This window comes from Mastigoproctus giganteus, chromosome 9 (genome assembly GCF_048544385.1).
Source record: "Mastigoproctus giganteus isolate SK-2022 chromosome 9, ASM4854438v1, whole genome shotgun sequence".
In the NCBI taxonomy this organism is placed as follows: Eukaryota; Metazoa; Arthropoda; class Arachnida; order Uropygi; family Thelyphonidae; genus Mastigoproctus; species Mastigoproctus giganteus.
The window spans coordinates 179469801-179613979 of record NC_143583.1 but is presented as its reverse complement, the minus strand read 5'-3'; the positions used below and the strand labels follow the sequence as shown (position 1 = coordinate 179613979).

At 38.1% G+C, this 144179-nt stretch overlaps 1 protein-coding gene across 2 annotated transcripts; it reads right to left on the bottom strand.

The window, feature by feature from the left end:
* Nucleotides 1-41449: 41449 nt before the first annotated feature.
* On the bottom strand, nucleotides 41450-122182 carry LOC150080916 (programmed cell death protein 6-like). Of its 2 annotated transcripts, XM_090381233.1 has the most exons (7): nucleotides 121987-122182; nucleotides 115020-115081; nucleotides 89449-89493; nucleotides 75516-75674; nucleotides 63463-63572; nucleotides 57141-57194; nucleotides 41814-41833 (listed from the first exon to the last, which is right to left on the bottom strand). In XM_090381233.1, exons 1-6 carry the CDS (start codon nucleotides 122043-122045, stop codon nucleotides 57156-57158), a joined length of 474 nt encoding a protein of 157 aa, XP_090237359.1. In that variant the 5' UTR covers nucleotides 122046-122182; the 3' UTR covers nucleotides 41814-41833; nucleotides 57141-57155. The 2 variants fall into 2 exon arrangements, with proteins under 2 accessions (XP_090237358.1, XP_090237359.1); XM_090381232.1 differs by lacking the exon at nucleotides 57141-57194 and having other exon boundaries at nucleotides 41450-41833.
* Nucleotides 122183-144179: the final 21997 nt, after the last annotated feature.

Below are 144179 nucleotides of genomic sequence, written 5' to 3'. Positions count from 1 at the left end.
TTTATGTGAAAACATCTTTGGCGGCATCTACTAAATTTTTCGGAGTGAAGTAAAACATTGGTAACGAAAATGCGAGACAGAAATGATGTCACTTCCTAAATGATGCTAACTCAGTTACTAACATTGATTTGATAATAATAGCGGGCGTGAACATAAAACGTTACATCGTTCATAACTTCAGTTCTAGCTGTTAGATTTTAAAAATTTAAGCAGTTTTGATTTTTTTTTCGTCTACTATTGAATTGTGAAAAGTGCTGAAAATACAGTCTCAAGTGTACATTTCCTAAAGATGTCTTCACATAAAAGAAAACATCTTTCGTGCGTACAGGTGACACACGCTCTTTTTTTTTTATAAATCAATTGTTACTATTACTATTTGCTAACGCGCCTGAAATGTAACACACTGCATACATTAACTAACTTGTTTAATTTACACACAGGCATATATAACCCTAGGAACGGTCCTGAACACATATGAAGGCTTACGAATATGAAGCCTTACGGCTAAACAGCTTTATTAGCTTGTGAATTAAATTGGTCATGAAGACGTTAGACGCCAACGTCATCATTCTTCTCTTTCTTGGTGATTCCTTTCTACTTCTCTCTCTCTCTCTCTCTCTCAGGGTAATAGGGAATTTTTTTTTTTTTTTTTTGGCGGTTGCAGCATAAGCCTCAGGCTTCCTTGCACCATATGGCTAATAATAATAATAATAATAATAATAATAATTTGCTCCCTAAGGGAAAGAAAAAGTCTACCTATCTGAACTATTTCTATTTTCTATGAGTACAGTAGGTTAATGTGATTTAACAATTCTTGAGGCCCTCTAATTACAAAGCTCTAGACCAGTGGTTCCCCTATCTTTTGTCACACTTTAAGTTAAAAGACGAATATTAACGCCCACCGAAATAGTGATTGCCATCGAACTCAATGGAATTTTTCCGAATCTCGCGGCATACTTGAGAAGGTTCGCGGCACACCGGTTGGGAACCCTGCTCTAGACAAGAAGCTAATAGTTAATACGACTAGTTAAAATTTAAGTTTGCATTAAATGCAAGCCATACACAGAACAGTAATGAAAATTTAGCATGAGATAGGAAACACGTAGAAACAGAAGCAAAGAGATTACTCTTACGAAGTGGAAATAAAATCAAGTAATGCAGCTGTTTAGAGATTTCTGATGTAATATTAAACAAAATGTTTTAACTGTTCAACTTTAACGAAAGCAGTCCGCATAGGTGAAGACACTGCTCGAAAAACCAGAACAAGGTGACAGAGATAAATGAGGCATCGATGCAAAGGCCATCAAGTCTCCGTCGATTGCCACTTTAACGTGTTCTCATTTCCTAGAATGCATCCTGTGGTCGTCCTTAAAGATGGTGATGTAGTTTACGAAAATCCATTTTCTAAATGGTTCCCTGCGGAGATAATTAATTTTGCAGCCACAGTCTCAGAAGAGTTGTTGGCTCCAGCAGGGAGGTGCGCCGTAAACTAATCACATGATCAAAACTTTGCATGCTGCGTGCACTTGAATGTTAAAGTATGGCTACACATCGTGTCAGTAACCCTGGCGTAAAACTGCCTTTGAAGTGGTGAAGCTCACAACTAGGTGGCACCATAATAAAACAACTCACTTTCTCTAGGCAGACGGACATTGTCTGACAAAAAATTAAACAAAAGAGAAGGAAAGTCACTAGTTACTCTTGGTGTCGTATCCCTACCCATTTACAAAACCATTGTTTTTTTTCCATGATATTTTTCTAAAACCGAACGGGCCATCCTTAGGTAATTTTTACATGTCGTCATCGATGGGTTGCGTCCTTCGTAAGGCAGATTATGTTGCCAACTTCCCCTTTGACTAGAGGCAAAGTCAGGCTTACAGATCACGGAAAGAGGCAATTAATCACGAACATGATTTCAGACAACAGACACAAATCTGATTTGGACTGTCTGAGGGAAGGGAGTGTCGCGGGTTCAGAACGTACGGGTTTATTTTTCAGTTGCTGCTAATCTGTCATCTCTGCTGAAACGTTTTATGTTTCGATCATTCGAGAATATGTTCGATTCTTATCTTAATTCCCAACAAGCAGAAGAAAGATGTCGACAATCTCGAACTTCACATGTGGCAATAAATAACACTCAGCTAACTTTGTCTGTTCATTTGGCTACGAGACGCTAGGGTGTCGTGTCTGTAAATTGCGTATGTTCGCCCCTACATTTCTTCCTAAGATAAACTAATCTCCGCTTGAAAAAAAGACCACACTCTTTCCTTATATTATCGATGGGGTTCGAGCCAAACCTTGTCATTAAAATTAGAAATGGTTTGGAAATCGATAACTTCTTTCCGAGTTTCTTCCGTTTAAAAGATCGAAATGAAACTAAATAAAACTGTTGCTTTTATACATATCAGATAACTCAGCCAAATAAGACTACTTCATTCAACTGTAGGTTAATACTTACTTTAGCTGCAAGATGAGGACTCCGCACAAACATTAGCTTGTACAGAGTCCTCACTTGTGGTAAAAATCCGTAAAAAGCTTAAAAAAGTGACCAATCTATCATTTCATTGTTAGTAAAGAATTTTGTTGTGTGAGCGGTGACGCCTCATCTAATTTAGAAATAAATACAGTTTATTTCGTTAGTAGGGATCAAGTACATGAAACTTTGCTGATACATATTTCTCAAGCAAAATAATGTACACCAATGAGCCAAAACATTATGACCACCTACCTAATATGATGATGGTCCTCCACGTGCAACCAAAACAGCTCGTACCCGGCGAGGCATGGACGCTACAAGATTTCTAAATGTGCCTTGTGGTATCTGGTACCAGCACGTAACCAGCAGATCCTTTAACTCCTGTAAGGTCCATGGTTGAAACCCGAAGATCGGAGTTGCTGTTCCAACACAACCACAGATGCTCGCTGGGATTGATGTCTAGGGAATTTGGAGGCCAGGGCAATACCTGGAAGTCTTCCTCGTGTTCCGCTTACTAAGAAAGGCTTCAGTTCTGCAAATTGCAGCGGCTGGAGACTAGACACCTGCCAGGTGATCTGACTGAGGTGTATAAGGCCTTGAATGGGTTGAGCACACTGAATTCTGATGGGATTCTTCTGTTTTCTCAGATTATGAACCTGAGGGGGCATAAATTCAAATTGAGGAAATACAGTTGTAGAATAGATGTGCGGAAATTTGTCTTTAGCCAGCGGGTGGTTAATTGCTGGAACAAACTTCCATCTGTCGTTGTGGAATTTGATGGCTTAAATAGATTCAAGGAGGAACTAGACAAACTTTTAGAGGGAATGGATGTGTGAAATAGGTTTTTTTTTTTTTTTTTTTTTTGGCTGATGCTACATAAGCTTGCTTTCTGCATCACATGCCTCTACTACTGCTGCTACATTCATCGCCGTGCCTCTAAAGTATTAAAATCAACAAATTCCAAATTCGGTTATGTGTACGACTCTTTCCTAACTAAATCACAACGGCGTACAATGACGAGGGGAATTGAGAAAATTTACCAGTTATACTTTGGCTATCCTCTAGGTTTCAGTGCTACACAACCCAACTCTTTTTTTCAGTACGGAATACGTTCATATTTGATGTTGAAACCACGGACTACTTTTACATTTCAGGTACATTCGTAATTACATTACGAACTACAAAAAATATTAAACTGTACATGAAAATATATTAATAACTATTTTTGATATACAATGATATGTAATTATATTACACTGAAAGGATTCATGAGATACCCGGTTCCTGGGCAATGCAACGCTGTCACCCCTCTCGCTAGTAGAGGAACCCACCGCGTGGCAGGTATATAGGTACACTGCATTCACGTTGACGGTAATTCGATGTCAGTATGGATAAATATCGTGAGTTAACAGACTGAAAGCGGAATGATAGTGGGTGCCCGACGCATGGGTCACTCTATCACGGAGATGATAGAGAAATTGAACTATCCCCATTCGACAGTATCAAGAATGTATCGGAAATATGCCATTTCCAGAATAGCATCTCATCATGGACAGCACTGTGGGCGGAGAACGGTGGTGGATGAAAGTGGCCGTCGACGTCTGTCTCGCATTGTTTCAGCCAACCAGAGAGCAACAAAAAAAAAAAAAAAAATGATATTAGAGTCCCCTGTAAATGATTACATCTACCCATATATTCATTTTGTCTGTAAACTGCATGTGTTCTCTAGTCGATTTGCCTGTTTGCTGGACGAAAAAACCCGTTTCTAGGGTGAAAAAACCTTGCTATCTACGCCTGAGACGGACCAGACAGTGACAATAAATTCAAATTATTATATTAGGGCCACCCATAATTTCTTACATATGCCCATATATGTATTATGTCTGTAAATTGCGTGAATTCTCTGGTCGATTTGCGTGTTTTGCTGGACGGAAAAACCGCAATTACTGGAGGAAAAAAACCTTGCTATCTATGCCTGAGACCGACTAACTCAGCCACGGAGTGAAAAAAGCCCATTAAAGTTCCTGGCGTTGTCGACGGGATTCGAACCCGGGCCTTTTCCACCCGGTGTGGGGAGGACGATGACGATACCACTGTGCTACCCACGCAGACTACCGGAGAACGACACTAGTAGTCTGTGTGGGGAACAGTAGTTGGAGTGGACCAACAGGGAAGGCAGTCCACTCTAAGGTAGGGGATGGAGCAGGTGCTCCTGTGTGAGCGCTTTCCTCTCTCGGAATATCCTGCACTCTGCGGAATGCTAGTATGAATCATACCTTTATCAGGTTAGCAGGGCAACTTGCTTTGAAATCCTGCACCCAGGGTGCTTGCATTATCCTACCCCAGTCGGGGATCGCAGGGGTGGAATGTTATTCTGTTTTGCCCTGATTTCCGCAAGTCTTGCTCTTCTAGAATTGAAAACGGGCTGGAAGTAGTGTGTTAAGGCTAGATATGTTGACTCCTGATTGTGGGGGTTTTCTTGAATCTCTGTGAGGAATTGAAGTCTGGCATTCACTTAAGCGAGATAATCGTACATAAGGTGTTCCCAGGAACCACAGTAGCAATATGGGTTATTTTCTATTCCCATGGCTGTCAATTTTTGTTGGAATGGCCCATGACCTGTAAGCAGGAAGGTGACTTGCAATCCAGGCGAGTACCGATTGGTTCATTTGGTTTTTAGGAACATTAGCAACTAAGGCCATATTGCTCCGGCGATATGCGGTAATCATTCACTGACCTTCCCGCATCCTCCGTATTTGGTGGTCACGGACTCGAACCCCGGTCTAACCAAGTAGCGTATGCTACGCACTGCTGCTCCTGCCCACCTGGCTATGGAGGCGCCTCGCGAGTACCGACAGAGTACAGAATATTTTTTGGGTCTAACGGCACCAGGGATTTACCCCATCTCCGCGTATGTTCTTTGTATTTTTTGGGTCTAACGGCACCAGGGATTTACCCCATCTCCGCGTATGTTCTTTGTATCGAGGACAGTACGCTGTCAAGGCCAGAGGTTTAAGAGTGTGTGGATCATGTATTGTGTAATATGTTGTGCCCCTTGTTCCTCTGGCTTGTTAGCCGCCAGGCCTCAGATGGGACCTGTCGTTTACGTACTCCGCCACGTGGAGGCCAGCCAGGTGTTCCCTTAAAGTTTGCTCTGGCAGGTCCTACCACCTATTTTCCTGAGATTTCAGTGGCTAGGACCTTAAAAAAAAAAAATTCTTCTTTTCTTTTGGGCACAGAGGGTACATTACACGCAACTTAGAGGGGCTATAAGGAATAATCGCTGGAGGTAATAATATTTCCTAATGGGTCGGGCATGAATTTTGGCGTTTTAAATTTGGACGTGTGGGGCAGGCGCTGTTGTAAAGAGAAAGAGATGGGAGGGGAGGTGGAAGGCGAAAGATTATCACGAACTTTGAAGGGAAACCTGAGCAATTCTGGGAGGTGGAAGACTGGGGGGTCTATAGGGAAGATGACCCCTGTTGAAATAGTGGGGCATGCCCATGCCCCACCAGAGGAGAAAGAGGGGTGGCAGGAGGGGGGAGGAGACAGCAGGCCGTCCCCTCCCCCCTGCTAGGGAAAGAGGAGTAAAAAGCAGGCTAGACAGAGCCGGGGCGCTATATGGCATCATAAGATGCAATCTTCAAGGTCCGAGTCCAAGTTTCAATCTTCGTCTTTGCATTGATCCAGTGGAGGTCCAAGTCCAGAAGTCAGGTCCAGTTTGTTACGTTCATGTGTTTTATCTGCTTCAGGTGGTCACTATTTCAGAGTTTCGCAGTCATCTCAGGTAGTTACGTCTGTGTTTTCATAGGTTAGTGATGATGTGGCATGGATCTTTGTCTTTCAAAGAGTTTGCGGGCAAAGATGGTGAAAGCCCGGTAATTATCTTCCTCTTGCAATATTATTTCTTCTCGGTTTTTTAGCAAGGAGTTGATGCGTGTATATAGCTGACATCTGAGGTCCTCGTAGTTGTCACAGTTATGGATAAGATGTTCCCATGTTTCCTCCTGACCGCAGTTACAGCTTGGGTTGTCAGAGATTCCCAGCTCATGGAGTTTTCCTCTGAAGGAGCCGTGTCCTGTAAGAAGGAAGGTGGTGTGCAAGCCAGGGGAAAACCAGGACGGGGAAATAGGATATACCCTGCTGACATCGGGTATAAATTTTTTGGTGACTTGACCTTTTGTGGTAAGATTCCATCTATTTTGCCAGATAGATTGCAGGTGTTCCGTTAACCTCTTATTTTCTGAGGATTTGCTTTTCTGTGGATCTGTTGTGTAGCCTAAATAAGTTGTGGTTCTTCCTTTTGAATGTTGGTGTAGCAGCCCACAGCGCACAATCTTCAGGTCTGGGGGAAGGAAGCCTGCCAGGACCTGGAGCGCATGGGTGCTCACCGTGCAGCAGGCTCTAGTTGTTGTCAATAGTATGGATCGGTGGATCGACTCCAGCTTTTTCTTGTTGACTGCTGTGTTTGCTTTCTGATACCAGGCGCCTGCACCATAGGAAAGGATAGGGATGAAGAGAGCTTTGTATAGAAGAGAAAGGGCCCTCTTTTTTAGTCCCCAGTCCCTCCTGGTGATTTTGGTTATCAGGGCCGAGAGCCTTCTTGTTTTCGTTCTGAGATAACAGAGATGAGATGTGAAGTTCAAGTTTCGGTCTAGTGTTATTCCTAAGTATTTTAGTTCCTGTTTGAGTTTGATGGTCGTTCCATTTATTTTGATTAGTGGTCTACCAGGGTCAAGGTGACCCCCTGAGGAGTATTGAGTTTGTTTTTTCGGTTGAGATCGTTAGAAGATTCCTCTTGGCCCAATCCTGTAGCATGTGTGTGGCATGATTGCCTATGGCCTCCAGTTGAGCCCTGCTGTCTGCTTGAAGCATCATAATCAGATCATCAGCGTATGCCTGTGTAATGACATTTGGAACATCCAGGTTTAAAAACTCATCAAGCACCAGGTTCCACAGGAGCGGCCCCAGGACGGATCCCTGGGGGAAGCCCCTGTAAACCAGTCTGGATGCAGAGGTAAAGGGAGTGCTGACAGTGATTCTTTGGTTTTCCAGGTAAGATTTCATGCAGCGAAATAGATTTGATAGGATTTCAGCCCGTCGGAGCCTGGCTAGAACACTGGGCCACCAGAGGGAGTCAAAGGCTCCAGCGAAGTCAATTGAGATGAGGAGGAAATATTTCTTGTTACAGTTTCTGACTGCATCGATGATCCTTTCGAAGGCATCAGTGGTGGAGCATCCCCTCCTGAAACCAAATTGGTTTCTTGACATCAATTGAGCATTCTGGTAACGGTTTTCAATTCTGTGGTAGATGAGTCGCTCAAAGAGCTTGCTCAGCATCGACAGCAGAGCGATAGGCCTGTATGAGCCTGGCATGTCCTGGGGTTTAGTGGGGTTTTTCAGGATAAGTCTGACTCGAGCTGTCTTCCACGAAGTTGGAAAGAAACCCTCTGTGAGGCATTGATTTGCTAGGTTTAATATAGTATCCGGTATAATTTCCACTGCCTTTTTTAGTATTTCCGGCTCTATTTGATCTTCGCCGGGAGTTTTCCTGTTTTGCATTTTGGCTGCAGCTATGTTGAGTTCTGTTATCGTGAAAGGGGGCTCCACTGTCTGGGTGGAGTATTTATCATTCTCCTCGCAGAGAGTTCTCTGTTCATGCGTGTGTGGAATTGTTGAAGGTAGGAGGATATGGTCCAATATATTATTAATGGAGGAGTGCCAGGATCTAGTGTATGTCCCTTGAGGTGTTAAGGTGGCAGCAACGACTTCTCCCCTGGGGAATTTACTTGTGGTGATTTTATATGCCAATCCCCAGGGGTCTGCATTTCCCACTGTGGGTACAAAGTCTTCCCAGGAGTGTCTCTTTCTTGTTTTAATTTGAGCCATATATTGGTTCCTGACCTCCCGGTATTGCTGTCTGAGTATGTCAACCTCTGCTTGGGGCCAAGATCTGCGTGCCCTTTGGAACCTTTTTCGGGCATTATTCACTCGCTGTCTTATTGCCTGGAGTTCTGGTGGACCACTTTGGGAACGGGCTTCTTCTTCCTGATGGCCATGTTTGCTGCTTCAGTTATAATCTGCGTTACTTTTTGTTGGTGTTGGTCTGGATTGAGATATTTTGGGTCGAAATTCCTGGCTTTTTCCATCAATGTTTGTTGGAATAAGTTCCAGTCTGCTTTTGGGATGGCGTATCTTGGCGAGAGGAATCTAGGTGGATACTGTGCTAAGAGGGAGTGGTGGAGGTCAAAGGTTAGGACTCTGTGGTCCGAGGTAGTCCAGTGTTCTTGTACCACCCAGGGGGAGAGATGCCCAACAATCGACCGAGTGGCCAGAGTTACATCTATATTTGCCTCCCATAGTGTGCTGGAGAAAGTTGATGGTTGATTAGGTCTGTTCAGAACTGCTAGATTACTGTTGGAGATGTAATCCTCCAGGCGCTGACCATTTCTGGCACCACCACGGTCTGGTCTTTCACGGTGCCAAGCAGGGGATCTGCAGTTGGCGTCCATTCCTACTATGAGTTTGGCATTCTGCATTTGTAGTTGGATATTTTGCAAATATCTTGTCACGGGCAATATATCTTCTCCCGGACGGGCATATATAGAGGTGACATAAAATTCCCCTAACGGTGAGGCTAATATGGGCACATACGGCCCAGTTTGTACATAGGTCTGAGATCTTGGTTACCGTGAGGTCAGAATTCCGGACAGCGATGGCAGCCCACGGGTTGTCTCCATCAACTTGTACGATCTTGTAATGTAGGGGGTAGCCTTTTACTTCTTTGTTGTAGGTGTAAGGCTCCTGTAGCATTAGTATGTCATAATTTTCTTCCATGGCTTTTTTAGCCATTTGTGCGGCAACAGCCTTAGATCTCTGGGCATTGTGCTGTGCGAATTTAATCTTTGTTTGATTATAGTGATTCCTGTTATTCCCCATAGTCGGTTCTGTTCTGTTGTGCACTCTTAGCCTTTATGTAGATTGGACACTTATTATCGCGTAGTGAGTGATCAAATGGCAGCTTCGTTTCTTTACAATTCACACAGACTGCAGGTTCTGCTTTCCTGGGGCAAAATGCAAATTCATGTCCGATGTCTGCACAATGACCACAGGTAGGCTGTGTTTGCTTACAGGTGTGGGTCGTGTGACCAAAGCGGCAGCACCTGTAGCATTTGGGAACAGCCACATGCTCACGAAAACGATGGCTGCCCCAGTTTATATAGATTCTTGATTGTTGGCTCAAAGATTTCCAGGCCGCTGCTGAGAGCTCTATGATCCAATTTATGGCATTTCGGTTTCTGGATTTAGTTTTATATTTCGGCATAATGTGTTGCTCTGATTCTTCCTCCATGAGTGTCTGCTTCAAGTTTTTGCAGTATATTTCCTCTGTTAATTCTTCTGGTGTTGTCTCTTTGTCTACATCAAATACAATGATGCTTGGCCCTTTCCGTCTAGGAGGCTCTGCTAGAAGTCCCAGCGTTGAAATTTTGGGGTTGCTGATTATACCTTTTATGTCCTCCGCAGTTTCAGTTTCAATTAACACCCCTACGTTTCTTGTTTTCCGAATAGATTTAATCTTAGTATGCTTGAAGTCACCCTTCAGTTTTTCTACTATTGTTTGTTTTACTTCTTCACTGGTCTTGTGTGTTTCTGTAGAGGATGGTTTTAGTACAACTAGGTGCTGTTTTGGTATGAGGGTTTTTCTTTGGGCTGTTGTGGTTCGGTTTGTAATGGTGCTTTCATTTGGCTTGTTTAGGTTGGTCCTCAGCGCTTGGGAGTAGGTAGGGACGCGCTGTAGCATTTCCTTTGCCCTACTGTTTTGATAGACTTGGAACAAATCACGGCAGACTTCAACGAGGGAGGTGCCAGAAACGTCTCCACCAAGACTATCAGGAGATCATTAACGGCAGCCGCAGACCCACCAGAAGCCCATTGCTAACACCACGACACAGGACTATATGCCTCAACTGGGCAAAAGAACAACGGCACTGGACCTTGGATGATTGGCGACGGGTCTCCTGGTCCGACGAGTCCCGTTTCCAGTTATTTCGAGAGGACGGGAGGGTGCATATCTGGCGGAAACCGCACTAAACTATGCACCTGTCAGGATCGCCAAAATGGCCGCCTTCTTACTCACACGTGCTGTTCATCGCTCCGTGAAAATGTGTCTGGATTATGCGTTTTAAGTTTAATATGGTAATTAAATTGTGTACTGAAGGATTTATCTACATCAGTGGATCACAGTGGTGAGATTTGTTTTCAGTTTTATTGGGTGAGATAGTGTATTTCAACTCGTTTTTGATTCAACGCTGGCAACAATGTGTCAGCTCACCATGGCGGCATTGTTCTAGCATTGGAGAGAGTGGCATTCCACTTATTTCCCTGCCACCGCGGTTGAACTGCACTCTTGACTGGGGAGGGTGACCCCCTGTGTTATATATTGAATCACAATTTAACAGAAAGCTTTTGAGAACTAGAACCTGTAGTGTCTGCTAAGGAAAATATGTTTAATCTAAATTTTAAGCATTCGTATATTCCAGTTAATTAACAGTCGAAACCAACAGCAAGCTTAATGTTCATTCAACGCAGCCGAACCCAGTGATATTCTGCTTTAGGCAACACGTCACTTAAGCTCCTGGCAAGGTCAGGTGGCGACAGGGTTAGTGATTGTTTCTCCCCCACTCCCACCCACTGCTGCATACTTTCTCCTGTAGTCATCGAACGGAAGAAGTTCACTACCACTACTGAACAATGATTTCTAAATTTCTAATGTGCTTCCCCCACCACCCACCCCACGTGGAACCTAAAATGTTAAAGACGCGATTGATAACCATGCACCATAGACAGAAATAACACCACCGTTGTACTTGTTGACCCAAAACCTACTAAAGGTAGTCCCAGCTCCCTGGTGTTATCCCCCCCCCCCATCCTCAGTGACCTGCGGGGGTTAGCTGAAACTTTGACACGCCATATCTCGGCTTGGACTTGTGCTACGAACTTGTAGTCAACGCTATTTGCAACCTTGTGAATCACTTTCCACAACGATACGCATTACATTCGTTTATCTGGAATAGCTCGGTAATCCGAAGTTTGGTTCAAGATGCCACAAGAAACTGATAGCAACACCGCCCAAATAAACACTGCTCCGCAGGAAACAGCAGGCAGTACTCTATTGGAAACTGTGCAGCTTGAGTATACAGAGGAAACGAACTCCGCACCCAAGCGGAAAAATAATAAAAAACAGGTCGTCGAACAGAGTGACAGAGAGACAAGAAGCCAGCAAGGAACAAGAGGAAGTCAGAACATCCTCTGCTCTCAAGCAGAAAATACCAACAATGTAAAGGAGGACGAAAATAGCGAGTCACTAGATCCGACTCTCCCAGAGGGGACGGTACTGGAAAAGACCCTCGCCCTCAGAACAACGCTAGAGAACCTTCTGAAAGATACCAGCAACAGAATAACTACTGGACTTCGAGGAAAAATAGTGTCCATCTGGACAAAGCTGGAGACAGTCCTACTACAAACCAACCTAGAGTGCGAAACAGCTAAAGCGAAACTGGAGGCCTTCCAATCCGTGGGAGCAGACCAAATGCCACAGCGCGCTCCCTCGTATGCGCAAGCGCTGAGGACCCGACCGACTGCTGACCCAACTGCAACTGCGACTACAGCGATGAAACGCAGGACCCTCCTGCCAACACCACATTTGGTAATACTGCGCCCGACCTCCACAGACGAAAACAGTAGCAGCGAACAGGTCAAAAATCTAGTGGTCACAAAGTTGGCAGACGACTTCAGAGATACCAAAATAAAATCGGTAAGGAAGACCCGAAACGTAGGGATTATCATCGAGACTCAAACAAAAGAGGACGCAACAAAAATCCTACAAAATGAGAAGATTCAAACACTCGGACTTGAAGCCCTACACCCTAGACGCAAAGGACCTAGCATCAGAATATATAACCTCGACAATGATCTGACACCAACTGCTCTCCAGGAGGAACTGTATTACAGAAACCTCCAGCACGCACATCCGGAAGAAGAACCCGCCAACTTGATTATTCCCAAGTTCAAGACGAAAGCCAGAACAGGAAATGCTTACCACTGGGTCGTCGAGTTGTCACCAGCGGCCTGGGTCACGCTTAGCCAGACCGACAGAGTGTTTATAAACTGGGGCAGTCACCGCTTTAGGGAACACGTTGCTGTCCCTAAGTGTTTCAGATGTTGCCGGTTTGGGCATACCACTCATACCTGTGCCCAAACCCAACCCACTTGTGGCCACTGTGCAGAACGTGGCCACGACTTCAACACGTGTCCGAATAAAGACAAGCCGCCGACCTGTGTAAATTGCAAATTCCATAAACTACCAGCAGAGCACTCAGTTAGGGATAACGAATGTCCAGTGTACTGTAAAGCAAAGAGCACTTTCCAAATGAGACTAGATTATGGCCACACGCCCTAAATCCTATAACATCAACAGGGTTAAATTCATACAACTGAACGCACAACGGTCCAAAATAGTAGCGGCACAGCTCACAAAGAAGGCGAACGAGGCAAATCTCGACATATTCCTCATCCAGGAGCCATATGCATATCGCAAGGAGGTCAGGGGTTACCCCCTGGCCTATAAGATAGTGCAGGATAACAGAGAAACACCCTGGGCCTGCATATTGATTCGGAATCCAAATATAACGGCAACAAAACTAACCAACTACTGCACATCCTGGGCTGCATGTGCCCATATTATCACGCCCCTGGGTGAATTTTATGCGGTATCGCTGTACTGTCACCCAGGTGAAGATATACTACCAGTAACCAGATATCTGAGGAGCCTCCAGACAGACTTCCCAAACAGTAAAATTGTCGTGGGAGCGGATGTGAATTGCAGGTCCCCAGCGTGGTTCAGCGAGACCATGGATAGACGTGGAGTACAGAACGGGCAACAACTTGAAGACTACTTAGCAAATAGTCCGTACACAGTCCTCAACCGGCCAAACAATCTGGCAACGTTCTCTAGTTCGATGGGGGAGGCCACAATCGATGTCTCTCTGGCTACCAGATCCCTCGCTGGCCACCTAACATCGTGGACCGTCCAAGAAAGCTGGACCACGTCGGACCACAGGGCCATCACGTTTGAGCTCCAGCGCTCCCTTAGTCGACACCAAGCAGTGAGGCAGGCACAGCCAAGATATGCCATAGAGAAGGCGGATTGGCCACTCTTCCAAGCCACACTGACCACAGCAGCCCAATCGTTGAACATCATTGGACTCAGCCCGGATCAGCATCAGATGACGGTCGCTGGTCTCATCACTGAAGCTGCCAACACCTCTATCAAAAAGAAAAACCCAACCCCGGGGGCTGTACCCTGGTGGTCTCCAGAGCTACAGAGGCTTAGGCAGGAGGTGCACAGGAGAAGGAAACTCTTCCAGCGGGCAAGGCGCTCCCAGCCGGCAGCGGAAGTGGAGGCACTGAGACAGAACTTCCGAGATGCAAGGAACCTATACACGGCAACCATTCGCCAGCGTAAGATGCGCAGTTGGGAACACCTTGTTTCTACCACTGGGAATGATAACCCCTGGGGTGTGGTATACAGAGTAACCACATACAAACTCCCCAGGGGTGAGACCATACCAGCGACGAGGACACGGCAGGGTACTTATACCCGGACCTGGCAGGAAACAATTATTAACATCATGGATACCATGTTTCAAGACCATCTTGCCCCTTCTACCCCAGAGCAGATAACCCTCTGTGCAGACAATGAAACCTACTACACGACTGCAACAGAAGAACCTTTCACCAAACTTGAACTGGAAACAGCTGCCATGAGGATTAGAAACAAGAAGTCTCCTGGTTCTGATCTTTTGGAGCCAGAGATTGTCAAGAAAGCCGTCGAAACCATTCCAGAGGTGCTTCTTAATCTATACAACCACTGCCTCAAAGAAGGCCTGTTCCCCCAGGCCTGGAAAACTGCAAACTTGTGCCTCATTCCCAAAAGTCCCAACAAACAACTGGACCTTCCGGGGTCATACAGACCCATAGCACTGTTATCAGTCCTGAGCAAGCTCTTTGAGCACTTATTAAGAAACAGAATAGGGATCCACTACACTGCAGCCGGCTTGCAGTCACCCCGACAATATGGATTTAGGAAGGGATGCTCAACCTTGGATGTCCTGGAAAATATTACAAATGCTGCAACTACCTCAGATCAGAAATACTTTCTGGTCATAGCAATAGACTTTGCTGGGGCGTTTGACACTTTATGGTGGCCAAGCGTCCTGGCCCGACTCCGGAAAGCCAACCTACCATCAAATCTGTATCAAGTCATCAAATCCTACCTGTCGAATAGGTTCGTGACAGTCAGAGCACTATATTGTTCAGTAACAAGAGAAGTATTCAGAGGATGCCCACAGGGCTCAATCCTGGGCCCACTCCTATGGAACTTGGTTCTAGATGGCTTTTTGAACCTGGAACTCGGCGACGTCGTTCCCCTAGCCTATGCAGATGATGTGGTTCTGATGCTGCCTGGGGGATCTAGGGCGCAACTGGAGAACACCGCCAACAGAGCAATAGAAACTCTAGAGGACTGGGCTAACAACAATAACTTGAAGATCTCATCCTCGAAGACAAGATCTATATTATTAAAAGGATCCCTAGACACCAGACGACCCCCTCAAATCAAGATACAAGGTAACACAATCAAGCTTACCACCGAATTAAAGCACCTCGGAGTCGTACTAGACAAAAACCTGAGCTTTACACCACATATAGTGCACTTACGGAAGAAAATTAGAGGATACTCCGCACTTTTTGCGCGAATCACACGCAAGGAATGGGGTTTGAGGCGGAAAACCCTCAGCCTCTACTATAAAGCTATTTTCCTGCCAGCGATTACATATGCTTCTGGAATATGGTATCGCAAGGCTACCACTGCAGTGAACCGGAAAAAATTGGAGACTACACAGCGACACATACTCTTAACCATCTCGAGAGCATGTAACACTGTAAGTACCCACGCACTCCAGGCTCTAACGGGATCCCTCCCTCTGGACCTGGAGATTGTTAAGCATGGGCTACTCTATCAACTGACCAAAGGCAGAACGGCAACATGCCTCAACTACACCATAGATCTGTCAAATGATCCCAAATTAGAAAGGAACCGTCTCTCCGCTTACCTCCAACAAACTTGGCAGGCCCGCTGGGAGACCTCCAGCAAAGGTGCAATAACTAGAAAATTTCTACCCAACATACGGCTGGTATACCCGAATTATCCACCGTGGCTCTCACCAGGACTCTACACCACCTACCTGCTGACGGGACACGGGGCCATTAGAGACAAACTACAAGGTTTTGGACTGAGTGATACACCGTTCTGCCTCTGCGGTGAACGTGAAACGTGGGAGCACCTAATGTACAGTTGCCCACTATATGAGGACCTCTATTGTAGGTTCATTACTAGAACACAGCTTAACCTCCGTAATCAAGAAGACCTCGCCGTAACTGAAGCTGACACATACAAGGCATTCGCGCAGCTGGCCCAGGACCTCTTCACAAGGAGAAGGACGCTCACACAGCCTCAACCACTGCAGTAAACAACCATGCCGTGCAGGCCAGCAGAATGTCTACACAACCACGGAAACCTTCCCAGATACTACCATGCAAGGGCTCAGAGAAATGCTTGCAGCACATTGCTGCCACCTAGCCATATGGCGATCTGGGCTGGCAACCTTGACCAGCCTGCTTTCACTCCTATTCCTTGGCAGGGGGGGGGGGGAGATGGCTCGCTGTCTTCTCCTCCTCCTGCCATCCCCCTTTCCCTCTGGTGGGGCATGGGCATGCCCCACTGACTGCAGGGGCCATCTACCCTATCGGCCCCTTACTTCTCTTTCTTCCCCCAGCCTTCAGTCTCCCTACCCTTCTCTTTGACTATTCACCGCGAAAGCCCCACGCATCCAAATTTAAATTAGCACCAAAATTATTGCCCGCCCCATTAGGCCTCTAGAACTTGTCATTTTAGCTTACAATCCCATGGTAATTTCGGGGAACAAACCCCACATACTAACTTAATAGCGATTTTGCAATTATACCACCGCGATTATCTATCCTTTTTTTTTTTTTTTTTTTTTTTTCTATAGGACCCAGCCGCTGAAATCCCAGGAAATTAGGCGGCAGGACCTGCCAGAGTATAATAAATTTCAAGGTACACCTGGCCAGCCTCCTCGTTGGCATAGTACGGACAACGTCGGGTCTCATCAGGGGCTCGACGGCCAATAGAACAATGGGCACAACATACTACACAACACATGATCCACACACTTTTAAATCTCTGGTCTTGACAGAGTACTGTCCCTCGATACAGCGAACACTCGCGGAGATGGGAGAAATTCCTGGTGCCGTTTGACCCTCAACATACTTTGTACTTTGTACTTTGTATGCACCTGTCACAGTCTGCGTGAGTAGCACAGTGGTATCGTCACCGTCCTCCCCACACCGGGTGGAAAAGGACCGGGTTCGAATCCCGTCGATGACGCGAGGAACTTTAGTGGGCTTTTTTCACTCCGTGGCTGAGTTAGTCGGTCTCAGGCGTAGATAGCAAGGTTTTTTTCCCTCAGAAACTGGGGTTTTTTGTCCAGCAAAACAGGCAAATCGACCAGAGAACACACGCAATTTACAGACACGAATACGGGTTAATGTAATCGTTTACGGGTAACCCTAATATAGTAATTTGATATGCACCCGTCACGTCAACAAGGAACTGTTCAGGCAGGTGGACGGTCGGTAATGATCTGGGACGTGTGTTCAACTGGCACATGTTGGAACCTCTGGTACGTCTAGATGCATCTCTGAACGGTCCAGGTTATGTCCTTCCTTTCAGATCATCTGCATTCCTTCATGGTCATCGTGCACCCACAGGGCAATGGACTCTTCCAGCAGGACATTGCGCCTCTCAACAGAGCTGTGGGAACTAGAACATGGTTAGAACAGCATTCGCAGATTTTACCACCGTGGAATGGCCTCCCTGTGGACATGAACCCTGTGGGACATCTTTGGGATGCTGTGCAAAGGTCCGTTCACGCTTTGGATCGTCCACCCAGGGATGTGACGGAATTATGGACAGCGGTGCAATAAACATGGACGGAAATACCTGTGGATTGCTTTCGTGAACTAGTGGACTCAATGCCTTGCGGTGTGACTGCCCTTATCCAGGCGAAAGGTGGGCCTACTCGTTACTAAGCAGTTATCCCATGATTTCTGTCCACTCGGTATATATATCACAAAGAACCCCTTATCGCTGTTTTACTTTGAATTTGGGTAGTTGACCCCAGACGAAGTCACCTAGATTGCGGGTAAGCAACGATAAGATTTATATATTATCCTTTTGTATACTAACCTTTGTACATTATATTATCCTATGCGTTTTCTATAAATCTATCTAGGTATATATTTTCTATAAATTTTAATATGATTATCTTATTATAATCTTCCCCATGTTATAAAAATCCGATATATATATACTGTATATATATATATATATATATATATATATATATATATATATAGCACACTATTCAAATATTATATTAGCTCTTTCTATCTCAAGAAACAAATATTAACTCTAGTTTACATGAACTCACAAGTGATCGCAGGATTTTCTAAAGGGGTAGGGAGGCTAAAGCAGTGTTCTCAAGAAGCATTAAGCTTTAATCATCATGTGGCAGCAAACAAAAAAAAATTACTTTGAACATAAAAGATGAGGCCTACAGCTACTTGAGCCCTTAACAGGAACTGCCCCTATATGTACAACTGGTTTTATTAGGTGAGAGGTTATTTGTGGTAATGGCAGTCTGCTAATCCACTGCTTCTTTATTATAGTACAAGAGGTTATTATTTGAGATTTTCCATGATTTATTAGAACACTGGTATGCAAAACTTAAGGACTTACACCATTGGGATAGCTACCATGTAGGCAGGCAAGGCAATTGCCTCCGGGCCCAGCGTCTTTGGCTGTCTCCTGTTTTTGCAATTTTCATTAATTAAGTTGGGCCCGAACATGTTCTTTGTCTCCGGGCCCGAAAGAGGGTAGCTACGCTAGTGACCAACACCATTTCTAAAGGTTAAAACCACAAAATCTTTACTTAAGGTACTCTTTACTGATGAGAGTAGATTCAGTCTCAGCAGTGATTCTGGACGTCAGCTAATCTGATGAGAGGTTGGCACAAAGTTTCACCCCGCAAACGTCACTGAAAGGGATCGAAATGGCGGTCGAGGTGTTCTCGTCTGGGGAGGCGTTACCTTGGATGGACGTACACAACTCCAGATACTGGAAGGTAGTACTGTAACCAGTGCACACCACTGTACTGAGTTAATCCTTCCCCCATGTGCGTTTGTACCGAGGTGCCATTGACCCCGAATTCGTGTTTATGGATGATAACGTCACACCCAATCGCACTGCAGCTGTTGATATGCTTTTGGAAAGTGAGGACATTGTTCGTATGGGCTGGCCTGCCCGTTCCCGCGATCTAAATCCCATCGAATCCATATGGGACGCTCTAGGAAAAACCTAGCAGCACGTCCACACCCACAAGAAAATGTTCACCAGCTGAAGATGGCGCTGACAGAGGAATGGACGATGTTACCGCAAGAACTTATCAACATCGTTCTGAGTACGGACAGGCCATACAAAGCCTGCATCGACAATAGGGGTGGCCACATCTCCTACTGAGAACCACCGCTTCCCTTTGTTCCATCTTTGGCAGTGATGCATCTGTATCATAGCAGCCAGTGCTATGTTGCCATTTTTGCATAAAGTCCCTCTGTACCGTTTTGTTTCAGTTGTGTCAGTGTTGTTTCCTCCATCATTTCTGTACCTCACGAGGTTCCTTTAGTATGCTTTTCCCATATCCAGGCCACTCCTATGAGAAGCTACAGGTGAAAACCTGACTGGTCCTTAAGTTTGGCACACAAGTATATTATTTTACAGTACCGTTATTGATAACAAGTTTATGCATTGCGAGAATATTTAATATCACGTCGTACGCTTTAGAAAATCAAAAGATATTCCTTTATTTTGGGTATTTTTCGTAATTACCCATCATATTTTGTCAATTAATTAGTTTTATTGTATTTGCCATTCTTAAATTTGTATACAATTTATTAAATACAGTATTTATTTTATATTTGTGTTTAGCGAGTAGCTGAATGAATATTTTACTCAGGAATTAGCTTCAATTTTCCATTCACTATCAACAAACGCTGTAAGATTTTCCTTATATGTGAATTAAATATTAAATACTGTATTAATGAAATAATACAATTCAAGGCCACAACGGTTTGTTAAAGTTTTGTCAAGTGCGTGCTTCAAAAAAATGTCATCAGAGGAATCTGATACGGAACTGTTACATAAAATAGCAATCCTTACATAAATATATATTTTTTTAAAATAATTTTTTTTATTTTAACAAAAAAATTTTCTTAAAACAAAATAAAATTTTTGTTTTAAGAAAAATTAAAATTTAACCAAACTAGTTCAAGATAATGAAGTAAAGGCAAGTAATGTAATGGAGAATAAAGTTAAGTTAAATTGATTTAACAAAACTGAAGCCGACGGGGCTGACCGGATAGATAAAGTGCTTGCCTGGCAACCCAAAGGTCGCGAGTTCGAATCCCGTCTCGGGCTTCGATCAAAGTACTGCAAAATCCTTGGGAGGTGCATTATGGCCACTGAAGCCGATGCGCCAACAACCAACTAAAAAAAAAACAAAAAACCTGATTGATTACGTCGAACCAATTTTTTTTTTTTTTTTTTTTTTGATTTGGTAGTTCTTGGCGCATCGGCTTCTGTGGCCATATTGCACCTCCCAAGGTTTTTGCAGTACTTTGATCCAAGCCCGAGGCGGGAATCGAACCCGCGACCTTTGGGTTGCCGGGCAGGTACTTTACCCACTCGGCTAGCCCGGTCGGCTGTCGAACCAATGATTAAACAATTACATCGGCTGTGCTGTAATACAGAAAAATATGGAGAATCTAATTTGGAATATGTCTAATTCTCCATATTTCTTATATACAGATTCCCTCCTACTTCTCTCTCAGGGTACTCAGATTTTTTTGGCTGGTAGCCTCAAGGCTTCCTTGCACCATATGGCTAATAATAATAATATATAAAAAGTAAGTCTTACCTTGAGATTATCAATACCGGCTATACATTGCTGCTAATAATCCATCGACTACTTCATCAACGAGCATGTGAATTAAACACAAACAATTAATCCGATGGATTTTCTATGTGTTTTCTTTTTAAACGAAACAGTAATGTTCAGATTCAATCGGCAACTTTCCGGACGTAAAAATCACCAAGATTATTCACACAATAATTCGTGATAATTTGGAATATGTAAAGTTCCTTACTACAGAACACGATAGCTGCACGCTTTTACTGAAAGCAGATAAACAAACAGCATGGAAAACTAAAAGACAAAAAAATAATAAAAATAGAAACGTTACAGCCTTTACCTTCTCTAGCAAAGCCACCAATTCACACAGCCAAAGGCAGACGACCAATCCACTATTTGCTTTAAATTCATATAAAACATTCTCAAGAAAATTATAATTTCATAACTTCTATAACAGAAACACTGAAAAACACAGTGCTAACTACTTCTAATTAATAATAGTCACTTTTCCGAGGTTTGTACTTCTTTAAAATTTATAAAATAAATAATAATAAGCTTTACAACGCGTACAATCTGCCATCACTCTCAATCGCTGTTTGCCGTCTGCAGATTATAACCCCAAAAGTGCGCCTAGCAAAAATCTCTCACACACACACAAAAAAAAGGTATTTTGACTAAAATTTATAATTGCTTTTTTATCTATAAAAATGTATTATTAATTTTTACATTAAATAATTATTTTTACCTTGTTTCATTTAAATTAATTAAATTTAATTTAACAGTATAACAATTAAATTATAATTGTTATACTGTTTAAAATTTCAAGAAATAAATATTAGAACAACTTAATTTAAACAGAAAAACCTACATTACAAAGACAAAGAAAATTAAAAGGACTTGGGAAAAAAAAAAACTTGTGAAACTGTTATACCACTCTTTTAAAATAGTGATTTTATTAAATAGTTCTCGGTGTGATCACTGCTTAAATTTAGGTAAAATACGTCCGCTTTCACACATAGTGGCGAAACTACCGTACTACCAGAGGCATCACCTTGAAGGGGAGGAGGAGGGAAAGTTCAGGTGAGTCTCAGTCAGTTCGATTGGCATGGTTATTAAAGATCAATAGGGATGCTCATTCTTGAATCTCTCAGGAGGGATCCAGAATTTTTAATTTTGCTAAATATTTATACTGTCTACACATGGTATTCAATCAGCAGTTTATACTATTATGAGGAAAATAATGACGTTTCCGATGAAATGTAAATACGCTAAAGATCGATATACCAGCTACCCTCATTATTGGCCTGCCAGATGGTTGGTTGGTTTAATAGCTCATTGGAAGCTGAGGCCATAGTGCGTCAAGTCAACCAACGTACCACACGGTCTCCATTAAAATAACAGACACATGAGGCAAGTTGTGCAGGGTAAAATATCGCCAATTGGAAGGACTTATATTACAATACAAAAATACTAATCTAACAAAAAATTACTTAAGTGGAAAATTTCAAATATCCAGTATTTTTTCATTTTGTTTCCCACACAGAAAGCTCAAATACTGGACTAGTACTATGCTGGTCAAAACCAGACACCTGACCACACCATTCACTATAAATAACCCAAAGAAATTCCAGTGCCAACCCATCACACTATCAGAAAGATGACAACAAATAGTAGTCAACCCCTTTGGGGTTGACTTTGGCAGTGTCTACATTGTTTGTAGTGAGATGGTATCCTGTAGTCTGGATAATGCTATAAAGCAGAGGCAACCAGGAAATGGTTAATCATTACCAACTAGTGATTGGCAAAGCTCATTTTAGTTGATTACAGCTCATCACAAAAATAGTCTACATTAAAAAAACACATTCCATAAAGAATTGTCATCGCAATATTTATAGATATTAAACATTTGCCTGAATATTAATATTATATTAAATATTATGCATAATGCTGATGAGTGTATGCTATCATCAACATCAAAGCCTGAGAATTACGCATGGACTGTTGTGACTGACTAGAGTGTCATCTAATATCCTCCCATAATGATTGTTCCTTAGGCAAGCTGCTGTATGGTTTTCTGGCATTTTAATTAATTGCATTGCAATTCTGCATTGTCATTTGCATTCTAAAATCTAAGTAGCATTGTAATAAATCATATCATTAAAGTTATATTAAGTACTTTTCTACTTTTTGCTCAAAAATGATTTACAGACAAATATTCCAATGCTAGAAATCTCATTAGCTACTTGCATGATTTAGTTTATAAGTTTACTTCAAATTTTTATATTATAAAATTAAATACAAACATTTTTATAATAAAAAATTATAATAATTCCACAAGAAGCATTTTATTTAAGATAAAGATATACTTATATAAAAAAAATTGTAATATTTTGATCATGAAACTATGTTTATTTTTAGATTTTAAACATTTATAAGAGCATGTGAAATTTTCTTGTAAATTTTGGTCAGTCGAGTACGTGAGATTTAATATTGCATGGTAGTAGCTTAGTTGGCATGATATATCATCATCTGTCACCCATTTGGAGAAGTCTGGGTTCGCCTCCTGTCAAGCGTGAACTCTAGAAGGAAGATTAAAGGAATTTCTAGTCCTCTTTAAAATGAGACTGCAGTTGGCTAACTTCAGGATCTCTCTCTCTCCTATGAGTTATTCCAGGTTTTTCAGCCTGCACAACAATCACACCAGCCTGTGTACTATCTCTGTATGTACAGGTATAAAATGGAAATTGGGCTCCACAGATAGATACAAATCTACAGACAAAATGCAGTGATACAGATGAGCAACATTAACTTGTCTATAATCCTCCCACAAGTAGTTACGTCACCACTCTAGGGGTGAACTCAAAAAGGAAGGGGATGAATCAGATTGGTCCACTTGATATTGAGGGTTTGATTGTTGATGAGCCTGCTGAGGTAGCTAACAAACTAAATGAATATTTTGCATCTACATTCACACATGAGGAGTTATTAAGGGAGGAGAATGCCAGAGGTTTATCAAACTGTAACAGGGAGCCAAAGGATTTTGTAATAATTGAGAACAAAGTGGAGGAGAAATTGTTGAATTTAAAAATAAGAAAGGCACCCGGAATGGATGGGATCTATCCAGTTATATTAAAGGTAGCAGCAAAGGAAGTAAGCAGGCCCTTAGCCATGATTATGAAGGCATCCTTGGACTCAGGGGTGGTCCCCACAGACTGGAGATGTGCAAATGTATCCCCAATTTGCAAAGGGGGATCGCCAAGTGACACGAGTAATTACAGACCTGTTAGTTTAACTTCTGTTCTGGGGAATATGATGGAGTGACTGGTTAAAGAGTGCTGCAAAATCATCTAGACAAGACTGCAGTTATAGTTCAGACACACCATGGGTTTATTAAGAGGAAGGCTTGTCTGACCAATTTGAATGGATACTATGATGTGATCACAAAGGAATTGGATGCAAAAAAAATTTTGATATCATATACTTCAATTTCGGGAAAGCTTTTGATACTGTTGCACAAGGAAGACTAGTGTACAAGTTGGAGCTGTATGGCATTAAGGGCAAGTTGCTTTTCTATGGATAAAGGGATGGTTGAGTGGGAGAAGACAGAGAGTGATAATCAATGGACACTGCTCTTCATGGATTAATGTTATTAGTGGTGTCTCCCAGGGGTCCATTGCTGTTTTCTGTATTTATCAATGATATTGATGAAGGTACATCAGGCTAAACGTCCAAGTTTGCAGATGATATTGTATGTGATGACGGTACACTACTGCAACAGGATCTGGAAAAGTTGAGCAAATGGGTTGAGAGGTGGCAACTGAAGTTTAATATTGTGCAGTAACTACACTCAAGGTAGTGAAGAATAAAAAATACTTTGGGGTAATTGTGCAGTCAGATATGAATTTTTCTGAGCAGTGCAAGCAGGCTGCAAGAGTAGCTCATGAGGCCTTGTCAATGATATATAGGAATTTTTATAGCAGGGATAAGGAGGTGATTATCCCCTTCTATAAGGCAATGGTCAGGCCACACCTTGAGTACTGCATACAGGTCTGGATACCTAATTTTCAGAAAGATGTAGAGCTTCTAGAATAAGTACAGAGAAAGGCAACAAGATAGTGAATGGAACAAAGGTTGCTACTGCCAAGAAGTTCTGCAAATTGCAAAATCTGGATACTAGGCATCTGTGAGGTGATCTGATTGAGGTGTATAAGCCTTTGAGCAAGCTCAATGCTGATGGGATTCTTCCTCCTGCTCAGATTTTGCACCTGAGGGGGCATAAATTCAAATTGAGGACAGTTGCAGAACAAACGTGTGGAAATTTGCCTTTAGCCAGCAGGTGGTTGAATGCTGGAACTAACTTCCATCTGTTGTGGAAGTTAGCAGCTTAAATAAATTCAAGGCTGAGCTAGACAAACTTTTGGAATGAATGGATGTGTGAAACATGCAGGTTTTTTTTGGCTGATGCTATATAAGCTTGCTTTCTTGCATCATATGCCTCTATTAATGCTAACCTTCATTGCCATTAAACTCAATTATGAACTACAAAAGGTAAACATACATAAATATATATATATATACAGAGTTGTTAAAATTAAAGTATCCCTATGTAGAGTGCTCCAAAGCCCTCTACATAGGGATACTTTGTAGAAGGCTCCAAAGCCCTCTATATAGGGATAAAAAAAAAAAAAGGTAAACTGTAGCCCTTATCAAACTGCAGGATGGAAGCCTCCTCAACAATTCATGCTGAGGGAAATGGACCATAATTTGCCACGCTGGTCCAGTGCGGGTTGGTAGATCGACTGTATTTAGCAGAGGCTTGAACCCCGGTCTACTCAAAGAGTGTGTGCTACTGCACTCCCTCTCCTGACCACTCGGCTACAGAGGCCTTACATAGGGATACTTTAATTTTAACAACCTGTATATATACACTGGTTAGGTTAAGCTTGTAACTTACACTGATGAGAGGATAACAGATAAGCACAATGCTGTCTTTTACCCTAAACAGACAGTAACAGTGAGTAATGTTTGGTTGTTCAGTTTTTTTTTTACTTTGGCTAGAACCTCCCTCCTGTCTATTTAATCTTTCACCTTTCTCCAGGGTTGTAGTTGGTTTTATATGCAGAAGTATTTTGGCAGTGTGTCTTGCTGTGTTTGTTGTTGCTGTCTTCTGCTGCTTGTTCAGATAACAAATTTGTAGTCTGTATATGACCACCTTAAAATCAGTTAGAGGCAAACTGTGCAAGAAAGAAAGCTTATACAGCATAAGCAAACAAAAAAAAAAAAAAAAACCTTCTTATTTCACCTATCCATCTCCTCCAATATTCTGTCTAGTTCTGCTTGTTCATTTCTGCTTATTCCAATGTGTCCTATGACCCAGCAGAATCTAGTGTTTTGATTTCTTCTTGTTAGTATGTTATGAATTTGCTACAGGATTGGCGAGTAATTTATGTTGCTGCTGTTGCAGAACTTGTAGTGTGATGAGATGTGAAGATTATGCGTCCAGTACGGATGTGAGCCATATCTGATCAACAGCTAACAGTATAGCATGAAACTCAGCAGTATACTTATACTGCATTTTGTCAATAATCAAGTGCAGTAAAAATGCTATGACAGGCACTCTGCCATAGTGCCTGCCTTGTCTTCTGTTTTGGTGCTATCCATGTAATCTGGAAATTGGTATGTATAGGCAGAACATAAAATCATTCAAATTTTCAGGGTATACAGCTCTTTTCCCACTCAAGGAGATAAACGTACAGGGGTATACAGCTCTTTCCCCACTCAAGGAGATAAAGGTACAGGTTGGTAGCGCAGGTTAGAGTCAGGGACTTTGGTAGAGTTGCTATTCCATCTAAGCTTATACCACAATGCAGGAGCAACTCTCATAAGCATATGCCTGATGGTCTATTAATGGTTAGGCATGCTGTGTAAGTTTTCCAGACTTGACACAGAGCACTATGGATATAGAAGTGGCAAAGGAAGTAAGCAAACCCTTAGCCATAATTATAAGAGCTTCCTTGGACTCAGGGGAAGTACCCATAGACTGGAGATGTGCAAATGTGACCCCAATTCACAAAGGAGGATCAAAGGCTGACACAAGTAATTATAGATCTGTGAGTTTAACTTCTGTTCCAGGAAAGTTAATGGAGGCACTGGTTAAAGAAGCACTTCAGGATCATCTAGACAAGACTTCAGTTATAGCTTGGACACAGCATGGTTTTGTTAAGGGGAAGTCTTGCCTGACCAATTTGATTGGATACTATGATGCAGTCACAAAAGAGTTGGATGCAGGGAATAACTTTGATATTATATACGTGGATCTTAGAAAGGCTTTTGATACTGTTGGAGCCAAATTGCTGCTATGGATAAAGGGGTGGTTCAGGGGGAAAAGACAGAGAGTGGGAATCAATGGACACTGCTCATCGTGGACTAATGTTATTAGTGGAGTCCCTCAGGGTCCATTATTGTTTTCTGTATTTATAAATAATATTGATGATAGTATATCAAGCTTAATGTCCAAGTTTGCAGACGATACAAAGGTTGGCAGGGTTGTTAAGGACACTACTCATGCTATGCTGCTGCAACAGGATCTGGAAAGGTTGAGCAGATGGGCTGAGAGGTGGCAAATGAAGGCAAATAACATTGACAAATGTAAAGTACTACATATGGGAAACAGCAACCCCAGAGCAATGTATCAACTCTGTGGTACTACACTGACAGTGGTAGAGAATGAATAGGACCTAGGGTAATTGTGCAGGCAGATATGAATTTCTTGGAGCAGTGCAGATGGGCTGCAAGAGTAGCTCATGGTGTCTTGTCAATGATATAGGAATTTTTCTAGCAGGGATAAGGAGGTGATTATTCCCTTGTATAAGGCAATGGTCAGGCCACACCTTGAGTACTGTGTACAGGTCTGGAGGCCTCATTTCAAGAAGGATGTAGAGCTGCTGGAACGAGTACAGAGAAGGGCAACATGTTGTTGTTTTGGTGTTTATTGGCGCATCAACAACGGAGATCATAGTGCGCCAGTTCATTTGTTATACAAGGTTCTCTTTATATAAATCTTGTTCGAATGTACAAGGTTAACTGTTTCTGTGGTATTATACTATTATTTACAGCAGATGGTATATGTTGATTGCTTGTATGAATCTAAAAATATCTAATACGTGTTCTTCGTCACCTATAAGATCTTTAAGGGTGATGTTTTGGTTTCCTTTATATAATGATGAAAAAATTCGGTGTCGATCACTTTCATATGTTGGGCATTCTATAAGTATATGTTTAACTGTTTGGATAGTATTGCATACTTGGCATCTTGGGGTTCTTCTGCACGTAATAGATAACCATTTGTGAAATGTGTATGGCCTATCCGCAATCTGATCAGAACAACTTCTCTCCTTGATGAGAGAGAAGGGCAACAAAATTAGTGAATGGAACAAAGGGTTGCTCTTACAAAGAAAGGCTTAAGTTTTGCAAATTACAGTGTCTGGAGACTAGGCACCGGCGAGGTGATCTGATAGAGGTATAAAGCCTTGAATGTCTGGGTGCGAGGTTCGCCTGTGCAGACATTGCTCCTTAAAGCTCTTCAAACAGAGAAGTTTTTCCTGATTTATTTTCTGCTTTATTAGTTTAAATTGTCATATTAACTTTTTTCTAGAGTAGCTTTATATTCCTAGTTACGATACTTAGTTTAAAGTTTAACTTAGACAGAGATTTCGTAGATATTACTTAGTATCGGTAACGGTATCAAATCCACGTGTCACAAATTGAACGAGAGGTCTTTTAACCAAATTTAGTCGATTTATTAACCAATTGTTATATCAAATTATCTTCTATAAGTAGATTATAGACCTAGGCAGGATCCTTAGTTTAGTCTAAATTGAGATAGCGAGATTTCGAAGCTAATCAATACTTACGAGTCCGTAGAAATACCGTTCGTGAATTCCCGCCATTTTTACACGATAGCATAAGCTTAGTGTAGTATACTGCATAATATAATATTGTCAATTAATCAGTAAATCTATTAATCTTGATAAACTTTTATTGTCAATTAAATTGTATTTTTAACTCTATAAATATATATAACGACTTAATCGTAACAAATAATTAATACATAACTATAGTGGTACACGTGATACGGAAGTTGTATAAAGGGAACACTAGATACCGAAAAAAAAAAAAAATATATATATATATATATATATATATATATATATATAACATAACTGTTTTGGGATATAACTTAAGGATTTAATTTTTGTTTTAAATTTTATTGAATTAAATTGGAATCATGACTCTGACCAGAGCAGCAAAGCAAAAGGCTCAAGCTAATGGGAGTGCTGTGGTTCAGGGGAGAACTGAGGGGGGCAGTTGCCCTCTGAATCACAGTCTATTAAAATGCACTGTTTGCTTGATGTTTGCGGAGCAGTCGGGTACGGGACATGATACTGCCAAGGGGGATGTCTTTGTGTGTGCACGATGTAAGGAGTGCAAGGAAATCAGGCGACAACTCAGCGTTGTTATGGGCCTTTATGAGACCTTGAAGGACAGGGTGGATGCCCTCGAAGGAAATAAATTGAGGGGCCCATCAGGCTCTCAGCTGCCCACATCAACGCCAGAGCTTGCACTTGGTCATCAGGCAACACAGGGGCAGCCCCCTAGGCAGAATGCGCTGGTCCCACAGGAACTAGTAGTTGTTGGTGACTCTATTGTCAGGGAAACGGGGAACATACTTTGTAAAAAGGATAGGTGGAATAGGACCAGGGTATGTCTGCCAGGGGCAAAGGTTGATGACGTTGTAGAGCGGATATCATCTTTTAAGGGCACAAAGGGTGATATAGTTGTACACGTTGGCACTAATGATATTAAGAGTAGGAGACCGGCGGAATTACTTAGCAAGTACAGGTCACTGTTGAAAAAAAGCCGTGAATTAGGGTTGAACTTGAAAGTGTCTGCAATTCTGCCCAGACACGATAGGAGGGAGTATATGATGAGAGCCTTGTCGATCAATTCGGCCCTGGAGGGATTGTGCAGGGCTCAAGGGGTAGAATTTTTTTCAGCCTGGACTGTACTTGTTAACAGGAGAGATTGCTTCTACAGGGATGGGATACACTTAAATAGAAAGGGTGCAAGAATTTTTGCTGATGCTGTCGAGGCAGTGTTAGGTGGGTCGGAAAACTGCTAGTTGGGGGGGATACAAGGACTAATAGATTAACAGTAGCCACTGGCAGAGGTGGAAGTGATTCTTGCACTGCTTCTATTCAAATGAGCAGAAGTCTGAAAAACAAGATGCAGGATATTTCAGACTGCTGGTAGTCATTGCGTTACAAGTAAACACATGGGTTGTGTTAGGGTAGCTAAGAATAGAAACAGGTGCATGTATACCTGCGTGTACACCAATGCTAGGAGTTTGGTAAATAAATTTGATGAATTTGAGGTATTGCTCAAAACATCAAAGGCAGATATTGTTGGGATATCAGAGACGTGGTGTCACACAGATATAAGTAATGCGGAACTGGAATTTGGGGAATACAATGTATATAGAAAGGATAGACAGGACAGGAGGGGAGGAGGGGTTATGCTATTAATTAAGAAACACATAAAGTCAAAGGAAGTGAAGCCAGTTGACATCGATGGACAGGGCAGTGTCGAGTCAGTTTGGTGTGACATAAGCATAGGGAAATCAAAATTGAGAGTAGGAGTGTGCTATAGGCCTAATGACTCTGATGAGTATAATAATATATTGTACAGGGAAATAGAGTGGGCCAGTAAATCAGAGAGTCTTATAATGGGGGATTTTAATTTCCCAGATATTGACTGGAATTTGTGGGTTGGTCACTCGCACACTAGCAAGGCTTTTGTGGATTTATTGGATGATTGTTTTCTACATCAGCATGTTCGTGAGGCAACAAGAGGGAGCAATACTCTTGATCTGATTATCAGTAGTGATTCTTCATGCATTAAGAACCTGCAGATAAATGAACCACTAGGTGGCAGTGATCACAGTGTGTTGAAGTGGGATTTACTCAAGGAGGTAACTACCATCAGAGGTAAAGGGAAGGGTTTTTGTTTTCGTAAAGGCGACTATGATGGTCTGAGACAGTATTTAAATTCTATACAGTGGGACCAACTGATGATGTTACCAACAGCAAACTCAAAATGGGAAGCATTCAAGGAACTAATCTTGGTGGCTACCAGGCTTTACATACCAACTAAGAAATATTGTTCAAGGTTTAGGCCTAAATGGTTGTCAGATGGACTAATGAGACATGTGGCAGAGAAGAAAAATGCATGGGATACATACAAATTAATGGGTGACATGGAAGCCTATGATAGATATAAGTTGGTCTGTAACCAAGTCACAAAGGAGATTAGGCAGGCAAAGGCAGACTACGAAAAATCCTTGGCAAAGGATGCAAAGAAAAACAGAAAGGAGTTCTTTACATACTTGAACTCGAGAAGGAAAGGGATGAATCAGATTGGTCCACTGGATATTGATGGTTCAACAGTTGAGGATCCTGCTCAGGTGGCTAACAATCTAAACGAGTATTTTGCATCTACATTCACGCATGAGGAGTTATTCAGGAAGGAGAATTTATGTAGGTAAAGTAAACATTGGCAGTGAGCTGGATGATTTTGTAATAACTGAGAGGAAAGTGGAGGAGAGATTGTTGAGGATAAACATAAAAAAGGCACCTGGGGTGGATGGGATCTATCCAGTTATATTAAAGGAGGCAGCAAAGGAAGTATGCAAACCCCTAGCCATAATTATGAGAGCTTCTTTGGACTCAGGGGAGGTACCCATAGACTGGAGATGTGCAAATGTAATCCCAATTCACAAAGGAGAATCAAAGGCTGACACAAGTAATTATAGACCTGTTAGTTTAACTTCTGTTCCAGGTAAATTAATGGAGGCACTGGTTAAAGAAGCACTGCAGGATCATCTAGACAAGAATTCAGTTATAGCTCAGACGCAGCATGGTTTTGTTAAGGGCAGGTCTTGCCTGACCAATTTGATTGGATACTATGATGTAGTCACAAAAGAACTGGATGCAGGGAATAACTTTGATATTATATATTTGGATCTTAGAAAGGCTTTTGATACTGTTGCACATGGAAGACTGCTGCACAAATTGGAGCAGTGTGGCATTGGAGGCAAATTGCTGCTATGGATAAGGGGATGGTTGAGTGGCAGAAGACAGAGAGTGGTAATCAATGGACACTGCTCAACGTGGACTAATGTTATTAGTGGAGTTCCTCAAGGTTCAGTGTTGGGTCCATTGTTGTTTTCGGTGTTTATGAATGATATTGATGATGGGATATCAAGTTTAATGTCTAAGTTTGCAGATGATACAAAGGTTGGCAGGGTCGTTAAGGACACTACTGACGCTATGCTGCTGCAACAGGATCTGGAAAGGTTGAACAGATGGGCTGAGAGGTGGCAAATGAAGTTTAACATTGACAAATGTAAAATACTACATATGGGTAACAGTAACCCCAGAGCAATGTATCAACTCTGCGGTACTACACTGACAGTGGTGGAGAATGAAAAGGACCTGGGGGTAATTGTGCAGACAGATATGAAGTTCTCTGAGCAGTGCAGACGAGCTGCAAGAGTAGCTCAATGTGTCTTGTCAATGATATACAGGAATTTTTCTAGCAGGGATAAGGAGGTGATTATTCCCTTGTATAAGGCAATGGTTAGGCCACATCTTGAGTACTGTATACAGGTCTGGAGGCCTCATTTCAAGAAGGATGTAGAGCTGCTGGAACGGGTACAGAGAAGGGCAACAAGATTAGTAAATGGAACAAAGGGTTGCTCTTACGAAGAAAGGCTTAAGTTTTGCAAATTACAGAGTCTGGAGACTAGGCACCGGCGAGGTGATCTGATAGAGGTGTATAAGGCTTTGAATGGTTTGAGCATGCTCAATGCCAATGGGATTCTTCATCTTTCTCAGAATAATCACCTCAGAGGGCATAAATTCAAATTGAGGAAGGACGGATGTCGGATAGATGTGCGGAAATTTGCCTTTGGCCAGCGGGTGGTTGGTTGGTGGAACCGACTTCCATCACTTGTTGTTGAAGTTGATAGCCTAAACAAATTTAAAGCTCAACTGGACAGGTATTTCGAACGAACGGAGGGGTGAAATGGGAGAGGGTTTTTTTTTTTTTTTTTGGCTGATGCTGAATAAGCTTGCTTTCTTGCATCATATGCCTCTACTAATGCTAATGCTAATGGTTTGAGCATGCTCAATGCTGATGGGATTCTTCCTCTTGCTCAGAATAATCACCTGAGAGGGCATAAATTCAAATTGAAGAAAGACAGATGTGCAGAAATTTGCCTTTAGCCAGTGGGTAGTTGGTTGGTGGAACAGACTTCCATCCCTTGTTGTGGAGGTTGATAGCCTAAATAAATTTAAGGCTCAGCTGGACAGGTATTTCGAACAAACGGAGGGGTGAAGTGGAAATTTTTTTTTTTTTTTTTGGCTGATGCTGCATAAGCTTGCTTTCTTGCATCATATGCCTCTAATAATGCTAATGCTAAAAACAAGGCCCGGGCCATTCAAAGGAGCTCCAGCTCAAATATCAACAGAAATTTAACTATCCTCATCCCCTCCCCACAACAGCTGACTATCTTCTGAAACAACTGCTGTCCTCCGATGTCACTTGTTCAAAATCAAAAACCTCAAGTCTCCAGACAAAGGTAACGACACATCCCAAGCTAACGCATTTCATACTGTTACACAGAAAGTTGTAAAATGCAACTATTCTCTCACCTTCCTGACAGGCATCTATGGGTCATGTAGAAATGGGCAACAGTAAACAAGTAACACTCCCTCTATCACAGTCAGCAAGTTACCTCAGCTGATACAGCCTATTAAGAGCAACCTTCTCAGTTTGAAATTATGGCGTTCCCGTAATTTCCACATACCTAGGAAAGGACAATGGCAGACATCAAGAGGATCTAGAACATTTTTACATCAGTTTTCATTTTTCTCTCTAAACCACCAAGGAAGAACTTAACCCTTTCAAAAGCAAGTTTTCCAAATGTGTATGTGCATGCCATCTCCCTTTAGTGAATACTGGGAATATTCACTAAAGGGAGATCGCAAGTTTTATAAAAATTAAAACTTTGTATATAATATATACAAAGTTTTAATTTTTTTATAATAATTTTAATTTTTAATAATAATATTATTAAAAATATGTTATTTAAAAAAATGTAATTTAAAATAAAAAAATAAATTAAATTAATTTGAATTCAAAATTTAAACATTCAAGAAAATTTAAAAATATCACTTATTAATATTTACTTTTCTTTTTGCTTTAAATATTAGTTTCTTCTTATTTTGACTTTATTTTCATCATTAAAGCAACATTGTCAAAAATGAGACTAAATTTTTTTATTTAAAAAAATTAAACAACTTAAAAAAAATTTTTAAAATTAAACAACTGTCACTTATTTTTTTGAAGAAATAATATCCTTGACAGCTATTTATGTATCACTTAATTTGATCTTATCAACTGCTGGATCTGGTTCCGGAAAATTAGCATTAGCAAAGGCACATGATGCAAGAAAGCAAGCTTATATAGAATAAGCCAAAAAAAAAAAAAACCTTATTTCACCCATCCACTTGCTCCAAATGTTTGTCAAGTTCTGCCTTGAATCTATTTAAGCTATCAATTTCTACAACGACAAACTTCCGAACATCTATCCTACAACTGTCTTTCCTAAATTGAATTTATGCCCTCTCAGGTGATTATTCTGAGCGAGAGGCAGAATCCCATCAGCATTGAGCATGCTCAAACCATTCAAAGCTTTATACACCTCAATCAGATCACCTTGCAGGTGCCTAGTCTCAGACACTGTAATTTGCAAAACTTAAGCCTTTCTTCGTAAGAGCAACCCTTTGTTCCATTCACTAATCTCTTTGCCCTTCTTTGTACTCGTTCCAACAGCTCTACATCCTTCTTAAAATGAGGCCTCAAGACCTGTATACAGTACTCAAGGTGTGGCCTGACCATTAACTTATACAAGGGATAATCACCCTCCTTATCCCTGCTAGAAACATTCCTGTACATCATTGACAAGGCACCAAGAGCTACTCTTCCAGACTGTCTGCACTGCTCAGAAAACTTCATATCTGCCTGCACAATTACCCCCAGGTCCTTTTCACTCTACCACTGTCAGTGTAGTACCACAGAGTTGATACGTTACTCTGGGATTACTGCTTCCCATATGTAGTACTTTACATTTGTCAATGTTAAACTTCATTTGCCACCTCTCAGCCCATCTGTTCAACCTTTCCAGATCCTGTTGCAGCAGCGTACCGTCATTAGTGTATTAACAAGCCTGCCAACCTTTGTATCGTCTGCAAACTTGGACATTAAGCCTGATATACCATCATCAATATAATTTATAAATACAGAAAACAACAATGGACCCAACACTGAATCCTGAGGGACTCCACTAATAGCATTAGTCCACGAGAGCAGTGCCCATCAATTACCACTCTGTCTTCTCCCATTCAACCATCCCTTTAATCCATAGCAGCAATTTGCCTCCAATGCCACACTGCTCCAATTTGTGCAGCAGTCTCACCTGTGCAACAGTATCAAAGGCTTTTTAAGATCCAAATATATGATATCAAAGTTATTCTTTGAATCCAGTTCCTTTGTGACTACATCATAGTATCCAATCAAATTAGTCAAACAAGACTTCCCCTTAACAAACCCATGCTGTGCTATAACTGAAGTCTTGTCTAGATGATCCTGCAATGCTTCTTTAACCAGTGCCTCCATTAATTTCCCTGGGACAGAAGTTAAACTAACAGGTCTGTAATTACCTGTGTCTCCTTTTGAGCCTCCTTTTGGATTTGGGTAACATTAGCAGATCTCCAGTCCATGGGTACCTCTCCTGAGTCCAGGGAAGCTCTCATAATTATGGCTAAGGGTTTGCTTACTTCCTTTGCAGCCTCCTTTAATATAACTGAATAGATTCCATCCACCCCAGGTGTCTTTCTTATGTTTATCTTCAACAATTTCTGCTCCACTTTACTTTCAGTTATTACAAGATTATCTAGCTTACTGCCAGAATTGAATACACCTCTGGCATTCCCCTCTCTGAATAACTCCTCATGCGTGAATGTCGATGCAAAATATTCATTTATCTTGTTAGCTACCTGAGCAGAATCATCAACAGTTGAACCATCGATACCAAGTGGACCAATCTGATTCATCCCCTTCCTTCTAGAGTTTACATAAGTAAAGAGCTCTTTGTTGTTTTTCTTTGCATCCTTTGCCAAAGATTTCTCATAATCTGCCTTCGCCTGCCTAACCTCCTTTGTAACTTGGTTACAGACCAGCTTATGTCTATAATAGGCCTGTGTCACATGTTAATTTATATGTATCCTAAGAATTTTCCTTCTCTGTCACATGTCTAATTAGTTCATCTGACATCCATTTAGGCCTAAATCTTGAACAATATTTCTTTGTTGGTATGAAAATCCTAGTAGCTTCTAAGATTAATTCTTTGAATGCTTCCCATTGTTAATTTGCTGTTGGTAATATCATCAGCTGGTTCCACCGTATAGAATTTAAATACTGTCTCAGACCACCGTAGTCACCTTTACGAAAGCAAAAACCCTTCCCTTTACCCTTGATGGTAGTTACCTCTTTGAGTAAATCCCACTTCAGCACACTATGATCACTGCCACCTAGTGGTTCCTTTATCTGCAGATTCTTGATGCATGAAGAATCACTACTGATAATCAGATCAAGAGTATTACTCCCTCTAGTTGCCTCCCGAACATGCTGCTGTAGAAAATAATCATCCAATAAATCCACAAAAGCCTTGCTAGCGTGTGAGTGACCAAACCACAAATTCCAGTCAATATCCAGGAAATTAAAATCCCCCATTATAAGACACTCTAATTTACTGGCCCACTCTATTTCTCTGCACAACCGCTCATTATACTCCTCAGATTCATTACTCCTATATCACACACACCTACTCTCATTTTTCCTTTCCCAGTGCTTATGTCACTCCAAAAAGACTCAACACTGCATTGTCCACCCACATCAACTGGATGCACTTCCTTAGATTTTGTTTCTTAACTAACAGCATAAACCCTCCTCCATTCCTGTCCTGTCTATCCTTTCTGTACACATTGTACTCCCCAAATTCCAGTTCTGCACTGTTTATGTCTGTGTGAAACCATGTCTCTGATATTATTATTATTATTATTAGCCATATGGTACAAGGAAGCCTGAGGCTTATGCTGCACCAGCCAAAAAAAAAAAAAAAAAAAAAAATTCCCGAGTTACCCCCTGAGAAAGAAAGAGGAGAGAGAGAGAAAGGGAGAGAGAAGTACAAAGGAATCACCAAGAAAGAGAAGAATGATGATATCCAGCTCAGGACCCTGGGTTTGCCAAGCCCATACTCACCAGATGTGAGCCCCCGGGGGAAAATCCCAACAATATCTGCCTTTGATGTCTTGACTAGCACTTCAAGCTCGTCGAATTTATTAACTATACTCCTAGCATTAGTGTACATGCAAGTATGCATGCACCTGTTTCTACTCTTAGTTACCCTAACACAGCCCATGTATTTACTTGTTCCACTATGACTTCCAGCAGTCCTGGAAATTCCCATTGCCTTGCTTTCCAGGTTGCTGCTCAATTGCATTTGAATTGAATTTCAGCTTTTGTAAACCAAAATTAGATATCAGAGCTTTTTTTGTGCTACCTTCTATTAATATTATGTCTGCTATTAGCTGGAAACAAAGGATGGCAGCAAGTTCAAGACAATTCACACATAACCTAACCTATCAGTATGTTCAAATCCTGAAAGGGGTACCTGGAAGGTATAGCATTTAATTATATTTAATTATTCAAAATTTTTTATGCCTGCTATGCATATCACAAATTATACAGTTATTTTCCATTAATACTGTTTGTTGTAAATGAATGCAAAGATATATTCAGTAAAAAAGTGATTCTGAGCATTATGCATACTTTATTTACATTCAGCATGTACACAGATTAGATTGCAATTAACTCTGTAGTTGGTTATGAGATAATTTACAGCAATATGTGCATAATATATCTTATATAAAATAATAACCAAGAAGATGGAGTGCCAAAATAACAGAAACCAAAGACATGATTTGTTAACTATTTATACATTTATATTAATAGTTAATATTAATAAAAAAGACCATATACCATTTTATTAACACTTTAATCTCACTATGGCAGTGGCATACTGAGATTATAAATTTATAATCTAAGTTAATATAGCCATATATTTGTTTAATATGGGACTGCTTTTAAGGTAATTTTTTTTAGTAAGTATAAGTTGTATTAGTTTTATTTTGTCCTTTTGCAGAAATGAATAGCCTTACAGAGAACAATTAAACATCAGTATTTATTTATGGAACAGATTGTAGGGGTTTTATTTATAAATGGTCTGCATATTTCTGTCGTTCCACCACAAAAAAGAAAAAAAAAAAAAAAAATCGCAATTACAACTGAAAACTGATTTAGTTATGTTCATATCTGATGAAAACCTCCAAGTTCACAATTTCAGAACAAGCAATTTCATTAAAATTATCAAATAGCTAATGCTGTTTTGACCTTTTGATGGGAAGCAAGGGTAGATACCATGTTTCTCATCATAACCATTTGTTTTTCATTGCATTTTTTACTCTCACACACAAGCTTATAAATGTAAATTTCCAATCTCCAGGGTGTCCGAAAAATAATGGTGGAGTTTTGTACTAATGTTATAAAACACACAGCAAGCACCATGGCTGGAAAGGTGTTCAAATGAAGTCAACAGGGCAACAAGTTTGTGGCTGGTGCTACATTGCACATGCAGACAGTCAGCAGCCATGCACCCTCTATAATAGCTGTTCAGTGGGACAGTCGGCATGCCAGTTAGTCTGGCAATGACTACCGTGCAAGAGAAACCTGGGTGTGTTTTGTGGTTGGTGGAATACCAATCCGTAATTGAGATTCAACGGCATTTCAGACGAGAATATCACAAGGATTCACCACATGAGAACAATATCCATCGATGGTTTAACAGTTTAAGGAGACAGGCAGTGTTGAGAAACGTAAGCGACTAGGAAGATCACGGACATCGGATGATAATGTGGAAGCAATATGGCAGTCCTGCGTTCAAAGTCCGCAGAAGTCCATTTGCCGCCGAAGTCGACAGTTGTGTCTCCCGAAATCGACTGTGCACAACATTGTGCGGAAATGGCTAAAGCTTTTTCCTTACAAAATTCAACTCCTGCATGCAATCCACCCCAATGACAAGCCAAGAAGAGTGGAATTCGCTGTCATCATGCTGCAGAGATGCAACGATGAGCCAAACTTTTTAAATCGCTTTGTATTCTCAGATGAGACTACATTCCATATCAGCGGGTGTGTAAATTGCCACAACTGCCAGATATGGGCAACTGAAAATCCTACCATGATACGTGAGCACATTAGAGAGTCTCTGAAGGTCAACATTTGATACGGTTTAATGCATGATAGGATTTTTGGACCCTTTTTCTTTACAGAATGTACTGTCAACGGCAGCATGTATCTAGACATGCTGGAGCTTTTTTCTTTCCCCAAATCGAGCACATGAATGAATCTGATCTCATCACCTTTCAACAGGATTGAGCACCACCACACTTTTCAACAATTGTGCACAATTTGTTAAATGTTGTTTTTCCAGGATGGTGGATTGGACAAAATGGACCCATTCCTTGGCCCCCACGAAGCCTGAAACTTACCCCATTGGATTTCTTCCTTTGGGGGTCATGTGAAAACACTGGTTTACAGTGAAAATATTCAGAATCTTGTCCATCTGAAGGAAAGAATCACTGCAGCAATTACAAGCATTACTCCAAATGTTCTTGCTTGAGTGTGGACCGAGGGTGATTGTTGTTTAGATGTGTATCGTGCTGTTAATGGCGCACACACAGTAACATTGTAATGATTTTAAGAATCTATGTTATCTATTAACTGTAATAAAAACATTTCACAGCATATTGCGTAAAGTTTATTACCACAAACCAACACCAAAATCCACCATTATTTTTCAGACACCCTGTATAATCGAAAGAATTTATATTTATAATGATTTGTCCTTTAAATGATTGGGCTTAACTTTTTTAACAACAAGAGAAACATGTAACTCTCAAAGTAATATACCCAGCTAGCATAGAATAAAGAATGAAGAAAGGTACTTCTAAACAAAACTACATCTGATCTTTTCCCTTCCCCTAAAAATAAAACCATACAGAACCATAACAAGAACTCATTACAGTATCCCTGTGTAAGTTGCTACCATAAACAATACAATTATACCCTTCACATAAAATTCTGGAAGGGCTCCTTTATATTTTTAGAGGTCTATTTGTTCTTTTCTAAATTATATTGGGAATAATGTTTGGTTCAATTAACAGTGTAATACAATATTTTAATTAATGGTAAAATTAAGTTTTAATGTCAATTAGTCAAAGTATTTTCAAAAATAATATAAATCATTGGCCAGTTTAATGCCCCATTAGACTACTTATAAAAAAAAAAAAATCGCCCACTGCTTGTAAATCATTATTATATATTTCATTAATATGAAATATAATATAATATCCAGTAGTGTAGTTACTAATACAATGCACCCAAGAAAAATAGGGGGGTGGGAAACGAGCTCAAAATCTGAGTTTGACTCAGCAAACAGATCCAAATAAAATATTTGTGTGGGGGGGGTGCCTAAATTTACACCTATGCTGCTGATAATATCACTAAAGTATACTACTGCTTTCTTAAATTTCATGTAATAAAAGTATAACAGTCTAAAATTTTTGAAATCTTATACAGCATCATCCAGCTAGTAATTTAATAAATTATATACATTATGAAATACAATTGGAATGTTCCAAAAACTTTTTTTCCATAATGTTCAAAAATTGTAATTTATTTATAAATTCACTGGTTTGAAAAATAAAAATAAAAAATTTAGCACAATGACAAAAATAAGAGATAAGGTAGATTTAAGATTATCCATGTACAGATTATTCAAAATATGATTCATAACTTGTGATACATTTCCATCTTACATCAGCTGTATATAGTAATATAATCTATATAGCTCAGCAAATTTCAATCACTCGTGTTCATAACAACAGCAAATACCCAATCTTTTCATTAGTTACTTTACCAAATGTGTAAGGGCCAAACATAGTGAGGTTTTCACTACCAGCTCTGTGGAGTGAATTTTTTCATGGAATTTTTAAAAAAAATTGTAAAAATGAAATATTTAGACCAAAATCTTTTAAATATTAATTTGTTCTTTCTCTGATCTGGCTGCCCAACATTAGGATGAAATTACTGCCAAAAAAAAAATAATAATAATAATAATAAAATTAAAAAAATAAATTAAAAAATTGAAAAAATATTGTAAAAATCAAAAAAAAAATAACATGTGGTTATTATTTTTTAATGAAATAATAATATATATCTTTATATATATTTATTTATCATTAATCCAGTTTCATCATTAATTTCTAGATCCAGTATACTTGATTGCACAAACATATAATATTACAAGTCTATAAAATCAGATGTGTGAGTGATAATTTCTGCAGATAAAAAATTAACTGCTAATAATTTGTCACTTAGTTTATATTTTTTAATTGAATAACATGGAGGATAAGATTTGGTTACTTATAAGAACTGCTGTTCTTGAAGATATTAATACTGGTTGTACAGCAGTACAGCAGCAATCTGAAAAATCTCAATCTGCCTTTATAGTTAAATGTGGAAATTTCTTAAGAGCTACAAAATACTGATAATATTTTACCTACCAAAATATTACTTAACCACTAATTATGTCTGAGATAGTGCCAGATGTCTGAATTTTCATTCTACAAGAAGGTTGCAGTTTACTAAAAATTCTAGCATAATATAAGATTTTAAATGGTAAGGAAAATGAAGTTCAGATTTACAACTGTTTCTGAATTCAGCTGCTAGCAAAAATATCATTTACGTCTGAAGGCAACAAGTGAGATGAACAAGTAACGGCCACTGCTCACATCTTTTGGCTAAAAACTAAAATTAGAAAGTCTTCATAGGATATTCGTATCCAGCCTTCTTGGTTAGTATCATGATGCCTGAAAGCTGCTGTCAAAGTCTATTAAAAAATATAAACAATATTAGTTGGAAACTCTAAATACAGAACTAATAGCCAACACTTCTTGTTAAACAAATAAAACTTCCAATCACAAACTAGATAACAAATTGGACTCTAATGCATTAAGGGCTTATGCCTCAAGCTGCAAAAGAGTTAGACTATGTATATTTTAGTGCACTAGTATCATTTATACACAGCCAATTATAGATTAGTAAATTTGCAATAGCAGCATCATTTAAGTTACATCTCATATTGTGAATACCTTCATGACGAGTTGCCATGACATTGCACTACTTCGAATAAGTAACACTTCACCCAAAGGAGAAGACTGTTGTTACTTATTCTCAGTGGATACCACCACCCAGACGGCACCGTTTCAAGGCTATTTGGCCCCTCTTCGGTGGGTGGGTAGGTACCCAAGTGATGTAATGATGACAAAACAATTGTGAAGTATATCTCCACAATATGAGAGATGCTTGATGGTGTATAATATAAGTTAGGACTCTAATGCATTAAGGGCTTATGCCTCAAGCTGCAAAAGAGTTAGACTATGTATATTTTAGTGCACTTTTTTGTCATCATCTGAAATGGTGCCGTCTGGGTGGTAGTATCCACTGAGAATAAGTAACAACAGTCTTCTCCTTCTGGTGAAGCGTTACTTATTTGAAGTAGTGCAATGTCATGGCAACTTGTCGTGAAGGTATTCACAATATGAGATGTAAGTTAAAAGATGCCGCTATTGCAAATTTGCTAATCTATAATTGGCTGTGTATAAATTATGCTAGTGCACTAAAATATACATAGTCTAACTCTTTTGCAACTTGAGGCATAAGCCCTTAATGCATTAGTCCTAACTTATATCATACACCATCAGGCATCTCTCATATTGTGGAGATATACTTCACAACTGTTTTGTCATCATTACATCACTTGGGTACCTACCCACCCACCGAAGAAGGGCCAAATAGCCCTGAAACGGCACCAGGGGGAGCCTGATGATGTCTGGAGTTTCCAAGAATAGGTAACAACAACAGTCTTCCCCACTGGGGAAGTGTTGCCTATTTGAGGAGTTTGAGTTTTTGAGTGGTGTGAGTTGAAGGAGTTACTGTCCTTTTCATTCTTCTACACAGTTTCTTTTCCTCTTCCACTCCTACTATTACTTTCCCCTCTAACTTTTTGCTTTTCTAAGTCTAATACGGACAACTGGATAGTCGAGTTATTATCCAACACAAATACAAAATAGCCCTGAAATGGTGCCGTCTGGGTGGTGGTATCCACTGAGAATAAGTAACAACAGTCTTCTCCTTCGGGTGAAGTGTTACTTATTTGAAGTAATGCAATGTCATATCAACTCGTCATGAAGGTATCGTGAAGGTTTTGTTATCATTACATCACTTGGGTACCTACCCAAAACCGAAGAAGGGCCAAATAGCCCTGAAACAGTGCCGTATGGGTGGTGGTATCCACCGAGAATAAGTAACAACAGTCTTCTCCTTCAGGTGAAGCGTTACTTATTCGAAGTAGTGCAGTGGCAACTCGTCGTGAAGGTATTCACAATATGAGATGTAATTTAAACGATGCCGTTATTGCAAATTTGCTAATCTATAATTGGCTGTGTATAAATGATGCTAGTGCACTAAAATAGATAACATATTTTAGTGATAACAAATTGGTTAATTATTCTAAATTAAATTAAAATATATATCATGCATTAAAAAGTTGACAATTTCAAAACTTTTTCACGTATATTTTTCTGATTTATATAATTATTTTAATAAAATTGTGAGAGAGAGAGAGAGAGAGAGAGAGAGAGAGAGAGAGAGAGAGAGAGAGAGAGAGAGAGAGAGAGAGAGAGAGAGAGAGAAAGGAGGGTTGGGGACGCACAATAACAGATGGCCTACTAGATTACAATAGCTTTCTTCTGCCATAAATTGATTAAAACAGAAAATAAAGCTGACTTTATGTGTAGGGACCTGGATTTTTTCCTATTACCCAACTTTTCAGAACTTAATTTATCTACCAAAATAGTAGACAGGCTTAACTACACAAGTTAACACCTTAACAACCCCAGGGGCTCACATCTGGTGAGTATGGGCTTGGCACACCCAGGGTCCTGAGCTGGATATCATCATTCTTCTCTTTCTTTCTTGGTGATTCCTTTCTGCTTTTCTCTCTCTCTCTCTCTCTCTCTCTCTCTCTCTCTCTCTCTCTCTCTCTCTCTCTCTCTCTCTCTCTCGGGGTAATTCAGAATTTTTTTTTTTGGCTCGTGTAGCATAAGCCTCAGGCTTCCTTGCACCATATAGCTAATAATAATAATAATCAGCAACAACCCTAATACACAATTAATGTTTGCTGTCCTCAAAGTACTTTATACCACAACTTGATGGTCTCTTCTTCATTATTACCTCTGTCATTCTCAGACATTCGCCATCTCACACAGTTTGGTATTACAGCAGTGCCAAATGGGATGATTTGCATGATTTAGAATTCCTCTTTCCTTTGGAATACTTGCTCTGGTGGAGCTGAAGAAATTATTCTTGTTGGGATTTCTATTCCACCGTAAACTCTCATCCCTTATTTTAATTGTGGTTCCCAAAAAATGTGATATTTTGACATGAGCTATATGAAAATGATTTATTCATATGCTTTTCAGAGTAAATCATAAGAATAAATTTTATCCTTTTCAGGATAAGAATAAATATACCATATCTCATACATTTTGTATCAAAATCATTTTTTGCCTAAACTAAAGCTAGCAACAGTTATAAACAAGCTGTTAAAAATCCAAACTTGATTTTGAAAAGAGCAAAAAATCTGACTCTTTTTGAAATGGCAGTCAAGCCTTCTGGTCTTTTATCAAAGCTATTGGCTACAAATTCTCTCTTTATCTGCACTTTCACCTCTATTATGTCACTACAGTTCTATTCCATTTTTATCTAAAGGAAAGCCAGTTGACTTATTAGTAGCTTAATTTTCCTCTAACTCTTGCACTAATGATCTTGGTAAATCTCATCCATTACTTTTCTCACAGAAGGGATTACAAGAATCTTGAATAATCAAGTCTTGATGTAAACAAGTTTTCTTTTGAAATTTTCTTCACTTGTTCTTAAAACCTGTGCCCCAGAATTAACTATTGCTTGTATAGTAGTTAACCACACAAACAGTAGTAGTTCTACACTCTCTTATTTCATAGGGCAGTGGTTTCGCTTTCTTATTTTGCAGGTGCTTTTCCTTCTTAATGGAAATTTACTCATACCCAGCTAATTCGAGGAAAAAAAAAAAAAAAAAAAAAAAATGTAACAAATACTGTATTTGCCAGACAATAAGACACACCCATATTTTAAAACATTTTGATGCATATATTTGAAATACAAATTCACAGGTGAAGGTATCATTTTCTTGGTGAGAAAATGACCAAAATGTCTATTCTTCGGCATCATTTAACATTTTCAATTTAAAGCCAACAACTTAAAAACTATTTGTCCTTTTACCCAATTCATCAAGACGACACATTTATAACAATTAAAGGTACCATACTGCACAAAACACAAACTAAAAAGATGTTTTGCTCTCTCCACTGGTAACTAATCGATTTAAAATAGTGATTACTGATTTTCGAAGGTCATAGTAAGTTCAATCAAATGATTACTAACACCAATAATTCAGACTGATTATGTTGCTTATTGTTGTACATGTGATCTGAATACCTCCCACTACTGATCCATGCCACCAAATGTTTTTTTGCCAGCTAAATATTTTTACATTCTCCTTTTCACACTGGTAGGTGTTATAGCTAAAAATTGCTGCACATGCCACAGGGTTGGCCATCTTTGCAATATACAATCCAATCTTGAAAAAAAAAAAAAAAAAAAAAATCATTGCATGCACTTAGATATATTCAGACCATAATATGCAGAGGAATTTTAAATAACATTTTCCAACAAAAAAAAAAAGTGTATCTCACAGTCCAGCAAATACAGTACCTTCCCATTATCATCCAGTTGTACTTAACTCTTTCCAAAGAACTAGGGAAATCAGTCAACCACCAACTATTAACAGAAAAATATCATTTGCACATAATAATGACCTAATTTTCATATCTCCCATGTAACTCTGTCAGTAACTTACATTCTTATATTAAAAATGGACTGTGAAAATTATAAAAAGAATTGGTTATTTTCCAATGCTTCCTTCAATCCTCACTGACATTTTTATGCACACTTTTTTTTTTTTTTTTTTTTTTTTTTTTATTTCCCTTAAAAGATTGTCCATACTACATTTTTCTAAAATTTTAAAGACCAAATCTATACACATACACAGGTGTTTTTGTTATGTTCCAAATAATAATAATAAAATCAAATAAAATATAACTTTTTGCAGAGTAAATAATTAATTCTGGCATCCCCAATTTGGCCTAAAACTTGGCTATTCCTCCTGAAGATTATAGTATTTATGAGTAGAACCTCATAAATTTTGCATTCAATGACCCAACATTTTTTGAATAAATCATCAGAAGAGGGAAAATAGGCTGTCTGAACTTAAAAAACAATCACTGCAGGTACTGGATTTATATATTATGTTCCATTAATAATTTCCAAACAATTTCTTTCCGTTTTACATATTTCCTAAACTGTACTTCATTGTTACTATGTATTTGTAAATATACATAGATTTAAACTCACATTTTGTAATTCACAAATAATACTAATTCACAGTATAATACTTATTTATTTAGTTCTTAAGGAATTCAATTATTAAAATCATATTGTACCATGTAGCCTTTGTAATAAAATACTGGACAATCGCAACACCCATACCAGCAACAGGATTCAAGCACGCAACCTTTATTTCTTACACAAGCACATTGCCCACTAGCCAATCTGGAAGCACAAGTTCATATTTTGGCCTAGTGCTAGTGGCTATTGCTCTGTGGAGATTACAGGAAACAGAGCTACTGTATTATCTAATAAAAATATTCAGATATGATTTCCAACAATATTTTTAAATTATTTAGTTAGCAAAATACATATTTATTTTGTTGTACAATCAAAAGCTTCCTCCCCTAAAATTCACATTGGTAAAATTAAAATTTTCTCTGATCATGTGACTGCATTAAATTATGTTAACTTGGCAAGCTCAGGTTAAGGTAGTTTGGTTTGGTGTTTAATGGCGCATTGGCAACTGAGGCCATTATGCACTCAGGTTAAGGTAAGCATTCAACAAGCTCAGGCATGCTGAATACCTACAAATATTAATATATTATTAATTATGCATATATAATAATAATAAAAAATATAATATTAATTATTCTGAATACTTAGGCTATGTGCATAATTTTCAAAAATATGGCATGTTTTACATCTCAAGGATGCCAGATTTATGAAACTCTACTCTACTTCTAACCACTCCTCTAAAATACTTGGATAAATAATATCTGGAATGCTAAAGAGAAATGCCTCTGCAATTTCCATATTAAGTTTTATTTCTTCATTTGTAATTCCATCAAAAGGATGTCAGAAAAATTTTGAACAGCCCTGATGCCAAAAATGCACCAGATCTTGATGGTATTGGCATTGGCAAATGATGCAAGAAAGATCAGGCAAAAAAAAAAACACACCTCTCATTTCACTATTCATTCCCTCCAGTAGTCTGACTAGTTCTCCCTTGAATTTGTTTAAGCTATCAACTTCCACAACAACAGATGGAAGTTTGAACCAGCAATCAACCAACCAGCTGACCAAAGGAAACTTCTCCCCATCTATTCTGCAACTGTCCTTCCTCAATTGAAATTTTTGTCCCCTTGTGTGTGGTCTGAGCAAGAGGAAGAATCCCATCAGCATTAGCATTACTGAGGCATACGATGCAAGAAAGCAAGCTTATGCAGCATGAGAAAAAAAAACTCCCATTTCAACCATCCATTTGCTCCAAATGCCTGCCTAGCTTAGCCTTAAATCTATTTAAGCTATCAAATTCTACAACAACAGATGGAAGTCTGTTCCAGCAATCAACTAACTCCTGGCTAACTGCAAATTTCTGCACATCTATTCTACAACTGTCTTTCCTCAATTTGAATCTATGTCCCCCCCCTCAGGTGTATAATCTGAGCAAGAGGAAGAATCCCATCAGCATTGAACTTGCTCAACCCATTCAAGGCATTATACACCTCAATCGGATCACCTCGTAGGTGCCTAGTCTCCAAGCACTGCAATTTGAAAATGATGCAAGAGCACCCCTTTCTTGGTAAGTGCACCCCTTTGTTCCCCTCACCAATCTTGTTGCCCTGCTTTGTACTTGTTCTAGCAACTCTACATCCTTCCGAAAATGAGGCCTCCAGACCTGTACACAGTACTCAAGGTGTGGCCTGACCATTGCCTTGTACAACAGGATAATCGCCTCCTTGTCCCTGCTAGCAAAATTCCATGACGTGCTCTGGCAGTTCGTCTGCACTGAGCAAACTTCATCTGACTGCACAATTACCCCAGGTCTTTTTCATTCTCCACTTCCCTGAGTGTAGTACCACACAGTTGGCATGTTTCTCTTGGGTTACTGCTACCCATATACAGTACTTTGCATTTGTCAATGTTAAACTTCAGTTGTCACTTCTCAGCCCATTTCCCAACTTATCTAGATCCTGTTGTAGTAGTAGTAGTGGCATGTGATGCAAGAAAGCAATTGTATGAGCTTATGCAGCAAGGTTTATTTTTGGCAGGGTTATTTTTGTAAATAACCCTGCCAACCTTTGTATCATCTGTAAACTTGAACATTAAGCCTGATATACCTTCATCAATATCATTGATAAATACGCTAAACAACAATGCGCCCAGCACCTAACTCTGAGGAACTCCACTAATAACGTAAGTCCACGAAGAGCAGTGTCCAGTGATTACCACTCTCTGTTGTCTCCCACTCAACCATCCCTTTATACATTGTAGCAACTTGCCCTTAATACTCCTCCAATTTGTACAGCAATCTTCCATGTGCAACAGTATCAAAAGCTTTCCTGAAATCTAAGTTTGTGATATCAAAATTATTTTTTGCATCCAGTTCCTTTATGACCACATCATAATATCCAATCAGATTGGTCAGACAAGACCTCCCTTTAACAAACCCATGTTGTGTCTTAACTATTACTGCAGTCTTGTCTAGATGATCCTGCAGTGCTTCTTTAACCAGTGACTCCATTATTTTCCCCAGAATGCAAGTTAAACTAACAGGTCTATAGTTACTTGTATCACCCTTTGAATCCCCTTTGTGAATTAGGGATACATTTGCACACTTCCAGTCCATGAGGACCTCCCCTAGAGTCCAAGGAAGCTCTCATAATTATGGCTAAGGGTTTGCTTACTTCCTTTGCTGCCTCCTTTAATATAACTGGATAGATCCCATCCACCCCAGGTGCCTTCCTTATGTTTAACTTCAACAATTTCTCCTCCACTTTGCTCTAAGTTATTACAAAATAACTTAGCTCTCTGTTAGAGTTTGATAAACTTCTGGCATTCCTCTCCTTGAATAACTTCTTATGTGTCAATGTAGATGGAAAATACTCATTCAGTTTATCAGCTACCTGAGCAGGATCATCAATAGTCGAACCATCTATGCTAAGTGGACCAATCTGATTTATCCCTTTCCTTCTAGAGTTTACATAAGTAAAGAACTCTTTGGTGTTTTTCTTTGTATCCTTTGCCAAAGATTTCTCGTAATCTGCCTTCTCCTGCCTAACCTCCTTTGTGACTTGATTACAAACTAGCTTATATCTGCCATAGGCTTCTGTGTTGCCCAATAATTTATATGCATTTTTTTCTCTGTCACAAGCCTCATTAATTCATCTGAAATCCATTTAGGCCTAAACGTTGAACAGTATTTTTTAGTTGGTATGAAAAATCGAGTAGTCACCAAAATGAAGTTCCTGAAAGCTTCCCATTTAGAATTCACCATTCAAAGCCTCAAACACCTCAATCACATGACCTTGCAGGTACCTAGTCTCCAGACCGCAATTTGCAGAACTGAAGCCTTTCTTGGTAACAGTACCCCTTTCTTCCCCTCACCAATCTCATTGCCTTTCTCTACTTGTTCTAGCAGTTCCGTATCTTTCCTAAAATGAGCCCTCCAGACCTGTATGCAGAACTGATGTGCCTGACCATTGCCTTATCCCTGATAGTAAAATTCCAGTATATCATTGACAAAACCTCATAAACTGTCCTGGTAGCCTGTCTGCATTGCTCAGAGAATGTTATATCTGACTGCACAATTACCTCCTGGTCTCTTTCATTTTCCACTCTCCTGAGTGTAATACCAAACAGTCAGTTATGCGGGGATTACTGGTACCCACATGCAGTACTTTGTATTTATTAATGTTAAAACTTCAATTGCCATTTCTCAGCCCATCTGCCTAACTTTTCTAGATCCTGTTGCAGCAGCATATTGTAACCACCCTAGCAACACTTGTAAAATCTGCAAACTTGGACATTAAGATTGCTATGCCTTTATTAATATCATTGATAAACATAGAAAACAACAATGGGTCCAACTCCAAACCTTGGGAGACTCCACTAATAACATTAGTTATACCAAGTTATACTTTATATTAGTACAGCATTAGCTATACAAACAGCAATGTTCACTGATTGCCAGTTTCTGTCTTCTCCCACTCAATCATCCCTCTATCTATAGCAGAAACTTGCCCTTAATGCCAACACTGCTCCAATTTCTACGGCAGTCATTTATGTGCTTTCCTGAAATCCAAGTACATGACAACAAAATTATTTTTTGCATCCAGTTCCTTTGTGACTATATCATAGGATTCAATCAAATTGATCAAACTTGTCTGCAACTGCAGCCTTCTCAATCCTTTTTGGCCATTCATATTGGTCAAACAAGATTTCTGCTTGACAAACCCATGCTGTGTCTGAAGTATAATTGCAGTCTTGTCTAGATGATCCTGCATTACTTCTTTTTCCAGTGACTCCATTATTTTCCCTAGAGCAGAAGTTAAACTAATACAGTAAAATCTCATTAATACCAACTCAGTTTATACAAAGTACAGCCACTTCCCTACTTACGTAAAGGTTACGTTCTGCGGAACTTTACACAAGTCGAATTTTGTGTAAGTCAGAATTTCCCTACATGCTTGTGCAGCACTTGTAACTATGCATGCTGAATTTGATTGAAGCAAAAAGAAATGTTCAACAAACATGTAAATAGAATTATTTATTCAATTTTTTTTATCTCACGCACAGGAAAAATTATTGAAAAATTATTGTTGATCTTAAATGCACTGTTCCTTTAGCATGTTCTCTTATACACACACACAGTTCTTTAAAATAGTATTCACTATTAAAGCAGCAAGACCTAATTCTTCTACAATAGATGACAAACTTTGTCCTCATTCATACTTCTTAATCATTTTCATCTTCATTTCTAAATCAATTTTGTTTTGTTTCCCAGCAATTGCACTGCCACCACTTGCACTTTCCTTTGGCCGCTTTCCTTTCATCATTTTAATAAGTACATGGGAATAAAAAGAACACTGACGATGACTGACACGGGATTAAAAAGAACACTTCCTTTACTACTACAGTAGTAAAGTAAGCATTCATTTGAATAATTTATTATCAGTGCCAACCAAGATGCACCAACTACTGGACAACTGCTGATGGGATGGGAGTGTCGTATGGAGCATATCAAGCTTTTCATTTAAAAGAAACGAATTACAATATAAACACAATGAATGTTGTATGCACATTTTTTAAGGCGCTTCGCTTATTGAGTTATGCTGTCTATGTATTTTTGCCGTCCTAGTCAGGTCCTCCATTTATTTCCTACGGGATACAAAATATGTTTCCATGATTTCTTTAAGTTTGCACCGGCCAGAAAAAATTTATGTAAAGTGAAACTTACATAAGTTGGGGAGTGGCTGTACTCATTTATATGAAGCACATACATTTCCCTGCAAAAGGATAGGCTTTTCTATGTAAATATAATCGTTTATTACAAAATTCGGTTAATATGTATTACAAAGTTGTTTTCACCCTTCGAGAAATAAATATCGTTACTTTATATGTTTAATATAAATCTTGGCACAGTTCTCCAATTATTGCACCTATTATTGCCTCTAGTTGCCTGGTTCCCTGCTTCCTGAAGAATGGCACTGATTTGTTAGAATTTACTTTTGCATAAATAAAACCAGTTTATGGTAGCTACAACATAAAATGCACTCTGAAAAACATCCTTGTGAAGGAGGAGCTGTTAGATTAACAAAAGAATGAAAACAGTTTTTCTAAGTTATTTACATATACTCCCTTGTTCTCCTGCTCTCCATGGTAGTTGCAATTTTTATGCCAGTTCAAAGAGTCTTTTGCTACAGTACAGTATAATCTATTTTTTGTGCCATTTTATCTGAGCTGATGTCTTTTTTGGAACTTGTGTCTTTAAATTAAGTTAAAGTTTGTTTACATTAAATCTCATCTAGCAGGATGGAATTAAGTCTGGAAATTACACAGGAGGCTGATAGGATCTACAATACTGAAAAACTGAAAAAAACTTGAAGTGAGTGACACTGGAGCAGCAATAAAAAAACAGGAAATGAATTTGTGATGCAAAACACAAGGAGCTTGAAACAAAACTTTTTGAGTGGTACCAACAAATACGTGCCTCTAATATGCCAATATCAGGTCCAATTTTGCAAGAAAAGGCAAATTATATAGCTCAGCAACATGGAATTAGTGACTTCAAATGCAGCAGTGGCTAGCTCCAAAGATTTAAAGACAGGAATAACTTGGCAAGTCTGACTAATCCAGACTTGCCGCAAAATGTTTGCGGCAAGTCTGGATTAGTCAACAAAGAAAAGGCTACAGACTGGTTGTGTTCCGTATGGTCCATTCTTAAAAAAAAAATGAGGCAAAGGATATTTTTAATCTTGATAAGGCAGGTTTATTTTATAATTTGCTGCCAACCAAAACATTTGCTGTTAGCATTAGCATTAGCATTAGCATTAGTAGAGGCATTTGATGCAAGAAAGCAAGCTTATGCAGCATCAGCCAAAAAAAAAAAAAAAAAAAAAGTAACATAAATAAATAAAAATAACCACTTCCACTTCACCCCTCTGTTCGTTCGAAATACCTGTCCAGCTGAGCCTTAAACTTATTTAGGCTATCAACTTCCACGACAAGGGATGGAAGTCTGTTCCACCCACCAACCACCCGCTGGCTAAAGGCAAATTTCCGCACATCTATCCTACATCTGTCTTTCCTCAATTTGAATTTATGCCCTCTCAGGTGATTTTTCTGAGCTAGAGGAAGAATCCCATCAGCATTGAGCATGCTCAAACCATTCAAGGCTTTGTACACCTCTATCAGATCACCCCGCTGGTGCCTAGTTTCCAGACACTGTAATTTGCAAAACTTAAGCCTTTCTTCGTAAGAGAACCCCTTTGTCCCATTCACCAATCTAGTTGCCCTTCTCTGTACTCGTTCCAGCAGCTCTACATCCTTCCTGAAATGAGGCCTCCAGGCCTGTATACAGTACTCTAGGTGTGGCCTGACCATTGCCTTATACAAGGGAATAATCACCTCCTTATCCCTGCTAGAAAAATTCCTATATATCATTGACAATACACCATGAGCTACTCTTGCAGCTCGTCTGCACTGCTCAGAGAACTTCATATCTGCCTGCACCACCACCCCCAGGTCCCTTTCATTCTCTACCACTGTCAGTGTAGTACCACAGAGTTGATACGTTGCTCTGGGGTTGCTGTTTCCCATATGTAGTACTTTACATTTGTCAATGTTAAACTTCATTTGCCACCTCGAAGCCCATCTGCTCAACCTTTCCAAATCCTGTTGCAGCAGCATAGTGTCAGTAGTGTCCTTGACAACCCTGCCAACCTTCGTATCGTCTGCAAACTTGGACATTAAGCCTGATATACCATCATCAATATCATTTATAAATACAGAAAACAATAAAGGCCCCAATACTGAACCCTGAGGGACTCCACTAATAACATTAGTCCACGATGAGCAGTTCAAGAAGAGTCTTGTCATAGTGGAAAATTAAGTAAACAAGGACTCACTGTTCTGTTGTGCCGCAATGCAAATGGCAGTACAAAACTATGCCCACTTGTGATTAGTAAGTTTTACAAGCCAAGATGTTTTAAACAAGTTAATCAGCTTCCCTGTGATTATGAAACCAATAGAAGTGCTTGGCTTATGGTCAAAATTTTTCAGCCTTGGTTAACAAAAGTGGACAAAAGAATGGCTTAAGATAAAAGGAACATTTTGATGATTCTAGATCGTTGTACAGCACATTCTTTACGCAACCACTGGATCAAGGCATTATTTATAACCCCAAAAATGCATATGGAGCCCACCTGATAAGGTACTTGATCCACAACATAGAAGAAGGGAACAATTTGCAGCCAAATTGGAATGTCTTGGATGCTATCGTAATCTTGTCACTGCTTGGGACAGTACTGCATCAAGTATAATAATCAACTGCTTCAGAAAGAGTGGCTTTGGAGAGAATTTCATTGTCTAGCAGACAAATGTGATACAACATTGAGGAGTGGGAGAAACATAAAAAGTTAAGTCCTTTAATTTATTCAAAATATTAAAATCTTAAGCTGTATAATTTAATCACGGCTTAAAGCTAGACTGAACAGTTACCTCTTTGATTCTGGAATTCACAATTAGTTATCACTGAAAGAGGACAAATGCAAGATCAAGTATGAAATAGTACCATGCCTACAGTCTGCTTCTTTATAATTTATTCCTGATCTTAGCAAGGACAACTGGGAGTTGTCCTTGCTAAGATTTGCTTCTGAAAGGAGCAATCTCATTTGCTGAAATATTCCCATGTATAAAGTAGGGCACAGTTAAGGATGTGGTAACAACTAATTTTCTCTGCTTAGACAGCTACATGCCCCAACTTGTTTACATTTGGAATAAAATAGACAAGTATAGTTTGTTTCTTTGCATTAAAAAAAAACAGGCTACACATTTCTTTGCATGCAAATTAACAAAAATGTACATGTTGCTCACAATGAATTGTTTTTTTTTTAAAGAAAATAAATATATATTAATTTCTTCAGTATGTATCCACTAACAAATTTTCAAGGAAATTCACCTATTGGCAGCCACATTATAAACTGCAAAAACCAGCACCAAATAGAAAATACCAAACTGGATAAAAAAAGAAGTTTGCATTACTAACACAGAACTGGTTTTTTGAAAATGATATTGCTCCAGCACTTTTCCTGGATGCATACAGTATTTGGCCTCGTAAAAAAATTTCAAGAAAAAATCTCTATTGGTAGTCACATTACATACATCCAAAAATTGGTATCAAACAGATCATTGCATCCATATTACCTTGCATGCAAAAGAAAAGAAGCATGAGCTACTTACTGCAGTGGTTTATGAAATTTGTACTATTACAAAATATTTCTTTGATATACAGGTAATTCTCATATAACACGGTAGTTAGGTTCCTATAAAATCTTGAGGCGTCTCCGTAGCCAGGTGGGCAGGAGCAGCAGTACGTAGCACACGCTTCTTGATTAGATCAGGGTTCGAGCCCATGACCACCGCATATCCCGAAGCAACATGGCCTTAGGTGCTAATGCTCCTAAAAAAAACCAAATAACAAAACAACATATAAAATCTTGTGTAGTACGGGACTAAGAACCAGTACAAAAGAAGGGATTACATTCCAAAAGCTACACCATTTTTTTTTTTATAACTATCAGAAACTTAATTTTTATTAAAAATAGTAATAACTGAACAAACACCTTACAAACTGTGACACATATATGTCAGAAAATGCACATTCATTTAATTTTCTTCCTCTTCATCACTGCTAAGCATAATCAAATGAGAATGTTTTCTCTGTTGCAGAATATCTTCAACTTCTGATCTATCTTCTGAAGCATCTAGATCTCGTATATCTTCTGCTCTCTCTAAAAAATCAGTAATCTGGGTTTGTTTGCTTTTGCTTGATAGATCTTTGTAAATTTCATGGTACGGAGCTAAGCATTTTTGAAGCTCCCTTTTGAACTTTGTGCTCCTTTCATCAGTCGAAGGATCTGCATCCAAAAAATAAGATTCTAACTGCTTGGCTAAGCTTATACCTTCCCATATGCTTTTTAGTGTAAAATTTGGAACTTCAGAATTTTTTCATCTGCGCTATCATCCTCTGAATTGATTTGGTTTACCTCCGATGCCATTTCCACCAAATCCGCTTTGCCAGCTTCTTTTTCTTCCAGTAATTCTCGAATGTCTTCAGTAATCATATCATCAAAACTTTAGCAAGTTGTACTTTCGCATTGATTCCATTTTCTGTCAGTTCGACCATATTTCCTGAATGAACTGACTCTGGCCATACACTTTTCCAACACTCAGTTAATGTTGACAGTTGATTTTATTTTGAGCGATAAAGCTATGATTCCGATACAGTCCACAATTGAAAAATGTTTCCATCACTTCTATAGATTTGGAATCAATTTTTCCAAAATCCATTGTAACAATTTTCTGATGTAATGAGTTTTAAAGGTAAATTAAAGAAGTTGTATTAGGTGGTAGGAATATTACTTCAATGTTTGGATTACTTAAATCTTTTGGATATTCTGGCACGTTATCCAATAGAAATAAAACTTAATCTAGATTTTTTTCCACAGGTTCAACCAGCACAAGTTTAATAGCACAGAACCAAACACGGGGCTTTCCCAATTTTTTTTTTTTTTTTTTGCATAACAAATAGCAAGCCAAAAGCAGGGATTCGCAAAAAAGAATGAATGTTTAAAAATTACATCCAACATAATAGCAGGGTTTTCCCCGCACCAAAGTTCAAAAATACTGTGTTATGCGAGGTTTGTCTCAATTCTCTAACTGTGTTAGAGCAAAACCTTGTTATATAAGTAACATGTTATGCGAGGATTGGCCCAATTTATCAATCATGTTAGAGCAAAACCATGTTGTAAAAGTACCGTGTTATATGGGGGTTGCCTGTATATTAGACTTAGTAACAAAACTTCAAAGAAAATTTCCCATTTCATATTATAAATTTACAAACACTGAAGTCAACTGAAAATAACTGAAATTAATGTAAAAATATTAATTTTAATATTTTTAAAAGAAATTAATTTAAAAAAATATAATAACTGTGATTATTGATAAATTATCTTAGTTTCGCAAACTATAAATACCAGCACACTACTGGGATTTTTAAAATTGGGATCTCTTACACCCTATGTACACCTGAGAATTAATATTCATGGCAAAGTGCCTTTGTTTTCCAAGAGTCAATAGCTACTCACAAAAGATGTCTTCAATTAACCCAGTGGTAGTGTTGGACAACCTGATAGGTGACCCTTGAAAATAGCATTCCCATATTAACCATTAATCAATGAATTTTTCTATCTTCCTAAATACAATCAAACTTTTCCTGCAATAGTTTCTGGAGTATCAAATGATGCAAGAAAGCAACCGTATATATAGTATCAGCATGCACATTTGCGCACGCACGCACACGCGCACACACACACACACCACCTACCCTCCCAGAATTTGTCTAGGTCTTCCTTGGAATTTATTTACCCATCCACTTCCACAGCAATAGATGGAAATCTATTCCAACAATCATCCAGTTGCTCACTGAATGCAAACTTCCACACATCTATCCTGCAACCATCCATCCTCAACTTAAATTTTTATCCCCTCATGCATGTAGTCTCAGCAAGAGGAAGAATGCCATTCACATTCAATTTATTCAATCCATTCAAGGCCACAAACACCTCAATCAGATCACCCCAACAGGTGCCTAGTCTCCAGATGCTGCAATATGCAGTTATTTGGTTTGGTTTTTTTTTTAGGAGCATTAGCAACTAAGGCCATATTGCTCCGGGATATACGGTGGTCATTCCATGACCTTTCCGCATTCTCCATATTTGGTGGTGACGGGCTCGAACCCCGGTCTAATCAAGAAGCGTGTGCTACGCACTGCTGCTCCTTCCCACCTGGCTACGGAGGCGCCACTGCAATATGCAGAACTGGAGGCTTTCTATGTAAGAGCACGCTTGTTCTCTTCACCAATCTGGTTGCCCTTCTCTGAACCCTTTCCAGCAGATCTACATCCTTCCAAAAGTGTGGCCTCCAGACCTCTAGATGCAGCCTAACTCACCTTGTATGTTTGTTTGTTATTTGGTTTTTAGGTGCATTAGCAACTAAGGCCATATTGCTCTGGGATATGCGGTGGTCATTCCCTGACCTTTCCGCATCCTCCGTATTTGGTGGTGACGGGCTCAAACCCCAGTCTAATCAAGAAGCGTGTGCTACGCACTGCTGCTCCTTCCCAATTGGCTACGGAGGCGCCTAACTGACCTTGTACACAAAGGGATAATCACCTCTTCATCCCTTCTAGCAGAGTTTCTATATATCACTGACAAAACCCCATGAGCTGTCCTCACAGCATGTCTGCACCGCTCAGAGAAGTTCATATCTAACTGCACAATTAGGTATATTAGCCTGATATACCTTCGTCAGTATCATTAATAAATATTGAAAAACAATGGGTCCTGCACTGAACCCTGGGGAACTCCACTATAACATTAGTCCACAAAGAGTGGTGCCCATTGATAACCACTGTCTTCTTCCACTTAACCATCCATTTATCGATAGCAGTAACTTGCCCTTAATGCCACATTGCTCCAGTTTATACGGCAGTCCTTTATGTGCAACAGAATCAAAAGCCTTCCTGAATTCAAAGTATATGGTGTCAAAATTATTTTTTGTATCCAAGTTCCTTGGTCACTGCATCAGAGTAACTTATCAGATTAATTAAACAAGATGCCCCACTTAACAAATCCATGCTGTGACTGCAGTATAATTTCATTCCAGTTCAGATGGTCCTACATTACTTCTTTAACAAGCGACTCCATTATTCTTCCTGGAACAGATGTTAAGCCGACAGATCTGTAATTATTCATGTCACCTTTTGATCTTCCTTTATGAATTGGAGATACACTCCAGTCCATGGGGACCTCCCCTGAATCCAAGGATGCTCTCATAATTATGGCTAATGATTTGCTCACCTCCAGTGCTGTCTCCCTTAATATGATTGGATAGATCACATCCACCCCAAGTGCCATTTTTATGTTCAGTTTCAACAATTTCTCTTCCATTTTCCTTTCAGTTATCACAAAGTCATAAGTGATTTTTTTATGGTTTTTGTAAAGAAACTGCATGCGAGGATCTGTCAGATTACCTGCCATAGTCTTTGCAACCATTTGGCATTTTGCTTGAAGAGTAGGTGATACCAGACAAGCACCAAAGCTCTGTTTGTTTCAAGTTTCTGCCTACTTGTTTCGTTTCTCCCACTGATTCAATAAACATCTACATTCTTATCCTAGTTGTTTTTGTAAGATTTATTGTTTTCACAGAGTAAATATAATTATATGAAAGTCAATACACTCTCCAGGTGGCCACTACACTGTGCAAAGCAAGAGACATAGTTTTAAATTTTGCACACTGTGAAGCATGCTACATTTGAAATAATTTTTGAAATAAACGTCAGACACAGAAAAAACTAATAGTATCTAAATATATATATATATTTAAAAAAAATTTTTAATAATATTTATATACATAATAAGCAGAAATATATTCAGATGTGCATACTTAAAATTTTGCCCACTTAAGTCTTATAAACTGGAAAATGGAAGAGAACAATAACCTTTTTTTGAAAGTAAAATGTATAAAAACACAGTATATTTTAAAAATTTTAATTAATTATTGGATGATTGTTTTCTACAGCAGCATGTTCGGGAGGCAACTACAGGGAGTAATACTCTTGATCTAATTATCAGTAGTGATTCTTCATGCGTCAAGAATCTGCAAATAAAGGAACCACTAGGTGGTAGTGATCACAGTGTGCTGAAGTGGGATTTACTCAAAGAGGTAACTACCATCAAGGGTACAGGGAAGGGTTTTTGCTTTTGTAAAGGTGACTACGGTGGTCTGAGACAGTATTTAAATTCTATAAGGTGGGACCAACTGATGATGTTACCAACAGCAAATTAAAAATGGGAAGCATTCAAAGAATTAATCTTGGAAGCTACTAGGCTTTTCATACAACAAAGAAATATTGTTCAAGATTTAGGCCTAAATGGATGTCAGATGAACTAATTATACATGTGACAGAGAAGAAAAATGCATGGGATACATTTAAATTAACATGTAACACAGAAGCCTATGATAGACATAAGCTGGTCTGTAACCAAGTTACAAAGGAGGTTAGGCAGGCGAAGGCAGATTATGAGAAATCTTTGGCAAAGGATGCAAAGAAAAACAGCAAAGTGCTCTTTACTTATACAAACTCTAGAAGAAAGGGGATGAATCAGATTGGTCCACTTGATATCGATGGTTCAACTGTTGATGATCCTGCTCAGGTAGCTAACAAACTAAATGAATATTTTGCATCTACATTCACGCATGAGGAGTTATTCAGGGAGGGGAATGCCAAAGGTGTATTCAACTCTGACAGTAAACTGAAAAAGAAATTGTTGAAGATAAACATAAGAAAGGCACCTGGGGCGGATGGAATCTATCCAGTTATATTAAAGGAGGTGGGGCAAAGGAAGTAAGCAAACCCTTAGCCATAATTATGAGAGCTTCCCTGTACTTCGGGGAGGTACCCATGGACTGGAGATGTGCAAATGTGACCCCAAACCACAAAGGAGGATCAAAAGTAGACACAGGTAATTAAAGAACCTGTTAGTTTAACTTCTGTTCCAGGGAAATTAATGGAGTCACTGATTAAAGAAGCATTGCAGGATCATCTAGACAAGACTTCAGTTATAGCGCGGACACAGCATGGGTTTGTTAAGGGGAAGTCTTGTCTGACAAATTTGATTGGATACTATGATGTAGTCACAAAGGAACTGGATGCAAAGAATAACTTTGATATCATATATTTGGATCTTAGAAAGGCTTTTGATCCTGTTGCACCTGGAAGACTGCTGCACAAATTGGAGCAGTGTGGCACTGGAGGCAAACTGCTGCTATGGATAAAAGGATGGTTGAGTGGAAGAAGACAGAGAGTGGTAATCAATGGACGTTGCTCTTTGTGGACTAATGTTATTAGTAGAGTCCCTCAGGGTTCAGTGTTCGGTCCATTGTTGTTTTCTGTATTTATAAATGATACTGATGATGGTATATCAGGCTTAATGTTCAAGTTTGCAGACAATACGAAGGTTGGCAGGGTTGTTAATGACAGTACACTGCTGCAACAGGATCCAGAAAAGTTGAGCAGATGGGCTGAGAGGTGGCAAACGAAGTTTAACGTTGACAAATGTAAAGTACTACATATGGGAAGCAGTAATCCCAGAGTAACGTATCAACTCTGTGGTACCACGCTGACAGTGGTAGAGAATGAAAAGGACCTGGGGGTAATTGTGCAGGCAGATATGAAGTTTTCTGAGCAGTGCAGATGGTCTGCAAGAGTAGCTCATGGTGTCTTGTCAATGATATACAGGAATTTTTCTAGCAGGGATAAGGAGGCGATTATCCTCTTGTATAAGGCAATGGTCAGTTCACACCTTAAGTACTGTATACAGGTCTGGAGGCCTCATTTTAAGAAGAATTTAGGGCTGTTGGAACGAGTACAGAGAAGGGCAACAAGATTAGTGAACAGAACAAAGGGTTCCTCTTACGAAGAAAGGCTTAAGTTTTGCAAATTACAGTGTCTGGAGACTAGGCACCGGCGAGGTGATCTGATAGAGGTATAAAGCCTTGAATGGTTTGAGCATGCTCAATGCTGATGGGATTATTCCTCTTGCTCACAATAATCGCCTGAGGGGCATAAATTCAAATTGAGGAAAGACAATTGTAGGATAGATGTGCAGAAGTTTGCCTTTAGCCAGTGGGTGGTTGATTGCTGGAACAAACTTCCATCTGTCGTTGTAGAAGTTGATAGCTTAAATAGATTCAAGGCAGAACTTGACAAACATTTGCAGCGAGGGGATGGGTGAAATAAGGGTGTGTGTTTTTTTTGTTTTTTTTGGCTGATGCTATATAAGTTTGCTTTCTTGCATCATGTGCCTTTGCTAATGCTAAAAACAAAGTACATAAATAAGTACTACAATCTATTAAGAAAAGATGAAATATTGGCACTGTTTAAAGAGAACTCAAAAAATCCAAAAAATTTTTCAAAAAATTAGAGAAAGTTTTGGCACCCATCAGATGACATTCCTTTTTCTACATTTTGGGTGCCACTACTGCAAAGTTAAGCAGATTAGTGTGGCATATGGGGTTTTTCAAAAAAAAAAAAAAAAAAAAAAGAAGAAGAATAAGCTGATTGGTGTAAAATAAATACTGAAAAAGAAAGGTAGGGAACAAAGAAAAAAGAGAAATAAGGAGCTACATTCAGTAATTATTATTGAACAGTCAGTGCTTTTGCACCATGTTTTGCTTGTAGTGAACTGGTCAAGTTGATAATTCACATCGTTTTAATTGTATCTCATATTGTGAATTAACCTTCAACAGCGAGTTGCCGAGGTATTGCACTGCTTTGAATAATTAATGCTTCACAGTGGAGAAGACTAATATTACTTATTCTTGGCAGATACCACCACCCAGACGGCACCATTTCGAAGCTTGTTGGCATACTCATCAGTGGGTGGACAGGTACCCTGTTGTTGCAGCAGTGACAACCCAATGTTGAAGTATAAGTCCACAATATGAGAAATGCCTGATGGTGTGTAATAAATAGTATAAACTAAGGCAATTATTTGGCATGAAGCAATGGGACTAAGCTTAAGATTCACAATTGAACAGTCAGTGCTTTTGCATCATGTTTTGCTCGTAGTGAACTGTTCAAGTTGATAGTTGGCATCATTTTAATTGTATCTCATGTTGTGAATCAACCTTAAAACATGGTGCAAAAGTGAGTTGCTGAGGTACTGCACTGCTTTGAATAAGTAACGCTCCACCAGTGGAAAAGAGTCTTATTAGTCTTCTCCACCAGTGAAGCGTTACTTATTCAAAGCAGTGCAATACCCCAGCAGCTCGCCGTGAAGATTGATTCACAATATGAGATACAATTAAAACGATGCCAATTATCGACTTGAATAGTTCACTATGAGCAAAACATGATGCAAAAGCACTGACCGTTCAATAGGGAATCTTAAGTGTAGTCCATTACTTCATGCAAAATAATTGCCTTAGTTTATACTATTACATACCATCATACATCTCTTATATTGTGGACTTTTACTTCATAACTGGGTTGTCACAATTGCAACAACAGGGTACCTGCCCACCCACCAATGAGTAAGCCAACAAGCTTAGAAATGGTGGTCTGGGTGGTGGTGGTGGTATCCGCCAAGAATAAGTAACATTAGTCTTCTCCACTGGTGAAGCATTAATTATTCAAAGCAGTGCAATACCTCGGAAACTCGCTGTGAAGGTTGATTCACAATATGAGATACAATTAAAATTATGCAAATTATCAACTTTAACAGTTCACTATGAGCAAAACATGGTGCAAAAGCACTGACCGTTCAATAGTGAATCTTAAGTGTAGTCCCATTGCTTCATGTAAAATAATTTCCTTAATTCAGTAATTATATATAAAAAACTTACCTGTAGGCTAACACAAGACTGGATATAATCATCAAAGTTGATGGACCCCTTTTCATCCCTATCAAATTTTTTGATAATGGTGTCATAAAATCTGTCAGACAACCGATAACCTAAAATGTTAAAACAATATATGATGATTTTGCATATTAAAGAAAATAACTGTTCACAACCTAAAGCATTCATTCACAAATTTTGTGATTTCATTATTATTTCTGTTATTATTATTATTAATAATAACAGAAGTTATTCCATCAGTCATCACCTTGAAATATTGACTGTGTTCTATGCAAGCAGGAACGTGTCTAATCCATATTATTATTATTAAATCCATTTATTTATTCATTCCAAAGAATAAGAAAATAAAATAAATCTGGAATAAATTTATTTCACATAAATAATTCCTCTTATAATACAGGAGTTCTCAAATATTTTTGCTAGCATAACAAAATTTAATTTCAATGTACCATTTTATATATATATATATATTTAAATAAAAAGCAGCTTAAATTCTCTGGGTAACTGCTCACTTTAGTTTGCGATGGAAAACATACATAACCTTTTAAACCTGAGAGCTAGGTACAATTAAAATGAGACAAACTAGTATATGCAAAATATTAAACAAGAAAATAATTATGATTGAAAAAATACACTAACTTAGAAACATTTGACAGCTACAATAAAACCTAAACTAGCTTTTAAAAAATATTAATCAAGCAAGTAATTATTTAAGGAAAAACCAAAACTGATAATTTTATACAATTGAGAGGTATAATTAAAACAAAGCCTAAAACTAGCTCGTGCAAAATATTAATAAAGCAGATAATTATTGAAAAACAAATACAAAAACTGATAAATTGATGATGTGACAGCTATAACTAAAATAAAGCCTAAACTAGCTTGAGTAGAATATTAATCAAAGAAATAATTACTGAAAAAAATATAAAAACTGATAAACTGATATATTTAACAGCTAATAATTAAAATAAAGCCTAAAATATCTTGTACAAAATATTAATCAAGCAGATAATTATTGAAATAATACACAAACTGATTAAATGATAAATTTGACAGCTAGAATTAAAATAAAGCTTAAACTAGCATGTGCAAAAGTTTCACCAAGCAAATAATCATTGAAAAAAAAAAAAAGTGGTATATAGATAAATTTGATGTGCTGTAATTAAAATAAGCTTAAATAGCTTGTGCAAAACATCAATCCAGTAAATACAAACCGATTGATTGAAACAAAATTAATAACTGATAAATTAATAACTTTATAGCTAAAATTCAATTAAATTCAGTTAAAATTAAGCATAAACTAACACATACAAAAATTAATCAAATTAGGTAATTATTAAAAAAATAAACAAACCGATAAATTGTGGTTAACAATAGAAAGTAAAATATGAGCAGTATAAGGTTGCATATTAATACACATTAAAAACTATCTGAATCTTCAGTGCAAAGGGTGTACCGTTTAGCCCCCATAGTTCTATATGTCTGGTTAAATCTTTGTTAATTTCAGTCTTAAATCAGGCTCAATGTTCAATCCATTCCTGTATTTATTCTTTATGTAAATCACTGAAAAAAATCCACATTCTGTTAGTATTAAATGAATCCATATTCATTAAACACTAACAGAAATTTCACAGCTTTATTGGAAAAATGGGGATATTCATTTCATCTTGCCAACCAAAACTCTGTTAAGTCCATCCTCTTGAACATTTGTTGAAGAACTCTATAACAGGCAAGTTCTATAAGGTCATCTTTCTCATATGTTGTTGTTAATGATTCTGGTAAGATGTCTTCAATAGAAAAGGGATCCCTGATCCTCATGGAAGATTTGCTAGAATGCACTCCTTGAAGTCTTCAGTATTAAGTTCTAACAATGTTTCTTTATATTGGCTGCAGTTCAGGATTCAGTTTAATTTCACTTTCATTGATGAAATTATACAAAATGGAAGAGAAGACACTTGTTCATTTTCTACTTCTTTGATAATGAAGACAACTTTTTTTTTTTCTTTTTTTTTTCCTGAAAGCGCTTTTTTGTCATGGACAGAATGGTTTAGTACAGAAACATCATTCTCAGTTCACGAGAATGATGTAGCACAGAAACCCTGTAGGCTCATTCAGATGTCAAAATATATCTGCCAGGTACACCACAGAAAAACACATTTTATCAAAATGAAGCAATTGCTTAAATATGAAGTTGTATTGGAGAGCAAAATTTGCACTTCTGAACAAAGTTCAAATAGGCAGTTTAACACATTTCTCCATGACAACCACCTAACTTTGGTATGAATAAGAATTTTATCATGCTTACTGCCCGTTTCATTAAATAAAATTGAAAATAATCTTAAATTTGTTTGCTCTTGATTTAATGAAATTTAACTTTACAGCTTTAATCAGAAATGTCTCTAAAGCAGCTAGAATTTTTATAGTGGCTACAGCCTCTCAATGGATGCTACAGTGAAAAAATTTTGCATCAAGAACAACTTTAATTTGGGCAACAACTCCACTGTTTTTCTGTCAATGCATGTGCTCCATTGGAACAAACTCCAACACTTTTTTTTTTTTTTTTTTTTTTATTCATTCTATGCCAAGAACCCTCAACAAACTGGTCTAATTTTTAAAGAATATCATTTCAAGTAGTACAGTCAAGCAATGGTTTGCAAAACAATAACTCTTCTTTGACTCTTCATCTTCAAATCTTATAAATTTAAGATGAGCTATGTTGCTAACATCGGCACTTTCGTCCAATTGAATAGAATAATACAGGCACTCCCCAACTTACATAAATTAGCCTTTACATAAGTTTTTGCTGGCCAGTGCAAACTGAAAAAAATATGGAAACGTATTTTGCATCCGATAAGAATAAATGGAGGTATTGTGAAAATATCACAATGTGAACCCAATAACACATTGTTTTATTTTATTTTTTTTTGGTAATTCTTTCCAAGAAGTTGAAATTTTCGCTATATAACTAAGCTATTTATCTCTCTAAAAGATCATTTTTATAATGAAAATTGCACAACAAATAAGCACAACACAAAAAACTTTTAAACTAAAGGATGCAAAAACAAAACATGTGGCCAACACATTTACAAATGCTGCTATTGAGGAAGGGCTACACAATCCGGCCAGAGAATGCACTGCACTTTCATTGTTATCATATGTTCCATTATAAGAATCAATTTTGAACACTTCTGTGATATTTTTCTGCAGCACATTTCTGGAGGTCATGACCGTAAAACAATTTGCACTTTCCAGTTTATTGGGCTTTTCTGTTAGTGCAATCTATTATAAATGGGTAGTACATTTTTACTGCATTTGAGATAATTATTTTATCTCAAATGCAGTATTATTTTATCTGAAATCTTCAATCATAAAAAAGCATAAATAAATTTTCAGAATCTTCTCTTCATTCCTATTTACTTATTACAATGATTATTATTATTAATAGTCATATGGTGCAAGGAAGCCTGAGGCTTATGCTGCACCAGGAAAAAAAAAAGTTCCCGAATTACCCTGAGAGAGAGAGAGAGAGAGAGAGAGAGAGAGAGAGTCAAAAGTAGAAGGGAATCACCAAGAAGGAGAAGAATGATGATATCCAGCTCAGGACCCTGGGTGTGCCAAGCCCATACTCACCAGATGTGAGCTCCCAAGGGAAAGCGACCAATGGAAAGTACAAGTAAACAAAACAAAATTGATTTAGAAATTAAGATGAAAATGATTAAGTATGAAGCAGGACAAAGTTTGTCATCTATTGCATGGGAATTAGGTCTCGCTGTTTCAACAGTGAATACTATTTTAAAGGGCAACACATGTATAAAAGAACATATTAAAGGATTAATGCATTTAAGATCAATAGTGATCACAAAACAGTGTTCAGGTGCTATATTGAAGATGGAAAAGTTATTAATAATATAGATGGAAAATCAGATTCAGAAGCAAGTGCCCCTAAGTCTAATGGTTATTCAAGCAAAAGCAAAAAGTATTTACAAAGATATTAAGAATAAGTATGGTGAACCCCAAGCCAAGTTCGTGGTAAGCAACTGGTGGTTTAATAGGTTCAAGCATCGCGCTGGTAATGTTACAGTAAAATTTTTTTTAATTGCACACTTTTGTAATTTTTCCTGCGCACGAGGTCGAAAAATTGAATAAATAATTCTATTTACATGTTCGCCAAACATTTCTTTTTTACTTCAATCAAATTCAGCATGCATAATTGTGAGTGCTGCATAAATTAAGGGAAATTCCGACATGTAAAATTCGACTTATGTAGAGTTCCACGGACTGCAACCCTTACGCAAGTCGGGAAGTGGCTGTATTTACTAACCCCTTATCTTTTTTCACTTAACTATTCCTAATATTTGAAGCCGTGCTTTAAAATAATATTGCCAGTTCAGTTCTCCAAAAACTAAACTGGCCACATCTTTAGCTGCTGGTAGCAGTAAAGAGTCTCCAAATGTATGAGGTTTTTCATGCTTTAGCTATTCTTAAACTAACTTTGTAAGATGCCTCTACAGCCTTCATATTAACTCCTGAGGAGGACATTATTTGGCCTTTACTTTCTGACAATCAGGCAATCTTCTTTGGAAATATTCCAAAGGCTTGTGTTTTAAGTTCACATGCCTGGTTTCAAAATGGCATATAAGAAGGGAAAGTTTCATTGAATTTGATGTTTTGTAACAAATCACACACTGGGGATCAGGCACACTTTCTTCTCCAGTGCATGTAAAATAGCTAGGATTATACTTCCTTATATATGTAGACAAAGCTGAAGCAGTTTCCTTGACTGACCTGCAAGTCGAAGTGCTGGCTTCTGGCAGCAAACAGTCAGCACTTTTCAAACTAACAGTCATGTTGCTTTCATGAGGTCTTTTTTAAAGACCCAGTGTTTAACCAGTCATCCACATTACGATGCAAGATAAATCAAACTGTTTAAAAATACCAAACATGCATACACATGCCTGTCTGTATTGTAACTGTGATGTTAGGGTTGACAATACTGACATTAAAGATATTATGAATTTTAAAATACTAAAATGGTTTGAATTGAATTTTATTGGCGCATTAGCAACTAAGGCTATAAATACTAAAATGGAAAACACTAAATGAGATAAGAATTAGAAAACTTAATAAAAATAATAATATTAAAAATGTGCTAGATAGTTATTACTAAAACCAAAGGCACCTCCGTAGCCAGGTGGGCAGGAGCAGCAGTGTGTAGCACACACTTCTTGATTAGACCGGGGTTCGAGCCTGTGACCACCAAATACAGAGGATGCAGAAAGGTCAGGGAATAACCACCACATATCCCTGAAGCAATATGGCCTTAGTTGCTAATGCTCCTAAAAACCAAATAAAAACTGTGCCTATATTTGAGTTGGGAGCTAAAATAACTTATATAACTAATATTAATTATTAATATTTGCACATATAATATACTAGTGTGATTAAATTACAAACAAAATAATTATTTTTGTTTGAAAGAAGTAAATTTTGGATAACAAAAAGATGGATCTTATTACAGAAAAAAAAACAAAAAAAAAAAAAAGTTTTCTGTTGTCCTGCTAAATGCTATAGTATTTACAGTGGTAAATGATGCAAGAAAGCAAGTTTATACAGCAAAAAAAAAAAAAAAATCCAACACTTCCCATATCACCTGTCCATCCTTTCTAATATTATGTCTAGGTCTTCCTTCAATTTATTCAAGCTTTTCACCTCTACAGCACCAACCAGATGAGCATTTGTTCCAATAATCAATCACCCACAGGCCAAAGACAAATTTCTGCACATCTTCCCTGCCTCAGTTTGAATTCATGCCCCCCCCTTCATGTCTCCTCTGACAAGAGGAAAGATTCCATCAGTACTGAGCTTACTCACTCCATTCAATGCTTTAAACACTTAAGTCAGATCTCCTTATAGGTGCTCTGTCTCTAGGTGGCACAGCAGTTTGCAGAACTGAATCCTTTCCTAGTGAGAAAGGCTCCTTTCTTTCTGCTCCTTTCACTAATCTTGTTGCCCTTCTCTGCAACCATTCCTACTTATCCATGCCATTCCTCAAAGGAGGCCTCCAGACCTGTATTTAGTATTCAAGATGTGGCCTGAATATTGCTTTAAACAATTGGATAATCACCTCCTTATCCTTGCTGGCAAAATTCCTGTATATCATTGACAGATACCCATAAGCTGTCTTGGCAGGCCTGTGGACACTGCCCACAGAACTTCATTCCACAATTATCCCAACATCTTTTTCATTTTACACTTTCCTGAGTATGGTACTACACATTAATCTGGATTACTGCTTCCCATATGAGGTGTCTTGCATATGTCGATATTAATCTTCGATTGCTATTTCTCAACACATCTACCTAATTTGCTTAAATCTTGTTTCTACAGCATACCCTGGTTATGTTATTGTGATTAACTGCCCTGCTAACCTTCGTATCATCTGCAAACATGTCTCATCAGTTCATCTTTAGCCTTGAACAGTATCTCATGGTCAGTATAAAAGTCTAGTAGCGTGTACAATTGCATCTCTGAATGATTCCCACTTAAAATTTTCTGTTTGTAACTTCATTAGTTAGTCCCACTATATAGAATCTGAAAACTGTCTGAGACCATTATAGACACCTTTATGAAAGTAAAAGTCCTTCCCTTTGGCTTTGATAGTAGTCAAGTCTTTAAGTAAATCCCATAACCATAAATGTGATCATTGTCTCCTAGTGGGTTTTCATCTGCAAATCATAATGCAGGAAGGGTTGCTGCTAATAATCAGAAAAAGAGTATTGTGTTTTCTTGTTGCCTCTCTAACATGCTGGTGTAAAAAAAATTCATACAATATATCCATATAAGTCTTGCTACCATGTGAGTGACCAATCAACAGGATCCAGTCAATATCTGTAAAGTAAAAATTCCCCACTATAAGATATTCTTATTTACTAGCCCACTCTAGTTCAAAACAAAGCCAAATTGAGGTTTTAAAAAGATTAACTTAGAAAGACTGGCTGACCACAGGCACGGATGAGTTATATAATGCTGCCCATAACACCACATATTAGTAAATATATATATATATATATATATATATAGCTTATGTTCTATTTGTTTTTTAAAATTTTTATCCTTTTTTTATTACAGTTGCATTCCAGTAAATAGTGATTGGTGTACCACAGTGGGCTACATACCACAATTTGAGAAACCACGCTCTAATACATAAGTATAATAAACAACTTCCAGGCGCTTCCATAGCTAGGTGGGAAGGAGCAGCAGTGCGTAGCACACGCTTCTTGATTAGACCGGGGTTCGAGCCCATCACCACCAAATAGGGAGAATGCAGAAAGGTCAGGGAATGACCATCGCATATCCCGGAGCAATATGGCCTTAGTTGCTAATGCTGCTAAAAACCAACAAACAACAACAACTTTCATTACCTTGTTTAAAGAGCAATATCTTACACTTGACACTAACTTGACATGTAAAAATTATTTAGCTTCACATGTAAAATGTATTTAGCTGTAATTTCTTATACATTCTTCCACTATAAATATTCCAATTTTAAAGGTAAAGTGTTATCACCCCACTATAGTGCTCAGAAATATGGTAACTCTTTATATTACCATATTTTTATCGTGCCAATACACAATAAATATAAATTATCACATAAAGGTTTAGATTTCAACGCCAGTAAATGCATGATTCTGCCTCTGACACAGTAATTGCAAGTTAAATTATCAACTATAGCAGTGTTCCGCAACCTTTTTCTCTTCACGGCACCATGTTAAGTTATCCATGACATAACACAGCATATCAAAATCAAAATGTTAGTCCCCAAAAAGTATAGTTTACGGTAATATTAATATAAATATGCTATAAGTCATCTTGGAAGCTACTAGGCTTTACGTACCAACTAAGAAATATTGTTCAAGGTTTAGGCCTAAATGGATGTCAGATGAACTAATGAGACATATGGCAGAGAAGAAAAATGCTTGGGATACATATAAATTAACACATGACACAGAAGCCTACGACAGATATAAGATGATCTGTAACCAAGTTACAAAGGAAGTTAGGCAGGCGAAGGCAGATTACGAGAAATCTTTGGCAAGGGATGCAAAGAAAAACAGCAAAGAGTTCTTTACTTATGTAAACTCTAGAAGGAAGGGGGTAAATCAGATTGGTCCACTTGATATCGATGGTTCAACTGTTGATGATCCTGCTCAGGTAGCTAACAAACTAAATGAATATTTTGCATCGACATTCACACATGAGGAGTTATTCAGCGAGGACAATGCCAGTGTATTTAACTCTGGAAGTAAGCTAGATAATCTTGTAATAACTGAGAGCAAAGTGGAGAAGAAATTGTTGAAGATAAACACAAGAAAGGCACCTGGGGTGGATGGGATCTAACCAGTTATATTAAAGGAGACAGCAAAGGAAATAAGCAAACCCTTAGCCATAATTATGAGAGCTTCCTTGGACTCAGGGGAGGTACCCATAGACTGGAGATGTGCAAATGTCACCCCCATTCACAAAGGAGGATCAAAGGCTAACACAAGTAATTATAGACCTATGAGTTTAACTTCTGTTCCAGGAAAATTAATGGAGGCACTGGTTAAAGAAGCACTGCAGGATCATCTAGACAAGACTTCAGTTATGGCTCACACACAGCATGGTTTTGTTAAGGGGAAGTCTTGCCTGACCAATTTGATTGGATACTATGATTCAGTCACAAAAGAACTGGATGCAGGGAATAACTCTGATATTATAAACTTGGATCTTAGAAAGGCTTTTGATACTGTTGCACATGTAAGACTGCTGCACAAATTGGAGCAGTGTGGCATTGGAGGAAATTTGCTGCTATGGATAAAGGGGTGGTTGAGGGGGAGAAGACAGAGAGTGGTAATCAATGAACACTGCTCGTCATGGACTAATGTTCTCAATGGAGTCCCTCAGGGTTCAGTGTTGGGTCCATTATTGTTTTCTGTATTTATAAATAATATTGATGATGGTATATCAAGCTTAATGTCCAAGTTTGCAGACGATACAAAAGTTGGCAGGGTTGTTAAGGACACTACTGACGGTATGCTGCTGCAACAGGATCTGGAAAGGTTGAGCAGATGGGCTGAGAGGTGGCAAATGAAGTTTAACACTGACAAATGTAAAGTACTACATATGGGAAACAGCAACCCCAGAGCAACATATCAACTCTGTGGGTACTACACTGACAGTGGTAGAGAATGAAAAGGACCTGGGGGTAATTGTGCAGGCAGATATGAAGTTCACTGAGCAGTGCAGACGGACTGCAAGAGTAGCTCATGGTGTCTTATCAATGATATACAGGAATTTTTCTAGCAGGAATAAGGAGGTGATTATTCCCTTGTATAAGGCCACACCTTGAGTACTGTATACAGGTCTGGAGGCCTCATTTCAAGAAAGATATAGAGCTGCTGGAACGAGTACAGAGAAGGGCAACAAGGTTAGTGAATGGTACAAAGGGTTGCTCTTATGAAGAAAGGCTTAAGTTTTGCAAATTGCAGTGTCTGGAGACTAGGCACTGGCGAGGTGATCTGATAGAGGTGTATAAAGCCTTGAATGGTTTGAGCATGCTCAATGCTGATGGGATTCTGCCTCTTGCTTAGAATAATCACCTGAGAGGGCATAAATTCAATTCAAATTGAGGAAAGAAAGATGTAGGTTAGATGTCCGGAAATTTGCCTTTAGCCAGTGGGTAGTTGGTTGGTGGAACAGACTTCCATCCCTTGTTGTGTAAGTTGATAGCCTAAATAAATTTAAGGCTCAGCTGGACATGTATTTCGCACAAACGGAGGGGTGAAGTGGAAGTTTTTTTTTTTTTTTTTTTGCTGATGTTGCATAAGCTTGCTTTCTTGCATCATATGCCTCTACTAATGCTAATAAAGTGCTAATAAATTAGCACTTTATTAAACTAATGCTAATGCTAATAGAACCAATTATTATTGTTCCAACAATCCAACAGAAATTGGCTCATGCATATATAATCATTGTATGAACCCTAAATCATTGTAAAAAAGCAAAGCAAACCCAAAAAAAAAAAAATTATATTAGTATTAAACCAAATAACTACACTAACTTCAATGTGATACTTGTGCCTGCCTGTCTGAACACAGACGGCTGATGCGTGGCGGAATCGTTGGCAATGCAAGCCTCATTTCTTCGTCAGTGGATCTGAGTCTCTCCCTCTTTGATGTTTTAATTTCAGTCAAGGTCAAAAAGCCCAGTTCACACAAATATGTAGTCGATAATGGTAATAACACATTAACTGCCATCTCAGAGCTACTTTCCTTATTGACAACCAAATGTGTCCAACTGCACTTCACAATGTTTTAATCGCAATGTTCTGTCCATCTTCAAATCTGTTAGCTTCTCTTGTACATTCATTGGAAGAGATTTTGTATCCGCAACAAATGGGTCACGAACCCAATTTAAATCTTCAACGCTCTCTCCAAAATAATCCTTGAACTTCTGCTCAAGTTATCTAAATGTTCTTTAATGAAGTCCATCACCACTTTATTACCAGCAGCAAGTGGCCATACAGTTGAGAATATCTCAAACAACCATTTGCAATGCGTTGTATCCACAAATCCAGCTTATACCGAAAGCCTTAATCTTATCGATACTCAACAAAACGAGAAATATCAGAAGTGAAAACATACAAATAACTTTAAAAAGCAAGTGTTGGATACTTACTCGCGAAAAATAACTTTAAAAAGCAAGTGTTGGATGCTTACTCGTGAAAAATAATTTACTGCCGCAGATGTAGAGCATTGTGTTTTAGTAAAAATGGCATATTGTGAAATAGTAGCATTATAAACATATATAAAAACTATAATTGGGAGTAAATAATGTACAGTTAATTTCTTACAATAGGTTCTCAGTTGTAAATTTCTAATCATAATACTTATAGTATTATTTTTAGGTATACAGCTCCAGCAAAGTTCGTGGCACACCTGTCATCTTGTGGTGGCACACCGGTTGCAGAATGCTGAACTATAGGGTAACTCATCCAACAATGTTGAAGATGAAAATGACTTAGGGGATATAATACAGTCTAACATTAAGTTCTCTCAACAGTGTAGTAAGGCTACTAGGACACAGCATAGGGTTCAGTCAGTGTTATAGATGAATTTTTCCATGAGAAATAAAAATCCCACTTTATAATCAATAAAGACTACATTTTGAATACTGCATGCAGGTCTGGAAGCCTCCTTTCAGAAAATGATACCATTAACTGTTAACAATCTACTGTTAACTCCCCACACGCTTCCTGCAACAATTCATAAAACTGCATTCTGAAGTAGTAATATGATCTGAAGCAACATCACCATTCAATTTTAAAGGCCTCTACACAAACAATCAATGAAGTAATTTTGTTTCAAGCACACTAACATTGAGGTTAAGGTTCAAATTATTATCCTGATAAATGTATGTAGGCATACAGAGTGAGTAGCACATGTAAGGTGTGCATTACTTTTCAGATATCCCTTGTATAAGCTTAATGAATGAGGAATATCCTTCATCCTAATAATTTTTTTGCCCTCCTATCCCAAAATCTTCCAACTCCAGCAAGTTGGTATACAGTATTATTACTGTTCATTAAAATACACTGTTTTTTCGGTATTATTTCTGTTACTAAGTTTAATTTAAATCATTTATTAGTGCCATAATATCAATTTTATATTTCCAGTCTGGTCTACAGTTATGCATCTCCAGTCAAAAAAAAATCCACTAATAGTCACATTTTCATGGAAGAAATTAAAAATAGTTAATTAGGGATGTTCAAATTTCATAAAATAATTATGGCTAAAAAACAGCAGCATCTGTCAATGAATACATTCTCATTCACAAACAAAAGTGATATTATCCAAAAAATATATGAATAAGCTATTCTACATACTCGAACAGAAAGAATTCTATTCTGAGCAGAATTCTCAGAAAATGAAGAATAGATTTATTTACTAAAAATGTAAATAAATTTTTAGAACACTTTTAAACTACAAACATGTACTTACCAAAACTTGTGATGGCAGTTTTTAATTCATTACGGTCAATACTTCCTGAGTTATCTATATCAAAGCGACGGAAACAGTTTACCCAATCAGTGATATATTTCCACAGTGAAACAAACTCTTCAAAACTGACGGTACCACTGTTATCTCGATCAAACATTCCTAGTGAAAGATATTTAAACTACCAAATTATTTTAGGATAAATACAAATAGTTTAATCATAGCTTTGAAATTACTGTTAGCAAGGAGTTTTAATATTAAGTTACAAAAATTGTCTTTTGTAACTTGATATTAAAACAAGAAAGAACAATTTGAACAGGCAAATCTAGAATGTTGCAGATATATAGGTTCATATCCAGTATATTATAAGCAATATATATTGTTCATATAAAGTGTATTGTATACTTGTACAGTATACTATACAGGGTGTTTCAGTTAAACGTTTCAGAACTTCTAAGAGGGGTAGGGTACATCCTGACAACTCGAAATCATATAGCAATGTGGGGTCGGAAATGCTTTCCTGAAGCGGTGTTGTACACAGAAGCACCATAAAGAAAACAGACCGTAAGTAAGAAATCGTTTTAATAATACATGAAAAGAAGCAAAAGGTACATGGATTAAAGTAAGTGTTTGAAGTTTCTTCCAACGGCTACAATGCACGCCTCACATCTCCGACGAATGGACATCCAAACATTCTGGAATACTCCAGGCGAATTTCGAATTTCTTCGGCAGCTACTGCGATTCTTGCAACCAGCTCCTCAGCATTGTCAACAGGGGTGTCATAAACTAGCGATTTCATATGACCCCAGAAATAAAAATCAAGACATGATAGGTCGGGTGACCGAGCAAGCCAACGCACGGGACCACCACGTCCGATCCACTGTTGACCAAATGTGACATCCAGGTAGTTACGAACATCTCCGCTATAATGGGCATGGGCTCCATCGTGTTGGAACCACATTGTCTGTTGCGTCGATGCAGAAATCTGTTCATCTCTCAAAAGTTGTGGCAATACTTGCTGCAGAAAGATCAAGTAGATAGGTCCGGTTAGACCTATCTACTTGATAATCCATGTACCTTTTGCTTCTTTTCATGTATTATTAAAACGATTTCTCACTTACGGTCTCTTTTCTTTATGGTGCTTCTGTGTACAACACCGCTTCAGGAAAGCAATTCCGACCCCACATTGCTATATGATTTCGAGTTGTCAGGATGTACCCTACCCCTCTTAGAAGTTCTGAAACGTTTAACTGAAACACCCTGTATAGTGTAATGCCTCCATAGCCAAATGGTCAGGAACAGGAGTGCAATAGCACATGCTCTTTGAGTATACAGGAGTTCAAGACCCTGACTACTAAATACAGTCGATTTACCAACCCTTGCTGAACCAGCATGGTAGATTATGGTCCATTTCATTCAATATGACTTGTTGAGGAGGCCCCCATTTATTTATTATATAGTACGCTGGTTTTTTTGGTTTTTTTTATAAGATGGTACTCCAACTGCTAATTACACCATAAATTTTTGTGGTGGGGGATGCTTTTTGTTCCCCCACCACCCCACTGTTCCCCCACCACAATGGGCATGCCACACTATCTGCAGGGGCCATCTTCCCTGCCGATCCCTTCCTTCTGTTTCCTACCCTCCAGTCTTCTGCCCCCCCCTACTTTTCTCTTACAGAATGTTTTTTTTTTCCCCTCATACCCCACAGGTCTAAATCTAAATACATTAAAATTATTGCCCAACCTATTAGGCCCTAGAACAAGTTATCAGCGAACAACCCTACACTCTGTTAAAATTACAACCGTTGCTCAACAAACAGCGATCATCTCATTCCCAAATCTGTTCCTAGCCACTGAAATCTCAGGAAAGTAGGTGGCAGAACCCACCAGAGTACTCTAGCATCAGTGGTACACCCGGTCAGCATCCCCGTGGCACGATGTGGTAACGTCAGGTCCCACTAGGGGCTTGGTAGCTAATAGACTGGAAGAACAAAGAGCACAACACAATATATTGCACATGACCGCACACACACCTTCAAATCTCTGGCCTGGGAGAAATCCCAGGAGCCTTTAGACACCAACATACCTTACACAATAAACTTGAACAAACTTGGGTTCATTTCTCCACAGACACGGAAGCAAAAAGAAGTGAGAAGCATAAATTCATTTCTTAAATGCAAAAAGGACATGCCTATCTGAAATTATTCAAGTTTATGCCCAGTTAAAACTTTGTCTAACATACGTTTGTGGTTTTAAGGAGTTCATGAAAGTGAAGCAAAGTCCAGGTGCTCAGGAGGAAAGACATAAGTGGTTACTCCACAAGTGAAAGACAAAATCCTTCCAACAGTCTGTCTAGTTCTTCATGAATTTATGCCCCTCATGTGTATAGTCTGAGCAAGAGGAAGAATGCCAACAGCAGTGAGCTTGCTCAATCCATTCAAAGACTTAAACACATCAATCATATCACCTCCAGACGCTGCAATTTGCAGAACTGAAGTCTTTCTTGGTAAGAGCACCATTGCATTTCCCTCAACTAATCTTTTTGCCCTTCTCTGCACCTGTTCCAGTAGTTCTACATATTTCCTAAAATGAGGCCTTCAGACTTGTATGAACTACTCAAGATGCAGCCTAATCATTGCACTCAGATTAAGAAATATTTCAGTCATTTGGGACCCAGTCTGTATACATCATTATCATTAGCCATTTTCAATCCACTGCAGGATGAAGGCTTCTCCAGCAACTTTCCAGTTCCTTCTGTTTTGTGAAATGGCCATCCATTTACTACTAACTCTTAAATTTCATCTGTCCATCTTCCAGATTTTCTTTTGGCTCCTCTTGGGTACCATTCTGTTATTTTCTTAGTCCATCTGTCATCATGGGTATGTTTCTTGCCAAAGTCCATTTCAGTTCTTTGGTTTTGAATAAGAATGTCCTTTACTTGTCTTTACTGCCTAATCCATTTTTCTCTTCTTATCCAACAGTCTGATTCTTAATATAATTCATTCCATTCTTCACTGTGTAGTTTCAGCTTCTCTCCCATTCTTTTGGTGAGTGCCCAATTTCACTTCCGTAAGTGATGGTGGGGAGTATACATTGGTTCATTATTTTACATTTAAGACAAATTGGGATATTGCTCCTCAGTATGTGACTATATTTCTTGAATGCTATCCATCCGAAATTTATTCTTCTCTTGACTTCCAGCCATTTATCATTATTACAGCTAATAACTTGTCCCAGATAAGTATATGACTCCACCTTTTCAATTACTGCTCCTTCAATCATTATTTCCCTTTCTGTGGCATACTTGTTCATCATTACTTTTGTTTTAGCAAAGTATATATATATATATATATATATATACATACATATATACATATATATATATATACATATACACACATATATATATATACATATACACACATATATATATACATATACACATATATATACATACATATACACACATATATATATACATATACACATATATATACATACATATATACATATATATATATATACATATACATATATATATATATATATATATATATAGAGAGAGAGAGAGAGAAGTAGAAGGAACTCACCAAGGAAGAGAAGAATGATGATATCCAGCTCAGGACCCAGACCCTGGGTGTGCCAAGCCCATACTCACCAGATGTGAGCCCCTGGGGTTGAAGAGTGTGCAACCAGGTTATGCTAGTGCACTGCCATTGCAATGTTGAATCAGTTTGATGTGACATATGCACTGGGAAAGCAAAAATGAAAGGAGTGTGTGATAGGTCAAATGGCTGTGAAGAGTGTGATAAACAACTGAACAATAATATATTGAGTGGGCCAGTAAATTAGAACATCTTATAACAGGGAATTTCAACTTTCCAGATGTTGACTGGAACCTGTGACTTGGTCACTCACACAGTAGCTGAAATTTTGAGTATTTATCAGATAACTGCTTTCAACAACATATTAGAGAGGCAACATGAGAAAGCAATAATACTCTTAATCTGATTATCAGCAGCAACACTTCATACATCTCCATATAAGAGAATCCCAAGACAGCATTGATCATAATATACTGATGTGGGATCTATTTCAAGATATAACTACAGTTAAGGGCATAAAGGAAAGGGATTTTGCTTTCATAAAGCAAACTACAATAGTCTTAGACTGTTTTTAAATTCCTTTCAATGGGACCAACTGGGGATGTCTACATTCATGAATGAGGAATTCTGTAGGGAAGTGGAGGCCAGAAGCTTATCAAACTATAACAGGGAGCTAAATGGTTTTGTAATAACTGAAAGCAAGGTGAAGGAGAAATTATTGAAGTTGAACATAAGAAAGGCACTTGGGGTGGATGGGATCTTTCCAGTTATATTAAAGGAGTCAGCAAAGAAAGTAAGAAAACTCTTGACCATGATTATAAGGGCATCCTTGGACGTGTGGAGGGTCCCTCAAGGACTGGAGATGTACAAATGTATCCCCAATTCACAAAGGGGGGGGGTCAAAATGTGACATGGGTAATTACAGACCTGTTAGTTTAACTCCTGTTTCAGGGAAAATAATGCCACCACTGGATAAAGAAGCACTGCAGGATCATCTAGACAAGACTGCAGTTATAGTTCAGACATATCATGGATTTGTTAAGGGGAAGTCTTGTCTGACCAATTTTATTGGATACTATGATGTTGTAACAAAGGAACTGGATGCAAAAAATATATTTTTGATATCATATACTTGGATTTTAGGAAAGCTTTTGATACTGTTGCACATGGAAGGCTACTGCACAAATTGGAGCAGTATGGCATTAAGGGCAAGTTGCTGCTATGGATAAAGGGATGGTTGAATGGGAGAAGACAGAGTGGTAATCAATGAACACTGCTCATTGTGGACTAATGTTATTAGTGGAGTTCCCCGGGGTTCCGTGTTGGGCTCATTGTTGATTTCTGCATTTATCAATGATACTAAAAAATGAATGAAGCTATATCTGGCTTAACATCCAAGTTTGCAGATGATATGAAGGTTGGTAGGGTTGTTAATGACAGTACGCTACTGCACCAGGATCTAGAAAAGTTGAGCAGATGGGCTGAGTGGTGGCAACTGAAGTTAACATTGACAAATGCAAAGTACTGCATATGGGTAGCAGTAATTCCAGGGTGCTGGAGGGAACTGGAAAGTTGCTGGTGGGGCCTTCATCCTGCAGCGGATTGAAAATTGCTAATGATGAACCCCAGAGTAATGTACCAACTGTGCGATACTACACAAAGGGTAGTAGATAATGAAAAAGACCTGGGGGTAATTGTGCAATCAGATATGAAGTTTTCTGAGCTTTCCATGAAAATTATGCAATCAGATATGAAGTTTTCTGAGCTTTCCATGAAATTTTCAATCATATAAAAAACATAAATAAATTTTCTGTATCTTCTCTTCATTCCTATCTTTTCAGTTTCATAAACTTGTTACTCTGTATCTCACTTGAGCATATCGTGTTAGTTGCAATTTGTGCATGCCATGTTCTTTGTTATTGATTGCTTATCTTTTTTACTGGTTTAAATTTTACAAACCAAAAAAAATAAAAAATGCCAGTGAACAGAAATATCAATAATTATGTACATATTGCAGCATTAATTAAGCTATCTACATAAGTGTAAGTTTATTTTTATTTTGCCAACCTGTGGAAAATATTCTTCCGATTTTCACATATAATTTAATTTTGTTAATTGATAAGGAGATAAAGTGTAAATTTGTGATATATATTTTTGCTTTTATAGTAATGGATAACATTCCTCCTATTTTCACTTATTAGAATCACCATTTAATAAATTAAAATTCAATTTGAAAACGTGATCACAATTGCCACCCCTTACTACATATCGTATATAGTGAATGGTATTTTATTATGGAGAGTTCATCACAAAGTGATTTGATAATATAGTGAACCAATCGTAACGCAGGGGTCCACTGTATTTCTGGCATCCCCTTGCCTAAATAAATTCCTCATGTGATGCAAAATATCTATTCAGTTTCTCAGCAACCTATTTTACAGAAAAAATGAAGATCATGTAAGGGAGTTTCACCATCCAAACGGTAATTATTTTTCAACCGGACCTCTTGTACTTTTTTTTTTTTTTTTTTTGGGTTCTTTCATGAACAGAACAGGATAGCACAGATTTCAGCAGGCTAAGGATTATCTTGTCCTGCTAAATATTTGTCAATCAGAAGTCTTAACCACTATAATTCAGTCTGTTCTTAGTAATAAAAATAAAAAAAATAAAAAAAATTGTATATCCACAAGTCACTCTGAAACATATTACAATGACAGCTTTTTTTGAGACTGACTGGCCTCTTATAAGTTGGTTTCAGTTAGCACATCTCTGATAACTTGGGAATAATGAAACAGTGTTGTGTGAATTACTGTGCAGTATAAAGAAGTTAAAACTTCAAGTATTTAATATAGCAGAAGCTGTAAAGTGTAGAAGTTACTTAGGACAAGATAGACATTGGTTTACTGAAACCTTTTGAACTTTCTGATTTGCATTGCTGGCCACTGAAAATATAGAACTCCAAGAATTAAGCAGTTTAACCAGTGATTGGTTTTTTATTATAATAACATAATTAGTAAGATAAAATAATTTCAAGTGAAGAGATTATTACAGAGTACAGTTAGAGAATAACAAGCTCTTGGAAATGAATAAGTTTTTTTTGAAAAATTATGCTGTGTTTTCACTTAATTAACGTATTCAATTGTGCTCAATAAATAGTTTTGATAGTCCTAGTCACATTCGTTAGCTTATTTTTAAATTTAGATTTTATAAGTTACAACTTAATATTCTTAGAGACTTTTTATCAATAATTTGGCATGAATATCATATCTTGTAACCAGTAACTCGTAGTGTAGTGCATAGTAGTTGAATTTTAGTGTTTTAATTGTGGTAAATAAGTAGCTCAAAGGTTCTAATCAAATAGGTTTGCATATATTTTTTGTTTTTAGCTAGGAAATTTTATTATCTAATAAGGCTATCACTAATTTATCACATTACAAACATAATGTAAATACAAATTACACCACTACAGTATAGCACAAGCAGATAATGTAAACTTGATAGTTTAATATATTTAAATATATAATTATGTATCACTGCTGCATAACCTGCAAATAGAATACTGTTATTACTGCGTTTAGGTTTAGTGTAGTATTTTAAAATTAAATTGAATTTAAATGGAAATCATGCTTCAGGCTAGAACAGCAAAGCAAACACCTCAACAAAGCAGTGATTGCTGTGGCTTGGGGGAGAACTGAAGGAGGGAAGTTCTCCGAAGAATAATGGTCTTACAAAATGTGCTACTAGTTTAATTTTTACAGATCGATCTAGAACAGGGCATGATAGGGTCAAGGGATGGTCAGGGCATGATAGGGTCGCATTAATTTTCTAACTCTTTGCACCAAACACACTGTGTGTGTGTTTGGTGCAAAGAGTGAGAAAATTAATGCGAACTTGGCATTCTGAAGTTCTAATCTCATTTAATGAGAGCTTGAAAACTGATCATTCACACAGGCCCTTGAAGAAATTAAAATGGAGTGCTCATCAAGCTCTCAGCTGCTCATGTCAACACCAGAGCTTACACTTGTGCAAAAAGCAACAATCTCCGAGGCAGAATGTGCTGATCCCACAGGAGGTCGTTATTGTCAGAAAAATGGGAAATATATTGTACCAGAATTATACATGGATTAAGACAGGCTTTTGTTTTGGTAAAGGTGACTACATCTCAGATAGTTTTTAAATTCTATACAGGGGAACCAAGTGATGATATTAGCAACAGCAAGTTCTAAATAGGAAGCATTCAGGAAAGTAATAGCAGAACCTACTAGGATTTACATACCAAATAAGAAATACTGTTTTTTGTTTGTTATTTGGTTTTTAGGAGCATTAGCAACTAAGGCCATATTGCTCCAGGGATATGCGGTGGACATTCTCTAACCTTTCCGCATCCTCCGTATTTGGTGGGCACGGGCTCGAACCCCGGTCTAATCAAGAAGTGTGTGCTACACACTGCTGCTCCTGCCCACCTGGCTACGGAGGCGCCATAAGAAATACTATTTGAGATTTACACCCAAACGGACATCAGATGAATTAATGAGACTCATAGCAGAGAAGAAATATGGATGAGGTGCATTAGCATTAGCAGAGGCATATGATGCAAGAAAGCAAGCTTATGCAGCATCAGCCAAAAAAAAAAAAAAAAAAACCTTCCACTTCACCCCTCCGTTCGTTCGAGATACCTGTCCAGCTGAGCCTTAAATTTATTTAGGCTATCAACTTCCACAACAAGGGATGGAAGTCTGTTCCACCAACCAACTATCCGCTGGCTAAAGGCAAATTTCCGCACATCTATCCTACATCTGTCTTTCCTCATTTTGAATTTATGCCCTCTCAGGTGATTATTCTGAGCACGAGGCAGTATTCCATCAGCATTGAGCATACTCTAGCCATTCAAGGCTTTGTACACCTCTATCAGATCACCTCGCCAGTGCCCAGTCTCCAGACACTGTAATTTGCAAAACTTAAGCCTTTCTTCGTAAGAGCAACCCTTCGTTCCGTTCACTAACCTTGTTGCCCTTCTCTGTACTCGTTCCAGTAGCTCTACATCCTTCTTGAAATGAGGCCTCCAGACCTGTATACAGTACTCAAGGTGCGACCTGACCATTGCCTTATACAAGGCAATAATCACCTCCTTATCCCTGCTAGAAAAATTCCTGTATATCATTGATAAGACACCATGAGCTACTCTTGCAGCCCGTCTGCACTGCTCAACATATCCGCCTGCACAATTACCCCCAGGACCTTTTCATTCTCTACCACTGTCAGTGTAGTACCACAGAGTTGATACGTTGCTTTGGGATTGCTGTTTCCCATATGTAGTACTATACATTTGTCAATGTTAAACTTCATTTGCCACCTCTCAGCTCATCTGCTCAACCTTTTCAGATCCTGTAGCAGCATATGTCAATCAGTAGTGTTCTTAACAATCCTGCCAACCTTTGTATCATCTGCAAACTTAAACATTAAGCTTGATATACCATCATCAATATTATTTATAAATACAGAAAACAAAAATGGACCCAACACTGAACCCTGAAGGACTCCACTAATAACATTATTCCACGATGAGCAGTGTCCATTGATTACCACCCTCTGTCTTCTGCCACTCAACCATCCCTTTATCCAAAGCAACAATTTGCCACCAATGCCACACTGCTCCAATTTGTGCAGCAGTCTTCCATGTGCAACAGTATCAAAAGCCTTTCTAAGATCCAAATATATAATATCAAAGTTATTCCCTGCATCTAATTCTTTTGTGACTACATCATAGTATCCAATCAAATTGGTCAGGCAAGACCTTCCTTTAACAAAACCATGCTGTGTCTGAGCTATAAATGAATTCTTGTCAAGATGATCCTGCAGTACTTCTTTAACCAGTGCCTCCATTAATTTTCCTGGAACAGAAGTTAAACTCACAGGTCTATAATTATTTGTGTCAGCCTTTGATCCTCCTTTGTGAATTGGGGTTACATTTGCCCATCTCCAGTCTGTGGGTACCTCCCCTGAGTCCAAGGAAGCTCTCATAATTATGGCTAACGGATTGCTTACTTCCTTTGCCACCTCCTTTAATACAACTGGATAGATCCCATCCACCCCGGGTGCCTTTCTTGTATTTATCTTCAACAATTTCTCCTCCACTCTACTCTCAATTATTAGAAGATCATCTAGCTCACTGCCAGTGTTTACTTCATCTATGGCATTCCCCTTCCTGAATAACTCCTCATGTGTGAATGTAGATGCAAAATACTGATTTAGTTTGTTAGCTACCTGAGCAGGATCATGAACAGTTGAACCATCGATATCAAGTGGACCAATCTGATTCATCCCCTTTCTTCTAGAGTTTACATAAGTAAAGAACTCCTTGCTGTTTTTCTTTGCATCCCTTGCCAAAGATTTCTCATAATCTGCCTTCGCCTGCCTAATCTCATTTGTAACTTGGTTACAGATCAACTTATAGACTTCTGTGTCATGTGTTAATTTGTATGTATCCCATGCATTTTTCTTCTCTACCATATGTCTCATTAGTTCATCTGACATCCATTTAGGCCTGAACCATGAACAATATTTCTTAGTTCGTATGTAAAGCCTAGTAGCTTCCAAGATAAGTTCTTTGAATGCTTCCCATTTTGAGTTTGCTGTTGGTAACATCATCAATTGGTCCCACTGTATAGAATTTAAATACTGTCTCTGACCATCGTAGTCGCCTTTACGAAAGCAATTACCCTTCCCTTTACCCCTGATGGTAGTTACCTCCTTGAGTAAATCCCACTTCAGCACACTGTGATCACTGCCATCTAGTGGGTACTGTATCTGCAGATTCTTAATGCATGAAGAATCACTACTGATAATCAAATCAAGAGTATTGCTCCCTCTAGTTGCCTCCCGAACATGCTGATTTAGAAAACAATCATCCAATAAATCCACAAAAGCCTTGCTAGTGTGTGAGTGACCAACCCAGAAATTCCAGTCAATATCTGAGAAATTAAAATCCCCCATTATAAGACACTCTGATTTACTGGCACACTATTTCCCTGTACAGTTTCTTATTATACTCATCAGAGTCATTAGGCCTATAGCACACTCCTACTCTCAATTTTGATCTCCCAATGCTTATGTCACACCATACTGACTCGACACTGCACTGTCCAGCGATGTCGACTGGCTTCACTTCCTTGGATTTTATGTGTTTCTTAACTAATAGCATAACCCCTCCTCCCTTCCTATCCTTTCTGTAGACGTTGTACTCCCCAAATTCCAGTTCTGCATTACTTATATCTGTGTGATACCACGTCTCTGATATCCCAATTATATCCCCCTGTGATGCTTTGAGCAATACCTCAAATTCATCAAATTTATTTACCAAACTCCTAGCATTGGTGTACACGCAAGTATACATGCACCTGTTCTTTTTCTTAGCTACCCTAACACAACCCATGTGTTTACTTGTACTCCAATGATTCCCAGCAGTCTCTGAAATATCCTGCATCTTATTTTCCAGGCTGCTGCTCATTCCAATAGAAGCAGTGCAAGAATCACTTTCACCTCTGCCAGTGGCTACTGTTAATCTATTAGTCCTTGTATCCCCCCAATCTAGCAGTTTTCCAACCCACCTAACACTGCCTCGATAGCATCTGCAAGAATGTTTGCTGATGCTATCGAGGCATCCGAATGTTTGCTGATGCCTCGATAGCATCAGCAAACATTCTTGCACCCTTTCTATTTAAGTGTATCCCATTCCTGTAGAAGCAGTCTCACCTGTTAACAAGTACAGACCAGGCTGAAAAAAATTCTACCCCTTGAGCCTTGCACAATCTTTCTAGGGCCGAATTGATCAACAGGGCTCTCATCATATACTCCCTCCTATTGTGTCTGGGCAGAATTGCAGACACTTTCAAATTCAACCCTAATTCACGGCTTTTTTTCAACAGTGACCTGTACTTGTTAAGTAATTCCGCTGGTCTCCTACTCTTAATATCATCAGTGCCAACTGTACAACTATATCACCTTTTGTGCCCTTAAAAGATGATATCTGCTCTACAACGTCATCAACCTTTGCCTCTGGCAGACATACCCTGGTCCTGTTCCACCTATCCTTTTTACAAAGCATGTTTCCCGTTTTTCTGACAATAGAGTCACCAACAACTACTAGTTCCTTTGGGACCAGCGCATTCTGCCTTGGGGTTTGCCTTTGTGTTGCGTGATGACCGAGTGCAAGCTCTGGCGTTAGTGTGGGCAGCTGAGAGCTTGATGGGCCCTCACTTTTAATCCTTCGAGGGCATCCACCCTGTCCTTCAAGCTCTCATATAGGCCCATAACAACGCTGAGTTGTCGCCTGATTTCCTTACACTCCTTGCATCGCGCGCACACACAAAGACATCCCTCATGGCAGTATCATGTCCCGTACCCGACTGCTCCACAAACATCAAGCAAGTAGTGCATTTTAAAAGGCTGTGATTCAGAGGGCAACTACCCCCCTCAGTTCTCCCCTGAGCCACAGCACTCCCATTAGCTTGAGCCTTTTGCTTTGCTGCTCTGGTCTGAGTCATGATTTCGATTTAATTTCAATAAAAGTTCAATAAAATTTCAATTTCAGTACAAAATTAAAACCCTAAACTTGTATCCCAACACAGTTATAACGCTATATTTATGTTTCAGTATCGAGTGTTATCTACGAAATTCCTTTATATAACTTCCGTATCAAGTTAAGTATTAATTATTTATTTTAGGAGCATTAGCAACTAAGGCCATATTGCTCCGGGGATATGCGGTGGTCATTCTCTAACCTTTTCGCATCCTCCGTATTTGGTATTTGCATATAAATTATCAGGTGATACAGAAGCCTATGGTAGACAGAAACTAGTCCCAGCATCATTATCATATCTTTTCACGGTTCTGAGAATTCTTGCAATGTTGCCAGTATCAGTGGCCATTACAGAATGAAGTTAATCATAACTTATCTCCATTGATGACACAAGATCAGTTGGATGGATTGTTAACCTTATCAACTAAAACATGTCACTGCCAAGGATTTATACTTGCAGGAGAAAATTTAATGAGTATTTAATAATTAATACTACTTGTTTAAGATTTTAATAAAATGAACCGAATGAAATAAATAATAAAATTATATTGGAAAATTTATATTTTATCTTTGACCTGCACTCCACCAAACTACACTCTACCTAGACAACAGATTGAAAAGGATTATTGCTCGAAACCACCTTAATCCTCAGCTGTGTATCCTGGCTTCCTTCTCCATCCCCTGAGGTGTTCTTGTATATGTGATATTAGCTTAACAGTTGACCTCCTACCTATTGCATTAGGTCACTTACATTGGACAATAGATATTGTGCATTACCTATTACCATCACTCCACATTCAAAAGCAAAATCAGAATGGATTCTGTATACAGTGAAAGAAGTAGTTGGAAGCTATTGAAGACAGAACTTGATTTTCGCAGACAAAAGCCCACTTTAACTGTAATAAATCAGCTGCAATCAAGTAACCCTTTAATCATTAAATATGAATTATGAAATACCACTCTGGGTGAAGTTAGTTATATTTCAGTACCAGTTTCCATTCCTGGAATATTATAAAATACAGCCAGAGGACTACACAGAACAATACAATGTGAAGTAAATAATTTCATCAATGCATGTAGGCAAGTAAAATGCAAAAAAATAAAATTAATAAAATTTATTTAAAAAGTGTGTGTGTGTGTGTGTGTGTGTGTGTGTGTGTGTGTGTGTGTGTGTGTGTGTGTGTGTGTGTGTGTTATGGAGGTTTAATGGTGCATAAGCTACTGAGCTATAGTGTGCCTAATTTAAAAAGTAAACAAAGTATAGTAGTTAATTTATTACAGAAAAATTATGGAAAGCAGGAAGGGAGAAAGGGGGAGAGTGAGAGATTCACATCTTTCTAGAAAACCTGAACTACACACACACACACACACACACACACACACACACAGTTCAAATCCTCCACCTGATTATTTTTTAAAATATAAAAAAAGCACATTACATACATATTAATATTTTTTAATTTTCCTTTTTCTTCACACTTAATGAATTGTTTCAGTATTAAGTATAAACAGTATTATTTCTTAAGGTATGTTGTAATCAGATTTCATTATGTATGATTCAGTGTCTATATGATGCCCCTAAACAAACCCCATTAAAGCCTTGATGTCTGATCTTTGCTTTCAAAACATCTGATATTACCTTTGGTTAAAAACAGTCTTTGTGCTGATTACTGAATATTACAGTAACTCCTTGCATGAGGTTCTAATAAGTCATAATCATTAACAAACATTCATTATTACACTAACATACCAATCATCATCCGTATAGTTTCGACATTAAACGGCTTCCATGTTCCTAGAGAAAGAGAGATGGGGAGGGGGAGAAAGAAAGAAATATTATTTTATTATTAGCAAGAATTACTTATTTAAAAACATTATTTTTAATTAAAAAGAGAGAAATTGGTAAAATTTTATACATCTCAACAATATCACCAATTATTTTGAAACACTTTTTTTGAGAAATTCTTACGCTGGCTTGTTTGGAAAAAAACATGAAAGCATTTTTCAATAATTTTTCAATCGATCATTACACAAAAAATTTGTGCTGATGCAAATGGACAGTTATTCTCACATGAAGAAGTTTTAAGCTTTGGACATGATGTGAAGGATATCACATGCCAATAACAAAATATTGTTAAGTGTGTCCTTGATTTCAAGAATAATATTACAGTTGCTAGTCTAATACTAACTAGTACCACTACTAATATTAGTATAATATAACACTAATAACATAATACTATAATATAATAATAATACTTAATAGTACTAATACTAACACTAGATGGCAGATAACTCTCATCAACCAGTGCAATACCACCACTTTGCTTAATGAAGGCTTGAAGTGGTGAAACCAATGTTTAGTTTCTAGAGTAAAGTTTCAGGCATCCTTCCCCATCTCCTTCAAAACATTAGTATTATTACTAACTAGTACCACTACTAACACTAATATAATATAACACTAATAACACAATAATATAATATAATACTAATAATACAATAATATAGTATAATATAATACTAATACACAGTGCTGTAGTCATAAAATTAGCAGAAGGTATACCTATGAATTTTATTAATGAATGTTGTAAAAAATCCAGAGGGTATACGATGTATACCCTCCACTATAGCCCTGCTAATACGTACTAATACTAACACTAGGTGGTAGATGACTCTCATGAACCAGTGCAATACCATCACTTTGTTATTGAAGGATTGAAGTGGTGAAATCCATGCTTAGTCACCAGAGCAAAGTTTCTGGCATCCCCCCCATCTCCTTCAAACCCATGCACCATACTAAGTATGATAGGTTTTGATTCCTTTTGTAAAAAAAAAACCAAATACACGAGTTATTAGCACTTTATAAAACTTCTTTATGAAAAAGAATAAGGTTAGACTATTGAGGATTCATTATAAAATAAATAATATATGATCAAATATATTAAAAAAAAAAAAAAAAATGTGAAAACTGCACTTGATTTATCAAGTAGATACAGTGGATTCCGGTTATTTGGGCCACCAGTTAATCAGGGCAACCATTTATTTGGGGCAAATCTTAAAAAACAGAACCCTATCGAGAAAATAGCCAGGGTTTACTTCGCTTAACTGGGACAACATGCCATTTAATCAGGGCAGGAGACCACAGCACTGGAGATTACCCTACAATTGTCTCCAACCATACCACATGGTTCAGTAGTATTTCTGGTGGTCACAACCATAAAACAATAAAAACAATTAGCAATCACCTATTTATTGGGCTTTTCTGTTAGTGCAATCTATCATAAACAGATAGTAAACTCGATCTTATTGAATTTGCGATAATACAACAGCTGGAATTCTGTGGGTTATTATGGTGAAATGTGTTTTATACTTCCATGAAATCTCCAATCATATAAAAAAATTAATTTTCATAAACTTCTCTTCATTCCTATTTTTAAAGCTTCGCAACTTGTTACTACATTCTCACTTGCGCATATCGTGTTACTTGCAATATGTGTGTGCTGTGTTCTTCGTTATTGATTGCTTATCTTTTTACTGTTTTAAATTTTAACCCCCACCCACAAATGTCAGTGAACAGAAATGTCAACTAGTTAATAGGTACATATTACTGTATGTATTAATCATTCCGATTATCACGTATAGTTTATTTTTTTAATTGATAAGGTAATAAAGGGTAAATTTGTGCTTAATATATCTTTACTTTTATAGCCTGTGGATAATATTCATCCTATTTTTGCTAATTAGAATCCCTGTTTAATAGAATTAAAATTCAATTCACAAACGTGATCACAATCACCGGCGCTTACTGCACATTGTATAGTGAACGGTACTTTACTATGATGAGTCCATCGTAACACGATTTGATTGTACAGTAAAATTATTGTAAAGTGGAGGTCCATTGTATTTTTAACTATTTACATCACCCAGTGACACTTCGGATAATTGGGGCAGCCGCTTAATCGAGCCAAAATGCACTAGTCCCGATGTGTCCCAAATAACTTTAATTGACTGTATTCATAAATGTCTTTGACCTTATGAATAAAAAAGCAATGTGCGTTTGTTATAATACATTGATAGTCCTGTAAAAATATACTGGGCGAGTGATAAGTCTGGTATAAAACTGTCGAGTAATAAGACTGGTATAAAACTGTCAGGTCTAATGTAGAATTGTTAGCAATATGCATATATTTTACAAAGTAGACACTATATGATCAATAATTGCTATGAATTAAATGTTTATTCACAAAATCTTAATCTAGCGATGGAAAACCAGTAACATGCACAGGAAATATATTGGCATATTTAGCCACCCACAAATAGTCCATGCTATAAAATTTTTTTTGAAGAAGGAAATTTTTTTCCTATGACATGGGAAAATTGTTGTGTTGTTATTATAGCTTATTTATGTCACACAGACCAGAAAACATTTGCCATCACTGTCACCATTTTTTTTTTTATATCAATTTATTATTATTTTTTCTGGTGAGCTTAGATTCGGAATCATTTCCAGATGCATACAAACTGATATACATTACCCCATGATCTATAAATACAAAAAACCCATATAAGAAATTATTTCTTGATTCACAGGAAGAAAAATTGATCTCAACATGAAAACTGTTAAACCATTTTCATATTGAGATCAATTTTTCACAATTTCATAAAACTTATTTAGAACACAGTTATATATTATTTTACTTGAAGCTACAACAATTTTAAAATTCTCTAAAGTAGCAATTACTAACCTCCAAAAATCACATATGTAAAAAGGACCACCATTTGAAAATGTAACACGATTATACATAGTTATCGACCTAATGCTAATTTAAAAAAAAAAAAAAAAATTGATTGGACTTATTATTATTATTAGCCATATGGTGCAAGGAAGCCTGAGGCTTATGCTGCACCAGCTAAAAAAATTTTCCAAGTTACCTGAGAGAGAGAGAGAGTTAAAGGTAGAAAGGAATCACCAAGAAAGAGAAGAATGATGATATCCAGCTCAGGACCCTGGGTTTGCCAAGCCCATACTCACCAGATGTGAGCCCCTGGACTTGGGCACTTAAGTTAGCTTTCTATTTTGACAACAAAGAATAAAACCACAACAAGCAAACAATTAAATTCTGTGATCCCAAAGTTATTTCTCTTGATAATGAATGCAAAAGCTAATTTGTTTATGGAGTGAATAAACCACTTAGTCCACTGGTGGTCAAATTTCAAACTAATTTTTTATTAAAAAGGTTTCTACTACCCAGGTAGTATGCATGCATCGTTTAATTATGAGATATAATTAAATGATGCATACTACCTGGGTAGTAGAAATGATGGAAGTGCATTACCCATGCATAAACAGCCTTTTTCGTGCTCAGACATTTAGTCAAGAAATATTTTTAGATTAAACCACCCACATATGTAATCATCACACATCAAGCAGCTCTCATATTGTGGAATTATACTTCATAACTGGATTGTCACTATTGCAACATTTACCCACCAATGAGTAAGCCAATAAGCTTCAAAACAGTGCTATGTGTGGTGGTATCTGCCGAGAATAAGTTTTGTTATTTGTTATTTGGTTTTTAGGAGCATTAGCAACTAAGGCCATATTGCTCCGGGGATATGCAGTGGTCATTCCCTGACCTTTCCACATCCTCCGTATTTGGTGGTCACGGGCTTGAACCCCGGTCTAATCAAGAAGCGTGTGCTATGCACTGCTGATCCTGCCCACCTGGCTATGGAGACGCCCCCGCTGAGAATAAGTAACATTAGTCTTCTCCACTGGTGAAGTGTTACTTATTCAAAGCAGTGCAATACCTCGGCAACTCATTGTGAAGGTATTCACAATAAGAGATATAATTAAATGATGCATGCATACTACCTGGGTAGTAGAAATGATGGAAGTGCATTACCCGTGCATAAATAACCTTTTTCGTACTCAGACATCTAGTCAAGAAATATTTTTAGATAATTTTTTATTGTTTAAAAAAAAATTCCACATATTCATTTACAAAGCAAAATTCTGTTTTTTTTTAATATGACCTATAATTTTAAAGTTATTAATTTTTAAAAGTAAGAGAGGGCTTTATAGCCATTCTATAAGAAGACTAATGTCCTAATAAAAGCAATAAGTGTCATCTGTTTCATAGTATGCTTCAACAGAGAGAACTTTATCAGCTATGGTGAAAAAAAATGCCCCTACTCAAAAGACTGTTGTTTGATCTCATGTTTGTGGCTTAGCAACATGTTACATCACTAGTCACAATTATTTTCACAAACTGCTCAACATTTTGTTCAAAATGCCCAGCATATCTTCACACACTAACTCTTTTGTTCAGGCATCACTTAATGAGGGACACATCAAGCACAGATCTTTAATTTCAAGTGATCTGTTGGGCACTACCAAGAGGTGGGCAATAGAGATTCATTGAGTCATTATTTCTTCTACACAATCTTCTGAATTGGGGTAGCTGACATAGCTGGCTTGCTGACTAGCGTGCCTGTGGAATAGCTTTCACAGATTGTCATCTCCCCTTGAATCACTTAGCATTAGAAGAGGCATATGAAGAGGCATCAGCCAAGAAAAAAAAAAAATCTTCCCATTTCACCCAAAGAAGAAGAATCCCATCAGCATTTAGCTTGATCAAACCATTCAAGGTCTTATACAAGGCCTTATACACCTCAATCAGATCACCTCGCATGTGGCTAATTTCCAGATGCTGCAATTTGCAAAACTTAAGCCTCTCTTGGTAAGAGCATCCCTTTGTTCCTCTCACCAATCTTGTTGCCATCCTCTGTACTCATTCCAGCAGCTCTATATCCTAAAAAAATGACACCTCCATACCTGTATGCAGTACTCAAGGTATGGATTGACCATCACCTTATACAAAGGGATAATCACCTCCTGATCCTTGCTAGTAAAATTCCTGTATATCATTGACAAGATCCCGTGGGCTGTTATGGCAGCCTGCCTACACTGCTCAGAAAATTTCATATCTGGCTACACAATAACCCCCAGGTCTTTTTCATTCTCTGCTACCCTGAGTGTAGTAACCCATAGTTCGTATGTTACTCTGGGGTTACTGCTACCCATATGCAGTACTTTGCATTTGTCAATATTAAACTTCAGTTGTCACCTCTCAGCCCATCTGCCTAACTTTTCTAGATCCTGTTGCAGTAGCATACTGTCATTAACAAACCTGACAATTTTCATATTGTCTGCACACTTGGACATTAAGCCTGATATACCTTCATCAGTATCATTGATAAATACAGAAAACAACAATGAGCCCAACACAGAACCCCGAGGGACTCCGGACTCCACTAATAACATTTGTCCACAAAGAGCAGTGTCCATTGATTACCACTTTCTATCTTCTCCCACTCATCCATCCCTTTATCCACAGCAGTAACTTGCCCTTAATGCCATATTGCTCCAGTTTATACAGCAGTCTTTTATGTGCAACATTATCAAAAGCTTTCCTAAAATCCAAGTATATGATATCAAAATTATTTTTTTGGATCCAGTTCCTTTGTGACCACATCGTAGTATCCAATCAAACTGGTCAAAAAAGACTTTCCCTTAACAAACCCATGTGGTGCCTGAACTATAACCAGATGATCTTGCAATGTTTCTCCATTATTTTCCCCAGAACAGAAGTTAAAGTAACAGGTCTGTAATTACTTGTGTGGTCCTCTGATTGTCCTTTGTGAATTAGGGATACATCTGCAGTCCATGGGGGCCTCCCCTGAATCCAGTGATGCTCTCATAATAATGGCTAAGGGTTTGCTTGCTTCTGGATAGATTCCATCCATTCCAGGTGCCTTTCTTATTTTTAAATTCAATAATTTCTCCTCCATTTTGCTCTCAGTTATTACAAAATCCTTATCTCTCAGAGCTTGATAAACTTCCGGCATTCCCATCCCTAAATAATTCCTCATGTGTAATGTAGATGCAAAATATTCATTTTGTCAGCTACCTGAGCAGGCTTATACTGCTTATAGCATTTAAAAATTGCTTTGCTTATTCAAATCTCTTCTTAAAAGGATTCATTCATTTCATTGAAAACAGAAGCAACATAGTAATAAATAGCATAATGTTGCAGTGAGAAATGGAGGTCCTGTTTGATTTGCAAGTTTTCCATTTCTATAATTAAAGAATGCTGTTCACAACACAAAGGCAAGCAAGTCAGTCATAATGAATGAATTGTAATACCTGGGTTTTTTTTTTTCCTATGCCTTCTTATGTGTTGGTGGCTTGCCCCCTACTGAAGCTTAAAACATATTTCAAATCTACAATCCAACTGTTGCTCAAGTGTCAGAGATTTCAGATTCTAAGGTGAATAACAGTAAGCAGATCACTGATTCAACCAACTTTACTATTCAAGTTAACAAAAAAATTTTAATTAAATAAATTGATAGGGTGATAACACATCAAAAATTAACAATAATAACAATAATTAAATGCAAAACAATTAACATACACTCAAAATATAGGTTATTTCCTAAATACTTTAGTTGCAATTCAAATTTCCACTTAGCACCTGTTATCTTATAACATCAATTCTACATATACATACATAATTATTTAGCATTGTCTTTTTACACTCATTCCCATCTCTCTTCCTACTTCTTTGCCAACTTGTCTATGTTTTTACTTTTGTTTATTCTACTTTAACTATTAATCACATGATTTTATCTAAATATTCATACATATTTTCAACTTTCTACCATCTATAATAATTCATAATAATTTGTAACACTGTTCTACTGCAAGTAACCCTTTTTTTTTTTTAAATTTCTCTCAGCTGCAAATTAATACCTTACACTGAAAGGACAGACTTCATGGGATATCTGGTTCCTGTGCAAAGCGATACTGCCACCCCTCTCACTAGTGGACAAACCCACTGCTTGGCAGTTATATAGGTACACTGCATTCACGTAGATGCTAATTCGATGCCAGTATGGATAAATGTCATGAGTTAACCGACTTTGAAAGAGGGATGATTGTGGGTGACCAACGTATAGGTCACTCTATTGCGGAGGTGGTACAGAAATTCCACTATCCCCATTCAACAGTATCAAGAGTGTATTGGGAATACACCATTTCTGGAATAACATCTCATCATGGACAGCACTGTGGGTGAAGAAAGGTGGTGGATGAACATGGCCACTGACGTCTCTCTTGCATTGTTTCAGCCAACCAGAGAGCATCAGTGGCACAAATCACCACCAACTTCAACAAGGGAGGTGCCAGAAATATCTCCACCAAGACCACCAGGTGATCATTAGCCGCAATAGGTTATGGAAGCTGCCGACCCACCAGTCTCATTGTTAACACCATGATACAGGACTCTAAGCCTCAACTGGGTGAAAGAACATCAGCACTGGACCTTGGACGATTGGAGACAGGTTGCTTGGTCCAATGACTCCTGTTTCCAGTTATTTTGAGTGGACAGGAGGGTGCGCATCTGGTGGAAACACCATGAAGCTATGCACCCGTCATGTCAACAAGGAACTGTTCAGGCAGGCGGAAGCTGGTAATGGTCTGGGACATGTTCAACTGGCAAACACTGGGACCTCTGGTACATCTAGCCACATCTCTAAATGGTCCAGGTTACATGTCCATCCTTGCAGACTATCTGCATCTCTTTGTGACTAGAACATGGTTCTTTGAGTTACTGTGGAAAGGTCCATTTGAGCTTTGGATTCTCCACCCAGAAATGCAATGGAATTATGGACAGTGTGCAGCAAGCATGGATGGAAATACCTGTGGTATACTTTCGTGAAGTAATGGACTCGATGCCTCACTGTGTGACTGCTCTTATCCGGACGAAAAGTGGGCCTACCCATTAGTAGGCAGGTATCCCATGATTTCTGTTTACTCAGTGTATACTAATTATACTGAACATATAAGTATTCTGTTATCTGTATTTTCGGTTCCTTCATCAACTAACTATAAAGCGTCCTTTTCTTTCTCACAACTAATCTATAATGTATAACCTGATCTCACCGAAGAATTCAAGTACTGATATACATATTATTTATAGTATTAATTTTAAATCTGTCCATCTAGTTTGATGTACAATATTTTCTTTGATATTCTGCAAATTGAAAGGATAAAATGTGTAGAGGTAAAATCCATGCATTTGTTTTGGTATTGTAAAAAACTGAAAAGGATTTCTTTTTCTTCCTTTTCTCCACCTGTCTCTTTGCTACTTCCTCTTGCTCTTTCTGTCCCTCACAGAGGGCTTCACACAGGGTTCTGAGGGCTGTTTCTCCCTCACTGCTTTCAAGGTAGTGATTTTTTAGTTTCCTGAATGGTTATTGCTCTGAGATGGCCAAGATTTCCATGTTTACAGAGAATATCTGAGTTATTTTACTATTAGTTAAAACTTTCCTTCCCAGAGCTGTGGAGTATTTGCATTAGGGAGTTTGCCTAACAGCTTGGATCAGCTGTTAGGCCACCAGCATAGCCATCTTACTTTCAGAATTACAATGTATGTTTACTCAGAACACCTGACCAAAAGTTTCACCAATGCCCAGCACTCTTTCCCTTCTGATCTCATGAACAGCTCACTGCCTTTTCTTCTTCACAAAACTACTCTCTCTCTCTTTCCCCCCCCCCTCTCTCTCTCTCTTCTCCTACCTAAAATTGAATGTATATACCCTAAAACTTTTCTCCATCTAATCACTCACCATGTGACTGCAGCCTTCCCAGAAATAATGTGGGGTTAGCATACCTTCGGCATTTTTATTTTCATGTTAGCATAAGCATGATATTTATGTTTCCACTTTCCCTTAAATTTTAAGACATTACCTTAAACTCTGTTGAAAGGAAGGAAATATGATCCCCTATACATGTTTCTCAGATTATATCACATTCAACAGTCTCTCTCTCTCTCTCTCTCTGATTATCCACAGCTGCATAAACAAAAGTTTCTAGGTTATCACAATCACTCCTGATTTTTTATAATTAATATTTGAAATTATATAACTGGTCCAATTTTACTCATTACAATTTAAAAAAAACACATTTTAAAATATTATTATTGCAAGATTATGTCTTATAAAACAGAGCAGTAGTAGTGGCAAATGATGCAAGAAAGCACACTTATATAGCATCAGCCAAAAAAAACACACACACTTTGCCCATCCTTACCCTCCAAGAATGTCTAGTTCTTCTTTGAATTTATCCAAACCATCCACTTCAACAACAACAGATGGAAGTCTATTCCAACAATCAACCACTCACTAGCTGAAGACAAAATTCCACACCTCTATTCTGCAACCATCCTTCCTCAACTTAAATTTCTGCCCTCTCATGTGTAGTCTCAGCAAAAGGAAGAATGCCATTCACATTCAGCTTACTCAATCCACTGAAGGCCTTAAACACCTCAATTAGATCACCCCCACAGGTGCCTAATCTCCAGATGCTACAATTTGTAGAAGTGAAACTTTTTTGGGTAAGTACACCCTTTTGTTCCCTTTACCAATTTGGTTGCTCTTCTCTGCATCCTTTCCAGCAGATCTATATCCTTCCTAAAGTGAACCCTCCAGACCTATACACAATACTCCAGATGTGGCCTAACCATAGCCTTGTACAAAAAGATAATCGTCTCCTCATCTCTACTAGCAAAGTTTCTGTATATCATTGACAAAACCCCATGAGCTGTCCTGGCAGCACATCTGCACTGCTCAGAGAAATTCATATCTGACTGCACAATTACCCCCAGGTCTTTTTCATTTTCTACTGCCCTGCTTGTAGCTCCACACAGTAGATAAGTTACTCTGAGATTATTGCTACCCATATGCAGTACCTTGCATTTGTAAATGTTAAACTTCGATTGCCATTTCTCAGCCCATCGACATAATTTTTCTAAATCTTGTTGCAGTAGCATACCATCATTTCTGTTGTTAACGACCCTGTCAACCTTTGTATCATCTGCAAACTTTGATTAAGCCTAACATACCTTCATCAATATCATTAATAAATATTGAAAAGAACAATGGACCAGCACTGAACCATGGGGAACACCACTGATAACATTAGGCCACAAAGAGCAGTGCTCATTGATAACCACTCTCTGTCTTCTTCCACTTCACCATCCCTTTATCCATAGCAGTAACTTTCCCTTAATGCCACACTGCTCTAGTTTATACAGCAGTCTTTTATGTGCAACAGTATCAAAAGCCTTCCTGAAATCGAAGTATATGATATCAAAATTATTTTTTGTATCCAGTTCCTTGGGTCACTGCATTATAGTAACTTATCAGATTGGTGAGACAAGATTGCCCCCTCAAAAAATCCATGCTGTGACTAGTATAATTGCTTTCCTGTCCAGATGGTCCTACATCACTTAACCCAGTGGTTTTCAACCGGGGTGCCACAACAACATTCCAGGGGTGCCACGTAATTTGGGTTTAAGTTACTTGAACTTATTATTTTTTTAAATTTATATAAATGGATATTTATTGAATTATAATTTTTGAATACCCATTTATATATAAATGGGTATTCAAAATTAAAAAATTGAAAATTAAAAATCTTACCTTTATAGGGTTACATTGAATACCCATTTATATATAAATGGGTATTCAATGTAACCCTATAAAGGTAAGATTTTTAATTTTCTGTTGTCTATTTCTAATGTTCTTTCCGTTCGTTAAACTATTAGCGTAATACGAGGGTGAAACGAACGTTCCTACATTTATCGCTATTTTTCGTCTTTACTTATTTAAAATACTCCTTTTTCCATTCCCCTGCCTCAATTTAATACCTCAACCTTATACCATTTGCTTGTTCTAAATTGATTTCCTATCTGTATAAAATTAAATCTTACAATAAATTATACATATTCATTTTAAACATTTTTCTATTCTAATACAATACTTACTTTGAACTAAATTATTTATACCTCAATAAGTTACACTGCATTGGGACTACCTTGTCCATACTGTAATAGGAAGTACTAATTTCATTTTCATTACTTGTTTTGGCCTTTCACTTTCCTTCTACTACTATGGATAAGTATAGAAATGCAGTTCCTGATACATGGTCAGGTGTAGTCCCCTGATGAAATACCTGATCATGTATCAATAATTATTTCTGCTGACATCAGATCATGCATATTTGCATTACCTATATTCGACCATTTTCTAAATACGTTTCCCCCCACATCTGATGACAGTTATAACATTTTCATTTTACTGTTATTTTGATGTACTAATTTTCCTTTACAGTTCCCCTACTTTATATCGGCTTGGTAATTCAGCCCATAATTTTCTTTATCGTAACCTCCACGGTTCCTTCTAAGCTGCACACGTGCGTGGCCGCACACTGATTTCTATGAAGTTGCACAGGTGCTTTTACTTCCTGCACACACACACACACACAGCTGACATACTAGATGGCGACAGGATTATTAGTGGAAGAATGGATATAGGAAGGGGGGATAGCTCATGCCATACGATTTGCTATTGAATGACATGTTCCCACATCTTTTACAAATACATAGTGCAAAGTTACATGTGTTGATTTTTATTTATATGAAAAAAATTATTACATTACGAATATATAAAGGACTGTAGCGGTTGTAGTTGATATTGTATGTTTTTAACGTGAGTTTATTGTTATAAATACCATATAATAGGAAGTAAGCATTTTTACATTCCGTCCACTCAACCACACATACACAGTACATGTGGGGGTAGCGTGTATAAGGAATGTATTGTAATAGTGAAAATTTTTAAAAGTCAAGATTTTTACATATTAATTTTTAATAATTAATACGTAAAAATATGTGGGCAGAATGTCAGTGGATCTATTGATCCAGATGTTTTTTTTGTGTATAACCAAAAACATTTAGTATTAGTATTTTAATTAAAGAAGATAAAATATGAAAAATTAAACTTTGTTTTAAAATTTTATAAACTATTTTAATAATGCGTTAAAAATTTGTGATTTTTCCTAATATTTTATGATTTGGCGCATTATGGCCATAGCTGCCAATGCGCCATTAAAAACCAAACCAAATCCTAATATTTTATAACAACTTCATTTACAAAATACAGAGAATTAATAAAATTCTCTAATTTTAAACTTTTTCAGATAAAAAAAAATGTTCAAAAGAAAAACTGAAGACGTAAATACTATAAATAAAAAAACATGCAAAACATTTAAAAAGGATTGGCTTTTAAAACAAACTGATGCTGAAATTCCATCATCAAACAAAAAGAAAAGCCTAAAACTAGGAGATATTTTTCAATACAATGAAGAAAATGGTGTCGTCATGTATACTTTTTGTGCAGAAACAAAAGTTGCAGGAGAATTTAGTACAAGAAGAAAATGGGAAGAATGGAAACTAGATTATTTAAAACGGCATCTAAGTCAGAAGTTATATATAGACACAATTACCAAGTTATGTACCTGAAAAAAGATGGAATTTTAAGTATTTTGATGGAAACTGTAGAAGTATGTAACATAAAAAAGGAAAGAAGTGAATGATTGAAATCAAATTTTGATACAGTTGAGGTTTTAATTAATGATGTGGTATTAGCCATAAAAATTAATGCATCAATGAACTCTGTACAAGACATTCATGAACACAAACTTTATAGATATACCTAAAAATTGGAGAAGCAAAAATGATTCATTTGAATTTGTTGAATGTATAAATTCTGTTCTCATAAAAAATATCCTGAATGAAATAAAAGAATCTACTTTCCACACGTTAATTGCAGATGAAAGTAGTGATATTTCAGTACAAAAAGTATTAATTTTGTATTTTAAATTTCAAGTGAAAAATGAAACATATTACAAAACAGTATTTGGAGGTATTTTGAAGCTTACAAACTGTGACAGTATGTCCATTTTAGAAAAAAAAAAATTTTTTTTTTTACAACGAATATAATCTTGATATTCAAAAGATGGTAATGTTCATGTCAGTTGAAGCAAATGTTATGCTTAGAAGGGAAAATGGAGTAGCAGCAATTCTCAAAAAGGAAATATTACAACTATCTGAAAAAAAAAATACTGTTGATACTGTTGCACATGGAAGACTGCTACACAAATTGAAGAGGTATGGCATTAAGGGTAAGTTGCTACAATGGATAAAGGGATGGTTGTGAGAGATGACAGAGAGTGGTAATTAATGGACACTGCTCTTCGTGGACAAATGTTATTAGTGGAGTTCCCCAGGGTTCAGTGTTGGACCCATTGTTATTTTGTATATTTATCAATGATATTCATGAAGGTATATAAGGTTTAACATCCAAATTTGCAGATGATACAAAGGTTGGCAGGGTTGTTAACGACAGTAAGCTACTCCAACTGGATATAGATAAGTTGGGCAAATGGGCTAAAAAGTGGCAACTGAAGTTTAACATTTGACAACTGCAAAGTACTGCATATGGGTAGCATTAACCCCAGGGGCTCACATCTAGTGAATATGGGCTTGGCACACCCAGGGTCCTGAGCTGGATATCATCATTCTTCTCTTTCTTGGTGATTCCCTTCTACTTCTTTTTCTCTCTCTTTCTTTCTTTCTCTCTCTCTCTCTCTCTCTCTCTCTCTCTCTCTCTCTCAGGGTAATTCGGGAATTTTTTTTCTTGGCTGGTGCAGCATAAGCCTCAGGCTTCCTTGCACCATTTAGCTAATAATAACTGAAGAGTAACCTACCAACTGTGTGATACTGCACTCAGGGAAGTGGAAAGTGAAAAAGACCTGGGGGTAATTGTGCAGTCAAATATGAAGTTCGTTGAGCAGCGCAGATGGGCTTGGCTGCCAAGACAGGTCATGAAGTCTTGTCAATGATATATAGAAATTTTGCTATCAGGGACAGGGAGGTGATTATCCCGTTATACAAAGCAATGGTCAGACCACACCTAGAGTACTGTGTACAGGTCTGGAGGCCTCATTTTAGGAAGGATGTAGTTTTGCTAGAACGAGTACAAAGAAGGGCAACAAGATTGGCGAGGGGAACAAAGGGGTGCTCTTACCAAGAAAGGCTTAGTTCTACAAATTGCAGTGCCTGGAGAGTAGGCACCTGCGAGGTGATCTGATTGAGGTGTATAAGGCCTTGAATAGGTTAAGCAAGCTGAATGCTGATGGGATTCTTCGTATTGCTCAGATTAAGAACCTGAGGGGGCACAGATTCAAATTGAGGAAAGACAGTTGCAGAACAGATGTGCAGAAATTTGCCTTTAGCTAGCGGATAGTTGATTGATGGAACAGACTTCCATCTTTTGTTGTGGAAGTTGATAGCCTAAATAAATTTAAGGCTGAGCTGGACAGGCATTTGGAACGAATGGAGGAGTGAAATGGGAGGGTTTTTTTTTTTTTTTTGGCTGATGCTGCATAAGCTTGCTTTTTTGCATCATATGCCTCTACTGATGCTAATGCTAACATTGTGTTGCACACCGATAAGATTTAGGACTGGATGATGCATGGAAAAATGTATCTATTATGCAAGATATAGAGACGTTGCTTAGAACTGTATACACAATGTTTAGCAGGTCTAGCATAAAAAAGGAAAATTAAAAGAACTAGCCCAGGTTACAGAACACGATGTTGTATCTTTTAGACCATTAAATGAAGTCAGATGATTATTCAGACATTTTGTAGTTGATGCTTTAGTAAAAAATTATGAAATATTAATCGAATATTGCAATGAGCAGGTTAACGAATGTAATGATCCTATTAGTAAATACTGTTTACAAATTCTGACAAATTCACAATATCATGCGGAATTAATTGCGCTCAATGATGTATTAAGAGAGGTGGCATTGCTTTGCAAATATCTACAAAAAAGTTGTTTAAACATTATTGATGCACATCAATATGTTAAAACTAAAATAAACAAATTAAGAAGCCAATATCTTGGAAAAAATATTTTCTGGAGTGAAAATGTGAAAATAGTATTATCCAAAATTCAAAGTAATGTTGACACTGCAGCTATAATTTGCTTTATCAAATGCGTATGTGATCACTTAGATAACAGATTTCCTGATGAATTAAATGATTAGAAAATATTTGATAATGCTATCACAAATGAAAGCAATAATTTTGACTTTGGGAAACTTAATGTGATAACGCCTTATAAAAAAATATTCACAATTTATTACAAATAACAAAGGGATGTTATCTCTAAAATATCAGAAGAATATTCAGAATTAAAATTTATAATTGCCGAAAAAACTAAAACTGGAACATTTAAAACTTTCAGTGACACTTTAAATTTCATACTTACAAATTTAGAGTTTTCTAACATATCTATTCTCTACGATATTATGGGAACATTTCAAGCATCATGTGCAGACTGCAAGCAAGGATTTAGCACTATGAATTCAATTAAAACAAAAAATCAAAATAGAATACATGAAGATGATTTAAGTGACCCTATGAGAATCAAATTGCACATAGCTAATGGTGCAACAATAAATGTAGATGCTGTCTAAAAAGTATGGATTTATACAAAGAACAAACGAGAAAAATTCCAAGAAAAACAAATAACTAACTGTAAAGTGTAAATTTATGGTTAACCTTTTTTTTATTATTATGTATGTCCCTTCTTATAATTAAAACAATTTGTAAAAATATTGCCCATATTTAATCTTGTCTGAAATTTTTTTACACAGGTGCATTTCTGCACCATGCAGCTGTAAGAAAAATTAGAGGGAATGTTGGCAACCTCTATGATTTTAACATTCTTTCCCCTTTCACAAATCTACTACACTTCTTCTTCTACTTTCCTTACCCTGCTAATTGCTGGTACTTTGTATAACTTTCACATCCATTTATGCATATTTAATTCAATACGGTAATACAACTTATATATATATATATTTGAATAATGGCTTTAAAAGTTAGAATGAAATTAAAAAAAAAAATTTTTTTTTTCATTCTAATTTTTCTTTATTTTATTTTATTATTTTTTTTTAATTTCATTCTAACTTTTAAAGCCATTATTCAAATATAAATCCAGTGGTAGTAGTGGGTTTGACGTGCTAAAGCTGCGCCTATACTGCCATCTATATTTTATTTTATTTTCCTGTCTATATAAGCTGGTTAAGCTTACATTTGTCGGTAGTGTGGCTCTGCTCTGGAGTGCTGGTCTGTTCTATAGTTTATTTCTCACTGCATAAGGACCACCGTTATGCAAATCCTCTGCATTTGTGGATCGATTGAAGGATGAAGGGGTGGTTTGGTTCACCTTTGCGACGATTTGTCTAATGATTGAAATGCAGCAATTCCATGACCATTATTGGTCTCGTGGTCCTCCATCGATATGGGGCATAATGGTCAATCTATTATTTTGTTACTTTGTTTTATATTAGTAGTTCGTTTTAGTCCCATTTTGGTGATATTTCAGGTCTCTCAGAATTGATACCTTACAAGGGGGGTGCCGCTAAATTATTATATAATTGGATTTAACTGAACTTCTAAATTATTTGGAGACTTTCGGCTACAGTTTCAGTCTTGTTACCTTTACTTTTCCCCTCCCTGTTGATTTAATTTTTATGTTAATTTTTCGCTCTACGGTTTTGCCATGCTACTGGCATATGTATTAATTTGATTTTTATATTAATTATCTGTTTACACACAGAGAGAGAGAGAGAGAGAAAATCGGATCTAACATGCAGAAATTTGAATAGGGATGCCAGAAAATAAAATAAATTATTTAACAGTGCTGTTATTAAAAAAAGTTGAAAACCACTGACTCCATTATTTTCCTGGAACAGATGTAAAGCTGACAGGTCTGTAATTATTCGTGTCACCTTCTGATCCCCCTTTATGAATTGGAGATACATTCACACATCTTCAGTCCATAGGGACCTCCCCTGGGCATAGTGACCTTGAACTTGTTTAACGATTATATGTTACAGTGGCAAACAAAATAATGGAAACTCTTGCTGAGTTAAATGAAATGAATGGGCCCTAACAAAATGTATTCTGAGCAAGAGGAATTACACATGTGACAAGTTAGTGACATACGTACATTGTTTCTAAGCAGTCCTGTAGTCATGGCTATAAAATGCAGCTTCACATCAGGTCTGGTATTACGAGCAAGCATCACTGCATGAGCACACCTCAGTGAGCTTCAAAAGGAGTATAATCATTGGAGTTTGACTGAAGGGAGCATCTGGGATGAAAACAGCAGACTTCCCTCATGACACTAACAAGTCAAGAGGAAGTCCAAAAGGAAATGACAGCATGAGAAGATTAGAAAACATCACAAAATGTAAAAGTGGCCCACAGTATAGAGTGAGGAAACATGGTTGTCCAATCATTAGTCCAGATTTCAAAGCACAGTTGGACATGCAACTGCAGGCAAAGTATAAACTAAATTCAGTGTGGGTTGTAGACAATCTGTTTCCATGAAAATGGTCTGACAATAGCTACACCAAACTGTATACTACTGCTGTACACAAATTACTCATAATATCTGCCAATGTCCACTATCCTGCTGGGAACATAGGCCATGGACCACTGAGCAGTGGCAGATTGTTACGTAGTCTGACAAGTCATCTTTCATCACTTTCACAATGAATGGATGTATTACATGGTCACAAATGAATGGGTTGAGCACGCTGAATTCTGATGGGATCCTTCCACTTGTTCAGATTACAAACCTAAGGGGGCATAAATTCAAATTAAGAAAAGACAGATGTAGAACAGATGTGTGGAAATTTGCCTTTAGCCAGCGGGTGGTTAATTGCTGGAACAAACTTCCATCTGTCGTTGTGGAAGTTGATAGGTTGAATAAATTTAAGGAGGAACTGGACAGGCATTTGAAGGGAATGGTGTGGGTTTTTTTTTTGGCTGATGCTGCATAAGCTCATATACATGCTTTCTTGCATCACATACTACTACAACTACTACTACTTCTACTACAACTGAAGGGACTGTATCTTTTAGAATATCTGCATACAACAGCTAGAGTTCCAATGGTTTCATGATGGTGTTAGTGACACACATAACTCTACCAGTATGAGGGCACAAGGCAACTACGTATATGTTATAGCATAAGGCGGTTTGAAAATCACCAAGAGTTCTCCCAATTTTTGGAAGTTTCTGGATTGGTATTTGTGAAAAAGGTTTCAACCACCACCCATGAATTGCCTTCTCTCCATGTGGACAAATAGTATCAGATATCTGTAGGGCACTTAAAGTCTTGCAAAAAAAAAGCCATGCCACACTGTAATCTTTATTCTAAGGATCAAGGTCAGGTCTCATTGCCTGCCTTGGTGATATAAATGGAGTGGTCTTGGCTGAGCATCAAAGAATGTTGTTCTTCTAAAGAAAATTTTAATCTCTGCCCAGGGGTTCACATATCTGGTGAGTATGGGCTTGGCACAGCCAGGGTCCTAAGCTGGATATCATCGTTCTTCTCTTCCTTGGTGATTCCCTTCTACTTCTGACTGACTGACTGACACTCTCTCTCTCTCTCTCTCTCTCTCTCTCTCTCTCTCTCTCTCTCTCTCTCTCTCTCTCTCTCTGTGTCAGGCTAACTCAGAAAATTTTTTTGGTTGGTGTAGCATAAGCCTCAGGCTTCCTTGCATCATATGGCTAATAATAATAATGTATGAAATTCTAAACAATATCAATTTCTTCGACAGTGAATGATCCATTATAGAAATAGTAGTACTTTATTGCTGTTAACAAATAAATGGATACATAATTCTGAAATACCGTCCTTCATGGCTACAAGGCAAAGATTAACAGTACAAGTTGAAGGAACTATAAAAACAAAATATACAAAAATAAATGTATATTTATGAATATTTTATTTTTACAATTACTGTTATAACAACAGCTTCTAGTTATGTAAATTTTTAATAACAATTATGTAATTCAACAAAACTCTTTTATATGCAAATGAAAACTATAATATATGCTGAGTTAAATGAAATGCATGAGTAGGAAATAAAATAAAGAATAATTAAGATAAGATATCATCTATTAAAGAAGGCTACCTCTTACAAGGGTTGACCTAAAAACAAAAAGAAATAGTTGAGGAGAGACAAGATAAATAAGTTTAAATATGGAAGAAAACACTAAGATAGTATCAATAATCTAACAATGCTTTCCAGTATTACACTGTTTGTATGGACACAAGAAAAGGCTGTGGATAAATATTGGAAATGAACAAATGTAATGAGAAGAGTGAAATGTGTTAGGCCAATAAAAAAACGCACATTCGTTAGGTTCACCGAGTTGCAAATATCGATGGGTAACCATGGATTCAGAAGATTTGGAGGTTACCGGATTTAAATTTCTTAATAGCCAATGCCTCCATTATACATAGTTTATAATCATTTGGAAGTTTGATTGAAATAATAGCATTATCTAAGTCCATCTATAATGAATTCAATCTACATATAGTATAAATATAAATTCCATTTTAGTAAGCTGTTTTAGTAAGAAAGCTGTAATCATGGAAATAAGCCCACATTTCATGTATAGGCAGGTAAGACCCATTTTACGGCATTGTTAGGTTCCAGCAAAACAAGGTCGTAAAATGAAAAGTTGTAAAACAAGACCAAATTATAATATAACTGAATAAAACAGGTTCCAAAATTCCCAAAATTTTCCCCAAGTATGTAATTTATATATAATTTATATATTATATTATATATATTAATGCACATGTTTTATTTATACTTATGCATAAAACAATTAATAAAATAAAATTATAACTTACTTTGGTCCTGTGGAGTCATCATTTCAATATGTATTTACTTCACATATATATTATGTTGTTATGTTGTTGTTATTTGGTTTTTAGGAGCATTAGCAACTAAGGCCATATTGTTCCGGGAATATGCGGTGGTCTTTCCCTGACCTTTCCGCATCCTCCGTATTTGGTGGTGACGGGCTCAAACCCTGGTCTAATCAAAAAGCGTGTGCTATGCACTGCTTCTCCTTCCCATCTGGCTACGGAGGCGCCGATATTTTATGTGACAATGGCGTAATGGGGTGACATTAATGAGAGGTTCCTGGTTGAGGGTCATTGGGTTCTGAGGGTTCCTTTCCCTTCTTTGTCAAGAACTGTAGTATTGACATCTGGCATGACTTCCTACTTCTTTCTTCCAAGATGTTATAGTAGGGCTTCAACTTCATGTTGACACCTCTTTGGATGCCATGGCTACGTTCCCAATCAGGATCATTATCACAAAGTTCATCAAATGCACTATGAATTTTGGCAAGAGCACTCTGATTATGTTTTGTTTTTAATGTTCTGATTGGCTCCAACTCTTCCACTCCATCTGATGTGTCAGCCTCATGTTGTTGAAGTCGCACAGTCAGTTCCTTCAATTCCTCCCTTGAAAGTGGCTCACCATGACTCTCCAGCAACTGGTCAACATCATCTGGATTAACGTTGTCAATGCCAACTTCCTTAGCCATGCAAGAAACATCTTTAGCCACTTCCAAAACTGGCTCAATCCTTACAAAATCAATCACTGCTTCGGGCCACAATTTACACCCAGACACCATTCATGCAGGACTGTGACACTTCCTCCCAGGAAGAATCAATTTGTGATGGCATTCAGGATGTTATATGACTTCCAGTAGTCCCTCACAGTTATATCAGACTGCACAGCCTCAACAAACCCTTTGAAAGTAATATGCAAATAATATGCCTTAAAGGTCACAATTACACCTTGGTCCACCGGTTGCAAAAGTGAAGTTGTGTTGGGGGGTACATCCATAACCTCAACTTCCAAATGGTCATTGTGGATTCCGTGGAGGTTGGCTGGGTGTCCTGGAGCATTGTCCAGCCCCAGCATGACTTTGGGAATCAAGCCATTTGCTGCACAAAACTGAGCAAACTCTGGACAAAAGTACGAGGTGTACCATTCGCTAAAAATTGTCTGAGTCACCCACACCTTTTTGTTAGAGTGCAAAAACACAGGAAGTAGTGATTTCACTATGCCCTTCATTACACGAGGCATCTCTGAATGGTACATGAACATCGGTTTGAGTTTAAATGTTCCCGATGAATTGCCATCCAGCAGCAATGTCAACCGATCTTTTGCAACCTTGAAACCAGGGGAAGACCTCTCCTCACAGGCGATGTACATCCTACTTGGCAATTTTTTCCAATAAAGCTCCATTTCATCCACATTAAAAACTAAATCGGGATTATAGTTGTCTTCGTCTGTTAAACGTTTAAATTCGGAAAGATACTCTTCCGCCACTGTAACGTCAGCACTAGCAGCCTCACCAGACACTTTCACATTGTGAATTTTAGAATGGTTTTTAAACCGATGAAACCACCCTTTGCTGGACATAAATGTTTCAGTGCTACCAGACTCCTCACATATTTCATCAAATAACGACTTCGCTTTGTCCAGAATTACCACCTGTGTAACAGGAACGTTATTCTGGTTCATATCATCAACCCACAACACTAACAATTTCTCCATTTTTTTTCAAATTGTCTCACTGCGTGAATAAGTTGTTCTGGAAGATGACACACTTGTTATCCCTGTGTGGGTGTGCACTTTATTTTATCAACATTGTTCATCATCGTTGATACAGTAGAAGGCGCTAAACTTAACACCTTACACACATCCGACCGACACTCACCAGACTCCATACGACGAATCACATCCATTTTCTCCTTAATTTTAGTGTTTTATGCTCTTTTTGCCCCCCCCCCAGGGCACAGACACTGCCCTATGCTTAGAGCTCATGGTTACACAAAAATTATTATTATTATTATTATTAATGAAAAATAGCACTATAATAACACTGTGTAACCCATTAACAATTGAGGGAAAATTCACAACAAAACCAACATGGTGACTGAACACAAACAACTCTAGGCGTCGCTATCATTCCATCTACAATGCACCACGAAAAACAAAAGAAACGCCTAGTGCGTGTTTGGACTCAAGTGTTGCTGCGACGTGTTAACTGAATTGTGATTTTCAATTTTTTCAAATAATATTTTGAAACAGTCATTAATGTGAAACGTCGTAAAATGGACCATCACAAAACCGGACCTATCTGTATTGGAATGACCAAATCTAACACAGATGGAACAATGTATCTAGCGGCAATTTAGCATTACTAGAGGCGTATGATGCAAGAAAGCAAGCTTATACAGCATCAGCATAAAAAAAAAAAAAAAAAAAACCTTCCCATTTTTTCACCCATTCATTAACTCCAAAAGCCTGTCTAGTTAAGCCTTGAATTTATTTAAGCTGTCAACTTCCACAACGACAGATGGAAGCTTGTTCCAGCAATCAACAACCAGCTGGCTAAAGGCAAATTTCCACACATATATTCAACAACTGTATTTCCTCAATTTGAATTTAAGCCCCCTCACGTGCGGAATCTGAGCAAGAGGACACAAAAGCGTTGAGCCTGCTCAAACCATTCAAGGCCTTATACATGTCAATCAGATCACAGGTGCCTTGCCTCCAGACTGAAATTTGCAGAAAGCCTTTCTTGATAACAGCAATCCTTTGTTCCACTCATTAATCTCATTGCCCTTCTCTGTACTCATTCCAGCAGCTCCACATCTTTCCTAAAATGAGGCCTCCAGACATGTATGCAGTACTCAAGGTGTAGCCTGACCACTGGCTTATACAAAGGGGTAATCACCTCCTTATCCCTGCTAGCAAAATTCCTATATATCATTGACAAGACCCCATGAGCCAATCTTGCAGCATTTTGCACTGTTTATAAAACTTCATATCTGACTTCACAATTACCCCCAAGTTAGTCTTTTTCATTTTCCACTACCCTGAGTGTAGTACCACACAGTTGGTATGTTACTCTGGGGTTACTGCTACCCATACGCAGCACTTTGCATTTGTCAATTTTAATCTTCAGTTGCCACCTCTCAGCTCATCTGCTCAACTTTTCCAGATCCTGTTGAAGTAGCATACTGACCTTGCTGTGATTAACAGCCCTACCAACCTTCGAATTGTCTGCAAACTTGGACATTAAGCGTGATATATACCTTCATCAATATCACTGATAAGTAGAGAAAATAGCAATGGGCCCAACACGGACCTCTGAGGGACACGAAGAGTAGTATCCATTGATTACCTCTCTCTCTCTCTCTCTCTCTCTCTCTCTCTCTCTCTCTCTCTCTCTCTCTGTCACTCAATCTATAGCAGTAACTTCCCCTTTATCTATAGGAGTACCTTGACCTTATTGCCATACTGCTCCAACTTGTACAGTAGTCTTCCATGTGCAACAGTATCAAGAGCATTCCTAAAATCCAAGTACAGGTAACCCTCAATTTACGTTGGGGTTAGGTTCCTGGGGGGGGGGGGGACAGGTGCAAATGGAACCCTTTATATAATGGAGTCAACCAGAAATTACAGGGTTAGGTTCCGGGCAGTAAAAATTTTACTTACAACTTTGCATTGGTTGTTTTATTTTATTAGCATTCTTCATAGTTGTAGTAATAGTTGATGGAGCATATTCATAGCCTACACACATTAGGGTGGCTTTCGCCATATTCCATCCTCCAATGCACTAGCATCAATGAACTTCTTTTACCAGACATGGCATCTCTTTATTCTATTAAATTAAAAACTTTGTAACACGATTGGCAAAAACTGCACACGGATATCACTATTATTATTATTTAATTTATTAATAACACAATTAATAAAAAATGTTAGCGTAATAAATTTCCAACACATGTAAATAGCGTAAACAACAACCAACTGAATGCTTCACCACATGGACCTTTACTACCTGCATCTAAGAGTGGTTACATTGAGGATGGGAATACTTCTCGTCTCTGATACAGATGCGCTCATTGCTGATTGGTTCCGATTGTCCTAATTCACATGAACAATACATGATACATAGCACAGTATGATGCTGATAAATTTTGTTTGATGATTTTAAACTATGTGTTTTTTTTTGGGTGCAGAATCTGTGCAAAAAAAGCATATACACATGATAACAACAGAATACACACTACTCATAACACCAAACACTAACTTTTTTAGGCTTGCTATACAGAATTTCTGTTAACACAGAGGACAAAGGTGGATATGGGCATTTGGACACACACACACACACACACACACATTTGAGAATGCATATAAATCTTACATATATAAAGTGATTGTATATAAATCATATATAAATTAATTGTACATTTATCTTGGAATTGTACATAAATTTTGTGTGAATGTAAATAAATGAAAAAAAAATGAAATGACGATTTTAAACTTTCAATTTATAAAAAGTTTGCAAAAAAAAAAAAAAAAAAAAAAAAAAAAAATGCGAAAATAAATAAATAAAAATGCCGTTGAAGTTAGTGATCAGCACCATTGTGAATCAGCGCAAATTGAACCAGTGCAAAATGAGGGCTACCTGTATATGATATCAAAATTATATTTTTGGATCCCATTCCTCTGTGACCATATTGTAGTATCCAATCAAATTGATCAGTCAAGACTTCCCCTTAACAAACCCATGCTATGTCTGATAATTACTCATGTCTCATTTTGATCTCCCTTTGTGAATTGGGGATACATTTGCACATCTCCAGTCCGTGGGACCTCCCCTGAGTCCAAGGATGCCCTCATATCATGTATAAGGGCTTGCTTACTTCCTTTGCTGCCTCCTTTAATATAACTGGATAGATCCCATCCACCCCCAGGTGCCTTGCTTATGTTTAATTTCAACAATTTCTCCTCCACTTTGCTCTCAGTTATTAAAAAATCCTTCAGCTCCCTGTTACAGTTCGATCAACTTCTGGCATTCTCCTCCCTTAATAACTCCTCACGTGTGAGGAGTTATTAAGGGAGGAGAATGCCAGACTACACTCATCTACACTCACGAGTGAGTGTAGATGAGTGTAGTCTTTTGCAGCTACACTCACGTGTGAGTGTAGATGCAAAATACTCATTCAGTTTGTCAGCTACCTCAGACTGCTCATCAACAATTGAAATCAAGTGAACCAAGAATCAAGTTTATTCTGAAATATTTTTAATAAACTTATATAATCAATAACAAATAGTAATAGTGCATATTTGTTTGCATTTTTTATGTTACACACATATTTCATAATAAATGGTAGCATGGAACAATTATTTATTTTTGATATTGTATTGTTTTCATAAAATAAATGGATCAGTTTAATAATCTATTTATTAATTATTTATTATTTTGTTTAACAATTACCATATAGCAGTGTACAACAACTAGTAATAAGATTGTTACTAGTTGTTTATGTATATGATATTTCATCCATAAAAATACTAAAAGGTTATTTATGTTAAAGAATTTAATCAGAAATTTCTAATTTGTTATATAAACAAATAACATTTGTTGCTTATGCTTACCATTAGAAAGTGCTACCTGTAGTTCTTTAGCTGTTATTGCTCCACTTTTATCTGAATCAACTCTGGAAAAAGTCATTAATTAAAATCACAAAGACATTGCAATAAATAAGATAATACAATAGAATCTTAATTATACAAGGTGAACAGGCTGACTATCTTGGAAAAAGGAAACTTCAGATAAGAGAAACCCATCTTTTTTTATAGGGGCTTGAGAGTCATTTAATACTAATATAGTATTTATTAATAATAAACCACAACAAAAAAATACATATGTAAATAATTTTAAAAATCTTAATTAAACAAAATGATAGCATAAATACAGCTGTATGCATAAAATGATGTACGGTACATAGTAGGTAGAAGTTACTAAATTAATGAAGTTATGATTTTACTCTTTCTTTTGGCATTTAATAAAGCAATTTAAGATAGCTAAATTTATGAAGCCATTTAAGATATGTAAATTTATCAACCAGTAAACATATTCGTTGATAATTTTACTTTTTTAAAGCTAAGCGTATAGCACTCTGGTTGTCACTCCCCCTCCCAAAAAAAAACGTTTGTAGAAGTCTAAAGCTGGTCATTCCACATTACAAGTTTGAGCATATTTGATTAATTCCAGCATTCAAATGTCAGAACTAGTAATAACTGGTATATGTTTTGAATATAATGGATCAACTTTTAAAATAAAAAATATTAAGTTTGCTTTGTTGCAAAAAAACTAGCATTCTAGTAATATTTAAGACACCAGCAGTACTAATTGATGCAAAATCTTTAATTTCCAGATTAGTCATATGCTTTGTTAATTTCAATTTTTTTTATTATTATTATTTGAATTTTGGTAATCAGCTCAGTTAATGGAAATTTTTTTAATAGATGCTCAGATAATTGAGGTCCAACTGTATTATAATTCAGATGATTACATACCAAGCCCAATGAATCCAGGTGCCAGGTCATCAACATAGAAATCCACGGTAATGATGATGACCTGGAATCCAGAAATCTATCTTGGTGATGGATATTTTTCAGGTAATTTTAGCAGTTATGAGAATGAATGTCTTATGAACTCACTCTGCCTTATGATCACTGTGGTTTGTATCTCATCAAGGATTGGCTGTTGTTGGAGAGTTCTGAGTGCATCAGCAACTTAGGAAATATTGCCCCATATATAACGTGTCTATAAATTGCATGTATTCTATAATTGATTTGGCATTTTGCTGGAAGAAAAACCAGAGTTAGCATTATCAGAGGCATATGATGCAAGAAAGCAAGCTTATATGGCATCAGCCAAAAAAAAAAAAAAAAAAACTTCCCATTTCACCCATCTGAACTGGACAAATTTTTATTTGTCCAGTTCAGATGGGTGAAATGGGAAGTTTTTTTTCCTTGAATTTATTTAACCTATCAACTTCCACGACAAATGGTAGTTTTTTCCAGCAATCACCCACCTGCTGGCTAAAGGCAAATTTCTGCACATCTGTTCTATAACTGTCTTTCCTCAATTTGAATTAATGCCCCCTCAGGTGCATATTTAACCCCGGGGACTCACATCTGGTGAGTATGGGCTTGGCACTCCTAGGGTCCTGAGCTAGATATCATCATTCTTCTCTTTCTTGGTGAATCCCTTCTACTTTTGTCTCTCTCTCTCTCTCTCTCTCTCTCTCTCTCTCTCTCTCTCTCTCTCTCTCTCTCTCTCTCTCTCTCTCTCTCAGGGTAACTCGGAATTTTTTTCCCCCCTGGTGCAGCATAAGCCTCAGGCTTCCTTGAACCATATGGCTATTACTACTACTAATAATAATAATCTGAACAAGAGGAAAACTGATAACAAGCATACAATCATCAAAAGAAAGTTTCAAGCTGATTAAATGAATTTACAGAGAAAGCACTGTTAAAACCAATTTTCCAAAAAACAACCACTTTTGTATATGCAGTGTGTAAACCAAAATTTTTTTTTTCTATCTTCGCCATACTACTCATTCATTCCTCCAATTTGTGCACTGCCTACAATGTGCAGTACTTTAGCTACAATATATGGATAACCTATGATGTGTATGAAAAAACAATAATAATAATTTCTGAATTTCTATTTATCCAATTTTAATCAAATTTGTGATGGCTCAACAAATCAGAAGAGGCAAATATAAAATTTCCTATATAATATCGGTGTGTAGATACACCATAGACAACTCTTAAGAAACTACAAAGTAGTTGTTGTAGGCATCATTTGCTCTTTCTCATATTGTGCTCTGCCTTCACGACGAGTTGCCATGATATTGCACTACCTCGAATAAGTAATGCTTCACTAATAGAGAAGACTATTGTTACTTATTCTCAGTGAGTACCACCACCCAGACATGTTTCAAGGCTATTGGCCTATCATCAGTGGGTGGGCAGTATTTTAAATATTGTCATATACACCTTTTGGCATCTCTCATATTGTGTGATTATTTTCACAAGTGGGTCGTCATGTCTGTAATACCAGGGTACCTACCAACCCACTGATGATAGGCCAATAGCCTTGAAACATGTCTGGGTGGTGGTACTCACTGAGAATAAGTAACAATAGTCTTCTCTATTAGTGAAGTGTTACTTATTCGAGGTAGTGCAATATCATGGCAACTCGTCGTGAAGGCAGAGCACAATATGAGAAAGAGCAAATGATGCCTACAACAACTACTTTGAAGTTTCTTAAGAGTTGTCTATGGTGTATCTACACACCGATATTATATAGATATTAAACTCTTAATGTATTATGCCTTGTGCATTTAGTTATTTTAAATAAAATTTCCTGAAAACCCACCCACTAGAAGTAGAGTTTTTTTTCATACAGGCAAACAAAAATGGATAAGTGCTTTACATATTTGCATACATTAATACACTGCAAAAGATCATTAAGTGGTATTTTAGACAATAAAACTAATTTACGCTTCCTATGCACATTCAATCAAACTGGAGATACGTTCACAATTAAATTTTCTAAATTTGTAATGCTATTTTTCTCTACCTGGCAACACACTTAAATTCATGTTTAAGCTATTATTATTTATACAGGGTATTACAAAAATAATGGTCAATAATTTAAAGGTGAAAAGTACAAACTAAAATAAGCAAAAAAGTCCCAGCAAACATCAGGCCACAAATGAACTGTTTTAGAAATAATGCACGTTTTCTATTAAGATCTGCCACTGACCATGGTAGCACTAGTTTAGCAAAAAGCAGTGAATCCTTCTTCTAAGGGTGGTTTTATTAAACATAACATAATATATTTTTAATTTTTGGTTTCAACACCATAGGATTATACAGATGTTACAGGATGTTACAAAAGGCATTCAAAATGCTGTCCTTGCATCTGTATGCAGCTTTGTAGTCTTCTCTGCATTGAGTTGCGAATCCTCTCAGGCATTCCTGGATCATTTCTGATTTGCTGAAAGGCTCCTTCAACCCAACGCTGCAATTATGTGTTAATGTCAGAAGTGTATACCAAGCTTTTTACACGATCCCAGATACAAAAATCCACAGAATTTAAACCTGGTGTTCTGGGAGGCCATATTACAGGCCCACCACTGCCTATCCGCCTATCCACCATAGACCATACCTTCTAGTTAGATACAGAGCTGACTCGAGCAAAATGTGCCAGTGCACCATCACGCATAAACATGTTCTGGCATTGCTGAAGTGCAACATTATCATCATCAAGGAGGTCTGGAAGAACATTCTGCAGGAACTGAAGGTGTGGTTCAATTAGACTGTCTCCTGGTAGTCCTACCCAGACATTCAACAAGAAATGTTGCTGATGTTGTGACTCGTGAATTGCATTAGGATTTTCGTCGGACCAAACGTGACAGTTATGAAAATTAAAAATACCATCACGAGTAAACCCAGCTTCATCGGTGAAAAAAAAATGTTGTTTAAAAATTGGAGGTTCAGAACAGTTGTTGCATCTACTGGCAGAAGTTCACTCTGGGAGGGTAGTCTGTATTGCTGAGATCTTGTACACACTGGATATGGTAGGGGTACAGTAATTGGCGATGTAAACTTCACCACACACTGGCGAAATTCGCCACACACTATGACTCAGTACACACTCTTGAAGAGCAACCCTCTTTGTCAAAATTCCTGGATTTTGTTCTGTTCTTTCTAACACCCTTTCCTCAACATTAGGTGTTATGTTTATGGGCCTACCTGCTCGTACTCCATGTGCAAAGCACCCATGTTCTCTAAGGCGTTGATGTGCCCTGATGAATGTGTGCCTGTTGGGCTGCTTTCGGCGGGGAAATGCTTCTTGGTACAAATGTGCAGCCTCGAGTGCACTGCCGTTGGCTTTACCATACATGAAATGCATATTCGCATGCTCTTCATTGCTGTAACCTCTTTCCATGTTGACTATCCTTTGATAAGTACTAGTATGCCTGCTATGTCTCATAGCATTGAGGGTGGGGAAAGGGAGAGAATAAAACTTAACCTAAACAAGTCAGTAGTAGATCCCAACTCTGTACAGTTCACCTTGTCAGTGGTGGATCCCAACTAGAAATGTGCAATATCTCGAAAACGATTCACTTAAGGGACCATGTTTACTAGGCTTTTTTTGCATATTGTAGTCTGTACAGTTCACCTTTAAATTATTGACCATCACATTTGAAACACCCTGTATAGTGCATCAACCTAAGGCTACATGGTGCTGTACATATTATATTTCTGTACAAGTGCATGTATGCATTCATGTGCCGATTTGCATATTGTGAAGAGTGAAAAACCAGAATAACTCATGGGGGGAACCATACTCCCTACGCCAAAGACTGGCTAATCTTATCAATAACCCACTATAACATAAGAGAGGACCATATTCGTAACACAAGGTAACATGAGCTAAGACAGTATTATTAATTGGCTAATGGTATGTGGTGGATTAGACTACAGACAGAATGAGAAAATTAATTGCCCATTATACCAATGAAGGCCACAACAGATTTTTTTATAGCCATATAACTGTTATAACTGTTAAGTTAATATGACACTCATTTGTGTTGTTTGTGCTAGCTCACAAACAACACAAATGAGTGTCATATTAACTTAATTACAATAAAAGCTCTATATTATACATTTTTAATTAAGGTGGACAGGACTTGTGGGGGATTCCAACTGTATTAGCAGAGTTTTTCCTGTATTTAATCCCTTTATATACAGGGCTTTTATTGTATTTCAAAGTTGAAAACAGAGACAATTAAATACAGCAAATAAGTTGAAACATTCAGCTAAAGTCACATTGCAATGTAAGAATAGTGTGATGTTCCATCTAACACATAAGAAAAACAGCCTGGAAAAAAAGGGGGGGTTTCAGCCGCATTCAGGACACTTACTGATTTAATAGATTACTGTACCTTTAAAACACAATACTGTGCTGAAAGAAGGGACAGAGTGGAAGTTTTCTTTTGCGGTTCTTCACACATCAGCTAACATCAAAAGGAATTGTGAATGAATGAACCGGTTTCTTCTATATTACAGGTTGGCTAGATGGCATTAACAGAATCAAATTGCACTATTCATGATATGACGTGCATATCACAAATGTGCATGTCATATTTCAATTCTATCACCGCCCCTCCATATTTTATATAAGATGTCACTATTTATTTTTGATAAATAATATATAAAATCAACCCAAACTATTTTGCCCAAGCAGAAGCATATGGAATTATGGATTCCACATTCTCTGAACATTCAAGCTCACTCAAGGAGAATTTCATCTAAGCTTATCCCCTGTTAATCGTTCGAGTCCGTGACCACCAAATACGGAGGATGCGGAAAGGTCAGGAAAGGATCACCGCATATCCCCGGAGCAATATGGCCTTAGTTGCTGATGCTCCTAAAAACCAAATAACAACAACCCTGTTAATCATAATCTGTTACATTTTATTGATTTTTTTTTTTCACACCTCTGCCTGTCTTCGCCAATAAAAAGTATATACTTTATACATACATGTAGTCACAGAGTATCTTACTACTCTGTGGGTACAGTGACTATATTTTTAACAAGAAAAAAAGGTCAAGATTCAGTAGCGGGTACAGCCAATGAGAATGAAGTGAATGAAGGCAGCCGGCTCCACCCAGTGGGCGGAGTCAATTACGTCCTCACGATCACAACTGACAACTGTGCCACGAAGTGCGTGTCACACGTGTCGCAGTGCGTGTCACCCGATAATGACTGGAGCCTCCACATTGACGGGGGTCTGGGGGCAAAGCCCCCCAAAAAAAAAAATTAAATTAATTTCGGCCATTGATTAAATTACTTTTTTTATTTTCTTAGTTCAACCCCACGGAAAATGTCAGTGCGGGAATGTTAAAAATTAAATTAATGAAAGATGGAAGTGCTGTTACCCGTACCTGTTATTTGTGTTTTGATATCACGTGGTTGCGGTTTAATCATCTGTTTTAATTACCATCGTAATTTAAAAGAAATAATATTTAATCGGCTGAATAATTCCGGGGGTGTGGAGGCTGGAGCCCCCACATTGACGGGGGTCTGGGGGCAGAGCCCCCAGAAAAAAAAAATTAAAAGTTATTTCTTTTTCTGAAAAATAAAGTGAAAGTTAAAGTGACGTGGCCACTTTCCTCCTCTTCTGAGCCTTCTCATTGGCTGATTAGTAATTCCTAATTACATTCTTAATTACCTTAATTACTCCTCGCCTCCGCCGGGCGAGGAGAGGAAGGGGAACGCAGTGAGTGGGTGGAGTCAAAACCCGTCAATCACTGCTTTTCCCCTTCATCTCCTCGCCGCCATTTTTGTTAGCCGTACCCGATATTGAATCTTTACCGAAAAAAAATAATAATAATAAAAGTAAATAACGGAAATGGGGATATAATTCGTCGTTTCGTTAAAATCAACCACAAGAAAATCCACGCCACTATTCACTGGGTGACTAAGTTTCTAACAAATTAAAGCAATCATGAACAGAATTAAGGTTAGGCACACCTTTGAAAAGAATTCCACAAAAACTGTCTGTCAGGCATGTTAACTTGTTCAGCAGCCATATTAATTAAAGGGATGTTTTTAAACTGCACGACCCTTCGCACCAATTAACTACTAACGCGAAATTTAAGTCATTTCAAACGTCACAACGCATCTCCGCTAAATCAACTGAAATCGACTAGGCATTGAATGTTTGGTGGTGGTGGTGGTGGTGGTGCCATCTATCCACAACAAGCAGAATGGCATTATTAGTATCATTAATGGCAAACGATTAAAGAAAGCCACGGATAAATACAGATAGCCAACTTCCACAAAGTGTCTGCAGCGCCTCGCTTGACAACTTGACGAAATGCTCATTTTTATTTTGTTGTTGTAGTAGGATTTTAGAAGCATCAGCGACTAAGGCCATATTGTTCCGTGTATACTGTCCGTAAATTCAGGGCCGGCTTAGGCCGATTGTACCCTCGCTTGGCATAAAATTAAACGAAAAAAGAATAGATGAAAAATAAAAAGAAAAAAGAGAAGGAAAAGGTTTTTTTTTTTTAAGTTAAAGGGCTCCTGTGAAACCCGAAACAATGACTTTTTTTTACATATGTTTAGAAAATATGATTAGCATTTTATTAATGAGTACAAAGGACGCAGACAAAAATAATGTTTTTATTATTATTTTTTTTTAATTCATAATATTCAAGAAAATTGCGATATTCAAATATTATATATTGAATATTATTAAATTCGTAATATTCAAGAAAATTGCGATACAGAAGGTACAAAGGCAGAAAGCAGCATAGCATTTTTCATAGCTGTGCATTGGGTAATTGATCATAGTTGATCATTGGGTAGTTGATCACCACGGTGCATTGAGTAGTTGATCATTTGAGTGACATTTGTGAATTTCGTTTTTCAGACAGTAGGGTAAGTAAGGATTTCAAACTAGGAAGAACAAAATGTACTTCAATAATATGCAATGCTATAACACCACATTTCGTGAATAATTTAAAACTTGATTTAGGAAATAGAAACCTCAGTTTAATTATCTATGAAAGTAATGACATTAACGTTATAAAAATGTTGGGAATAGTAATACGGTACTATTCGAATTTCAAGAATCGATTTATGGTAACTTTTCTTGACATAATCGAACTCATTGAATGCATTTCAGAAGAAATATATGAATCTTTGAAATTATCGCTAAGAAATAATGGATTAAAGTTGCACCAACTTATTGCATTTGTACTGACAATGCATTCATAATGGTTTAAATTAACAATGACGTATAAGAAATTAAAGGCTGAGAGTCCCTGTCTGCTTCTTATCAAGCGTGTAAAACATTCACTCCGATTAGCGGTGTCGATGAGAGTCTACCATGAAACAGATTTTCTTATTGTTCTCACACCCACCTGTTAAACAGGCTAAATACAGTATAAGAAGCTTTATAGTTTAATGAATGATGGAGTTCCACATTTGATCGCTGATAAAGCACAAAGTGCAGTTTTTTAATGAAAATTTCATTATTCTACAACAAGTAAGTTGAAACAAAAACATGCAAGAATTTTTTTTCTAATCGTCTGTTGCCTTATAATTCCTTTTTAGAATATAAAAAAAGAATAAAAACACACAAAGCGACCACACTAAAAGGAAGAGGAAAAGAGAAACCACAGAAAAACTATTTTTCTAGTGCAATAAAATCCGCCGAGTATTTTGCTGTTATTCTTGATTGTACATCCAATATCGGCCATCAGGAACAAGGCCAGACAGGGCCGGATTTCAATTTAGGCACTGTAGGCACAGTGCCTAGGGCCTACGAAGGAAGGGAAAAATTAAGAACAACAGTTCACTCTTTTCACTGTGACTAACGAAAAATGAGCTGAGAAAACGTGCGCAATCGACTCTAGGAGCTTCAATTCAACACGCAGTCTCAACGACTGTTCTCAAAACTAGAAGAATTGAAGTGCTGGTCACTTCGTCAATTGAGGTGGTTTATCATCTTTATAGTTGAAAAGGGAATAAAAACATTTTATCCCCTTTTTAAGCATATTTCGGAATAAAAGTGCCTAGGGCCTATGAACACCAAAATTCAGGCCAGATTAAGGTATTCCTGTGCCCCGAGCAGAAAGATTATTTTGGCGCCCTTTGCATATCCTAGAAATCTGGGTAAAGGCGCTGACTCCGAGCTATAATCAGCTTCTGGAGCCCCTGTATCTGCGCAGGTAGCACAGTGGTATCATCTGTCCTTCCCACACCGGGTGAAAAAGGCCCAGGTTCGAATCTCGTCGATGATGCATGGAACGTTAATGGGGTTTTTCACTCCGAGACTGAGTTAGTCGGTCTCAGGCATAGACTGCAAGGTACTTTCCCCAGAAACTGGGGTTATTCGTCCAGCAACAACAGGCAAATCGACCAGAGAACACACGCAATTTACAGACACAAAAACACATGGGGTAGATGTAATCAATGACGGGAGACCTTAATAAAAAAAAAAAAATTTCTGAAACCCCTGTAAGAATGACCCCCCCCCGGGCGACTTCCCTGTTAGCTTGTGCCTTAATCCGGCACTTATCAAGAACAAACGTCTCGAACAATTAGATACGTCTCCAATGGAACGTTCCCCAGTGCGCCAGTCAGTGTGTATGAACAGTTCATAAAATTTATCAATGTAAAGAGCAGTACAAGAGAAAAAAATGTACAATGTGCTGAAAGAGGAATTCGAAATATTAGGATTAGACATAACTAATATCCGAGGGCAAGATTATGACACTGGAGCTAATACAAAGTATGAAAGGAAAAGTTTCAGATGTTAAGGCAGGACTTTTACAGGAAAATTCAAGGACATTTTTTACACCGTCTACTTGTCGCAGTTACAATCTAGTTCTAGGGGATATGGACAAAATCTGTCCTGATGCAATAACCTTTTTTGGGATACTTCAACGTCTGTACGTGCTCTTTTTAGCTTCAATAAAGAAATTGTCATTTTCCAAAAATGTGGTCTTTCTGTAAAGCTTCTCTGTGAAACAAGTTGGGAGTGTCCAATGCAGTGTAAAGTATCAAGTTGGTGATTTCGATGATGCGCTTTTGGCAATAGCATTATAAGATGCCCAAGCAAGAAGTGAAGCTGAATCACTGGCAACCAGATCAAGGAATACAAGTTTCTTGTTTCTTTAGTATCTTGGCATGATTTTTTTGTTTCACATAAGTAAAGAACTGCAAAGTGATTCTACAGATCTTGCTCTTTCTTCTTCTTTCTTTCTTTCATTTAAAAAGCTCTTTCTTTTTCTTCATTTAAAAACCTTCTGCACTGGATGTCAAAGTATAGAGAGACTGGCTTTAAACAAATCTTAGTCGGTGCCACAAAAAAATTATTATTATCCGAAATTGATTACATAAACCCATATTTATGTTTGTAAATTGTGTGTTCTCTGGTTGATTCCCGTTTTGCTGGACGGAAAAAACGCAGTTACTGGGGAAAAAACCTTGTTATCTACGCCTGAGACCGACTAACACAGGCACGAAGTGAAAAAAAAAAAAAAAATCCCATTAAAGTTCCTCGCATCGTCGGTGGGATTCGAACGCGGCCTTTTCCACCCGATGGGGGGAGAACGGTGACGATACCACTGTGTTATCCACGCAGACTAGTTGGTGCCACAGAACTTGAGACAGAATTGGAAGTATCTCAAGATTTTCTCACAAGAAGATTACAAAAAAGAAAGAGGCACTTCAATTACCAGCCTGCTGATGAACCTATAACAAATCCTAAGGAAGCTTACAAGATAAACTGAATTATTAAAATCGTAGACAATCTCTAGAGTCATATTTCTAGTAGTTAATAAAACATAATAATCTTTTTGGTTTCTTGGGTAAATTTCTAAGAATTCCAAAGGATGAGTTAAGAAAACATGCTGCAGATTTAGAAATCGCCCTTTCAGATGCTAAAATCATTGAGGGCAACGAATTGGTCAAGTCTGTGAAGGTGGCAGATATTCTTCCAGAATCGTGCTTCGAAAATCCTTTAAATATTTTATAATTTCTCGCAACTAATGAAAGAGCCACTGGATTTTCGAATTTTCTGATATCACTAAGAATATTTTGTGACTGTAGCATCTGGGAAAAGAAGCTTTTCCCGATTAAAGTTTACTAAAACATAATTAATTAAATAATAAATATTTGAAATTATAAATTATACAAATCATTTAATTAAAACATATATAATGTCGACAACGCTTCAACAGAGACTCACCAGCCCATAAGGAGAAGAAGCAAAGAATTTAAATTTTGAGAAAGTCTTCAAAGATTTTGCCGATAAATGGGCAAGAAAAAAAATATCCTTCTGATTAGTTTTGCTTATATTATCAACATTTCTGGTCAATTGTTAACAAATTGTAATAATATAAAATACTAAATAATTATTAATAGTTTTAGTTTTTCATTATTTCAAAATATTGAAGGATTAATATTGAATTTTTCAAGGGGCCCTGCCCGCATGCTCCAATGGAACTCCGCATTTGCTAAGGCCGGCACTGTTTGTAAATGTAAGTTTTACTTCCATACCCTGCTGACTGTTCACTTAGAGTAAAAAATATATTATTCACAGTTTGGCATACATTTGTTAATAGAGACCACTCATCAGCTGATGGAGAAATCCGTAAACTTCGAAACAGTGGCGTACCAATTTTTAAATGTATAGGAGCTTCGTTAACAACTGTCCAGCTAATACTATACAATTTAAAAAGATATTAGCTACTTACGCAACGTTGTCGTAGGGATTTAGTCGCTTCGGCGACGTAGACCACACTGTGCAGTTCTGTATTATGTCTGTAGCAGTGGGTGTTCACAGGTTGATTGACATATTATGCAGACTGAAAAATGTGGAATAACTCATCGCGAAGAACCCTACATCCTCTCGTGAGATCGGATAATTACAACCTCAATTGAGGACTTCGGATATTTCTCCAGCCATAAAACGGGAATCGAAACCAAACGCTCCACACAAGTAACAAGTAGAACCACTATACTATTGCGGAGGACAGCGAACTTAGGCAGAACCGTCGATAGCGGTATTTGTATGGTTCCAGGCAACCTACTTTGAAAAACCCGACAAATATCGTTTCACATAGTATAGTGTGTGTTCGTGTCTAACGGCACCAGGGGTTTCCCCCATCTCCGCGTTGCTTTCATTGTGGGTGTAACAGTTCACTGTAAAGGCCAGAGATTTAAAAGTGTATGGATATTGTATGAGTGTAGTGTTGTGTATCGTTGTTCCTCTGGCCATTTAGCCGCTAGACCCCTGCTGGGGCCCAACGTTGTCCACACTATGCCTCGTGGAGGCAGGTACACTAGTATTGAAATATTTACTCTGGCAGGTCCTGCCACCTAATTTCCTGAGATTTCAGTGGCTAGGACCTTAAAAAAAAAAAAAAAAAAAAAAAATATATATATATATATATATATAATAAAATGAAATTTTCGCTCAGTGGGGGTTAAGAAAATTGTGTAGAAAGGCCAAATGAGTTCAGTGTGAACGCAATTAAATTTAGTCATTATTAAATTTTAAGTTATGTGGGGTGTACACTTGCGTATTAGGTAGAGGTGGGGGGAGACAGAAGGCTGGGGGGAAAAGACAGAAATATAGGGACGATAGAGAAGGCGACCTCAGATAATCGGCGAGGCAGGCCCATGCCCCACCAGGCGAAGAGGGGAGTGGCAAGGAGGTGAGGGGACGGAAGATACCGTCCCCTCCCCCTGCCGGGGGAGAGAGGAAAAGATAGGACCATGCAAGGGAGCATGGTTTGAGAGCCAAGATGGCGAGCAGCAAGCTGCAGTTGGTCTTCAGTGGCATTGGTGTTCCCATTTGGGATATCACTCATGGGACAAGGTCCCGTCCAGTTTAGTCAAGTCAGTTCTTGTCCTTTATTAAGTAGGTTCAGTTGTTATTCCTGGTTGTCATGTATAGGGTTCAGTTCTGCTCCATTGCAGCGAGCACTCGTCTTCTTGCGAAGAGCTCTTGGGCGTAGCAGGAGAAAGCCAAGTACTCTTGTTTTGTTTCCAGTATGTTGTGTTCCCGTCCTCTAGGACAATATAGGATCTTTGTTATTAAGATGTTGCGGAGGTCATCATAAAGCTGGCAATCATACATTAGATGTTGCCAGCTCTCTAGACCACCACAAACACAGGTAGGGTCCTCTTCAATTCCCAAAAGGCAAAGTTTGGCATTGATGGCGCCATGTCCGGTGAGAAGGTATGCTGCATGGAGTCCAGGTGAGAACCGCGTTGGGAACTTAGGGTAGACCCTGCCGACGTCAGGTCGGCAGGGTCTACCCTAAGTTCCCAACATTTCACATATCCAGAACTTTTCGTTTATCTGCAGCTGAGGTTTCGTTTTCATCTGCCATGCATATTATGTCCAAAAATTGTCTCCGATGGATTCGCCTGGTTTGCTAGGCGAAAATATCGAGCATCAGTGGGAGAAACGTTGCCATCCACAGCTGAGACCGAGTAACAAATCATTGACGGGATTCGCCCCGAGAACTTTCCACCCGGTGTGGGAAAGACGGTGGTTATAGCCACTGTGCTACTTGCGCGGAGTGCACAAAACAAAGAGATGAGTTGTTTTCTGGTAGCCCTAATATGAGTTTTTTTAAAGAAAGGGCAGGTGGAGGGGATTTATATGCTTAGTTAAAAAGCACATAAAATCTAAGCCAGTGAATCCATTTGACATGAGTGAACGGTGCAATGTTAGTGAGACATAAACACTGGGAAACCAAAATGAATGTAGGTGTGTCCTAGGAGTCTAATATGATGGATATAGCAACTATAGAGACATATAGTGGGCCAGTAAACCCAGGGACTCACATCTGGTAAGTATAGGCTTGGCACACCCAGGGCCTTGAGCTGGATATCATCATTCTTCTCTTTCTTGGTGATTCCCTTCTACTTCTGACTCTTGTTTTCTCTCTCTGTTTCTCAGGGTAACTCAGAAATTTTTTTGGCTGGTGCAGCATAAGCCTCAGGCTTCCTGCACCATAGGGCTAATAATAATAATAAAGTGAGATTTTTAACTTTAGGGATATTGCAACTTGTGCTTTAGTCACTCACACAGTAGGAAGAATTTTGTGGATTTATTGGATGACTATTTTGTACACCAATATGTTACAGAGGCAACGAGAGGAAGCAACGTTCTCCATATGATTATCGGTAGTCTCTCCTTGCATTAAGAATCACTACCCTCGTGAGTAGCACAGTTGTTAGAATCACCGGCCTCCACACATCAGATGGAAAAGACCTGAGTTTGAGTACCATCGATGACATGAGGAATTTTTACTGGCTGTTTTCACAACACAGCTGAGTCGGTCTCATGCGAGGGTAGCATAGTCTCGTCCAGCGAACAGAAAATCGACCACAGAACACATGCAATTTACAGACATTAATAGACGGGGCAATGTGGTCTTAGTCACTGATGCTCCCTTTCTGTGGGTCATAATTCTATCAATGACTAGCTCAACAGGAGTCCACAAAGGTCAAAGTTGGGACCGCCACGTGTGGTTGACGCCCATGGTGAGCATCATGTTTTTCGCCTCGTAACACAGCAACAATGCACAATGCAGCAAAACTTTTTTTTGATGAAAAACAAATCCTGGGTTTCAGGGAGAAAAACCTTGCTGCCCACGACTGGAACTGACTACTCAGCCATTGAGTAAAAAAAGTTAATCAAACGTCCTCGTTTGAAAGGATTCAAGCCTAGGCCTTTTCCATCCTATGTAGGGAGGATGATGGTTATAACCTGCGGTACCCACGGAGACACCCAACACCGTTAAATGCTCGCGTTCTGTGTGATCATGAGTCTACTGTGACTAGCTCAATAGGGGTAGAACAAAGGTCATAGTTGGGAGAGCCATGGGTAGTTGATGCCAGTGGTGTCTCATCTTGTAACACAGCAGCGATGCAGCAAAATGATCTAGCTAACCATCTAGTACAACTTAAGAATAGCAAGATTAACAGTAGCCGTGGGCAGAGGTGAAGGTGATTCTTGCACAACTTCTATTAGAATAAGTAGCGACCTGGAACGTGGGGTGTTGGGGGTTTCAGGGACGGGTGGCGGTCATCGTGGAACGGGTGGGTATATGGAATGTGTTAGGGTAACAAAGAATAGGAGTAGGAGCATGTATGCTTGCATGTATACCAATGCTAGAAGTATAGTAAATTAATTTGATGAATTTGAAGTGTTGGTCAAGACATCAAAGGCGGATATTGTTGGGATATCAGAGACATGGTGTCACACTGATATAAGGAATACCGAACTGGAACTTGGGGAGTACAATGTGCACAGAAAGGATAGACAGGATAGGAAGGGAGGACGTGTTATGCTGTTAATTAAGAAAAACATAAAATCAAAAGAAGTACATCCAGTTGATATAGATGAACAGTGCACTGTTGAGTCAGTTTAGTGTGACACAAGCACTGCGAAAGCAAAAATAAGAGTAGGAGTGTGTTATAGGCGTAATGACTCGAATGAGTACAATGAACAATTGTACAGAGAAATAGAGTGGGCTAGTAAATCGGAATGTCTTATAATGGGGCATTCCAACTTCCCAGATATTGACTGGAACTTGTGGATTGGGCACTCACACACTAGTCAGACATTTGTGGATTTATTAGATGATTGTTTTCTGCAGCAGCATGTTCGAGAGGCAACCAGAGAAAGTAATACTCTTGATCTGGTTATCAGCAGTGATCATTCATGTATTAGGAATTTGCAGATAAAAGAACCACTAGGTGGCAGTGATCACAATGTACTGATGTGGGATTTACTTAAAGATTTAATTACCATCAGGGGTAAAGGAAAGGGTTTTTGCTTCCGTAAAGGCGAGTACAGTGGTCTCCGACAGTTTTTAAATTATGTACAGTGGAATCAACTGATGATGTTACCAACAGTAAATTCTAAGTAGAAAGCATTCAAGGAATTAATCGTGTATGCTACTAAAAGTTTCATACCTATTAAGAAATATTGTTCAAGGTTTAGGCCTAAATGGTTGTCAAACGAACTAATGAGACTCGTAACAGAGAAGAAAAATGCATGGGATGCATACAAATTAACACGTGACACAGAAGCCTATGATAGCTACAAGTTGATCTGTAACCAAGTTACAAAGGAGGTTAGGCAGGCGAAGGCTGATTACGAGAAATCCTTGGCAAAAGATGCTAAGAAAAACAGCAAGGATTTCTTTACTTATATAAACTCTAAAAGGAAGGGGATGAATCTGATTGGTCCACTTAACATCGATGGTTCGACTGTTGATGATCCTGCCCAGATAGCAAACAAACTGAATGAGTATTTCGAATCTACATTCACACGTGAGGAATTATTAAGGTTTGAAAATGGCAGAAGGTTATCAAATTGTAGCAGGATACTTAATGATTTTGTAATAACTGAGAGCAAAGTGGAAGAGAAACTGTTGAAGTTAAACGTAAGAAAAGCACCTGGGGTGGATGGGATCTATCCAGTTATATTAAAGGAGGCGGCAAAGCAACTAAGCAAACCCTTAGCCATAATTATGAGAGCATCCTTGGACTGAGGGGAGGTTCCCACGGACTGGAGATGTGCAAATGTATCCCCAATTCACAAAGGGGGATAGAAGGGTGACAGGAGTAATTACAGATGTTAGTTTAACTTCTGTTCCGGGTAAAATAATGGAGTCGCTGGTTAAAGATGCATTGCAGAATCATCTAGACAAGACTGCAGCAATAATTCAGACAAAGCATGGGTTTGTTAAGGGAAAGTCTTGTCTGACAAATTTGATAGGATATTGTGATGTGGTTTCAAAGGAACTGGATACAAAAAATAATTTTGATATCATATATTTGGATTTCAGGAAAGCTTTTGACACTGTTGCGCATGGAAGACTATTGTACAAATTGGAGCAGAATGGAATTAAGGGTAAGTTGCTACAATGGATAAAAGGATGGTTAAGTGGGAGAAGACAGAGGGTGGTAATCAATGGGTGCTGCTCTTCTTGGACTAATGTTATTAGTGGAGTCCCACAGGGTTCGGTGTTGGGTCCACTGTTGTTTTGTATATTTATCAATGATATTGATGAAGGTATATCAGGCTTAGTGTCGAAGTTTGCAGATGATACAAAGGTTCGCAGGGTTGTTAATGACAGTAATGGCAGTGTGCTACTGCAACAGGATCTAGATAATTTGGGCAGATGGACTAAGAAGTGGCAACTGAAGTTAACCTTGACAAATGCAAAGTACTGCATATGGGTAGAAGTAACCCCAGAGAAACGTACCAACTGCGTGGTACTACACTTAAGGTGGTAGAAAATGAAAAAGACCTGGGAGTAATTGTGCAGGCAGATATGAAGTTTTCTGAGCAACGCAGACAGGCTGCCAGGGCAGGTCATGGGGGTTTTGTCAATGATATATAGGAATTTTGCTGGCAGGGAAAAGGAGGTGATTATCCCCCTGTATAAGGCAATGGTCAGGTCAGGCCACGCCTTGAGTACTGCGTACAGGTCTGGAGGCCTCATTTTAGGAAGGATGTAGATTTACTTGAGCGTGTATAGAGAAGAGCAACAAGATTGGTGAGGGGAATGAAGGGATGCTCTTATCAAGAGAGGCTTAAGTTCTGCAAATTGCAGTGGCTGGAGACTAGGCACCTGCGCGGTGATCTGATTGAGGTGTATAAGGCCTTGAATGGGTTCAGCACGCTGAATTCTGATGGGATCCTTCCACTCGTTCAGATTACGAACGTAAGGTGGCATAAATTCAAATTAAGAAAAGACAGATGTAGATTAGATGTGCGGAAATTTGCCTTTAGCCAGCGGGTGGTTAATTGCTGGAACATACTTCCATCTGTCGTTGTGGAAGTTGATAGGTTGAATAAATTTAAGGAGGAACTGGACAGGCATTTGGAGGGAATGGTGTGATTTTTTTTTTGGCTGATGCTGCATAAGCTGCATAAGCTCATACATTTGCTTTCTTGCATCACATGCCACTACTACTACTACTAATATCCATAGCCTATTCTATGAACTTTAGCTCACATAGGCTAAGCCATTAGATTGTTGTTTATTTGGTTTTTAGGAGCATTAGCAACTAAGGCCATATTGCTCCGGAATATGCGGTGGTCATTCCCTGGCCTTTCCGCATCCTCCGTATTTGGTGGTGATGGGCTCGAACCCCGGTCTAATCAAGAAGCGTGTGCTATGCACTGCTGCTCCTTCCTACCTTGCTACGGAGGCGCCAAGCCATTTGATTACCATCACAGGTACCCATGTTCAATGTGCGACACAGGAAAGTTCCCCTTGAATCAGAACTAACACTGGACTACCGACATGTAGACTGTTTTCATGGCATGCCCTAGATTCTTTGATAACCATTAAACAACGGCTTAATGAGAATGCCTATCTTCCCCTTCGTGATAATTGTATCCAAGCAACTCTGGCATCTATTAACAAGATGTGGTGTGCCAAAAGGCCTGAAGAGTTGCTAACGAGTTTCAGGGAACATGTCGATGAATTCTTACCTCCTGCTATGGCCACCCAACTCAGTTGATCTAAAACCACTTAATCATTTTTGGAACCCTGTCCACATTGTGGAGTCCATGTGTCAAGGTGTGTACAGGTTGTATTAAAGGCAAAAGGTGGCCCCACAAGATATTAGGTAGGGCAGAGCCAGCTCAGTGTAAACTAGTCAATCAAAAATAATCATTGTTTTGTTATATAGATTGTTGTCATGTAGGCTCGGTCAGATCCAGAATTTTTATAGATGGAAAATATAACAATCATAACACATGTGGCTGATAGTAATTGAATTAATATCATAAATATCAAAAAAGCAAAATATCAAAAAAAAAAAAAAAATACACAAGTATTTCTTCCAATTTACTCAGGTTCTAGGTCGATCTGAATCAATTCTGCTGCACTGGGACAAGTCTCAGTCCCAGACTGAGACTGAGACTTGTCCCAATAAAGACTCTCCCTTGGTATGTCCAAACTGCAGGTTACGAAAAAAGAAAGCTAATCATTCCTTCCGTGATACAAAATGTCCCGAGTACATACGTGCTCAGGAACTGAATAAATCAAGAACCAACTTAAATTATCCATCCAATATGGATAATTTAAGTTCGGTATTCAAAGTTGTGCAATTAAATTGTCAACGATCAGCTTCGGTAATGAGTGATGTATCTAAATTGATTGTTGAACAATAAAAATCTCTGTCCTAGGATTACAGGAATTATATTCCTACAAGGGAACGGTTAAGGGACTCCCTTTCCAATGCAAAATTGTGCAGTCCAACACTCAAATTTCTGGTGAGGGTGGAAATGCAGTGGCAAGGGGTTGGGCGGCCTTGGTTGTTACAGATCCACAAATTACCGTTACAAGGATAAACGGACTTTGCTGTGATCACGCAGCATGTGCCTGTCTGGAGGGTTTCTTTGGACAGTTGTATTTCATCTCACTCTATATGCAGTGTTCTCAGGCTAACCAACAGATCGAACCTTTCTTGATTACCTTGAAGATGCTTTAATGAAACTTTCTGGCATGAAAATTATCATTTTAACCGATGCAAATGCATCTTCTACCATGTGGGGTAGTCCCTCAACTGATCTCCAGGCAGTGCCATTGGAGGAATTTCTCTTGTCAAAGGGCAGTCTCTCTGGAACACTCCAGGCCAAATTGCAACATTCGTTTCTGCCTCCGGGCAATCTTTTGACATTACTTTATCAAATAGAGCGTTTGGTCGTTGCCTGGCGGATTGGAAAGTCCATTCTTCTTGTTCTTGCAGCGATCACAATGTTTATCTCATTTAATATTGTATCTTCTTTATCTCTTGACAGTCATAGATTTAATCGTGATTTTTCAAGACAAAACTGCTCAAGCTGACTGGAATCTCTTTGATCAGAACATCAAAGAAGCGTTTTGCTTGGAAAACATCCATCGTACCGGTTGTTTGGTTTTTAGCCACAACTTGATGAAATAATGCATACTATTGCGGTTATTTGTGATAATTCTCTAGGAAGGAAAAAGATGATGCATAACTCAGTCCCTTGGTGGTCACAATCTCTAACTGATCTTCGTAAAAACCTAAAAAACTCTAGGAAGGAGTTACGAGATAGAAGAAACTATAGACCTTTGGAAGAATTGCTAGGCTAAATGAATTATACAGGGATGCCCAAAAAAGATACTTCAACTCCATTTACAGAGAGAAATGTTCTGCGTGGGAAAGCTTTGTCCAGTCCATTTTGGATAAGGATCCTTGGGGTTTGCCGTATAAACTCGTAGTTGACAAATTACACCCAGGAGAGATTTTTTTTTTTTTTTTTTTGGTAGTTGTTGGCACATCGGCTTCTGTGGCCATAATGCATCTCCCAAGGTTTTTGCAGTACTTTGATCCAAGCCTGAGGCGGGATTCGAACCCGCGACCTTTGGGTTGCCAGGCAGGCACTTTACCCACCCATCTAGCTTTTCTCCTGTTTTGAGAGAAAATAATACCAAATCACTTACATGGGAAGAATCCATGAGTTCCATCTTGGATGAGTTGATCAAGCAAGATTATACTGTACCGGAGCATTCTGAACAAACAAGGCTCAGAATGGAACACTTAACTTATGAGGGCCCTGCCGAGGAGCAGGAATTTACGCAGGATGAAATTGGTTATGCTGTCTCCTCCATGAAAGATGGAAAGTGTCCAGGATTGCACTTTATCGAAGTTACTGTAATGAAGAGAATCTGGACTTGTTTTCCACTGTTACTTATAAACCTCTTTAATACTTGTTTAAATGAAGGGTGTTTCCCGGTTCTCTGGAAGCATGCCAACCTTAAAATTCTCAAAAATCCTGCAAATTTAACTTCATCTTATCGTCCCATTGCACTGCTTCCAGTTTTCAGAAAGGTTCTAGAAAGCTTATGAGATTCTTGAAAAATTATCATAGTAAAAACTTGCATATCAATTTCAGTTTGACTTTGTGAAAGGCAAGTCAACTGTGGATGCTATTAGATTGGTTTTGGACTCGGTTTCTTCTTCTGAGAGTAAATATGTCCTCAGTCTCCTTGTGGACTTCAAAGGGGCCTTTGACACCGTTTGGTGCCAGTGTGCTAGTGAGGTTCCGGGAGGCTGAGGTTTCAATTCCCATTTACCGTTTGATCTCTATTTTCAGGACTGGTGTCTTGTTGTCTCCTCTGGATACAGTTCTGTGGCAAGACCAGTCACTCGTGGCTGTCCTCAGGGATCCGTTCTTAGACCTGTATGTTGAAACGTTTTCCTTGATGGGTGGCTTAATATCAACCAGGAAAACATCCTGAAATTTGCATATGCTGACAACTTGGTCGTCATTGTTTATGGAACTTCAAGGTTTCAGATTGAAACTAGGGCAAATGAAGTGCTTGCTTATTTGAACAACTGGTGTCAAGTGCACAAATTAGAAATTTCCACTGCTAAAACAAAGCAAATTCTCTTTAAAGGACGATTAGATCAAAACAGGTCTCCCACTATCAGCCCAACCTATTAAATTAGTAAGTGTTTATAAATATCTTGGAGTAATGTTGGATTCCAGATTAAATTTCATCTCCCATGCAAAATATCTCTTGCAGAAAATAAAAGTGCAAACAGGAAAACTAATGAAAGTAACAAAATGCTCTTGGGGTATTAAACCCTCCACTTTGCACAGTATTATAAATGTATTTTTATACCTGTGGTTTTTGGTAATCCCAGTAAGTGTCTCTGGTTAAAAGTGGACCCTGGCATGCCTCCTCGTGGCCAAGGTTGGGAGTCAGGGGGCAGTGAACATGGTGCCCCTTCCCCCTGGCTGCAAAGTTGTCAGGTGCCGGCACTCAACACAACACACTTGCCGGCCTTGGCCTTTTGCCATTTCAGAAGCTATAGCGGTATATAGGGGGAACCCTGGAGACCACAATTAAACAAATATGCCTTGAACTTGTATTCCAGATTCTCCCCCGGACTTGGAGCTCATTCACCATGGACTCTTGTAGACTGCACAAAAGAACACCCACTAATATTCTAAATATAACTATAAATACAGCTAACATCAAGCAGGAAATATCACTAACCACCCTCAACGTATCTGGCATACTAGATGGAAAAATACCACCAAAGGTGCAACCACCAAAAGATTTCTTCCCCAGATTAGCATAACCAACCTGAAGCCTCCTCCCTGGTTCATGCCAGGGAGGAGGCTTCACATCACATTTATGTTGATAGGACATGGTTCCCTCAACTTCAGACCCACTCAACCGGGTATTAAAGACTATCTGTGCTCTCCTGTGGTGGACTGAAAGATTGGGAGCACATTCTGTACTCCTGCCCCCACTATTAGGACCTCTGAACCAATGTCATCACAATGGTACAATAACTGCATGTTTGGCACAGAACATATGTTCATACTTGAGCAGCACTACAACACCCTCTCCTACTTTGTGCCCAAAGTGCTTTCCTCCTTCAAAGGACACTACTGAGAAATATCAGTACTAAGAATGCAAATACAGATGCCAGTATATAATCCCTTCTAAATGTGGACCCTGCCTGGAACTGATTACAAGTTTCACCATATGATTAGGTGCTCTACTAACAGACTGACTCTTGGAAATGACAAACGTCACTCTGTGATGTGAAAGGTGTATATTATGCACTTTTGCAGACATCATGGGATTGCTAGTGCTCACCCAGCACAGGATGCCATCTGGCTACCTCGTAGAACACTCTCTTTGCCCATGACTTTCTGCTTTGGGTACTCCCTCCTCCTACTCTTTTTCCTATTTCATCTGATCTCTGTTCATTTATTTTGGGAAGCTGCCTTCACTAAGGTCATCCTTTTCTCCCCATCTCCCTGCACACTTATCCAACATTTTTTTTTTTTTTTGGCCTGATGTAGAAAGCTCAGGTGATCCTGTCAGGTCCAGCCAGTCTTAAGCCCTTTACTACCTTACCTACCTCCCTGAGGTAATTATGGGCAAAGTGGGGTCCTGCCAGGGGGGGCCCATGGCTAAATGGCCAGGACAACACAACTGCACAAACCTAATCAATATAATTAATATCATAAAACACAAGTATTTGTGCTAATTTGCTCATGTTCTAGGTCAATATGGATCAATCCTGCTGTATTCCAGACTCTATACATGACAGGGCTACTATGTGGAGTTGGAGGGGGACCCCTGGAGCCGCTTGACAATTAAAACTATGTTACTATGTATTTCATTTCTATCAAACTGTCACAACATAGGACAGATATTGTTCAAAATATTATTATGGAACACAGTATTCACGATTTCATGCAGTGCAGTTAGTGGTCCTTGTTTATAGTATGAGAAACACTCAAGACTAAGACACGTCTTCGACCCAACTTCAGTTGGCATAGCAGTCAGGTAGTAAGCATTCTCCAGCCATTTTCCATATCTAAACATATCCCTCAGACTAAAAAATTGTGTAATGTGACCCATTGCTCCACAGTACCAATTTCCGTTGTTCGGCTATAGAGATTTGGTGTGCCCTGAACTAATGCCAATTGAAGGAATGTATTTGTTTTTATTTAAAAAAACAAAAATTTGTTAGCTGCAGAGAGCCATAAGGATGGGGAAAGTGGGATGTTGCCCCAAGTTTGCCAAAAATGTAGGATTTAAAGGTAATACAATTTATCTTGTTACTTCAGAAGTTCAAGTCTAATGTCAACAAATATCTTCTCTCGTCTTAACCTCCAATCCAAGCACAGTACTAAAGGTTCTAATACCTCTTGTGTTTGGGGTTTTCATAAAAAAAAACTATTTTAACTTTGAAATACAACAAAATGAGCATTTTGCTGTATTTATTTATTCATTGTTAATTTATAACTATTTTTAGTGTTGATGCCCACAAAAAAGAAAAATTTCTGAGTACAGGAATATCGAGTTAGGCTGCAGCTCTTATACATATCATGGAAACAGGCACAGGGTTACCTATGGCTGCTTGCAGTTCTGCACAGGTTCTATAGCAGAAGTATAAATTTTGCACCCCCCCCTTGCTGCCTTTGCTGGATTTCCAAAGACCCAAAGTGATCTTTAATAATCATAACAAACCAGGCATTGGGTTCCCTTAAGTCTCCTTCCCCAGTGTTGGACCAGGTGGTGGTAGTTTCACCATTGTTCTCTATAGTCTGGCAGTGAGTTCAGATAACCAGCTGCCTCAAGGCATAATGGCACTGTCAGTTAGGGCCATTATGCCTTGAGGTTTGGAATCACCTCTGTACTTATACTTCTTCAGCACTTTGCCAATTTTCAACTTGAGATTAATTCCTGAGCAATAACACACTTTTTTCCCACATAACATCCAACTATCATTCCCCTCTGTGTAATCTCTCTCCATGTGTTTATTGTTTGGTGTATATGTGCAAAATGAATTCTGGGCTAACTGCTAATCACATTTTCAGGCCAAAATATTTGAGTATTTCACAGTCACAATTTCCTGAAATTGCATGTCCTATGGTCTTGGTAGGCCAGTATCAGTCATCTTTTTAATTGAATTTTTGGTAAATGTTATCTAATTCTATGAGAAATAACTGCGAGTATTTAGACCTTTCATTAAACGATTTAATTAACTTAGACAATTTTTAATAGTTGTAATGCATATTAATATATAAATAAAATATCCTTTAATAAAACTTCAGAAATCAGAATACTGAGAGAAAGAGACCTTAAAAAATATAATCTTATTTCCTTCATAACATGTATAACTCAAATGCTTGAAGTTGAAATGTAATCCCTCTTGTGCATGCAATTTTCAAGTACAATGGTCATTCGAATTCAGGAAAGGAATTTGAATGACCTTTGTAATTTAGAAAAGGTTCAGTTTGGCAAGTTTTTCTAAATGTTTATACTTTAGAGGAATGTGATTTTGATAGATCACCCCCCCCACTGCCCCACATTCAACTAAAACCATTGAAATTTATAGTTGGTAAGCCCCTAGCTCTTTGTTCCCACCTGCACTGATGTACATTATATCATTTTTTGCCACTGGCATTTGAGGAGAGAGTGAAAAAACATTAATCCAATGAATCCTAGTTCTAGGGTCATGCTCAGAGCAGACCAGGATATAGCCACTTTAGCAGGAGTCAGTATGCCACATGGCAACACTGCAGTCTAGTGATGGAAATATGTGGGAAGTGTTTCTGTGACAAATTAGATCCTCTGGTACTAGTAGACCAGGTGCATCATATCATGCTCACAGCTTATCCGTCTGGTCATGGTTCCAGCAGGAAAATGTGTGTAAAGTATGGTAGAGTATAATAACTTTACCATACTGCATTGATTAACTCCTTTACTGAATCCGAACTTCAGTAAGCATCTGTGGGACGAAGTGGGCGAGCTGTTCCCAGTAAGGATCCAGTACCACCATCCAGTGTGGGGCAATTGTGAAATGCAATCAAGTCAGAATGAGTCAGACATAGATCTAGTGAATGCTTCTGGTACCTTGAGGAATTCATACACTGATGACCTGAGGCTGTTTTGGGGAGCTAAATAAGGTAGTGTTTACTATATTAAACTAGTGTACCTAATAAATTGGCTATCATATATACAAAGATCATTCAAATGAAAAATGCAAAAGTTAAAAGTTGCTTAAAACAACAAGGAAACTGGACGTCAGTTTTCAATGTTTTCCCCATTTGATACACTTCCAACTAATGCCGAAATTCCTTGAGAGAAGCTTTGTGAAAGGTGTTGAAGCCATTTGTGCACTGCCATTTTGACCTCTTCATCTGAATGAATATGGAAGACAGAATAATACTTTAAATTTCTTCTCTTATATCTGATTAACTGTAGAATGGATGATGTGAGGATGGGCATTATGCTGCATATACACCTGACAGCAAACCACAACATTTCTTTCAAATTGCCGGATCTAGATGGTTAAGAAGCACATCACAGTTGTCACCAGTCACTATTTCTTTCTCCAGGTAATATTCCAGAATCACATCTCTATTATTCCCCAATACAGTGAGTGACACTTTCCAAATTGATGCTTGGATTCTGACCTTCAGTTGAGGAAAAAAAGTCTGGGGGCAGTGAGAACTGTGTTTGTTTTCTGGTGTGTAATAGTGCAGCCAGATCATCTGCCACCATATGTTTTGAGAGTGGCGTTAAAAGCTGAGGATCTAACAAGCACACACTTTTTTGAAAGTGCAACACCTCGATAGCAATGATATGTTCAAAATCAACACATCTTGCATGTCCTGGCAATTACTTCAATAGTAATGTGATGGTTTCCTTGTATGAATTCTTTAACTGCCACTGTCTTCTAATTTCATGGAATGATGTGACAGCAAAAGACACAGAAGCAGTGGAATATCATCGCTTCAATACTGTTCTTAAGCTCATTTGCCGACTTGTAGAATTACCACTTGGGGGAAAAATGCGAACGCCATGCTGACATTGCATGATAAATTTCAGCACTTTTTATTCTTTTAGTATTCAAAAAATAGATTACAATCGCATCTCTACTTTCAACTTTCTCAATTTTCAAGATGTTGGCACCATTGCATGACTACAAGGGTGCCAACATCTTCAACACATTCAATTTTCAACATAGTGAAAACTGAATGTGTTGAAAAACTGCCAGCAGATGGTGTACTGTGTGCATGCTCAGTATTTCCAACAGGCTTCATCCATAATCTGACAAGATTATCATCGGTTTTTTTTTTTTTTTTTATGTAATATGATTTTTTTTTTCCCCCATTTGAATTTGTAAATTCCCCCTCTCAAGCTTTCCGGAAGAAGAGTTTTGTCTTCCTGCAAACTGATAAGTTTCTTCATTAAAAAAAAAATTTCCTGTCATTAAACAGCTGTTGTTGTTGTTGTTATTTGGTTTTTAGGAGCATTAGCAACTAAGGCCATATTGCTCCGGGAATATGCGGTGGTCATTCTCTGACCTTTCCACATCCTCCGTATTTGGTGGTCACGGACTCGAACCCCGGTCTAATCAAGAAGCGTGTGCTACTGCTGCTCCTGCCCACCTGGCTACGGAGGCGCCTCATTAAACAGCAAAAGTGTGATCCTCATTACAGTAAACTGACTTCATTTCTAAATTAATACAGGGGAACATATTAGTATGTATATCCTTACATTCTTGAAAATAATGCATCTTGCTTTTATCAATCAACATTGCTTGTATTTGAAGTAAGTAACGCAATAATACCTGTAACTTTGCTATTATAGCATATTATGGTTCACAAAACATGAAAAGCCTGGCTACCTGACAACAGCTTTCAAGCTCAATATACTACTGGGGTTATTAAATGGGTATGTGAATGACAGAATGAATGATGTACTATAATCCTATCAGAATGAAAGATGAGAAAACAGCACAACAAAATATGGAATGAATTAATTTTTTGAGCTGAGGTGTCTGTACTTCAAACTAAAATTATTTTAAACTAACTTGGCATTGTGCAGAGATATCCAACTATGCTCACACATATAAACACACATGTGCACACACGCATACATAAAAAATCTCAAGTAGGTTACATTTTGTCCATGGGTCACACACTGGATGCCCCTAACAGTCTATCCATACACATTTTGAAACCCAAAATTACAATAATATATCGATCACAACTTAAACATTCAGTAGGGCTGCTTGTATATGAAAAACACATCATAAATTAGGCTAAAATCTTGGGAAAAAAAGAAAAAAGTAATCTTTTTGTAAAACCTTTAATAAAAATAAACTGTAAAAACTGACATATATCATGAAAAACTTCTTTGTAAGGTACAAGATGCACATAAGGAAAGACAATGTAATATGTAATTTCCAGAACATGTTTCTTTAGTCCCTGAGAAGCTTTTAAATTAATTGTGATTCCACAGGTCTCTCTCCTATCACAAAGTGTCCATAAAGTTGCTCTGAGGTTTTTGACAGATGCGTAAATAAAAAATTATGTATAGTTTGATGTAATTTGTAGGTAAATCTCACAAAGTTTTGTTGCCAACCTTGGTACACCTTCATGTGGGTACCTAGGTGATATGGAGCACATCCAGTCAGTAATTGATTTTTTGCAATGTTCACTGCAGCATTGTTGTTGTTGGTTTCATAGAGCATCAGCATCTTAGGTCAAATTTCTAAAGTCTATTATGGCTATAGAAGTGAATATATATTCACTGGATGATTGCATGTTGTAAGGACTAAAAAACAGAATAACTCAGAAGGCAAAACCCACTCTGCCTGAAATCAGCTTATTACAGCCATGTTTGAAGAGGCCTCTAACCATCTAGCTGGTGCATGATTGTTGTTCTTTCACAATACGTTTTTGTGAATAAGGGGTGAGAAGGCAGGAAATAGTTTAAATGAGTTTAAATAGATAAAATGAGGGGAACTAAAAACCTATTCTATAAGTTACCATAGCAACTGTGTTTTTTTGTTGTGTATATATGGTATGTGAAGAATTTTTTTTTATGGTTAAACTTTTTGCAGTGATGTAACTAACAGATATTTAAATTTATAAGTTGTACTGTTCTTGATATACAGAAATACACCATGTGTGGCAGGTAGAGAGTTAAGAATTCCTGTGGTCTCCAATGGGATTTGATAGTATGGCAGCATCTATTATTGCAATGGCATTTATGAAAAGTCTTCAGGTCATTAAGCCTGGTGACTGTAGTGTATATATCTGACCTTAATATATCTCTGAGATAATTACAATATTGTTTCTCCATAATAAGATTTTATTATGGAGAAAGATTGTGTGTGGGAGGGGGAGGGTATCTAGGAAGCAGAATAAAAAGATACTGGCACATCTCTGCCAATCCACCTTCTCGAAATTCGTCAAGATACTGCCAAACAGCTGGACCCCAGCAAGGGGAGCCGTGCCTTGTTGCAGAATGGAATGATGTATGGTGCAAGTGCTTAATCTGAGGCACTCCATAAAGTTGGATCTCAGTATCAATACATGAATTTCCAGGAAGATGAACTAATCCCACTCCTTGGCCACGCTGCTCCCAAGACTTGCTCCCATCTTGACTTCTTCATTTGTAGTTATGTTGAGAACATGGTATATGTTCTCAACATGGTATATTACCACAGCATTAATGACAAGACTCACCTCAAGAATGCCAGTGCAACAACAGATGTTGCTATGCTGTAATGAACATGGCAAGAAGTTGATTATTGGCTGGATATATTCTGTGCTATCTAGGTTGTCCACATCTAAAGCTGCA

What these genes read in the sequence shown, in the direction of transcription:
- LOC150080916 (XM_090381232.1), bottom strand. Translation starts at nt 122,045, where the DNA reads ATGGCTGCTGAACAAGTTAACATGCCTGACAGACAGTTTTTGTGGAAT. An exon ending in TTGTGGAATTCTTTTCAAAG is followed by an intron (nt 115,082 to 121,986) that starts GTGTGCCTAACC and finishes GACTTTTTCCAG; the next exon opens with AGTTGATTCAGATAAAAGTG. An exon ending in AGTCTTGTGTTAGCCTACAG is followed by an intron (nt 41,834 to 63,462) that starts GTAAGTTTTTTA and finishes ATTTTTTAATAG; the next exon opens with ACTTTGACAGCAGCTTTCAG.